This window comes from Phocoena sinus, chromosome 5, assembly GCF_008692025.1.
Source record: "Phocoena sinus isolate mPhoSin1 chromosome 5, mPhoSin1.pri, whole genome shotgun sequence".
Classification (NCBI taxonomy): Eukaryota; Metazoa; Chordata; class Mammalia; order Artiodactyla; family Phocoenidae; genus Phocoena; species Phocoena sinus.
This window is the reverse complement of record NC_045767.1, coordinates 41,445,006-41,589,184: the sequence shown is the minus strand read 5'-3', so window position 1 is coordinate 41,589,184 and position 144,179 is coordinate 41,445,006. Positions and strand designations below refer to the sequence as shown.

At 36.9% G+C, this 144,179-nt stretch overlaps 1 protein-coding gene across 4 annotated transcripts; it reads left to right on the top strand.

Annotated features, from left to right (window-relative positions):
* Window positions 1–24,664: 24,664 nt before the first annotated feature.
* On the top strand, window positions 24,665–121,921 carry RAB28 (RAB28, member RAS oncogene family). Of its 4 annotated transcripts, XM_032633042.1 has the most exons (10): window positions 24,699–24,964; window positions 29,773–29,869; window positions 35,181–35,269; window positions 46,899–47,028; window positions 92,013–92,034; window positions 96,136–96,161; window positions 104,619–104,722; window positions 109,657–109,734; window positions 119,629–119,723; window positions 120,977–121,921. In XM_032633042.1, exons 1-9 carry the CDS (start codon window positions 24,890–24,892, stop codon window positions 119,716–119,718), a joined length of 711 nt encoding a protein of 236 aa, XP_032488933.1. In that variant the 5' UTR covers window positions 24,699–24,889; the 3' UTR covers window positions 119,719–119,723; window positions 120,977–121,921. The 4 variants fall into 4 exon arrangements, with proteins under 4 accessions (XP_032488935.1, XP_032488934.1, XP_032488933.1 ...); XM_032633041.1 differs by lacking the exon at window positions 119,629–119,723; XM_032633044.1 differs by lacking the exons at window positions 92,013–92,034; window positions 96,136–96,161 and having other exon boundaries at window positions 24,665–24,964.
* Window positions 121,922–144,179: the final 22,258 nt, after the last annotated feature.

The window sequence follows — 144,179 nt, the reverse complement described above, 5'->3', positions numbered from 1 at the left end:
GAATCCCTGAACATAATAAAACGGTGGTTGTTTTACACCCCTAGTTTGTGGTGATTTGTTATGCTGTGACAATAATTGGAATAGTGGGTCATAACTCACTAATGGTTTGTAAGATGAATTTAGTGGGGCACTAAAATTAAACTAAAATTTTTGTATTCTATATTTTGACATTTTTATTTAAAAATATAAACAACACAAATTTGCTATTAAAAGTGATCATTTTGTCGCTGTGATTTGGAAGACTGTGTTCGAAAGATATAGTTATTCAAATGTAATAGACAGCAGAAAGATGTGCAGAGAAATCCACAAACTCAAGGATAAATGTGTGACAGAGAACTTTTGACAGTGGAAAAAAGGGAAAGAAAAGTAAATGTTTGTTATGGGAACAAACCCATTACACTAGTTTGCATGGCCAGCTAGAGGATAAGAGGAATGATTTCTTTTTTCTTTTCAAAATTTTTGTTGAAGTATAGTCGATTTACAATATTGTATAAGTTTAAGTGTACAGCACAGTGATTCAGTTATACACACACACACACACACACACACACACACGTTTCAGATTCTTTTCCTTTATAGGTTATTACATAATACTGAGTATAGTTCCCTGTGCTATACAGTAGGTCCTTGTTGGTTATCTATTTTTTACATAGTAGTGTGTATACGTAATCCCAGCCTCTTAATTTATCCCTTCCCACACCCCCTTTCCCCTTTGGTAACCATAAATTTGTTTTCTGTGTCTGTGAGTAAGAGGAATGCTTTCTTGATAGACTACGAATATGAATACTGGCAAAAAGCAACAGTTTAGCACAGGTGTTAAAAAGAACTCTGATAGTAGACTGGGCTTCATTTTAATCTCTTCTCCACTATTTGCATCTGGGTAACCCTAGAAAAATTATATCATGAATCTAAAATTCAGTACTTTCGCCTGTAAAATGGCAATTATGATAGTACCGACTTCACAGAGTTGTTAAGAAATTACATAAGTTAATGTGCATTGACTAGCAAAGGGTCTAGTCCATATAATGAGCTCAAGTAGATAAGTAAGAAGTAGAAAACTCAATACATTAGCTTGGTTCTAAATAACTGAGGAAAGTTAGTTGGTATGGTGGGCAGAATTCTAAGATGGTCCTCAAGAACCCTACTCCTGATGGATAGAGCCTGTATGTGACTACGATGGGAAAGTCACTCCCATGACTAGGTTAGGTTATGTGGCACGGATGACTTAAAGAATAGGAGATTATCCTGGGTAGGTCTGACCTAATCAGATGAACCCTGAGAAGGGCTCTTCCTAAAGCAAGAAATTTGAAGCAAGATGGATTTGATGCGGGGAAGGTTCTTGGTTGCTTGCTTTGGAGTGGAGGGAACCAAACAAGAAGGAATGCAGATGGGCTCTGGGAACTAACTTATCTGTGATTATATCAATGCCAGATAATGACAGAGTTGTTTCTTCATTTCTGATCGTTATAATTACTTCTTTTTCTTGAGCTATGGTGCTAGCTAAGTTTGCCAGTACATCAATAAATAATATCAATGATAGTAGAAATCTTCTTCCCAAGCTCAAATGGAAACTTTGAACTATTTAACACAAAGTGTAATATTTGCTATAGGCTTTCTGTAAACTTCTTTATCAAAATAAGGGAGTTCTTTTCTATTTCCAGTTTGTTAAAATGATTTTTTTAAATCATGAAAGGATGTTGGATTCTTTTGAATTATAATCTCTTCCTTTATCTACTAAGATGGTCATAATTTTTATCCTTTAATCCTTAAATGTAGCGTATTACATTATTTAATTTTATAGTGTCAAACCAGCCTTGAATTCCTCGAATAAGCCCTACTTTATCATGACTTTAGACCATTTTACTCCATTTATGCCTTCCTCTCCCAGACCTATTTGTTGTTATTGTCGTGTTTTTTAGTTTTCCCCTTTTAAACACTATAGGATATTATTATTATTGTTATTAGTTTATAAACTCAGTGTTCCTTTGTTTACCCACATATTGATCACTTTCTTTGTTCTTCTTACATATTAGTCCATATGGAATCATTTTCCTGCCTAAAGTGCATCCTTTAAAATTTTCTTTAGAGTGACTCTAATAGTGGTAAATAATTTTTGTTAGCTTAATTTATCTCCTTCTTTGTACAATATTATTTCTGTGTATAGAAATCTAGCCTGACAATTATTTTCTTGTAGGACATTGAAGAACCCAATTGCTAGTCTTTGGACTTCCACTATGGCTGTTGAGAAGTCAAGGGTCAATATGCCACTCCTTTAATGATAACCTAATTTTAAGACACTCTCTTTGCCTTCGAACTTCTGCATTTCCACAGGGTGTATCTGGATGTGGATTTATTTTTATTTAACTTGTTTGAGATTCGTTGCAATTCTTGAAGCAGTGGATGAATGTCTTTCAAAAGTTCTTGGAAAAGTCTCACCCCTTATCAGTAAAAATATTGCACCTGCCCTGTTTTCTCTTTCATTGTGTTCTAGAGCTCAGATTAGATATTTGATAAACGATTTCACTTTATCCAATGTTTTTCAATGTTTATTTTATATTTTTCACCTTTTTTCTTTCTGTGCTGCATTCTGGATGCTGTCATCTGGACTATCTTATTCACAAATTCTTTTTTCAATTGTGTGAAATATGTGTGTTGTGTTTTTAATGTCAATTATTTTAATTTTCATGTTAAGAAATATTACTTGATTTCTTAGTGTTTGCTATGTTATTTTTAATAAATTCCTCTTCCATGCAAAAATATTCAAGTTTTCAGACTTGCCTTTTATTTCTTTAAACATAGTAAGCATATTTTTTCATAATTTGTGTTAATAATTTCATTATTTTAGGTCTGTTTATGCTGTTATTTCAGCTGATTGTCATTTACAGTACCTTATTTCCTTGTGTTCTGAGTTACCTTTGTGAACTGCTCATTTTTTCATGGGAAGTTAGTTGTGGGGATGCTTTGTAGCATAAGATAAGGGTGCCGTCCTCCAGGGATGATTTGTTTTTGTTTCTTCCATGGGCCTAGGAGCACTAAGATTGCAGACTCATTTTAAGCTAAATTAATAGTTTGAATTTTATCAGTTATATAAGTTGTGTATGTTTTCCCTCATAGCTTGCCCTGTAACTTTGTTTACAGTGGTTTTTTTGTTTGTTTGTTTGTTTGTTTGTTTTGCGGTACGTGGGCCTCTCACTGTTGTGGCCTCTCCCGTTGTGGAGCACAGGCTCCGGACACGCAGGCTCAGTGGCCATGGCTCACGGGCCTAGCCGCTCCACAGCATGGGGGATCTTCCCAGACCGGGGCACGAACCCGTGTCCCCTGCATAGGCAAGTGGACTCTCAACCACTGCGCCACCAGGGAAGCCCTACAGTGTTTTTTATTGAACTATAGTTTGGATTTTTTTTTAATCTTAAGGGGAGCATTACATTTTTTTGTAATTTTGTTTTTATTCCTTAAGAGCCTCTTTCCTACTCCAAGTCATATGTTCTATATTTTCATCTCAAATATTAAAAAGTTTTGATTTTCATAATTGTAAATTATTTTTATTTATAGTATAATATAGAAAATTTATTATTTTTTAATGAATATCCAGTAGTCCAAGCATGATTTACTAAATAGTTCATCCTCTCCTCTCTGATTTGAAATACTATGTTTCCATGTATGTATGAGTCTGTTTCTGGGCTCTGCATTCTATTCCAGTAGTGCCTTTACCTCTACAATGTCTGCATGCCTCATTCTTCCTTTTCAAAATTACGTGGACATTTAGGATTACCTTGTCAAGTACCACATTAAAACCTGTTTGAAAATTAATTGAAATTGGGTAGTATTTATGTAGACTTGGAGCTGTTTTACAGTAATAACTTTAAAAAATATTGTCTTTCATCTATGAACATAGCCTATATATCTTCATTTATTTCTTTGAGATGTGTTATAATTTTCTCAACAAAATTTTTGAACATCTTCTATGTCTCATTACCTTATCATTTTTTTGTGTGTTTGTGAATGGTATCTTTTTTTTTCTTTATAGTTTCCAGTTGATTTAGCTGGTTTAGAACTATCATTATTTTTGTGTGTGTTAATTTTGTAACCAGCAATCTTAATGAACCCTTTTTAGTACTATGAGTTTATTAGAAGATTTACTTGGCTTTTCTATGCAGTAGATTATGTCATCTACAAAGACAGTTTTGTATTTACTTTTTAATATTTATTAAGATAGAAAGTGATAAAAACTCTCATCAAAGTGGGTACCAAGGGAACATATCTCAACATAATAAAGGCTTTGTGACAAACCCATAACTAACATCATACCCAATGGTGAAAAGCTGAAAGCCTTTCCTCTAAATTCAGGAAAAAGATGAGGATGCCCACTCTCACCACTTCTATTTAACATCATATTGGAAGTCCTAGCCACAGCAATCAGAAAAGAAAAAGAAATAAAAGGCATCCAAATTGGAAAAAAAAGAAGTAAAACTGTCACTATCTGCAGATGACATGATACTTTAAATCAAAAACTCTAAAATCTCCGCCCAAAACTTATTAGAACTAGTCAATGAATCCAGCAAAGTTGCAGGATACAGGATTAATATACAGAAATCTGGTGCTTTTCTATACACTATCAGAAAGAGAAAGTTAAAAAAAAATTCCATTTAAAATTACATCTAAAAGAATGAAATACCTAGGAATAAACTTAACCAAGGATGTGAAAGACCTATACTCTGAAAACTATGAAACACTGATGAAGGAAATTGAAGATGATACAAAGAAATGGAAAGATATCTTGTGTTCTTGGATTGGAAGAATTAATATTGTTAAAATGGCCATACTGCCCAGAGCAATCTATAGACTTAATGCAATCCCTATCAAAGTACTCATAACATTTTTCAGAGAACTAGAACAAATAATCCTAAAGTTCATATGGAACCACAAAATACCTCGAACTGCCAAAGCAATCTTGAGAAAAAAGAACAAAGCTGGAGGTATCATGCTCCCAAACTTCAGACTATACTACAAAGTTACAGTAATCAAAACAGCATGGTACTGGCATAAAAATAGACATATAGACCAGTGAAACAGAACAGAGAGCCCAGAAATAAACCCACACACCTATAGTCAATTAATCTAAGACAAATGAGGCAAGAATATACAGTGGAGAAAAGACAGTCTCTTCAACAAATAGTACTGGGAAAACCAGACTGCTACATGTAAAACAATGAGATTAGAACATTTCCTCACACCATACACAAAATAAACTCAAACTGGATTAAAGACTTAAATGTAAGACCTGAAACCACAAAACTCCTATAAGGGAACATAGGCAGAACATTCTTTTCCATAAATCATAGCAATATTTGTCTGGATCTGTCCCCTAAGGCAAAAGAAATAAAAGCAAAAATAACAGATGAGACCTAATTAAAATCTCTTGAACAGCAAAGGAAACCAATGAAAAAGTGAAAAGACAGCCTTTAAAATGGGAGAAAGTATTTGCAAAGGATATAACTTACTGGGGTTAATATTCCAAAATATATAAACAGCTCATACAACTCAATATCCGAAAAAAAACCAACCAATCAAAAATGGGTATAAGATCTGTATAGACATTTTTCCAAAGAAGACGTATGGATGGCTAACAAGCACATGAAAAGATGCTCAACAATGCAATTATCAGAGAAATACAAATCAAAACAACAGTAAAATATCACCGCACATCTGTCAGAATGGCTATCATGAAAAAGTCTACAGATAAATGTTGGAGATGATGTGGAGAAAAGGGAACCCTTGTGCACTGTTGGTGCGAATGTAAATTGATGCAGCCACCATGGAAAACAGTATGGTGCTTCCTCAAAAAACTGAAAATAGAGCTACCTATTTTCTGAAAATGCCACTCCTGAGTATATATCCAGAAAAAAATGAAAACACTAATTTGAAAAAGATTTATAATACACAAGATATGGAAGCAACCCAAGTGCCCATCAACAGACAAATGGATAAAGAAGTTGTGGTATATATATACAATGTAATATTACTCAGCCCTACAAAGAATAAAGTCCTGCCATTGGTGGCAGCATGGATGGACCTAGAGAATATTATGCTTAGTGAAATATGTCAGACAGAGAAAGACAAATACCATATGATATCATTATATATGGAATCTGAAAAATAATACAAATGAAATATATGCAAAACAGAAACAGACTCATAGATATAGGAAACAAACTAGTGGTTACCAAAGGGGAGAGAGAAAGGGGCAGGAACAAATAGGGGTTATGGGATTAAGAGATGCAAACTACTATGTATAAAATAGATTAGCAGCAAGGATATATTGTACAGCACAGGGAATTATAGCCATTATCTTGTAATAACTTTTAATGGAGTACAATCTGTTAAAATACTGAATCACAATTCTGTATACCTGAAACTAATAGAATATTATAAATCAACTATACTTCAATGAAAATGCTTTAATATTTAGTGTAATGTTTATTGAAAGGTTTGAGAGTAATTTTGTATCAGATTAAGGAAGTTCCCTTCTATTCCTCATTTTCTAAGAGAGATTGTTTTCTTTTTCTAAATCATAAATGAATATGGACTCGTTGAATGTGCTTTTGTTCTCTGTAATTTTGAAAAAAGTTAAATTATTTTGTCTTTTCAAGAACTGAAGTCATTTATGCCTATAGTTTCATTTCTATCTACTGCTTTAACTTTCTGATTCGACATGATTTGTATCTTGAATTCTATATTATAAAAGTATTTTATACTTTATTCAATCTTATATGTACATAGTAGAGGAAATTACCTCAAATCAAAAGTTTCAATGAATTTATTTTTAATTTTTTGGCTGCGTTGGGTCTTCGTTGCTGTGCGCGGGCTTTCTCTAGTTGGGCGAGCGGGGGCTACTCTTCATTGCGGTGCACGGGCTTCTCATTGCAGTGGCTTCTCTTGTGGGGGAGCATGGGCTCTAGGCATGTGGGCTTCAGTAGTTGCAGCACATGGGCTCAGTAGTTGTGTCACACAGGCTTATTTGCTCCGTGGCATGTGGGATCTTCCCGGACCAGGGCTCAAACTTGTGTCCCCTGCACTGGCAGTCAGATTCTCAACCACTGCACCACCAGGGAAGTCCCCAAAAGCTTTTAGAAGTGTTTTAACTAGGAGTCTGATTGCTAGGTGTAGTGAGTTGAATGGTGGCCTCTAAAAAGATATGTCCACGTCCTAACCTCTGAAACCTGCAAATGTAACCTTATTTGAAAAGGTGTCTTTACAGGTATAATTATGTTAAGGATCGCAAGACAAGATCATCCTAGATTATCTAGGTGAGCTCTCAATCCAATGACAATAGTCCTTCTAAGAGACATACGGAGGTCTTCTTCTTCTCCTCCAAGAAATGCACAGAGCTACCAGAAGCTAGAAGAGGCAGGGAAGGATTCTTCACCAGAGTCTTCAGAAAGAGTGTGGTTCTATGGACAACTTGATTTTGGACTTCTGACCTCCAGAACGGTGAAACAATACATTTTTGTTAGGGCAATTTTTTATGATACCCCTAGAAAACTAATATCATTCTGGTTATTAAATCTTTTTCTATTTTATATGTTTCAAATGTCTTCTATGAGCCTGTCTCTTGTCTTTTAGTGGAATATGGGTGATCATCATCTTTTTTCACACATTGAGTCTCATTGTCTTCCAAAATGTCTCTGAGTGTTTTCCAGAAAAATTTGAAGAGTTTTTTTCTGAAATTAAGGTAAAGGTGGAGTCATAGTAGCGGTGTGGAAAGGTATGTTTCTTATTAAAGGCACTGACAGCAGGGAAGTTAACATTGTCTCTTGGCAAAAACACAAATCAGCTTCGTAGCTGATATAACATTATTGACAAGTGTTAAAAGTGATGGAAGTGATGAAAGACTGTACTTTCACATGGCATACATGGACAACTTTTTTTTAAAATAAATTAATTTTATTTATTTATTTTTGGCTCCGTTGGGTCTTTGTTGCTGTGCATGGGCTTTCTCTAGTTGTGGTGAGCGGGGGTTACTCTTCGTTGTGGTGTACAGGCTTCTCGTGGTGGTGGCTTCTCTTGTTGCGGAGCATGGGCTCTAGGCATGCAGGCTTCAGTAGTTGTGGCACTCGGGCTCAGTAGTTGTGACAACTAAGCACGGGCTTAGTTGCTCTGCGGCATGTGGGATATTCCCGGGCCAGTGCTTGAACCCGTGTTCCCTACATTGGCAGGCGGATTCTTAACCACTATGCCACCAAGGAAGCCCATGGACAACATTTTTATTATCCTAGAAGGATCAGAGAGGGAAAATAAATCTGTAAGAGTTGAAAGTAGCTGAAGTCTACAAATTTAGCATGTGCTCAGGTGAAAAATTCTGTGTGCATTCATGTGTATGTGTTGTAAAGTGTCATTATTTACAGTATTCAAGATGTAGCCTTTTGTAATTTCCTGTTTATTTTTCTTAGTCTGAGATATAACTTTTTTAAATAAATATTTCCCTTTAGAATGACTTAAATATATCAGACAGATAATATGGTGCCACTATTAATACATGACTATTCAGTAGCTCAGAAATTAAGTGCATTATATATAAATAGAAAATTATTTTCAAGATTTCTAGGATGGTCCTACCTTGTCATTACTCTCTGAAAGCATGGCTCTTCCCCCACCTTGGGTCACCAGTAGAAGACCTTCACATGGATTCCCATCAATAAGTATTTTTCTCATTGACTAAAAAAATTTGATATTTTGGGTGGGAGCTTTGGAGAGGAGAAGCTGGAGTCTCTTAGCTTAGCGTATTATGCAGTACAGTTCAGAGACAGGTATGGTCCCCTCAAGTACTTCAGCTTGACCTGAACTACTGGAGTTCAGCTTCAACATAATTGCAGCACAGCAAGGAGTCCCTTCTGGAAACCAGCTGCTTGATCAGGGATTCATTTATCAGGAGGATTATGACTCCAAACATTTTTCTAAACTGTTGTGGCCATTTAAAAAGGAAAAAAAAAGAGGAGTCTGGGGAACTAATTAGGAAGGAGTGGCTCCCCTCCGAGTCTTGACCTTAACCCCACTGAGAAAGTATGGGATTTACTTTACCTAAGTAAGGAAAGAACATAAATAGTTGGCAAAAATGCTCTGTGGTATGAGTTCCGGCAAGTCATGAATTGGCCTGATACAGACTGGGAGAGAGAGAGGAAATGAAACACAAGAGAAACTCCAAAGACTTTAAAAGTAACAATTAAATGTATCATTATAATACATTATTATTTTGTACTTTCCTGATTACAAGAAAATAAACCAATGTGAGTCTGTGATTAGTATGTAAAATATAATATAAAAAAATGTTTTTGGTCTTTGTCAGGTTATGAAGTGTTGCCACAATGAGTCTGGGTATCACTTTCTATTATTCCATTTAGTAGATTGTGTTTTCTCTATCTGCATTTTAATGTCTCATTAGTTTTGGAAAATCCTCAGGCTTAACCTTGTAGAATACTGTTTCTTCCACGTTATTTGCTCCTCTTTCTCCAACTCTAATTGTGTTACACCTTCTTATCTTATTTTCCATGTTTCTTAAACCCTCTTTCATTTAAAAAAAAAAACTCCTGATATATTTGTGTTACATTCTGGGTAATGTCATTATTTCTATCTTCCAGTTACTGAGCTATTTCAAATGTACTACTTAATCCACTCACTAAGATTTTCATTTCAGTGATTGTAACTTTCACTTCTTAAGGTTCCATTTAAAAAGAAAAACAGTGTAATTTCTTGAAAGTCTTTAGTTTTGTGTTGGGAGGACTTTATATAGTTTTCAAAACTGCTAGAAGCAGAAATTTAGCCCCTTTTCAAGTCTGTCTCTGCTGTATTAAGTAAACTGTAGGATAAACGAAGATATAATAGCTAGGAAGCTCAAATCAACAAAAACAAGTACTTGTAGCTCCTTGTATAGTCTAGAGAGTTCTTTAAAATACTGGTCTTTAATTTGATCTTCATAGTACTCTTGTGAGGTGCTTACTCTTATTTCCATTGCTGAAGCTAAGAGACTTACCCAAGGCCTCCAAGCTAGTAATAAGTAGAGCTGAAATTAAACTCATGTTTTATGACTCATTTTATTCCATACTTTTTCAGTATATATTAAACAATTTTTATGTTTATGTCATGGGGTAATAGAGTGTTGGGTAATTAGGGAAAGGTGTACTTTGTTCCAGTATATCATAATTAAATTTTCTTTGAAAAAAGCTACTTAGGTTCAGCCCAAGATAACTCAAAATATTTCCTGAGTAGAAGACAACGGATTTTCAGACCTGCCTTATTTTCTTCATTTCCATGTTTCCTTACGTTTCTTTCCATATTTCTACCCCTGTTTTTAGGGTCTTATGTTCTGTAAAGCAATTAATAAATTGTAGTTTATAATAATTTAAGATCTACTACTTTTTAGTTTGTTGGATCACTATGAGGATGAAATTAGATCATGTATATTCACGTTCCTCATAAAGTGTCTGGTTCCTAACGGGCACTCAAAAAAAGAGGAATTCTTTTAAATGCAAAGATAGCATAAATACTAATCCCATGAAGTCATAATTCCACTTTGTATCCCTCACAACATGTATCAGTCAGGGTTCTGCAGAGAAACAGAACCATTAGTGTGTGTGTGTGTGTGTGTGTGTGTGTGTGTGTGTGTGTGTGCGCACGTGCACATGTGTGTGCATAGAGAGACACAGAGAGATTGACTTTATAGAATTGGTCCACGTGATTGTGGAAGACTGGCACATCTGAAATTTTTAAGGTAGGCCAGCAGGCTGGAAACTCAGGCAGGATTTCTATGTTGCAGTCTTGAGGTAGAGTCTCTGCACCAGGAAACCTCAGTGTTTCAAAATTAACCATCATACAGCGTGTAGTATTAATCCATGGCTCTTCACATTCAGGGACTATATCAAATGTTTTTATTGAATTCAGTTATATTTTTAGAAAAATGTTTCTCACATATCACACCAAAGTTTAATTTATCCATATTTAGTCAGAAAGCTTACTCTCTGTTTACTCACCTTCCAAAAAAGATCTTTTAAAAATATTAGCATCACTGGTTTAACCGTATAGCTTGCCATGGTGACTTTGTTTTATAGGCAAAACTCATTTACATATTTATATTCTAATGTGCTTATTTGATATCAAAATGAGACACTTTAATAATAGGCTCTAACATAGATTTGTTGTTGTACTAAGCATTGTATGCATACATATATTATTGATAAGCTTTATAACAACCCTATGAAGAAAGTATATTACTATAATCTCTATTTTATAGATGAGGAAACTGAAACTCATAGACTTTAAATTACTTTTTCAAGGTCATAAACATGACTTCAAATAAAAATCAGATCTCTGAATCTAGGCCAGTGCTTTAACCACTCTGCTTGCATAGCTCTTAACGTTATTATACTAATTTATTTTAGTTATAATGACAGAAGCACTGAGAAAACTTTAAATACATTCTGAATCAAAACACTTGTGTACCAATAGATTGGACTCTCCATATACGTAAGTAGAAATTTAAGTCTTTTTCATATGAACTTTGTATAATGAAGATTTAAGTGTTGAAAATCAGCTTCTTAACTGCTTTTGAGATTTCGTTCTCTCCTGGAATTTTTTAAAGTAGAGTTTCTGAAATAATGTTTTATACAACATTGGTTCTATATGATATCAGTAAAATATTACTTTGGTCAAATAAGTTTGGGAAATTTTGAGTTAAAAAAGTCCAAAGAGAGTGCTTATTGCAATATTTCTCAGAGTATGTTATGCTCAAGTGCATTGTCACTTTCCAAAAGTGGAGTAGCTATAGCTGTTTCCAAACTTTATTTGAACAGCAATTCATGGGACTAGTGTCCCAAAGAACTTGCTTTTGGGGAATGCTATCCCAAAGTTGAGATAATATTTTATAATATCATCTTACTTGTCTGAAACCTAATTTTCAAAACATAGATAAACCGGAAACCCAGATGATCCAGCTAAGGGGCCATCACAGGTAAAGCAGTTATGCTATAGAGGAAAGCTGTGTAAAACAAGGTTTCTGAACGGGTCACAGTAAAGGATAATATGTCTTGGAGAACATTTGTACCACTGCCAGTCCATGGAATCTGGAAATGCAGAGTTTCCTTAAAACTTACTGAGCTCTCTATGCTAGTTCTTGATGGTCAGGGAAATTCACATCCCAAAAGCTTCCACAATCAAGTTTCAAATAATATTTTGCATTTATACCATAACTTCTAATTTTTCAAAACATTTCCACACATATTACCTTATTTAACCATGCCAGACTCACTGGCAAGTTGTGATAGGTCTGGTTTTCACAGCTGTGGAGGTGATTTGAGAACTCTCCTGCTTTACAAATTTTGGGTTTTGTCTGGAGCTATGCTTTAGAAATCAATGAAGCACATCCCCAAGCAATGAGGCAGAACTGTGGACAGCTGGGAAATTGAAGCTCACACACCAGCCTGGGGTTCTTTTACAAACAAGATTTTTTTTTTCTTTTCAAACAAAGGGTCTTAGATGATTATGAAACTAACAGGTTTTCTAAATTAGTGGGATCTTCTTATCACACAAAGTTCTCATCTGCTCACTGTGAAAAGGACTGTAGGTAACTATTTAGTCTTTTGTTGTTATTCATGTATTTTTTCATGTTTCCTTTTTCTGATTACAACACACATTCATGTACACTGTAAGAAATTCTTAAAATACAGGGATTACGCTGGTGGCGCAGTAGTTAAGAATCTGCCTGCCAATGCAGGGGACGGGTTCAAGCCCTGGTCCGGGAAGATCCCACATGCTGCAGGGCACCTAAGCCCGTGTGCCACAACTACTGAGCCTGCGCTTTAGAGTCTGCAAGACACAACTACTGAGCCTGCCTGTTACAACTACTGAAGCCCACACGCCTAGAGCCTGTGCACCGCAGCAAAGAGTAGCCGCCGCTCACTGCAACTAGAGAAAGACCGCACACAGCAATGAAGACCCAACGCAGCCAAAAATAAATAAATGAATGAATAAATAAATTTATTTTAAAAATTCATAAAATATAGAAATACATAACATGAAAAGTGATAGTTCTCTATAATCTTGCTATTATTAATGGCTATAAATAACTTGTCTTATATTCTTCTAGATTTAATTTTACTATGCATTTACTATCAACCACATATGTGTATATTTATAAGTTTAATTTAAGAATAACATATAGAAAATTGCACTAATTTTAAGATTATACCTTAGTGAAGTATAAGAAAGTGGACAAACTCATATCTCCACCAGATAAGAAAGTAGACAAAGTCATATTTCCACCAGCCAAATAAAAAACAAAATAGAGTGATTCCAGTACTCTGAAAGCTTCCCTTGTGCCCTGGTCTTCATCATTACCCACTTCTTCCTCCCCAGAGGTAACCATTGCTTTGACTTCTAATACCATAGGGTTTTTTTTTTTTCAACTTTATATAAATGGAATCATGGAGGATGTACTCATTCATGTCTGGATTCTTTCATTCTATGTTGTATTGATTAGACTTTTTCCATATTGTAACATGCAGCAATTTTCATTGCTGCATGATAACCCATTGTGTGAATATACCACAATTCAATGGTTGATGAATATTTGGATATGTTCCAGTTTTAGAGTATTATAAATAATGATGCTGTGAACATTCTTGTACATGTCTTTGTATGCCTCTTGCTTGGATAGATACTAAGAAATGAAATTATTGGACTATAGGGCATATATATATATCCATCTTTATTAGATGGTGCCAAACACGTTGCTGAAGGGGTTACAGAAATTTATACTCTGACCAGCAGTGCATGGAATGTTAATGGCTCCACATCTTCAGCACCTGGGCAACATCAGTCTGCAATTTTATAGCCATTCTGGTGAGGGTGTAGTGGTAGCTCATTGTAGTTTTCCTTGGCATTTACCTGATTATTATTTCTTTCCCACTGTCTTTGTGCCCTTCCTTCCAGATATTATCTTCTGATTCATTTTCTGCCTTATTATTTCTCTCTTCAACTCTGTCTAACCTGCTATTAAACTTACTCATTGGGATAATTTCTGTTATTATGTTGCTAATTTCCACTTGGTTCTCTTTTACATTTTCAACTTCTTGACCAAATTCTCAGTCTTGTCTTATAAACCCTTACACATACCAGCTATTTAATGACCATGTTTTATATCTCCATTATCTGGATCTCTGTGGGTTACTTCTATTGTTCACAATTTCTCTTGATTTTCAATCACCAAGTCTCACTGCTCATATACCAAGTTTCTGATTGTTAGATATTGATGATGAAAAACTGTAGAGATAATTTGATACTCCTGCAGAGAGAAAAGAGATTTGTTTCCAGTAGTTCACCCAGGAGCACTAGCAACCCAGATCATCTTAGTTCAATGAGGAATTGAGGTAGCACAAAAATTGGCTTCAATTTCTGTGGAGGTGATGTATTTCCAGTTCACCCGCCCTAACTCCTAAGATGTAGCTTCTCAGGAACTTCTTAACCCAAAGAATGGGGGTTGCTTTATAAAGGTTCCTCCTTTGTGATGTGCCTTGACCTTCATTGTTTACCCTTTCTTCTCCCAGCTCTATGAGACTGTGAAAAGTGCTACTTATCCTGTCTCTCAACTCTGCTCTTGAACCAGCAGATACCTCCTGGGGAGAGTGGTCCTCAATGCTGTCTTCTGATCTTTGGGCTTCCTTCCTCTTAGCCCTATACTTACTCATGTCATAATTTGGTAATTCTCTGATAATTTCACATAGATTAAAAAATACTATGTGTAGCTTTTCTAGTTTTCCTCATCTAATCTTTTTGTGGAAGCTTATATGATCCTAATGGTACCTTTGGCACATGAATGTTTAAAAATTTATGTACACATATTATAAGTATTTAATATTTTGACTGAGCTTCATGCCATGTTTACATGAGTTACTTCCACTCCAGGCTATAAATATTTACCTATTTTTTTCTAGTTTGTTATGGCTTCAAAACTGTTTTAATTTCATGTGGGATTCACTTTGGAGTAAGGGATGAGGTAGACTTTAGATTTAAAAATTAACACCATGAGCAACACTGTGTTTTCCCCACTGATTAGAAATAAACTTCCCCCCTTACTATCCGCTCAATTTCTTGATATATTGGAATATTTCTAAACTTTTCTCTTGAAGGAATACAGCTATTTATTCCAGTACCTATTCTACATAATTTTAATTATGATAGTTTAATAATATTTAAAAAATCTGGAAGTTCTAACCTCTTTCCAATACTTAAAAATTAGGCAGTTGCCACTTATTTTTCTTCTAGATTTAGCTTTGGACTGAATTGTGTCCAAAATCTGTTTTATTCAGCTTGCACTGCCATAATAAAATACTGTGGACTGCACGGCTTAAATAACAGAAATTTATTTTTGGAGTCTAGAAGTCCTAGATCAAGATTTAGCAGGGTCAGTTTCCAGTGAGGGCTCTCTTCCTGCCTTGCAGATGACTGCCTTCTTGCTATGTTCTCACATGGCCTTTCCACAGTATGTGTGGGTGTAAAGAGAGATCGCTTTCTCTCTGTCTCTTCTTGTAAGGCCACCAGTTCTGTGGGATTAGGACTCACCCTTATGATCTCATTTAACCTTAATTATCTCCTGAAAGCCCTGTCTCCAGATACAGTCACATTGGGGGTAAAGTCTTCAACATATGAACTTGGGGGCGGGATATACAATTCATATGTTGAAGACTTAATCTCCAATGTGACGTTCTTCTCCTATTCCATCCACATTCTTATTCCCATCTTGAGGTTACCATTAACTAGAATTTTAGTTTACTATTATATTTTTGGATAATTTTTGCCATATATGTTCATAAGTGGATGTATATACATTTAGTTTTGAGCTCTTGTTTTAGAGCTTTATAAATATGGTATCATGCTCTATGTAATCTTTTACGATTAGCATTTTTTTTTTTTTTCTTTTTTTTTTTCGGTACGCGGGCCCCCCACTGTCGTGGCCTCTCCCGTTGCGGAGCACAGGCTCCGGACGTACAGGCTCAGCAGCCATGGCCCACGGGCCCAGCCGCTCCGCGGCATGTGGGATCCTCCCGGGCCGGGGAACGAACCCGTGTCCCCTGCATCGGCAGGCAGACTCTCAACCACTGCGCCACCAGGGAAGCCCCCACGATTAGCATTTTTTTACTCCATGTTATATTTCTAAATTTAATCCAGGTAGCTGTAATTCATTTTTCCCCGCTGCATAATATCTCCATATGTGAATATGCCAAAATCTATTCATTTTGCTGTTGAAGGACCTTTGGATGATTTCTCAAATGAAATGAGCTTATGAAAATTCTTGTACATTTCTTCTGGTGCATTTAGGTATGGGATTTTTCAGGGAATATATCTAGGAGTAGAATTGTTAGACCCCAGGTTAGGGAGATCTTTAACTTTACAAAATAATGAAAAATTGTTTTCTAAAATGGTTCCATGCACTCTCCACAAGAAATGTATGAGTTCATGTTGGTCCACATCCTCCTCAACAATTGGTGTTGTGTTGGTTGTAAAGTTTTTGTCTTTAAGCTCCAAACCCACCTTCTGTACTGACTTAACTAGTACTCTGAAAACGACATTGCTCTTTTTCTAGCTTGCTTCCTTTTAGTTTTTGCCAATGGCAAGGGGCACTAGAGGGAATTTGGAAAGTAGGAAGAGACAGAAGGGGCTTTCTTTTCTGTTTGTGTGATATTTTCCAATCAATGTTCTTCCAACAATGGTATTTCACCTCAGTAGCAGAAGCTGGGTATAAGAGTGGTTATTTCCAGTTTCCAGCTTTTTCTACACTCCTAGAATCAGCCTCATTGTACTCACTTAGAGGCACCAAAAGCAGTGGAACAGTTTTCTCTCCTCAGAAGTGAGTTCCAGCTCTGTGTAGTCCCTCTACTGATCTTCAGAAGCACAGCCAGTAGCAGCTAGTGGAGCTCCTTCCTCAGAATTTTGACTCTTAGTTCCTTGAGTCCTTCCTCTACATTCCTGAAGAACAGCAGCAGTGAGGCAAAAGTCTGAATCCCACCTCCTCAGGCCTTCTCCTTCAAGCTTTAATGTTAGGGTAGCCCCTAACCTCTTCCCTTGCAGTGTTGAGGGTAGTAACTGCTTCCTATAGTAACTAACTTTGTGTTACTGCAGTGTTCCCTTTCTGTTTTTTATTTTTATTTTTTTTTCAGTCTTTTAATACCATAGAACCAATTCCCTATATTAAATTCTCTCTGATGACATAACTATGTGGTTTCTATTTTCTTGGCTGATAAAGATATTATTGGACTTCTTAATTTTTGCTAATGTACTGGATATAAAATGGTAGCTCATTAAGCTCTGTTTTGTGTGTGTTTCTCGGTTACATTAAGAAGGTTGAACTTTTTTTGGATAAGTTTATTGAACATACATGTTTCCTTTTCTGTGAAATGCCTTTCATGTTGTTTGTTCATTTTTCTATTGGATTTTTTTCTTATTGATTTGTATTTCTCTGTATGTTCAGAATATCAATTGGTTGTACATTTTATGTATTGAAAAAATCTTCTAGTTTGTGACTTACATTTTCACTTTCTTTATGGTATCTTTTGATTGGGGAGTTTTTTATTTTAATGTGAATTTCTTTATATTATTCTTTATTGTTAATTATTTTGGTCTTGTTCAAGAAATCCTCTATCCCAAGATAAGAAAGATAGTCACCTCAAATTATTTAACTTCTGTTTTTCACATTTAGATTCTTAATTCCACTGGAATTGTGTGTGTGTGCGTGTGTGTGTGTGTGTGTGTGTGATGAAATGTAGGAGTTCCAATTTCAATTCTTTTCATATATGCTTTCCAACTATCTCCCCTTTTTATCTACTGTCATATATAATCTGTCATATATCAAAGTTCCAAGCATGTGAGAGCCTATTTCATGACTCTCCATTTTGTTATAATGGTCAGTTTTTCTATTCCTGAAACAATAAATACACTACATCTTAATTATTATAACTTTATGTGATATCTTAATATCTGGTAAAGCAAGTATTTTTGTTCTTTTTCTAGAATATCTTTGAAATCTTGGATGTTTGCCTTCCAGATGCATCATTTCAAATTCCATGAAAAATTTTATTGGAATTGCATTGTCTCTGTACATCATTTGGTAGAACTGATATATTTACAATATTGTATTTCTATGCATAGACATGGGATAGCTCTTCATTTATTCAGTATTTATTTAATTTCTTTCAATGTTTTGTAATTTCTTTCCATACAATATTTTAAGATGAATTCCTAAGTACTGCATGATATAGTTGCAATTGTAATTAGTATCTTTTAGAAAAATTATATTGTTTGTTGATGATCTTTTCATTTCTTGCCCCTTCCCTTAATTTTCCTCACGTGTCTATTCTTTCAGATAAAATTTAGCATTGTCTGTCAATGAAAAAAAGTTAGGGAGGTTTTGATTGAAAGTGAGTTTAATCTGTTTGTGTGGAACTGACATCTTTATAATGCTGAACAGAACACTACGTGTAAACTGAAGTTTCAGTAGAGACCACTAGTTACAATAGGTGAAACACTCCATGAGCAAATCAACAAATGTAGATGTTAAAAAGGTATATCCAAAAGTCAGCTTCATGATTATTAAATGCTCCAATCATCTCAAGACTATAAAATGTAGATAGAAGAATTTGTGTGTGTGAGGAGAGTGCTATTTGTGAACTGGGATTTCCTTTGGAGGAGGGGGCTAAAGAGCATTATTCATAACATCCCCAAACCTGAAACAATCTCAATGTCCATCAGCAGCAGAGTAGATAACTAAGTTGTGGTTAATTCATATGATGGAATAATGTACAGCAATGAAAAAGTACAAACTACTGCTATATATAATAACATGGATGTCTCTCACAGACATAATATTTAGTGAAGAGTCATTACATACCAAAGAGTACATATTATATGGAGTATATTTCTATAAAGTTCAAAAACAGGTAAAACTAATTTATAGTGCTAGAGGTCACAATTGTAGTTACCTTTGAGGAGGTAATGACTTGAGAGAAAGCACAAGGGAGATTGCTGGATTCTGAATTGTTCTATATCTTGATCTAGGTCATGGTTACACACACACACACACGTATATATGTGTGTGTGTGTATATATATACATATATATATATATATATATATATATATATATATACCATCAAGGGAGAACAGGACTTCAGGAAGAGAGGCTTATTTTTGTCCTCTAGGAGTTTAATAAACCAATAAATTTTGGGGCTCATTTCTATATTCTTCTTAGGTTTTCAGCAGAACTACAGCAATATCAAGTGTACAAGTTGGGAGCATGACCATTATTTTCCCTTACTCAATATATTTTTTCTTTTTTGTTTTTTTTCTTTGTCATTGAGGTGACGTTGGTTTATAACATTATACAAGTTACATGTGTACATTATATTTTGACTTCTATATATACAACAGCATGTCCACCACTAAAAATTTAGTTTCCATCCCTTACCATACACTTGATCCCCTTTAACCATTTCACCCTCCCCCTCCCTGCCACCCTCCTCGCCCTGCCCCTTCCCATCTGGTAATCACCAGTCTGTTCTCTGTATTTACGTGTTTTCTTTTGTTTGGTTTGTTCATTTATTTTGTTTTGTTTGTTTCTCATATTCCACATATGGGTGAAATCATATGGTATGTGTCTTTTTCCATTTGACTTATTTCACTTAGTGTAATACCCTTAAGGTCTGTTCATATTGTTAGAAATGGAGAGATTTCATCTTTTTTTAATGACTGAGTAATATTCCACTTGTGACATTTATCTCACATCTTCTTTATTGGTTCATCCATTGATGGACACTTAATTTGATTCCATGTCTTGACTATTGTAAATAATGCTGCGATGAACACAGGAGTGCATATATCTTTTCTTAGTTTTTTTGTTTTTCTTGGATAAATACCCAGAATTGCTGCGTGGGGGGTGGTGGTGGTGGTATGAATACTAATGGTATGGTATGATATGGTGGTATGGTGGTATGATAACTAATAAGAACCTGCTGTATAAAAAAATAAAATTAAATTTAAAAAAAAGATTAAAAAAAATACCCAGAACTGGGTACTTCTAGTCTTTTTTTGAGGAATCTCCATACTGTTTTTCATAGTGGCCACACCAATTTACATTTCCATAAAAAATGTATGAGGAGGACTTCCCTGGTGGCACAGTGGTTGACAGTCTGCCTGCAAATGCAGGGGACACGGGTTCGAGCCCTGGTCTGGGAGGATCCCACGTGCCGCCAAGCAACTAGTCCTGTGAGCCACAACTACTGAGCCTGTGCTCTAGAGTCCACGTACCACAACTGCTGAAGCCCGTGAGCCTAGAGCCCTGGATCTGCAGCAGGGGAAGCCACCACAGTGAGAGGTCCACGCACCGCAACAAAGAGTAGCCCCCGCTCACGGCAACTAGAGAAAGCCCATGCACAGCAACGAACACCCAACAACGAAGACCCAATGCAGCCAAAAAACCCAAAAATTTAACAACAAAACTATTACAAAAAAAAGTAAGAGGGTTTTTTTTCTCCACATCCTTAACAACACTTGTTATTTCTTGCCTTTTTGATAATAGGCATTCTAACAGGTGTGAGGTGATATCTCATTGTGGTTTTGATTTGCATTTCCCTAATAATTAGTGATCTTAATCATATTTTATCTTTATTTCCAAATCCGTATTTACTTAGAATTTTAGTCCTAAGCTCTGAATCTTCAAAATTATGAAATATTGGAAAAAAGTGAAAGAAAACTGACAGATGACTATTGGATTTGTTGAGATGACAGCAGAGATCCATGGTTTTTAAAATCAGTTTACTTGCTGATCCACTTAGTATTTTCTCATATTCATTAGTGATGAATAAAAATGTTTGGATATTTTTACTCTTTATCCCAACCATTGGCTGTTTTAGTACCTTTTTTACTTGAATCTGACATTTTCCTGTTGATTTATTAAATTTTTATGTTCCTCCTTGTGTTAGTTTCCTGTGGTCATTGTAATAAATGACCATAACCTTGGTGCTTAAGACAACATAAATTTATTCTCTCACAGTTCTGGAGGCTGGAAGCCCTAAATCAGTGTTCACTGGACTGAAGTCAAGGTGTTGTCAGGCCTGCACTCTCTCTGGAGGCTCCAGGGAGAGAATTCATTCCCAGCCTCTTCCAGCTGCCGGTGGTTGCCAGCATTCCTTGGCATGTGGCTCCATCACTCAAGTCTCTGCTTCTGTGGTCACACTGCCTTCTCTTTTCCTGTCTGGGTCAAACAGAAAACAGGGACTGGGACCTGATATCTTTAGTCTACTATACCTCCCCACCAAACTGCAAGTTTCATGGGAGCAGAGGCCTTGTATGTGTGTGCTCATTGCTCAGAAGAGTTGGGAGCAAGAATGCCTGGCACACAGTAGGCATTCACTTAGTATTTGTCAAAGCAATCATTAATTATAGGGAATCAATTTGAAGAGCTTCCTTTAGAGTTGGGAATTTCTGTTTTATTCCAGAAGTCACATCCAATACCATTAGTTGGAATTTTTAGTGAGAGACTTCAGCTCATTTCAGAAAGAATATTCTAATAACGAGGCCTATCTGTCCACAGTCCAAGTTACTTCATGAGGGAATAAACTCCTTGAATCAGGATATATTCCAACAAAGATTGTTTTGTCACCTGTTAGGGATACTAGAAAATATATTTTAAAGTTAGGTGGGAAGGCGGTTTTACAGATTACAGACAGGTTTATCTTGTGTAACTGATCTTACTTCTTTCTATCTAAAGAACCCCAATTCTTTTTGAAATTTCCAGAATTCTTATCTAAGGTTTTTTTTTTTTTTTTTTTTTTTTTTTTACCCCACATCTCGCAGCTTGTGGGATCTTAATTCCCTGACCCGGACTCTCGGCTGTGAGAATGCAAAGTCCTAACCACTGGACTGCCAGAGAATTCCTTCTAAGCACTTTGTTAAGGTATTAGTTTTAAGACCACTGAAAAAGATTCCCATTTCTCTTTAATTTATATATATATATATATGGTTCCTAGTCTTCAAATCTAATTTTCAACATGGAATCTTGTGATAGATGTGAAAATATGGTCATTAAAAGAACGCAATTGGCTTTTTGTTTCATGTAGCAATACTGTCTCAGGGATGAATCCATATCCAAATAAATGATGTCTCTCCATCAAAGCCGTTGTCCAGGAAATTGGTGATTACAAAATGCAAAGTTTGAAATCACACATAAAAGTCACTTAAATGGCCTTAAGTAAACCTAGTTTTTAGCCAAATATTTGTGCCAATTGGGATGTTTTTGTCTGCAAGTAATGAAATACATCACTAAAGTACCTTAGATTTATTCCCCATAACAAGAAGCCTGGAAGGTAGGGTGTTGAAGGCTGTAGCTGCTCACCCAAATAATCACAGCAAAGGAAGGAAGGGGGAGAGCCTTCCTTCTGCATCTCTTGTATTCTTTCTTTTCTTCTTTTCTTAAATCAGAGAGGAAAATCTTTCCCAGATGTTTCCCAAAGGACATCCTCTTCTGTCTCATTGGTCAAACTGGGTCACATAACCATTTCCATTAAGAGTGGAAAAGCCAATTGCTGCCACATTAACTGGCCTCATGGACAAGAAGGGGTTCAATCTGTCCTCATTAAAAACAGATTCCTCAACCTAACATTTACAATGGACTTTGCAAAGCTCTTTCACTTAACTTTTTCTTCTAATTCTCATTAACACATCCAGTGATGTAGAGAGTTGGTGGTGGTGATGGTGGTGGTGGTGGTGGGGAGTAGGGAAAGAACTGGGAACTGGAAGAACTGGAACTGGAAGAACTGGAAACAACTGGGTGTCGACTATTGTGGATAACCTTATCTACAGATGAAGGGACTGAAGCTCTGCATAGGAATCCTGTTTAAGATAACCTGGGTAGAAAGCAGTGATGCTCCAATATGGACCACGTCTAATGGTGACGATGAGGGTGCTTATTATATGCCAGGCATTGTGCTATGTTACTTTACAGTGATTACTTCATTTAATTCTCAACCCTATGAAGGAGGTAGTACCTCTATTTGATAGATAAGGAAATTGTGGCTCAAGGTCACACATCTAATAAGCACAGGTCTGTGATTAGAACTTCAGTGCTGCTGCCAGGGATGGGTACTTCTTTAAACTGTACTGCTTTCCCATTTGAATTCCCATATTCTTTCCAGGACTATTGCCTCTGAGCTAAGCTTTTTGTGACTTAAGCTTCCTCATCTGTAAAATGACATAATTCTACCTACTTTATAGGGTTCCCATGAGGAGTGAACGTGAATGCATGAAAAGTAATTAACAAGGAGACAAATATAGTAGTCTGGCATTAATATTGTGGAACTTGGGCTTCCCTGGTGGCGTAGTGGTTGAGAGTCCGCCTGCCGATGCAGGGAACATGGGTTCGTGCCCCAGTCCGGGAAGATCCCTACATGCCGCAGAGCGGCTAGGCCCGTGAGCCTTGGCCGCTGAGCCTGCGCGTCCGGAGCCTGTGCTCCGCAACGGGAGAGGACACAACAGTGAGAGGCCCGAGTACCGCAAAAAAAAAAAAAAAAAAAAAAAAAAATATATATATATATATTTATATAGTGGAATTTATCACATTATATTTAAATTTCCAATTATGTCTTTTACCTACGCTACTAGACTGAGATCATCCATCCAGGACAGCAGTTCCCAAACTTTTGAGGCTCAAGGCCCCCTCTACACTCTTAAGAATTATTGTGTACCCCAAATAGTTTTTGTTTATGTAAGTTGTAGCTTTCATTACTGCATCGAAATGAATACTGAGAAATGTTTGCTCCCTTAGCTGTCAGAGTGATATACACATCATGCATCCTCTGGAAAACTTCTACTTATACTTGTGAGAGCATGAACGTGAGAAAGGAAAAAAATAAATGAATTATTAGGAAAATAGTTTTGACTTTATCGGAACCCTCAGGGTTCCCTGGATCACACTTTGAGAACTGCTGCTCTAGCTTAAGTGCTTCGTGAATGATCAGATTCCGCTGTTTGGACAAGGAAACCCAAGGTCTGAGAGGAGGAAACAAAGCAGCACCAGAGCTACGTTCCACGCCTCGCGCCGCCCGGCAGCCTCGCTGTGCAGCAGCTACGTCCTTAGCAACCGCCCCCTCCTCCACCAAGTCGCCGCTCTTCCCGGGGCGCGAAACCCCGGCGCCCACACTGCTCCAGAGGCCCCTCCCCAGCTCGTTCCGCCGGGCAACCTGCGTCCCCCGCGCCCTGAGGCAGGCCCTGCCGCGCTGCCTCTCCTGTGTCCTGGCTTCCATAGCAACCGCGGCGCGCGGCCATGGCGTCACCCCTCCCTCCTCGTCGGGCTAAACCATTCGCTTCAGGAACCTTCACAGGGGGAGATGGAAACAAGGCAATTTAATAGAACGTCTGCGCGCTACTCTGACCCCGTTTTTCTACCTAGCCTAAGTTATACACATCTCTTTTTCTCTTGCCAAATGTCCCTGCGAGTGTGGCGCTGTGTCTCGCCTGCTCGGCTCGAACGCCTCCTTTTCCCAGGCCTGCGGATGGGTCGGCCCGTCAGGAAGGCTAGCGGTCTGCGTGGGTTGGCACAGATGCTGGGGAGCGCGCCCGACGTCGCGCTCAGGGGGCGGGGCCAACGCGCAAGGGGGAGGGGAGGTGGGCAAGATGGCTTCTGGCGAGTGATTCTGCCCGGATACCTTCGGCGACCGCTGAGACACCGGGACGGGGGGTGCTGCCCCCACTGCTGCCCTTCTTCCTCTCCCCCCGCCCCCAGAGACCCCCTCCTTCCCTTCCTCCTTCTACCTCGGTGGGGAGGGAGGGGAGGTGGGCCTGGTTCCTGGGACACCATGTCGGACTCAGAGGAGGAGAGCCAAGACCGGCAACTGAAAATCGTCGTGCTGGGGGACGGCACCTCCGGGAAGGTCAGTCCTCGAGCGGGCCCGCCGTGCCAGGCCTGCAGGAACCCCGGCCGGCTCTGGCGCCCTCCAGCCTCCTCCCCGCCCCCCCGGCGTCGCCTTATGTCCCCGAGCCCCGGGGCGTCTGGGCTTGGGCCCGCGAGGTCGTGGCCTGGGGTTCGACACTAATAGGCACTTAGTGAAGTCCGTCGAGAGCTGTCCAGCTCCTCTTAAATTAAAAAAAAAAAAAAAAATTCATTGCCTAACCCCTGCCTGGATCTCGAACTCCTACTTCTTTAAGACACGAGCCAGTATCGCCTCCCTGGGAAGCTTTCCAGCTTCTCGCCTCTGAGGACTGGCAAGGATCTGCCAAGGCACCTTACCTCTTTTTACTTTAGTCCAGGTCACACTTTGCTCCTTTCCCCCCGTTTACCGTTTCTGATGGCTCCACTGTACTGGGATCTCCCAAGAACTTGACGCTGGAATCAGATTCCCTGGGTGAGAGAATTGGGGCTCCATCACTTACTCGTCGGATCATTGGAGGGCAAATTGCTATCCTGTTTGTACTTCATCTGTAAGATGGGTATATTGATAGGTGTCTCCTCGAAGGGTGAAGTGTGCAAATCCACATTAAATATGAAAATCTACATAAAGCTTTCATAACATGGTGTGCACTCAGTAAATGTTAGTTGCAGTTTTAGAGCATCATATCTGTTCATCTCTGTTCCCAGCACAGCACCTGTCAACACAAACATTCATTCAACAAATATCTATTGAACTCCTGTTCTGGACTGGTTGCTGAGGGCAGAGCTGCTAACATGACAGAGGGGATCATTGCCTTAAAGTCTGTCTTTCAGTGACAGTTGGTTGAATGAATGAGAGTGAGTGCGTGAGAATATCTGGCAGCCAGCCCCCTTACCTCGTAGGCACAGGTCTTTAACCCAGGGTTGTGGAGCTCCTGAGATGGAATAAACATTGCCCGGTGCTTGCTCTTTGGAGATGTTCATAAGATCTTAAAGGTTCTTGATCCACGTCCCAAATAAGGTGGAGAGCCTCTGCCCGGCCAACCTTCACACCTGTTACTCCTATCAATGGCGCCAACACTGTTTCTGGGAATATTGTTAGAGTTTGTCTCCTTTCTTCTTCCATCCAATTTCTCAACTAGAGGCTTCAGAAACGCTGGTTATTATTGTTACCAGTTTCCCGTTTTCGGCTTCACGTTTTCATGTTCCTGGTGTAGTTTGGACCCTGGTTCCTATGGTGACGACTGCTCGATACATCTTCCCTGGCAGTTGGCACTGCACAGCTGCTCCTGTCTTTCGTTCTGAGATTTGAGTTCCTAGGGCCCTAGGGAAAGGTGTCATTCATATGCAGGATTTGGAGGATTCTTGTTAATTTCTTTTTTGCCATCCCTGATATTTTGTTATTGATTTTTATTATTGAGGAAAAACAACTTAATATGCTCTGATTACTTTTAAGCATTTTGAGGAAGAAAAGAACTAGGGATCACTTTTCTTTATAAAGTATTAATTATATGACTTTTTGTACACTTGTAACAACTTTTTGAATGGATGAGTTGTTTTAAATGAATCAGCATTGTTTCTAACACCCTTATTCAGTAAAAATTTTAAGTTCTATTTTTATATGTTGTCTCATTCATATTTTCTTTGAATGTCTTCTAATTTTTCATTTCCTAAATCTTTTTATGGTCAACTCATAACTGAATTTATTTCCTGTTTAAAACTATAATGACTGTCTATAACACTAATACATGTATAAAAAGACACAAAAATTTTCCATTATCTTACATTCTATCATAATTCTTTAAATTTTTGTTAATTTTTTCCCCAATATTCATTATCATACATGTATTTCTCTGTTGAAATTTGTTCATAATTTCTATCTAGGTTTTCATCTAGCCTGTCATACATTTTCCTCTTGTTACTAATTTAGTAGTGGAATAATTATGATTTTTCATCTCTGTCAAAAATTTTATCTAGTGTACAACAAAGCGTACTTTTTTCCTTCTATATTATTGAATTAGGATTATCATTCTGCTTCAAAGGATAACAGTGATACTGTTTATGGCGTTCTGATTTAGTCTTTGTCATCTTGACTAATCTATTTTAAAATTGTAAAGATTGTTTTCTGCCAGAAATTTCTGGATACCAGCATCAGAAATCTAACCTTTTTTCATTATTCATATATCAGCTTTTGTTTTTTTCCATACCCTATTCAGTTTTCAGATTATTGCCGTATTATTGGCAGCTACCAACGTTCCCATTCTATTTCTTTTACTGTTCTTTTCTATTATGAATTCAGCCTCTCTTTCATTCTTACTTGTATCCTGATTTAACTCCTGGCCATTTTTTCTAGTATCAGTTTTTCTTGCTAGTTCTAACTCAGGGCATTTTTATACACCCTTACAAAAGCAATAGAATATTGAGATGACCACTACAGTTTATTCAAGAGAAATTTAGCTCCTCTTGCTATTAACACGTGTTTCTGTTTCTTTCCTGTTTTGAGTCATACTTTGGATTTTATTATATACTTCTTAAGATTTTTTTTTGAGGCAAAATATTCTTTTATGGTGTCTTTCAGTATTAGTAAATGTAGTAATGGTTAAAAATTGTTAGCAGAAGTTCACCAAACAAAAAACTATAAAGAATCAGAAAAAAAGAGTTACAGATATGAAAGATGGTTGTTCTCTTCATAATTGTTTAAAAAGGATATTTATACAAATGACTTCTGAGAAATTATTGAATGAGAAAGATAGCGTAATATCTAGATAATTGGAAGAGGATGTGCCTCCTTCCCACTGATTCAGTTGATTCTCTGATTAATTTTTATAGTGAGATGTCTGGAGATGGTATAAGAACCCATTTTAATATTCTTTGTTTGCAATGACCTATACTTCTGACAGATTGTACTCTATTCCAATTGAAAATTCTAGCTTTATGTTTGCCTCAAAAGTGTGAGACTTTCAAAATCTAGAAGTCCGATTTTTAGGAAAAGAAACACTAAGCTGAAGTTACATGTGCCTTGAGTTTGTCTTAGATTTATAAAAGTGTTTCAGCCATCCATATATTAAACATTTTGAAATATCTGTAATAGTATAAGTAGTGTTAATTATTTTTCTCTAGAACTCTGAGCCTCTTCACAGATGATTTTGTGCTCTAAGTTAAATAAGCTCAATGGCATAAACAAGGCTAAATGAAAAAAGGATTTAAAAAAGAATGCTTACTTTTTTTTTTCTAATCTCTTAGTTTTTATATTATCAAGGAAGCCAAATGAATTTTCATTTTGGTGTAGTGAGTTTATTTCTGAGTCTAGCAGAACATCTTTCTTATGGTGCTCAATAAATATTTGACCAAATATTTTAGTGATTTCTTACAAATGCTGAATATTTAAATATTAAAAGAATTGGCGTTAGTGTGTGCAAATTGCCATTTATATGAAAAATATGGTTCTTATGTCAAAGGGATTTTAGGTCTTTTTGTTTAAAGGAATTGAAGTTTGGCCAAGTTTTCTTTTGCACTACTGTACTTATGTTGTAATTAATTATAGTAAGCTATCTTGGAAATTTTATCTTAGTTTTCATTATTCAGGAATTGACATTTAAGAGCTGTTTTTCCTTAACTTTAGGAATCTGTCTTGAAGAGCATAAAAGCTTCATGAAACTCCCTTTCTCTTCTTTTTGGGGAAGTCTACAAATAAATAAATAATACATTTAAAATGTTTAAGAAGCTTTTGAGTTATTGAGGTATTTCAGTTGTTACTCGATTATTCTTTTGCTTTGGTAAGAAATGGTACCCTAAAGAAACTCTGGAGTTTTGAATGTAACTTAGAGTTGTTATTTAAAAAATGTAGATATATATTTGTTCTGGTTATAATATTCTTGTGACTTTTAAGCTTTATGGTTCTTGGATGGAATATATTTATTTTTGTCTGCTTAATATTAATATTAAAAATATCAACTTCTTAATTTAAAAGATAAATATTATCATTCTATAGAATAATTTTCATTTAACAAATTTAAAAAATAAATTTATTTATTTATATTTTATTTTTGGCTGTGTTGGGTCTTTGTCATGGTGTGGTGGCTTCTCTTGTTGCAGAGCACGGACTCTAGGCGCGTGGGCTCACTAGTTGTGGCACGCGGGCTCTAGAGAGCAGGCTCAGTAGTTGTGGTGCATGGGCTTAGTTGCTCCATGGCATGTGGGATCTTCCTGGACCAGGGCTCGAACCCGTGTCCCCTGCACTGGCAGGCGGATTCCCAACCACTGCGCCACCAGGGAAGTACAACATTTTTAATATAGAGAAAAATTAGACATGTTTCTTGGGGGGGGAGAAAAGAAAGGAAATTCTATAAACAGGCTTTCCTCTCCTTAATTAGTTCTACTTCTTATTGGCTGAGGGCACAAACTACTCAGATGTTTAACCTCAGAATGAAACATCTCTGAAAGCTGTATTGAACTGATATATAGGGACATATAAGATTCAGATCTTTAATCATGTTGGTTTAGTTTTCTCTGTTGATAATTCTCAAATTCAAATTTCTAGCAAGGTGTAGGGACCTTGACAATCAGGGGATTGAAAGAGATTTAGTTGTTTAGTCTGTTGTTGCCACTGATAGCTGGTTGGCAAGTGAAATTTACCTGTTGGAATGTTAAGTCCCTCTTCCCCTTGTAACTGATTAGAACTGCTTAAAGTTGCTTGATGGATTAATGGGAGTATAAGTATTAAGATTACTTAATAAGATTTAGTAGTGATTTTATGTTTACATTTCTTAAACAAAGACATTAATTTTGATATTCTGTGCATCAATTTTTTAGACCTCCTTAGCTACGTGTTTTGCTCAAGAAACTTTTGGGAAACAGTACAAACAAACTATAGGACTGGATTTCTTTTTGAGAAGAATAATGTTACCAGGTAAGAGACTAAAATGTATTAACATAGAAAATTGTCCATATCTGACAATAAGAGACATAAGCAGAAATGTGTAAAATAAATTTTGGGGCTGTTTGTATGTGAAAATATATATAATCAGTAAATCTATCTTAGGGAGGTTAGCTTTCATCAGCATCTACCATGAAGACATACTGTCCATGTGTGTAAGGAAAAAGTTTATATCCTCCCCACTCTCCCACTGTTTCTGACCACTGCACATTTTTTGTGGATAAACAATAGTTGCTTATAAAATTCTAAAGTTAAAAACAAAATCAAATGCCATGTAATTATCAACAGGTATTGTATGAACTAAATGTGAGAAGACTGGAAAGGATTATTTTTTTAAATATTATTTTGATTAACCTCTGCTTCAGTTTTTTGTTTGAGAGAAAGTTGGAACAGAAGTATAATGTAGCTATGGAACTTCTGTGCTCTAATATGTGAATGCTGTTTTATGTAAGGCAGCATGAAATTGCTGGCATTTAATAGACCACTAAAATTTAGGGTCCCTAGGCACTCATAAAAATACAGTTTGAGCATTCAAGATGTTTCAGTTCACCATGCAAAGAAACTATTTAGATGCCAGTTGCAGCACATTTTGTGGGAAATACAGGGAAATAATAACAAAAAAAGAGTGGTTTCTGTTTTAAGTTAGTTTCTGAACAATTGGGGCTTTAAAATGCTCTGTCTATTCACTTGTGCTTAAATTATATGTTTAAAGTATTTTATTAAAAGCAGTTTATCTTGATTGACTTCATAAACTAGTCCATCTTTCTCCTCTCTGAGGAAACACATTTGAATAAAAACAGTTGCAAGTGTAGTGTCAGATTCATATACTGGAACGTGAGTGCTATAGTGGGAAACGGTTTAATAAATTATAATATTTTTGAAATATGTTAACCTCTCAAATACTCCATCTATCAAACAACTCTATGTTTTAGAACAGCTAATGAAAACTCTTGGTAATTGAAGGTATTCTGCATATCTCACTAGTAATATACTCTCTTATATTTTGTGATGGTTGGTATTCGGCTACCAATGAAAAATAAATTAGAAGATATAGCTTGAGAAAAGAATTCCAGTTTGCCATTACTAAGTTATTATTCATAAAGAGGTTTAATGAGAAACGTGTATTTTGTTTCATTTGTATTTTCTTTTAATGTATTCAAAACTGAAAATCTTATTTTTATTATTCTCACTCTTATGGATAGGTTAATACTGCTTTCAGAATATTTACAACAGTCACTAGTAGAATACATGTACAAATCACATAATATACATACTGAAAACTTATTTTGCAACAGTTTTTTCAGAGATGCCAGTTGTATACAGAGAGCCTCAAAGTGTATTTAATTACTGACTGTTTTGTTTTCGATGCTAATTAGCAAAAGCACTAACTTTCTATATTATTAATATTGTTTAATTTTTCTGATTTTTCAGTTCAAAGACTTAAATAAAGGAGCAAGCATCTACGCAAACATTAAAAACATTTTAAGACTGGTTTTGGACATTTTATATATGTAATATATAAATAATTTCTGATTTTTTGCACAATACTAATTTTTAAATTTTGATGACTTTGTAAAAAATATTTGGTATTTTTGAAATCCAAATTTATAATATATTTTAGAGTTAGAAAGTACTTAGGTTAAAAATAACATTAGGAAATATATACTCTTAATGAATATATTTTAATTTTCCTGATTAAGGTTTTATTTTGATGGGCAGAGTTCCAGAAAAATATCTTTTTTTATAAAATGGCAGTTGGTTTTATTCTATTTAATTGACTCAAAATTGTGGTAGAAATTTCAGTAAGAAAAAATTTTTTAATGTAACTTGATTTTATATTAATAGGTACATTAAGAAATGAGGTTAATAAATTAAAAGGTTTATATTATACCCTTTATATACTTTAATTCATTGTGTCCAAGGATTAATATTTGTATCATTTGCTAAAACATTACAGGCAGCATTAATTGAATTTATGGTACAGCAGCATAGGAGGCAAATCTTATATTTGTTAGTATTCTAGTAAGTCTTCTGTCCATTCAGATTGTTAGAGGTGTAATACCTCCTGTTCATCTATTGACATTCTCTTCATGCAAGTTTTCAAGGTCATTACTCTGCAAATACTCATCCATGTTAGTATATTTCATGATCTGGTATGCTGTATAGTCTGGATGCAACCACTGTGCAGATTTTACTGCTTAAAATAGTGTATCTGTTAGTCAGAGATTCTGCTGATAGAGCTTCTTAAGAACCTTAGTCAAAATACTTTCAGGAAGCTTGTGGGTACAGTCAGTAAACAGTGTTCTACTGTGAAAAGGATTTCTAAGTCTTTAGTACAAGAAGTGGGCAGACTTGTGTTTTTAGTTCCATCTTGACTATGCAGCACTTTAAGTAAGGTTAACCAAGGCACCAAGTGTACTTATACAAGGTCACTGTTGAATCCTCCTGGTGGCTTTGATTCATACCAAAAGCAACTTACCTGTATTTTGTCACCTCATTTATTTATTTTTTTCCCTAGTTAAATGTCATTGCTTACAGAAGAGCAGGAATTTTCTAGTATTTTGCATTTGGGATTAGATTGCTGACAGTTTCCTCCTTAACATTCTTTATTAGTTACAAATTTATATTAGATGGATTCTTGGTTTTTAAAAATTTTTCAATGTTGATTATTTGAAAATTCTTATATAGCTTTATAGGCATGTCATTTTGAAAATATACTGGAAGCCTTCATATGTTTTTGCTTGCAAAAACTAAAAGGAATATTAATTTGAATTCTATATTATTTTGTTTCCCAAATAGGAAACTCCCATTTATTTTTATTTTTATGTGTTAATAAGCCTAAAATTCACATGTGGAAGTTAAAAATACTTTTCTAGATACATGAAATAACTATGAAGTTAATATCATTTGTTGTAGCTATAACGATAGCAAAAGATTATTTTTTGGCTAGCATTGTGTATTAGTGGGTTATTAGTATTGCATAGCTATTTTTATCTGAGGCACTAGAATATGTGTATTAAAGAAAAACAAGCCAAGAACAACAAACAGTGTTTATTTGGAAAAGTATGGATTTAAAAAATATCCTCAGCACACAAATATAAACCTCTCAGGTGGGAGATAGTTATAAACGATTTAGAGTCAGTCTTGAAATGATGTAGTCAGAATTTGAAAACATGTAATGAAGATCATATTTCTAAAGTTACAGATAGGATAGGATCTAAATATCATAACTAAATATCAGAACTTAAAGGAAAAAAGCTTCATATTTCTTGATATGAAGTTAAGTGATAGGATTTATTGACCTTGAAGAAAATGGGATTAAATGCCCTTTATTAAGTGTTGCCTAAAATCTTACTTAAAAAAGTTAATATTGTTGAGTACTGTTTTTTTTAAGTAAACAAATAACAAAAATTTTGAGAGTAAAATGAACAGAGTACTGCCTGTTTATCTAGGGGCTTCTGAAACTATTTGATATAACTTACAGTGTCGACTAGCCCCTTCTCACCTGCTTAATTTGAGACAGCATTGTAGGAGAATGAATTTTGAGTATCGAAAAATTTAGATTTTTAAGGTATTGGGTTTACATAAGTTGTTGTGTAAGTCTTAGTCTGTGACGTTTTGATTTTTTTATTCATAGACCTTTAAGAACATTTCGGTCATTACTCTGTGAGCGTTGAAAGTGTGTATATTTGGGAATGATGACGGGTAATGAACTTTAGTAGCTCTCATTAATGCTAATGGAAGTTGCTCATGTAAATCCTCTGCAGGTTGGCAGATGGAACAGACCTACATCCAAATAATGGAAAGATTGTAATACAGACCCAACAAGACTTAGAGTTAAGGGTAAAACTTGGCTGCTTAATCCAGTGTCGTACTTTCTTTTCAGTTGCAACGTTGAATGGTGTGACTAACATTCTCCAGTTTTAGTGTTTTGCATTGGCATAAAAATTCATATCTATATAATCCTTTTCTGGTTTGTATTTGAAGTGAGACTAGTTTCTTAGTGTCTAAGTTTTTGAGTTTTCCTGATTTGCAAATCATTCAGAAAGATGCATTTTTGGTGTGGGAGCTCATTTTGAAGGTACTAGTTGAGATTTTGTCTGCCTTTGGAGAAAGCTGCATAATTTTATTAGGAGAAATAGTTTGAAATGTTAAACTGTAAAGCATATCGAACTTGATCTTTAAATTTTGTAATTGCATTGATAATAGAGAATAACATAATTTTTTTAACAAGTAAATATTTTGCAATATGGACAAAAGAATTTTAAAAGATTGCCCTTTAGTATTTTAGAATGCTTTTTATATGTTTGTATGGGGAAGAGATTTGTTAGACTATTTTATGAGGGCTTTGAAGCACATATTATAATTTGTTTCAGTGGAATGCTTTGAACAGGTATAAATGCATCATAATATTTAGTGATATACTGGGTATGTAACCTACATCAGTTCTGAAGAGGGCTGTCAAAATGTTCATATTTTATAGGTTAAATTTCAAAACATATAATTTTAAAATTATGTTCACTATTGTATATAGTAGCTGACATTCAAATTTAGAAATTCATTGAAGTTGAAACTGTGGGACCATTTTTGTAGTCTATTAGTAATCTGTGAGTTTTAGAACCTATGGAGTTTAGAACTTACAGGAAAATTCATTATGTGCAATAAGGTACATTAGTATATAAAGTTCACTTTTAATTTTTTTTTTTTTTTGCGGTACGCGGGCCTCTCACTGCTGCGGCCCCTCCCACTGTGGAGCACAGGCTCCAGACGCGCAGGCCCAGCGGCCATGGCTGACGGGCCCAGCCGCTCCGCGGTATGTGGGATCTTCCCAGACCGGGGGCACGAACCCGCGTCCCCTGCATCGGCAGGCGGACTCTCAACCACTGTGCCACCAGGGAAGCCCACTTTTAATTTTTAAATTATATATCTTATTCCACATATAAGTGCTTTATTTTATGCTCTGTTTAAGAAAAGAAATTCTTTAGGGTTTAAGAAGTTTGTGAATTAAAGCTTTTTTTATTTTCTTCTGTTTTGAAGGTGATTATAAATGTGGTTTCATGGAAATGGGGTAAAGTGTAAATCTAAATTTCCCACTGTTATCTCTTTTGACAACATTATTTCACAATTCCAAATATGTGACCATGTGAACATGCAGAATAAAAGACAAATTAGGTTCAGAGTTTATCACTGTGACTTAATGTTCTGTGAAACTGTATTCAATTGTTATATTGTTCCTTAACTTTTTTTGTATTCTTAGTTTTATATTCATTTTTTTGTACTCTAGGAAACTTGAATGTTACTCTTCAAGTTTGGGACATAGGAGGGCAGACAATAGGAGGCAAGATGTTGGATAAATATATCTATGGAGCACAGGTATGAAACAAATTGTATGATTATTCCAGTACTGAAGATACTCTCCTTACAAACACACAAGCAGGTACACACACACATACATGCTCTTTCTACCTTGATTTTTATCTGATATGTAAGGAAACTGATTTTATATTTGTGCTAATCCTTTGATTTCATCCTCCCCCAAAATCATGCTTGGAATGATTTGGGTCAGGGAACTGGATGACTCTAATAGCTTTCATATGCTGCTTATATTACTAATACTATTGTCAACAGTTGAATACATGCAGTGATAAATGATATTTTGATATTTAGTAACTGATTTGGTTCTATGGACTACTTACAGAATACATAAATTGAATGATAAATATTAGAGAGGAAAATTTAACTTCATTTTAAGTTGTAAGGACAAAAAGCATACATATATGCCTATATATTTTTGTGCTGTGAATTAGTCTATTAAATATTTATAGTTCTTCAGATTTAACAGATATATCAATATATTGTATCAGAAAGCTAAATATGACTAATTATATATATGAAGCACATACAGCATTTTAACATGATAGTCATGTGTGGTGTCTTTTCAGAAGAAAATCTATGTAGAGTAAGAAAACCACTTGAATGATTATATAACAAAAATTCTTTGGTATATTAGCTTATATAGACATAATTTATAAGTTTTAAAATTAAATTATACAAATAGAAATTATACATAGTAGTAATATACTTAACAAATTAATTATTGACATGCTGTTTATTTTTGCTTTTCTACTTTGAGTTAGTGTGTATCTTTCATATGATCATGAGGTATTGGGGGGATAATATTCATAATCCTCACTTAGTTTTTCATTGGAGTTCGATATTTTAAGTTGAGAATCATAACATGGTTATGTGGAGCTGGGTTGCTCATAAGAAATGAATCTAGAAGATGAAGACAGAATATTAAGCACTCTGCTGTATGAAGTTTGATACTTAGCAAATACCATTGCCTTAATTTTGGATGGAAAATAGATTCTGAATTATAAAATATTCAGAGAAGGATGAGGCTCATATGGTTCTTAATCATGTATAAAGGCTCTAGGGTTTTGTTTTTTGTGTTATTGATATATAGATTTGGCTCTGAGAACCTTCTTTGCCCCTTCTTCTACATTGTTCTTTGTCTCCTGGAAAATATTTCTGCTCACTTAACATTTTCACTTGTGACCATATGACTTAATATTTTATGACTGTTCATTTTTCTCTTAAAAAATATTTGTCAGATTTTTGTGTCTGGCTTGTTCATTGTTGTTTGTTTCTGTTTTAAACTGATTATGTTTAAAGTAGATATTAAGCTAAAGAAAAATTGCTGGACAGAGATTTGTGGGAAGCCACAGTCCTTGTTTCATTCACCTAGTTGGTAAAATGGGATTTGAAAATAACAATCTCTTTCCTCTTTACTCCATTAAAATCTATCTTCATAGACACATATTGGATTTAAAAAAAATGAAAACTAGATTAGTCAAGCTTCTAATGATATTTGACTCTGAATGTCAAATAGATTAGCTTTTTATGGTTTATAGATATATCTAAAGTTAGTGGAGAATGGGAAGTTTTTATGCATTTCAGAGTAAATAATAATAAAACATTCAATTAATACTTTTTTTCACTTACAAATTAGGGGAATGTAATGTTTATGGGTTAGACTCTTAATTTTACCTTACTTTAAATCATTAAAAAAATTTATTGTTTGATTTATAGAAAATTTAAATTTATTAATATAAAATTATTATATAAACATTAGTGTTGATATGACATTCACATAATATAAAATTAACAATTTTTAAAGTATATAACCAGTGGTATATAGTACATTCACAATGTTGTGTGACCATCCCGTCACATCATTTCTTTACAGTGTATGTTTTATGCTATTACATAGCTGCTTAAAGTCAGCAGACATTAATGGGCAAATTTGTAGAAATTAAAAAAAATTCCATCATTTTTGAGGATACTTGAGTTTAGTGAAATGTCTCAGTTCTTTTCTAATGTACTTCACATCTTGGGAGAAAGAGAATGTCACATGAGATTTCTATTTCAAAGGTACATGTTGATTTTTTTCTCTTTTGACAGTGTCTTACATTGTTTATACTTTACAATCTCTGTAAATCATATACCCTGTTTTATTAAAAAACAATGTAATAAAGTATTTCTAGGAATTTCATGAACATTTTCATGAAATCGTCCCAGGAAAGTAGGAATTTTGAGATGATGAGTTGTCATAAATTTTCTCTGCTTTCCAGAGATTCTAAATTAAATGCTATGTAAAATACAGTTAAGTACATTTGCCACTAGTTTCTTTTGTTAAAATACATGTAAATTTTTTACCCAGGCCAGAGAAGCTCAGACTACAGTTCACTACCATAAATTGGGAGAAACGTTACTTTTAAAGAAACAGTGCTTTCATAAACATTTTAATAGCTTTTAATAATTTTATATAATTACATAACTATTCTTCAAAGTAGATCTATACTGTTTCTAGAGTTGTTGTAGATGCTGTACATTGCCCATCTCACGAATACTTTGGATTTTTGTGCACATGCTACATGATAGAGATCTTTGAGAAGTGTTTTGACAAGCTGTTTTGAGGACATCAGTATAATGTCTTATTTAGGATTTTGTTTTAGGTTCTCTAACTTATGTAATGTGTATGGAAAGAATTATCTTACACATATCTGGGCTATTAAGCTATGTGAATTCATTTTTCTAAAGCATTTCTTATCCAGGAAGAAGCTTATTTGTAGGCTGGAATTAACTTAGCTTCAAATAAAACTGATTATTTTACCCTCTTCACTTTTTCCCCACCAGTTGCATTAAATTTTAGTGATAGTGTATTGAATAGTGTTGGTTGAAACAATAATGAATAGACACCGAAGAAAGAATTAGTGAGGTATTTTGTCAGAAACTAGTTCTAAGAACTGAAGTATGTCCCAGTTAAATTCCCAGAGTTTAAATTAACTTAAAATTTTCTAGGAGTCTTCAGAAAGATGTTATAGGCTATTTTTCATAGTGGTTACAAGCAAACACACAGTACATAGTGTTTAGTGCCCTGTAACCTGTGGCTAACAGAGGCTAATAACAAGCCTCAGAGAAGGACTGGATGTTTCATTTTTGTAGCTCTTTCCGTCCTGGAATCTAAGTGGTTTGCAAACACTACCCTACTGAGTATAAACTCAATGAAGTGTACTCATTTGTGAGGTAGAACATAACTACTATTGTGTACCAGTGCCCCACACAGATGAGTCACCCTGTTAACCACCAACAAAAGCCTGTGGTGCCAGTATGACAACTGGGGAGAGAGCATATCTCAAAGTTGGACTCCCTGAGACTCTCTGCTGTCTTTTACCATGAATTTTTTCATTGGATATTTGTCAACTTATAACTTATTATATTTACAGACCTCTCTTGCATTAGTGTTCCTTCTTACAGGTTGTACTTATACAGCAAAGTACAGTATATGTTGTTATGACTATTGTATAATCTATATGATTTAATTCATTTCTATATATAATTAAAAACTAAAGTAGATTATTTGTTGTACAAATCAAGGAGAAAAAAATACCTGTATTTTGGAAATGGGTAACTTTCACTAAATTGTATGTACTGTATCTGTTAAATTTTAGAACTAAATTTTGAAATACCTTATAATACTGTTAAGTGTTGCCACAGTGTTTGTTCCTTCAAGACTGCTGTCAGTTATTCCTTTGAAAATGGTATCCATTTGGTTTACTGACTCATCATGCTTACTAGATATGGTGATAAATGAAATAGATGAAAACAAAGTACTATATAATATTATGTAATATTTACTAAAAGTCTTAAGGTTTATAAAGAGAAGGGGTGGTAATATCTTTTGGCAGTTGCGGGGGCGAGGTGGGGAAAGCGAAGTTAAGGCATAGAAGATGGAGGAAATTTTTGTGAAGAATTCAAAGGTGTAGAAGGATTTATTAAACTTGAAGTCTCATTTCCAAAAGTCATGGCAGAAAGGTTTAGAAAGAGGAGCAGGTGGAGGGTAAATTAGGAAGAGGAAGCACAGGACAGTATGGGGATGAAGACATAGCAGAAGGATAAATGGTGGATAGGTGATAAAAGAGGGTATCAGGGACATGAGATATGGTGGTGGGTTTGGATGGCCACAAGATTGCCAAGAAACAGTTATTTCCAGCAGTTCCCCGTAGATTCTTCTTAGACTTGAGTTGTTGCCAAGATGTGTTGCATTTCCGAGGGAGTTGTACTTTCTGATAGTTTTTTGAAAGGAATCAGAAGAGAACTGGATTGACTGATGGGGTGAGAGACTCAGGGGTTTGAGGGTACTTATATTATAGGCTCCCAAAGAGATGAGTACTTAGAGGTCTGGCTTTGGTGTGCTGAAGCTGGTGGGTAGAGGCCCTGGGAGTCCATGGCAGCTTGTATGAGTTTTGGTAGTTTGTGTGTTTCAAAGAAGTGGTTCATTTCATCTTTGTTTTCAAATTTTGGGCTATGGAGTTGTTCATATTATTCCTTCATTATTTTTTTAATGTCTGTGGGAATCAGTAGTCATGACCCCTCATTAATTTGTGCCTTCTCTTTCTTTATCTTTCTGTCTCTCTGACTCTGTCTCTGTCTCTCTTTTTGGTTAATCTGGCTAGAGGTTACCAACTTTTGGTTTTTATTAATTTTCTCTGTTGTTTTCCTCTTTCCAGTTTCATTGATCTCTGCTCTAATTTTTATTACTACTATTTTTTTTGCTTGCAGTAAGTTTAAATTGCTCTTCTTCTTCAGTTTTCTAAAGTGGAAGCTTAGATTTTTGATGTTTCTTCTCTTCTGATATATTCATTCAGTGCTCTACATTTTCCTCGAAGTACTGTTTTTGCTGTATCTTCAAGTTTTGATAGGTTGTATTTTATTTAAGATATTTTAAACTTCTCTTGAGGCTTCTTTTTCGACCCAGGTGTTATTAGAAGTATGTTGTTTAATTTCAAAATATTTTGAGTTTTTCCAGCTCTTTCTATTATTGATTTCTGATAATTCCATTGTAATCTAAGAACATGCTTGGTATGATTTCTGTTCTTATAAATTTGTCAAGGTGTGTTTTATGGTCCAGAATGTAGTCTATCTGGTGAATGTTTCATATGAGCTTGAGAAGAGGGTACATTTTAATGTTGTTGGATGGACTGTTTTATAAATGTCAATTAGATGAAGCTGATTGTTACTGCTGTTCAGGTCAACTTACTGATTTTCTGCTTGCTTGATACATCAATTAATGAAAAAGGGGTGTTGAAATCTCCAACTATATTAGTGGATCTGTGGATTTTGAATTCCTTAAAGTTCTATCAGTTTTGGGCTCCATATTTTGATACTCTGTTATTAAGTGTATATACACAAAGGATTGTTATGTTTTCTTGGAAAATTAACCCCTTTACTGTTATGCCAATCTTTATACCTCATGATTTCCCTTATTCTGAAGTCTGCTTTCTCTGAAATTAATATAGCTACTCCAGCTTTCTTTTCACTTCTTTTAGCATGGTATTTCTTTATCCCTTAACTTTTAACCTGTGTCTTCATATTTAAAGCGTGTTTCCTGTAGGCAACATATAGTTGAGTCTTGGTTTTTCATCCACTCTGACAATATTTTTTTTTTTTTTTTTTTCGGTACGAGGGCCTCTCACCGTTGCGGCCTCTCCCGTTGCGGAGCACAGGCTCCGGACGCGCAGGCCCAGCGGCCACGGCTCACGGGCCCAGCCGCTCCGCGGCACGCGGGATCCTCCCAGACCGGGGCACGAACCCACGCCCCCCGCATCGGCAGGCGGACTCCCAATCACTGCGCCACCAGGGAAGCCCTGACAATATTTTTTAATTGGTATATTTGGACCATTCACATTTAAAGTGATTATTGATATAGTTGGATTCATATCTTTCATGTTTGTTTTCTGATCCTTGTGCTTGCTTCCCTCCCCCCCCCACCCCTTTCTCTTTCTTTTCTGGGTTTTTGAGCATTTTATCTCTTAGTCTGTCAATTACACTAAAACTTTGTTTTTAAAGCAATTGCCCTAGAGTTTGCAATATACATCTTATACTAATCTAAGTCCACCTTCATATGATACTGCATTGCTTCCTGTGTAGTTCATAAAATATTTCATAAAAGAATATTCTCAGTTCATCCCTCCTGTCCCTGATGGCATCACTGTCATTCATTTCTCTTTTCCATATGCTATAATCACTCAATACCTTGTTACTGTTATTAAATATTTATATTTTAGATTAATTAAGAATAAGAAAAATTAATGATTTTCTTTTACCTTTTCTTGTTCCGTCTCTGATGTGCTTCCTTTCTTTATGTAGAACTGAGTTTCTGACCTGTATCATTTCCTTCTTGAAGAACCTCTTTTAACTTTTCTTCCAGAGAAGGTCTTCTGGCTATGAATTCCCTCAGTTTTTGTTTATCTGAGAAAGTCTTTATTCCTCCTTACTTAGAAAAGGATTTTTTACGTCTAGAATTTTAGATTGGTCCTTTTTTTCAACACCTTAAAAATTTCACTCCATTCTTTTCTTACTTGCTTAGTTTCCGATGGGAAATTTTCTATAATTCTTACCCTTGTTGGTCTATAGATAGGGTATTCCCTCCCTCCCCTTGGCTTCCACTCCCTACCTTTTCTCAAGATTTTCTCTTTGTGTTTTGTTTTATGGAGTTTAAGTATATGATGTCTAGGTGTAGATGTTTTGGTATTTATCTTACTTGATGTTCTCTGAGATTCCTGGATCTGTGGATTGTGTGTAATTAATTTTGGCAATTTCTTGGCCATTATTACTTCAGATATTTCTTAAGTTCCATTTTCTCTTCTCCTTGTGGTATTCCAGTTCCATGTGTCATATACATTCAGAATTGTCCCATAGTTCTTTTGTATTATATTTTATTCATTCTTTTTTATCTTTACATTTCAGTTTTGAAAGTTTCTATTATCTTATCCTAAAGCTGGCTGTTTCTTTCCTGGGTTGTGTCCAGTCTCCTGATGAGCTCATCAACGGCCTTATTTCTGTTATAGTATTTTTGATATCTAGCATTTCCTTTTTATTATTCATTAATGTTTCCATCTCTTTGTGTATAGTACCCACCGTTCTTTCATGTTGTCTACCTTTTCCATTAGAATCTTTAAAATGTTAATTACATTTATTTTAAATTCCTGTTCTGATCACTCCAAAATCTGATTTGAATCTGATTCTAATGTTTGCTTTTTCTCTTCAAACTTCCTTTTAGTGTGCCTTTTAATTTTGTGTTGAAAACTAGACATGATGTATCGAGTAATAACTCAAATAAATAGGCTTTTAGTGTGAGGTTTTATGTTAATTTGGTCAGAAGTTGGTCTGTGTTTAATGTTTGCTGAATCTTTAGATGGCAGAGCCATCAAATTCCTCTAATATCCTTGTGTTTTTCCTCCCCTGTCTTTTTGGGCATCTCAAAGAACTCTTCCTTAGTTGGAGTTTGTGTCTTGCAGCTCTTTCAAATGTAATCTACTATTATATGGAGCCCTATTGGTGTGTTAAAGTATGGACAAGGGGAAACATTCTATACTCTTATGATTAAGTCACAGCCTTGTGTGACTTAAGCATCTGTGTCCCTGGGCTGTGACCTTCTTAGATATTTCTTAGCTTTTCTCATTTAGGTGAGACAGGATGACTAGAAGGGGCTGGAGTTGGAAAATGCCATTCTCTCATGTGGTAGAAGACTCTGAGCTTTTTTCCTGGAGAGGATGCCATTTTACAGATAATGCTCTAGGAATATTTTACAATGGTTACTTGCTCTCTTCTCATGCCAGAGCCATGAGGGGATTTTTCTTGTCTCTTCACGATGAGGATCTTGTGGGGTTCCTAGAGGTAAAACACATGAAAGTCTGGGGGTATCCCAAAGACTGTGTCCCCCAGGAGTTTCTTATCTTCAAGCTAGCCCACACTCAGCCTCCAACAATTCATCAAAATGACCATTTAAATGTTTCTACTATTTACTGGCTCTAGTGGCTTTTGTTCCAGGTAAGCAGCTTTTGGCTGTGACTCTTTGGATTCACCCATCACTCCGGATTTCAGGGTGGCAATTTGCCCTGCAAACTCAACTCTCTGTTGTGTCCAAGAAAAGTCATGGATTTTCAGTTTGTCCAGCTATGTTCTTACTGTAAGAACAGATGTGATGACTTCCAAGCTCTTTACAAGTCTGAGCTGAAACTGAAAGTCCTAGAACTTCTTTTGTATGTTAATGTCTTTGGTTTTCTCATTTCTCCTTCTCAGTTTTTAACCAGATGGGTGTAGGTCAAAACTGGTACAAAATGGTCATATTAGGAGCAAAGAATAAAAATCATAATTTTTGCGTTAAATGGTATTGAGAAATGGATATATGAACTGATAGATGTTTGGGTTGGTAGATAGCTAGATTAATGAAAAGGTGTTTATCCTTCTATCTTTCTTATGATTCCTGGACAATTCATAGGTATTGCTGACTGAAGAATATTGGGATATATCAGTTTAGATGAGAAATTGGCAAACTTCCTTGAAAAACCAGATAGAAAATATTTTAGGTTTTGCAGGTCAGACTGTCTCTACTGCAGCTGCTCAACTCTGCCATTATAGTGCAAAAGCAGCCATTGATAATACTTAAGTGAGTGTGACTATGTTTCAATAAAAGTTTATTTACAAATATAGGCTATGAGCTGGATTTGACCTGGGGGCCATAGTTTACCAACTCCTGGTCTAGATCAGTGATAGTTAATTTTTATTCTATAGCTCTGGTCTAGTACTGATTATCAAGAGATGCTGGCCATGTTTTATTTGCATATATTCTATTATGTTCAGATATTGAACCATGTTGCGATGAATATTTTAATATATTAGTTAGAAGGGTTCTAAAAATTTTAAGGTTTAAGAGGCATCATAGGTCAAGGCTCAGTTTGTGAGAGTGAAAACAATCTCACGTTTGCCCTGAAAATGTGATTCATATTGATTCAGAATAATAATAAAAAAGTTCCCAGTAAGTGTGTAGTTTGTTGGTTTTAAATTGTCTATTTTTATTACTTTACATAATCAGTTAGGCATGACAGGTATTATGAAAGTGAGTGACAGAAGCATTGCCCAAGATCAGTAGATGGAAGGGCCAGGCAATCCAAAGGCAATCTGACTTCTAGGGCAGAGCTCTTTCAACATAATATATTGTATCACTCATGTCAACTGGAGGTGGAGTCAATAGATTGAATATTAGCTTTGTTCAGAGGCTAATTCTGGGACATTATTCTTAATAAGAAAAGTAGGATTATGTTCATTATTTCAAATAATTCTGTGCTGGGCATTATTTCAAAGCATTTGGGAAGGCAGAAATAGATTTATAAGTTACTAAAATAAATCAGACAAACAATTTTGCATAAAAATTATGGAATAATTAAGTTGAAAGGGATATAGAGTGTTTAATTCAATGATCTAACTTTAGAGGCAAATAACTTGAGACCCAGAGAAGCTAAGTGACTTGGGGGCCAGTGTAGTTTAATAAAAGAGCATGCAGTATATGTAAATTAAGCCATCATGCTGTATGCCTTAAACTTGTACAGTGATGCATGTCAACTATTTCTTTTTTTTTTTTTTTTTTTTTTTTTTTTTTTTGTTTGTTTGTTTTGCGGTACGCGGGCCTCTCACTGCTGTGGCCTCTCCCATTGCGAAGCACAGGCTCCGGATGCGCAGGCTCAGCGGCCATGGCTCACGGGCCCGGCGGCTCCGCGGCATGTGGGATCCTCCCAGACCGGGGCACGAACCCGTGTCCCCTGCATCGGCAGGTGGACTCTCAACCACTGCGCCACCAGGGAAGCCCTCAACTATTTCTTAATAAAACTGGAAGAAAAGAGCATAGTACTGGGAGTTCATAATAGTAGTAAGCTAGAGCCACATTGGGAGAGTCAGTTGTTAAATTTTCAGGAATTTTTGTGAGCCGGTTATTGAGTATATTCATGATTAAAAATATATATAAAAACTCATAAATTATATTAAAAACAAAGATTTATATGATCAAAATGCATCACTTACTGATTATTTTACTATATATTTCTGTTGTTTACGCTCTTGAGGTTATTTATATCTAGTGTATCTGTATGGTGGAAGTGCTGTGTAGTGGTGTCCTACCCAACTCTGTTCAGTGAAGTGACATTGATAGCTTTGAAATGACCACAGGGGAGTATTTACACTACAGAAATTGGCAGATGCTACAAATAACACTCTCTCATCCCTTCCCCACTGCTGCCATGACTCAAGCTGGTTAATTAATATTTACCAGCATATCATTGGCCATGACTTCTGTGTTACATACTTGTCTGTTTATGTGCCTGGCTTTGCTGCAAGACTGTGAGTTCCTTGAGGTTGTTCCTCATATCCCTGGTACCCAGCACAATGCTTGGCATATAGTTGGCAGACAAATTTTTGTAGACTGAATGGGTGGACTTTATATTCATTCAGTCCTCGATTCAAATCCTGGCTCCATGTGACTTTGTGTTTATTAGTAAAATGAGGATAATAATACCAGTCTTGCATGATTTTTGTGAGGATTAATGAAAAGATCCAGATATCTGTCTGGTACATAGTAGGTGTAAAAAAGTAGTCAACATTTATGATTATAACTTAAGAAGAAGGAGACATAAATGCCATTAGGGTCCAGACTTAAATATGCAGAGAGCTTTGTATTAAGTATTTGACTACAAATTGGATGAGAATCAAGAATGTGGCAGTGTTATTTTTGTGAATGTACATACTTCTTCTCCTTCCCACACAAAATAATGGGATATATTAAAAGGAATATGATATATAAGAGGCAGGAAGCAATCCCTCTGTTGTATTTGGCTTTGTTCAGGCTCTTATTACAGTATCATGTCCAGTTTTACATTGCTCATTTTAAAGAGGATGTCAAAAAACTTTATGTAGCATGTCCTGGGAAGAACCAACAACTATGATTAAAGGGATAGAAAATAGGTCCTTTGAGGCAAGTTTAAGGAATTGAGTTTGTTTATTCTGGAAGGGAGATGGTGAAGGAGTTACTTAACTATTTTCAAGTACATGAAGGGTTATTATAAGGAGGACACTCTCATGTTGTTCTGCAAATGCACAGAGGACCGAAAGAGGAAATCGACTTATTTCATTTAAAGAAAATTGTGTTAAACACTGAAATTGACTGTCAGGGGATGTCATGGAATCTCCATTTTTGAAAATATTTAAAAAGAGCAGCAGCAGATGGTTATTTTTTGAAAGGTTTAAATGTTTGACCTCATGAAAGTGACAGGCAGAATTGTAGACCTTGAAGCTTTTTTCACCTCTATGATATGATTTTCTTATATTTTATTGAAACTTACTAAGTATATCCCAGATATCTCATTGGAAAACCACTTATAGTTTGATAAAATTATTCTTTAGCTTGCATTGTATCTTAATTGCTGGATTTATCTTGAATGAAGACATTCAGTATTATCTGTCTGCTAATACCTAAATTGAAGTCAGATACAAACAGTCCACGTTTGTACTTTTTATACTCTATTCAACATATCTATTACTTAAGTGTTCATTATTAATATTTTTTAAAGTAGTATATTATAAATATTCTGTAACTCTTTTGCGACAGGGAATCCTCTTGGTATATGATATTACAAATTATCAAAGCTTTGAGAATTTAGAAGATTGGTATTCTGTGGTGAAGAAAGTGAGTGAGGAGTCTGAAACTCAGCCACTGGTTGCCTTGGTGGGCAATAAAGGTAAGTTATTAATGTTTATTTATATATAGGAAACTTTATTTGTCTATCCTGTAGTTTTTATTCCTAAAAAAAAATGATGTTTGGAAACATAAATAGATACTGTTTTCCTGGAGTGAGCAAGTTGAGGAGAAAATTCCTAAAGATGTGTACAGTCTTTTCAATAACAGTTTGATGCTTGATCTATCGTAACTGCTCTGCCACTTTGGCCAATTCCTTGTTAAGATAAGTTCTGTTCTGCAGTGTGTGTATGTTTTGGCTTCCTGTTGTCTAAGGAAGCAGCATGGACTATTAAGAACAGCAACACAGCTGCAGATTTTATGATATTACACTGCAGCTTCAGCTCTGCCCCAGAGATTTTGAGAGATACATTTCATTAAATGATACCCTGTTCTAGGGAAGGAAGCAGTGTCTGCATGGAATTTTGTGTGCATTGTTCCTTGCTCTCAGCGCTCATAAACTTCCTTTTCTAAATTTTTGAGGTTTGTTCCTAAATACAGATTTTTTTTTTTTGAGAAAGAGTATATTGGGAGAGGAGTGGTGCTTGGAAAAATGATGGATAAGTAATTTTTGAGATCTGTCTCTTGGGCTATGATATACAGCATATAAAAATTATAAGACTGAATTCAGTACAGGATTATTATTTGGCTCATAGTCCTGCAATGCATTTACCCTGGTAAAGGGGACCGTAATAAGAGTTTTCATATATATAAGATATGATATTACCTAATCTTCTACAACCTATTTGAGGTCAGAAAAAGAGAAAATGAATTTAAATTATACCATGGAGAATTCAGGTTAGGAACTGTTTCCTGACTATAAGCTTTGTTAAATCAATATCCAAGTATACTACCAAGAGAATTATCTTCTCCAAAAGTCTTTAAAAATGCAGTGCATTTTTTTTTGTCTATAATTGTTTAGGAAATAGTACTTCCTGAAGGACCAAGCCATGATTTCTTCATTATGTGGTTTTGCACACTTAGATGAACATTTAATAAATCCAAGCCTTACTTCAAAACCATTACAAAACAGGTGTGAATATCATTTCTCTGAAGAGTTAAAAATATAAATTTTATAATACTTTCTAGAAAACAGTATCACATATCACAAAATGGATGGCTTGGGTAAAAGAAACATTTTTTTTAAAGCTTTAGTTAAATTTTGCTCATCTATTTTTTAGATCTAATTGAGTGAATCAGATGCTTTTCAATTCATTGAAATCCCCCTTTACAAATCATAAGTTTTGATGAGCTTAGGTTCTGTTTCTGAGTGCAGCTTTTCATTTTAGGAGATCATTTGTTAGTCATTCGTCATGTCACCAAAGCATTGGTTTATATTATAGTTAGATGTGTGCTTTATTGGAGGTTTCCCGTCACCTTTTGGGAAATTATAGAGTAAGGGAGTGATGGGGGTTGGGATTTGTTTTCATTTCTTTCAGGATATAATCTAACTACATCTGGAGTAATGGTGTAGTGGTGCACAATTATATACATTATGTTATGTGTTTATGCTATCCTGTGAGGCCTCCACCATTGGTCACTGTCTAAGACAGGATGTCAGGCTAGATGGGCTATTGGACTGTGCTGGTGATGCCATTCCTGGGTTTCAAAAACAAACATTTATATAATTATATGAATTTATGCACAAAACTGTTACAGTGTTATGTTTGAGATATAATTGCATGAAAGTCAAAAGAATTTTTTCACTTTTGGTTTAGCTCTAACCCCTTTCTTGTATTTATAATACTTTCTTTCAGAATATGATCATATAATAGAGTATGCAGACACATAGAATGTTACATGTGTAAAATTAAGTGATTAGAGATGAACATTTTCCTGGATATTATTTACTGCTCTCTGTCACCTGCCCAGTTTCATATGGTCAATATGATCATGTAGTGAATGATCTTACAATTTGTGTTTACAAGTTGATGTTACATTATAGTAGTATGCACTCATTTTCTTTTTTGGGTATATATTAAAAAGCAAAGACTTTTTTTTTGAGCAACACCAAACTAATTAAAGAGATTTTATTAAGAGTTTCTGTATCAAGGGCCTCATGAAACATTGGAACGTTTTCCAAGTCAAGGAAGCAGCTCCCAGATTCAGAGAATGTTCCAGATGGCAAGGCTTTCACAGTTGTTTCATCTGACTTTTTTCATTCATCAGATGAGTGTTATATGTGTTCAATCTATTGTTTCTTTTTATTCCTCTTTTTCTGCTTTCTCTTGAGTTAATTGATTATTTATTATTACATTTGATTTCACCTATTAACTTATACATATTATATATTTATATATTATATTTTTAGTTGTTTCCTTAAGATGTTCACTATACATCCTTAATTAGTCTACCTTCAAATAATAGTATATCTCTTCGTGTGTAGTATAAGGAACTTAAACATTAGTGTTTAATTACCTCCTGCCCCAATCCTTTGTGTTATTGTTGTCAGATATACTTTTACATATTCTATAAATAATTTTTTCTTTAAACAGTCATTTAGCTTTTAAGAGCAATTAAAAATAAGAAAAAAAGGTACATTTTATTTTACATTTACTTATTACATTGCCAACACTCTTTATTTATCTGTTTAGATCCAAGAGTCTGTTTGATAGCAGATTCTGCTTGAAGAACTTCCTTTAACATTTCTTTTAGAGTAGATCTATTGACAATGAATTTCCTCAATTAAAAGCAAAGACTTTAGATACTGGTTAAAGGCAAAGCAAAAGAAGCATGATGGGAAGACGTTTGAAGCTGAATTATTATGATCATTATCTATACAGAGTCATCATCTGCCTAAATGATCTTTTAAAAATTCGTTATTCTGTCCTATTCTTTGCTTGAATAGAAAGCATATGTTGAAAAGAAGTATGTGTAGGCTATGAAAATATTGGCAGCAGTAGCCAACTTTTAGCCAAAGTTTAGCAAAAAGATGGGATACAGAGAAAATTTCCATACAAAGAGTGTGTGAATTTGTTCCATAGTAAGAGCTTATAATTAGTAAGTTATAAAATCATGTACTTTTTATTAAAATATGGTAAACTCTCAGAAATTTGGGCTGAGGATTGAGAATAGTTTTAGGTAAAGATGAATTACAGGTTTATTTTTGTAAAAATTACATTTTATTATGGTTTAACTAGTGTAGGTTAATGATATAGGCAGCAGAGGAAGGGACTTGCTTTAATGAAATAGAATTGATAATTAGTAAGTTAATTATTTCAGTATATAATACTTAAAAGTATATAATATATTTGACCCTTGAACAACACAGGGGTTAGGGGCATAGTTCCTTCCTGCAGTCAAAAATCCACGTTTAATTTATAGTCATCCCTCTGTAAACTCTGTTCCTCCTTATTCACGGTTCTGCATCCATGGATTGAATCAACTTCGGATCATGTAGTACTGTAGTATTTACTATTGAAAAAAAAATCTGCATGTAAGTGGACCTGCACAGTTCAAACCAGTGTTGTTCAAGGGTCAGCTGTACTTAAAACAAATTAATTTATTTTATTTTATATTCAATTCTAAAAGGTTATAAAACAGTAGTGTTATTTCTTTGTACTGTTTAAGATTTTAAATGAAGTATTGAGTCGTGGTTAAGATCAGAGTGTTTTAAATTTAGACAGACTTTACTTACAAGCCCAATTTCTTCACTTACCAGCAGTGTAACATCAGACAAGTTATGTCTTTAAGTCTCAATTTCTTCATCTGGAAATAAGGATAATGGTTTCTGTCTGATAAAGTTGGTTTAAGGATTATATGAGCTATTACATAAAAACACTTGGAACACATATCCTGTACACTGTAAGTGCTCAATAACTATTAGTTATTATTATTAATCATAATAGCCTTTTAAAAGCATGGACTATAGTTTCAGTTAGAAAGATCACAAGTTACAAATTAGTACAGCTGACATAGATATTTTACAAAAGTAGCCTGAAGAAAATGGTTCCTAGAGAATTCCTTTGTCACCATCTTATTCCTTGCTTTTTACCACGATAGTTCTCATGCTGTGTGTTGGGTAGGGCAATTCATTCAGAAAACATTGTCGAGTGCCAGCTATGTGTATTCAGCTAGCCATTGTTAATTTGTGCAAAGGGTTGAACCGCAGAGAGTGCTTAAGGAGTGATTGGGACCTGCTAATCTGGGTCTTAATTTTATTCTTTTTCTCTACCATCTTCAAGTTTTCTAGGAATTTGACTTTCTTTTGCTTTGTCTGGTTGTTGGGATTAATAAATAAAATTATGTTCAAATTTCCGTGGAAGGCTCTACTTTTCCCTAGTGAGGTAAAAAAATATTCCTGGTAGTAACTTTCAAAATGAGAAAGAGGGAGGATTTCCCTGGTGGTGCATTGGTTAAGAATCTGCCTGCCAATGCAAGGGACACGGGTTCAAGCTCTGGTCCGGGAAGATCCCACATGCTGCAGAGCAACTAAGCCCGTGTGCCACAACTACTGAGCCTGCGCTCTAGAGCCTGTGAGCCACAACTACTGAGCCCGCGTGCCACAGCTACTGAAGCCTGTGCACCTAGAGCCCATGCTCCACAACAAAGAGAAGCCACCGCAATGAGAAGCCTGCGCACCACAACGAAGAGTAGCCCCCGCTCACCGCAACTAGAGAAAGCCTGTGCACAGCAACTAAGACCCAATGCAGCCAAAAAAATAAAAATAAATAAATAAATTTATTTTAAAAAATGGGAAAGAGGTAAGTCATCTACTTATTCTGTGTGTTTTGTGGAAGTTCCATTGGAGTTTGATGATGTCTGCAGCTCCAAGTACAGTGCGTTGTCTGATTGGCTATGAATATAGCCACATAAGCACCTGGAAACAATTATATTACCATCTAAGGCAACTTCTGCACCAGGCTTAATACCTGATTTCCTGGCCTTGAAGGTCTTGCTCTCCCAGCATCGGGGCACTCTCACTTGATCAGAGCCTGCGCTGCAGAACCTAGGGATTTTCAATATATGACCACTTATTACAGGCTTATTACAGGTGCACCTGACCATGGACCAACACACAATCACCAACTCTCATGTGAACTATGGCACTAGCTTCCTAACTCTTCCTCCTGCTCTTAGCTTTGATCTCCTAAATCCAGTTCCCAAATGGCAAATCATACTGTATGACTTCTCTCCTTAAAACCCTCTAGTGCTTTCTCATCACACTAGAATGAAATCCAAACTCCTTATCCAATTTCATCAAGCACAGGGTTATCTGACTCCTACCTACATCTCAGACCTCATTTTCTACTAAATGCTCCCTTGCCCACTATATGTGTAAGGCACATTTGTCTTGGCTGGCTCCATTTTGTCATTTGGATCTCATCTTAAATGTCATCTCCTCAGAGTTGCCTTCTTTGACCGCTCAAATCTAAACGAGTCATCAAGTCCCTTTTTGTCAGGACGTTCTGTTTCAGTTATTTGCATAGTCTCATTGTCATCTGATATCATTTCTTGTTTGTTTCTTGTCTGTCTAGGCTCTGTGAAAGCTAGGGACCTCATCACTTAGAACAATCTCTGAATGAATGAATACCAAATGAGTGAATAAAAGCCTTTTCAGGAAGACTCTCTTGAAATTAAAAGTGTATATGGCCTGGGATATGTTATTCAGGGAAAATGGTTTTCTTAATAAGTAGGTAACAGAGAACTTACTAGATGACCTTCAGGCCCAACTGGCCTAGTGAATTCCACTCTGGTGAATAATGTCAGAGTTTCTTAAGAAACACATTGAAGTTATATTATGCTGGGTCATGTTAGAGATAAAATGTCATAGATTTTATATCATGACTTTAGGTTAAATAAATTAAAAAAATTAAGAATTTTGCTTCATTTTCTTGTGACTTTTACATACTGGTAGAAACTTACACTTTCAACTTTTTATTTACAAATTTTAAATTTGTGTGTTTAATTTAAAAATCAGAGTCTGCACTCAAATACACTTTTAGTTTTTCTTTTAGTGTTTCAGGGAAAGTTCAGATTAAAATGAAATGAACACTCAGGAATATTAATTTTTTAAAGATTAATTTTATATTCAATCCATGTTTTATAACCACATGGCATTTTAATTTGTCATTTTGTTATTTTCTATCTTTAAGCTGTTATGTTTTCCTACTATCTGATCCATCACCTAGTTTCTCCCCTGACTAGCTAACATTCTCAGTTGGATAGATTGTAAACAGAAATTAACAGGGTTGCATAGGAGCTGCCCCCTTCCTGATTTATAGCATCTTAGTTAGTGGAGGGGTGGTGGTTATCAGTAACTTGTATTGGGAGTAGGAATTATCATGCTCCAGTATAGAGTGGATGGATGAATGATTTCTACTCTTAAAGATATTAAACAGATCCTTTCCCAAATAAAGACTAATAACTCAGATTTTTAAACAATCTTCATGACAGATGAGGGCATAGAGAAGAGTGCATCAACACTAATTAACAATGTTGAGTGTATATTCTTCTTAACAGTGATTGATTGTTCTTGGAGTACTATCTCTGCCCAGGAAGTGATGTTTTACACTGTGAGGTTCAAAGGTTACATTTTAATGTACCCTGTAAGTTGTGTTCCCTGAACTCCATGGAAATGTATTAGTAAAACAAGTAAATTTTAAGTTGAAAATTTTACTGATGCTCTCAGTAAAGTTATCACAAGGCTTTTAAAGACTCTTCTTTATTCTTCATAATAGATGAGTATGAGATGACTTTATGTCCAGCTTTAAGAACTTTATGGGAATTTACATGAAAGTACTTACCTATACTGCGACTCTTTTGAGTTTTAAAAAATTCTTATTGTATCTGGAGAGTGGAAATGTGAAACTATGAAGTAAGTAACATTTACTTTGATTCCTGTTTTGGAGGATTCATATCAACTTTTATAAAAGTGAACAAGTGAGTCATTATTACCAGTTTGTTTAAAAGAGTTTACAATTTATAAAGCATAAACAAAAACTCTTTTGAGGATTTGAAAAGTTCATTCTGTTTATACAGTCTAAATTATAACATTCTGCCCCTTACCCATTTACTTTACTCTTTTTTTTTTTTTTTTTTGCGGTATATGGGCCTCTCACTGTTGTGGCCTCTCCCGCTGCGGAGCACAGGCTCCGGACGCGCAGGCTCAGCGGCCATGGCTCACGGGCCCAGCCGTTCCGCGGCATGTGGGATCCTCCCGGATCGGGATACGAACCCGTGTCCCCTGCATCGGCAGGCGGACTCCCAACCACTGCGCCACCAGGGAAGCCCACCCATTTACTTTAATATGGTTCTTTTTGTTCTGGTGATAGTAATCCCAAAAGTATCAGACCCAAGTGTCTTTTTCAGATGGACCTAATGTTTCTGTTGCTTCATTTTTTTTCTTTTTCCTCTCTCTATATGTAAATTTGTCAAATAGAGCTATGACTATTTACATACTGGAGGATGCTGGTAGCATCTTATTCTGTTACTGATAGCATCAGTGTTCTGTATACTGAGTGAGAGAGTATTTTAATATGTACGCTTACAGCTGTTCTCTTATGTGGTATTTCACGCTCCTACTGTACTTTAAGAACACTGATAGTATTTCAAGTTTAATTGGTTGAGTAGTTTTATCAAATTAAATGCATAAGCTTGCATTCACACTGGTGTTGTGACTGATACATTGGGGAAGAAAATGTCAAATAAGTGCTTTTTCATAATACTAATCAGAAACTATTTTTCACCTGACAGTTGTTGCAGTGATGTTATTATGTCATTTCATAGTTACTTTTTTTTAGTTGGCCTACTTTAAACCATTTTGGCAATATTACAGTTTACTTAGCTTGAGAAGTTTAAGGATTTTGTGGTTTTGTTTTGTTTGTTTTGGGGGAATTGTGTAAGCATTTCGGTCATAGCAATCTGTTTATATGATTTCTGTCTGTCTTTCATTGTCATGATAGAGAAAGTGTATTAAATGCTAAAGAAAGCATAATCCACCTGTTTCTTTAATGATGACTCTCTGATTTTAAATTTTAGAAATTAAAAATTAAATATTAAAAAAGAATACAGCTATAAAAACTTTTTGTGAAAAGATTTGAGATTTTTATTAATGTAATTTAAGCCCCTTTAATGATTTACTTTATATTTGCTGTGATTGTTTAATAAATCCAATATAGATTAAAAGAACACTATAGTGGGGATCAGAAAACTTTGTCCTGCTACTGTCATTTTATCTAGCTACATTATCTTGGCAATTTATTTAATCACTTAAGATGATACTCATGTATAAAATAAGGGGATTGTACTAGGCAATCATGAGCACCTTCTATTCCTAAAATATGATGACCCAAACTATGTTTAGTTGTAAGTCTGATTAATTGAACATATTTGTTGCCATACAATTTTAAGAGAATTTAACTTTTCATGTGATTGAAATCCTGTCTTCTTATCTTTGCAGAGATGATTTCTTAGGCTCATTTTATCATTCAGTTATTAGATTATTAAGTATCCATTTTCTATATACATGAATAGGTGCATATACCTAATAACAATAAATATAACCAAGATTTATTGAATTCTTAGTATTTGCCAGGCACACCCTGGAAATATGACCAACTTTCAAGTGCTTTTTGGGGCTCTAAAAATAGCATTTCTTATTTTTCTTTGAAGTATAGTTGATCTACAATATTATGTTAGTTTAGGGTAAACAACATCATGATTCAATATTTTTATAGATTATACTCCATTTAAAGTTATAAAGTATTGGCTATATTCCCTATGCTGTACAATATATCCCTGTAGCTTATTTCTTTTATACATAGTAGTTTGTACCTTTTAAGCCCCTACCCTATCTTGCCCCTCTTCCCTTCCCTCTCTTTACTGGTAGTGACTAGTTTGATCTCTATAATGTTCTAAAAAAGTCACCTTTTTTAGAGCAGAGTTTTTTATTTTATTTTTTTACTGTTTGGAATTATGTAGGTGTTCTGTAACTAAAGCTCCATGAATGCAGAGACTGTCTACCTTGTTCACTGCTGTGTCTCTAGTATCAAGCTCAGTCCCTGGCACACAGAAGATGCTCAATAAATACTTGCTATGAATGACTAGAAAATTATTAATTCTCTACCTTAGTAAAAGATGAAACTATGGAAATTTTGAGATGATAAAGAGAAAATAATACTGTTTTTTTTTCCTAGCTTTTGTAATACTCTGAGGCTAGGTTTTTCATCTGGAAGAGGCATAGAATAACAGCCTCACTTGGTGCTTATGAGTTACTACTATATAAGATCATGTAAAATGCCTCTGATATTACACACATAGTTCTTTTGAAAACGAAACTCTTAGCCCTCATCACTTAATTTTCATTCAAAATTTTAATTTTAAAAAGATATGAATTGGTATTTTCCCTTATGGATATTTATTTTATAGTGTGTTCTAGCACCTTAATATCTTTAATATAGAGACAGTATGAGTAGTGGTCAAGGACACAGACTTCTAAGTAAGACCACTTAGGTTCAGATATGGGCTCGCTTATTTAAATGTGTGACCATGGTAAGGTACTCACCCTCTTTGTACCTTAGTTTTGTCATCTGTAAAATGGAAATAACAATAGCACCTACCTTATAAGGAGGTCGTTATAAAAATTAAATATATGTAAAGCTCCTAAAACTGTGCCTGGTATATATAGGTGCTGTATGTGTTAGTTGTTATTATTGTATTTCCCACTCTTTCTCCAGATCCTCTCTTCTAGTTATGGGTACTGGGAGGAGGTATTGCCAAGTCTCGTATATTTTTTTTTTTTTTTTTTTTTTTTTTTTAATTTTATTTATTTATGGCTGTGTTGGGTCTTCGTTTCTGTGTGAGGGCTTTCTCTAGTTGTGGCAAGTGCGGGCCACTCTTCATCATGGTGCGCGGGCCTCTCACTATCGCGGCCTCTCTTGTTGCAGAGCACAGGCTCCAGATGTGCAGGCTCAGTAATTGTGGCTCACGGGCCCAGTCGCTCCGCGGCATGTGGGATCTTCCCAGACCAGGGCTCGAACCCGTGTCCCCTGCATTGGCAGGCAGACTCTCAACCACTGCGCCACCAGGGAAGCCCTCGTATATTTTTAATTTAAGGATTTAAAAATCAAAAACATTAAAAATTTTGTGGAATGTCTTTGAAATACATCAAAAATGATTAAAATTTTGGTTATAATTATTGTTTGGAAGCCACCCTTCACTTAACTTGTAGTTTAGAAGTATATTTTTCTGAAAAAATATTTAAATTCTATTAATGGAGGTGATATAATTTTGATATTCAATCTGAATGGTGAAAGTTGCCATGAATTTTTATCTTAAGTTTATTTTGCTTTTGTAGACATGTGTCTAATAAAAAAAAAGATGCTGCATAAACCATCATTGGAGTTTGAATGTACTTCTGTTTTTGGTTGAGGTATAAATGTTATTTCTGGCTGTGTCCTTCATACTTAGTTCTTCTTACAACAAATGGAAAGGCCTTAATTGTACCTAAGGGAATAGTTAATCCACAGTGGACATATGGTGGACAAAAGCCGAGTCTAGTAAATGAAATAAAATTATAAATGGTAAAGATTTGAATGCTTACAAAGTCTGGCAGCTATAAAAGATAGTGTATTGTTTGAGATTAGCAAATTTTCTCTGAAGCATGATAGTAATAATTCTTTTCTTGGTGTGTTTTTGTTGTATATTTATATGTAAATTCGACTGAAAGACATACTCTCAACTTATGTATAAAGCATATTTGTCTTTTTTTTATTGTTCATTAAGCTTTGTGATGTGACTTTGACGTCAGTAATAAAGGCTGATGATATCACATTTTTGGAAAGTTACTGCTCTTTTGATTGGGGGCAGTTAATTAGCATTAACCCAGAACAGCTCTTGGGCTTTATGGATTTGAGCATTATATGTGGTTGCACTGCTCCAGCAAAAGGTTAAGTATTAATGGAAAATGGTCACAGCCCTTTTACTTAAAGAAAACATGTTACTTGTAAGTTTTCTTTTGATTTTATTTTTACAGTTACATTGAATGTCTTCATTCATTTAGCCATCCATAAAGCAAATATTGTTGCACATGCGGTGGATAATAAGTCTTTTTAGGACTACTTGTGTGGCATGTCACAGATCATTAACTGCAAGTAACCACCTGACTTGAGGGAAGCCTGGAAGCATCATTATAGTGAAATAAGCTTTTATTTAGGTATCACTGCAGCACATTGATTTATTGAAATGTCACCAATTGCTACTGTGAAAATATATTCTCATTATCATTCAGGGAATGGTAAAAATTAACCACTGTATACTGTAAAAGATATATATTGCTAACAGTGAAAAAAATAAGAATAAATATTATGGTCTGTATTTTTCTAATAATTAAAGAATTAATTAGATGATTAATTAGGCTAAATTAGGTAATTCTTGTAGGATGTTTTCACATCTATGTGTGATTCTATACATGTGTTAAAGGCATGTTCTCAGTTCTTTCTAATTTGAAATACCTTAAAATTAAGCAGCATAGAAAGATAATAGCAAACTTAATATAACTATTGTATTTAAGACAGTCAATCCATAAAGTAATAAGCTCTTTCTGTGAGCACATGGCTGCTTCCTAGGCACATATATCATGAATCCAGCCTTCAGGAAACTTGTCTTTTTGTGGAAGTAAGATTAACATAATGGACAAAAGGTACAAAAGAAAAACAACATATAGTTTAGCACTACTGTTTCAATGAGAGGGAAAGGATTAAGAGGAATGTAGACCTCAAACGGAGTTTTTGCAAAACTGGTAGGGTTTGGATACATCTTGTTATAGGTAAGTCTTGAGCCAATTGAGGGGTATCTCTGCATTTGGAATTTAATGTTGGCTTTAAAAATTTTTTTAATTTATTTTTTATTGGAATATAGTTGATGTACATTGTTCTGTTAGTTTCAGGTGTATAGCAAAGTGAATCAGTTTTACATATATCCACTTTTTTTGATTCTTTACCCATATAGGTCATTACAGGGATTGAGTAGAGTTCCCTATGCTATACAGTAGGTCCTTATTAGTTATCTATTTTATATATAGTAGTGTGTATCTATCAATCCCAATATCCCAATTTATTCCTACTCTCCTTTGCCCCCTGGTAACCGTAGGTTTGCTTTTTACATCTGTGACTCTATTTCTGTTTTGTAAATAAGTTCATCTGTACCATTTTTTTTGGATTCCATATATAAGTGATATCATATGATATTTGTCTTTCTCTGACTTCACTCAGTATGACAATCTCTAGGTCCATCTGTGTTGCTGCAAATGGCATTATTTTGCTCTTTTTTATGGCTGAGTAATATTCCATATTATATATGTACCACATATTTATCCATTCCTCTGACGATGGACATGTAGGTTGCTTCCATGTCTTGGCTATTGTAAATAGTGCTGCAATGAACATTGGGGTGCATGTATCTTTTCAAATTATGGTTTTCTCCAGATATATGCCCAGGAGTGGGATTGCTAGATCATATGGTAGTTCTGTTTTTAGTTTTTAAGGAACTTCCTTACTGTTCTCCATAGTGGCTGTACCAATTTACATTCCCACCAACAGTATAGGAGGGTTCCCTTTTCTCCACACCATCTCCAGCATTTGTTATTTAGATTTTTTGATGATGCATTTCTCTAATAATTAGTGATGTTGAGCATCTTTTCATGTGCTTTTAGGCCAACTGTGTGTCTTTTTTGGAGACCTCCTAGAGTAATGAAAATAAAAACAAAAATAAACGGGACCTAATTAAACTTAAAAGTGTTTGCACAGCAAAGGAAATCATAAGCAAAACAAAAAGGCAACCCACAGAATGGGAGGAAATATTTGCAAACGAAGTGACCAACAAGGGATTAATCTCCAAAAAGAGCTCATGCAGTTCAGTATCAAAAGACAAACAACCCAATCAGAAAATGGGCAGAAGGAGCACTCCCACTACTGAGCATATAACCTGAGAAAACCATAACTCAGAAAAATACATGTACCACAATGTTCATTGAAGCTTTGTTTACAATAGCCAGATCATGGAAGCAACCTAAATGTCCATCGACAGATGAATGGATAAAGATGTGGCACATATATGCAATGGAATATTACTCAACCATAAAAAGGAACAAAATTGAGTTATTTGTAGTGGAAGAGATGGATCTAGAGTCTGTCATACAGAGTGAAGTAAGTCAGAAAGAGAAAAATACCATATGCTACCACATATATATGGAATCTAAAAAAAAAAAAAGGTTCTGAAGAACCTAGGGGCAGGACAGGAATAAAGATGCAGACATAGAGAACGGATTTGAGGACATGGGGGAAAGGGGAAGCTGGGATGAAGTGAGAGAGGAGCATTGACCTATATACACTACCAAATGTAAAATGGATGGCTAGTGAGAGGCTGCTGTGTAGCACAGGGAGATCAGCTCAATGCTTTGTGACAACCTAGAGGGGTGGGATATGGAGGGTGGGAGGGAGGCTTAAGAAGGAGGGGATAGGGGGATATATGTATACATGTAGCTGATTCACTTTGTTGTACAGCAGAAACTAACACAACATTGTAATGCAATTATACTCCAATAAAGATGTAAAAAAAAAAAAAAGAAAAAAGAAAATGGGCAGAAGATTTAAATGTTGACTTTTTTTACAAAAAAAAAAATCTCCTAAGAACTCATTTTAGAGTTTCTTAAAATATGAGTTCCACTTCCATATTTTGGTGTTTGTTTCCATGCTAGGAGGATCTAAATAACAAAAAATATTAGAGCCTGTATTAGTTTGCCAGGGCTGCCATAACAAAGTACCTCAAACTGGGTGGTTTAAACAACAGAAATTTATTTTCTAACAATTCTAGAGGCTAGAAGTCTGAGATCAAGGTGTCTGTAGGGTTGGTTTGTAGATGGCTGTCTTCTCCCTTTATCTTCACATGGTCTTTCCTTTGGACATATCTGTGTACGAATCTCCTTTTTTAAGGATCACAGTCATGCTGGATTAGGGCCCATCCATATGACCTTCAATTTTACCTTAATTACTTCTTTAAAGGCCCTTATATTGAAATAAAGTCACATTCTGAGGGTCTGGGGGTTAGAACTTCAACATATTAATTTGAGGGAGAGCAGGTTTGACATAGTTCAGCCCAAAGCAGAGCTATTATGCTTTAATATGTTAGAAGTAAATCTCAAAGAATCATAGAAGTTGAAGCTAGAATAATACAGAAATCTTCTGATTTTATTATTTTATTTACTAATGAGGAAAACAAAATAAGAGCTCTTTTGAAAACGTTATGAAAAACAATGGACGTTAAATTTGTAGACCACCTTTGAATATTTAATATATGAAACTGTGGATTAGATTATTTGAATAACTTTTTGTTTGTTATCAGAATCAAATGCACATACTATGCAAATTATTGGAAGAATGTTTCTAAAAGCAAATGGTGCCCTCCTCCTTTTTGTTCTGTTCTGGTACTTCTAAAATTATAATGGAAGCCAAAGGAAAGGAAAGTGAGTTGATTTACAGAAATAGAATATCACATATGACTTTTAGAACCACGTAGGCATACATTGAAAATACTGTGGGTTCAGGTCCAGACTACCGTAGTAAAGCGAATATCACAACAAAGTGAGTCACACAATTTTTTTGGTTTCCCGGGGCATGTAAATGTTATATTTACACTATACTGTAGTCTGTTAAGTGTGCAATAGCATTATGTCTAAAAAAACAACATACATACCTTAATTAAAAATACTTTATTGCTAAGAAAACACTAATCATCATCTGAGCCTTTAGCAAGTTGTCTTTTTGCTGGTGTAGGGCCTTGCCTCATTGTTGATGGCTGCTAAATGATCAGGGTGGTAGTTGCCAAAGGTTGGGCTGGCTGTGGCAATTTCTTAAAATAAGACAATGAAGTTTGCCTCATTGATTGATTGTTCCCTTCACAAACACTTTCTCTTCTGCATGCAATGCTGTTTGATAGCATTTTACCCACAGTAGAACTTCTTTCCTCAGACATAAAAAAGAATGAAATACTGTTATTTGCAGCAACATGGATGGACCTAGATAATATTATGTTTAGTGAAATAAGCCTGACAGAGAAAGATAAATACTATATGATATCACTTATATATGGAATGTAAAAAATAACACAAAGGAATATATATGTATACATGAAACAGAATCACAGATACAGAAAACTTGTGGTTACCAAAGAGGAGAGGGAAGGGAGGAGGGACAAATTAGAAGTATGGAATCAACAGGTACAAAATACTATATATAAAATAGATAAGCAATAAGGATTTACTGTATAGCACAGGGAATTATACCAGTTATCTTGTAATAACCTATAATGGGATATAATCTGCAAAAATACTGAATTACTATGCTGTAAACCTAAAACTAACACAATATTATAAATCAACTATACTTCAATAAAAAATCAACAACAAAAAATAGTCACCTGACAAAGAAAAAAAAATTGGAGTCAGTCCCCTTAAACCCTACTGCTGCTTTATCAACTCAGTTTATGTAATATTCTAAATCCTTTGTTGTCATTTCAACAGTCTTCACATCATCTTTACCAGAAGTTGATTACCTCTCAAGCAACCACATTTTTTAGTTATCTGTAAAAAGCAACTTCTCATTCATTAAAGTTTTATCATAAGATTGCAGCAATTCAGTCACATCTTCAGGCTCCACTTCTAGTTCTGTTGCTGTTTCTGCTACATCTGCAGTTACTTCCTCCAATGAAGTTTTAAACCCTTCAGGGTCATCCAAGAGGGTTGGAATTAACTTCCATACTTCTGTTAATGTTGTTATTTTGACTTCTTCCCAAGAATCACTAATGTTATTTAATGGCATCTAGAATGATGAATCTTTCCAGAATGTTTTCAATTACTTTGCCCTGATCCATCAGAGGAATCACTATCTTTGGCAATTATAGCCTTACAAAATGTATTTCTTAGATAATAAGACTTGAAATTTAAAATTACTCCTTGATCTATGGGCTATGGAAAAGATGTTGTATTAGCAGGCATGAAAACATTAATCTCATTGTGCATCTCCATCAGAGCTCTTCGGTGACCAGGTGCATTGTCAGTGAGCAATAATATTTTGAAAGGAATCCTTTTTTTCTGAGCAGTAGGTCTCAACTGTGGGCTTAAAATATTTAGTAAACCATGTTATAAATAGATGTACTGTCATCTAGACTTTGTTGTTCCATCTAGGAGCACAGGCAGAGAAGATATAGCATAATTTTTAAGGGCCCTAGGATTTTCAGAATGGTAAATGAGCATTGGCTTCAACTTTAAGTCATGAGCTGCATTAGCCCCTAACAAGAGAGTCAACCTGTCCTTTGAAGGCAGGCATTGACTTCTCTCCAGTTGTGAAAGTCCTAGATGGCATCTTCTTCCAATATAAGGCTGTTTTATCTACATTGAAAATCTGTTGTTTAGTGTAGCCACCTTCATCAGTTAACTTAGCTAAATCTTCTGGATAACTTGATGCAGCTTCTCTATGAGCACTTGCTTCACCTTGCACTTTTATGTTATGGAGATGGCTTCTTTCCCTAGACCTCATTAATCAACTTCTGTTACCTGCAAACTTTTCTTCTGCAGCTTCCTTACCTCTCTAAGCCTTCGTTAGTTAAAGAGAGTGCTTTGCTTTGGATTAGGCTTTGACTTATGGGAATGTCTTGGTTGGATCATCTTCTATCCAGACCACTAAAACTTTCTCCGTATCAAGAAAAAGTTTGCAAATGATGCAACCAACAAGGGCTTAATTTCCAAAATACACAAACAGCTCCTACAGTTCAATAACAGTAAAACAAACAAACCAATCAAAAAATGGGCAGAAGACCTAAATAGACATTTTTCCAAAGAAGGCATACAGATGGCCAATAGGCACATGAAAAGATGCTCATCATTGCTAATTACTAGAGAAATGCAAATCAAAACTACAATGAGGTACATATATACAATGGAATATTACTCAGCCATAAAAAAGAATGAAATAATGCCATTTGCAGCAATGTGGATGGACCTAGAGATTATACTAGGTGAAGTAAGACAGAGAAAGACAAATATAATATGATATCACTTATATATGGAATCTAAAAAAATGATACAAATGAACTTACTTAGAAAACAGAAATAGACTCATAGACTTAGGAAAACTTATGGTTACCAAAGAAGAAAGGTGGGGGGGAGTGATAAATTAGGAGTTTGGGGTTAACATATACACACTACTATATATAAAATAGGTAAACAACAAGGACATACTGTATAGCACAGGGAACTCTGCTTAATATTCTGTAATAACCTAAATGGGAAAAGAATCTGAAAAAGAATAGATACATGTATATGTATAACTGAATCACTTTGCTGTACACTGGAGGCTAACACAACATTGTAAATCAACTGTACTCCAATATAAAATAAAAATTTTAGAAAGTAGTAGAAAAGTTATTAAAAGAAAACTACAATGAGTTACCACCTCTCACGAGTTAGAATGACCATCATTGAAAAGTCTACAAATAATAAATGCTGGAGAGGGTGTGGAGAAAAGGGAACCCTCTTACACTGTTGGTGGGAATGCAAATTGATACAGCCACTATGGAGAACAGTATGGAGCTTCCTTAAAAAACTAAAAATAGAACTACAATATGACCCAGCAATCCTACTACTGGGCATATACCTAGACAAAACTATAGTTTGAAAAGATACATGCACCTCTATGTTCATAGCAGCACTGTTTACAGTAGCCAAGACATGGAAACAATCTAAATGTCCATTGACAGATGAATGGATAAAGAAGATGTGGTGCATATATACAATGGAATATTACTCAGCCATTAAAAAGAATGAAATAGGGCTTCCCTGGTGGCGCAGTGGTTGGGAGTCCTCCTGCCGATGCAGGGGACGCGGGTTCGTGCCCCGGTCCGGGAGGATCCCACGTGCCGCGGAGCGGCTGGGCCCGTGAGCCGTGGCCGCTGGGCCTGCGCGTCCGGAGCCTGTGCTCCGCGGCGGGGGGGGCCGCGGCAGTGAGAGGCCCGCGTACCGCAAAAAAAAAAAAAAAAAAGAAAAAAAAAAAAGAATGAAATAACACTGTTTGCAGCAATATGGATGGACCTAGAGATTATCATACTAACTGAAGTAAGTCAGAAAGAGAAAGACAAATACCATATGATATCACTTATATGTGGAATCTAAAATATGGCACAGGTGAACATATCTGTGAAATAAAAACAGACTTACAGATATGGAGAACAGACTTGTGGTTGCCAAGCGGGAGAGGGTGGGGGAGGAAAGGATGAGGAGTTTGGGATTAACAGATGCAAACTATTATATATAGGATAGATAAACCACAAGCTCCTACTGTATAGCACAGGGAACTATATTCAATATCGTATGATAAACCATAATGGAAAAGAATATGAAAGGAATATATATATACACACATATTATATATAACTGAGTCACTTTGCTGTACAGCAGAAATTAAACACAACATTGTAAATCAACTATAATAAAAACTTTTCTCCATATCAGCAGTAAGGCTGTTTTGCTTTCTTATCATTTGTGTGTTCACTGGAGTAGCACTTTTAATTTCCTTTAAGAACTTTTCCGTTGCATTCACAACTTGTCTAACTGTCACAAGAGGTCTAGCTTTTGGCCTATCGCAGCTATTGACATGCCCTCCTCACTAAGCTTAATCATTGTAGATTTTCATTTAAAGTGAGAGATGTGTGACTCTTTCTTTCACTTGAACACTTAGAGGTCATTGTAGGGTTACTAATTGGCCTAATTTGAATATTGTGTCTCAGGGAATAGGGAGGCATGAAGAGAGAAAGAGAGACGGTGAAATGGCCAGTGGATGGAGCAGTTAGAACACACACAATATTTATCAATTAAGTTTGCAGTCTTATATGGGTTCAGTTTGTGATGCCCCCAAACAATTACAACAGTAACATCAAAGGTCGCTGATGATACGTCATCTTAACAAATATAATAATAATGGAACAGTTTGAAACATCATGAAAATTGCCAAAATGTGACACAAAAACATAGAGTGAGCAAATGCTGTTGGAAAAATGGTATCAATAGACTTGCTCAATGCAGTGTCGCTACAAACCTTCAACTTTTAGAAAATGCAATACCTGCGAAACACAATAAAGTGAAATGCAATGAAATGAGGTATGCCTGTATGTAACATTCAAGTGAACTCTCTTTTTTTACTGAATATGCTAGGCTTAATTACAGAAGATGGTCTATTTTATCTCTCTTTGAACTGATGGTTTTCTGTTGACTTTTTTCAAATTTAAAAAATATGATGCATATGGAAATAAAAACTTAAAAATTTTTGGAAGACGTTGAGGAACAAATGAACTATCCAGGAATCTGTTGGACACATATAAAAAGTAACTGAGTTTTAATAAGAAGCTCTACCTAGTATTGTTATAATCTATCATATAGTCTCCATATAATCAAAGATTTGTTATTGATAGTTTTTCAAGTGGATCATTACAGAGAAAATTTTCAGGTGCAGCAAGGCAGTCATGACACACTTGATATGATCAGTTGGGCTCTGTATTATAAATATATATAATAATGTGATAAATATATATGATTACAGTTTATATTCTGATATGCTTTCTAAAGAGTGAGGAATGGGTGGAGCTATAGTTAGTGCTTTTGGAATTGTATATATGTAATTGTGTTTGAGGGCATTATTCATTGTGTATCATATTGGAGCAAAATTTAGGGATTAAGAGAGGGTTTAGGAGTCTTGTATGCATGATCAAAAGTTTTATTGGTTTATTAATTCAGAGTGGTGAAATAGGAACAAAGCACTTTCTATCACCTCAAGAGACCGTTGACCATATTATACTTAAAAAAATTTGTCATAGTTATGGGATGCTGTAGTTATGGGATTTTTAAAGAAAATTTAGATATAATTCACCTACCATAAAGTTCACCATTTTAAAGTACACAGTTTTTAGTATATTCACTGGGTTGTGCAGCCATCACCACTATCTAATTCTAGAACATTTTCTTTACCCCGAAAAGAAACCTTGTACCCATTAGCAGTCACTATTGCCCTTTCTCCTTCCCTCCATTTCCCCTCCCTAACTTCTGGCGAGGTACTATTCTACTTTATGTTCCTATGGGTTTGCTTATTCTATACATTTCATATAAATGGAATCATGAAATATGTGACCTTTTGTGTTTGGATTCTTTCACTTATAATAATGTTTTCAAGGTTCATTTATGTTATAACATGTATCAGTACTTCATTTCTTTTTATGGCTAAATAATATTCCATTGTATGGATATAACTTACCACATATTGTTTACCCATTCATCGGTTGATGGCCATTTGGGTTTTCCAGTTTTTGGCTATTATGAATAATGCTTTTATGAACATTTATGTATAAGTTTTTGCATGGACATAGGTTTTTATTTATCTTGGGAAGATACCTAGGAATGGAATTGCTGTGTCATATGGCAACTTACTTTTGGAGGAACTGCCAAGCTGTTTTCCACAGCAGTTGCACCATTTCACATTCCTACCAGTGATGTATGAGGGCTGCAGTTTCTCTAGATTCTCACCAGCACTTGTTATTTTACTTTAAAAAAAAAAAAAATTATAGCCATTCTAGTGTGTGTGAAGTGATATCTCATTATGATTTTGATCTTCATTTCCCTAACAATGATGTTGAGTATCTTTTCAGGTTCTTAATGTCTATTTGTATATCTTCTTTGGAGAAATACATATTCAAATCATTTGCCCGTTTTTAAGTTTTGTTGTCTTTAATTGTGTTGTGTTCTTTAGAGGATATTATACCCTTATCAGATATACAATTTATAAATATTTGATTCTGCAGGTTGGCTTTTCATTTTCTTAGGTCATTTGATACACAAAAGTTTTTGACTTTGATGAAATCCAATTTATTTTTTTTCTTTGGTTGCTTATGCTTTAGGTGTTATATCTAAGAAACTATTGCCTTATCCAAGGTCATGAAGTTTTAATTTAATTTAATTTTATTTTATTTTTGGCTGCGTGGGGTCTTCATTGCTACATGTGGGCTTTCTCTAGTTGCAGAGAGCAGGGGCTACCCTTGTTTTTTAACATCTTTATTGGAGTATAATTGCTTTACAATGGTGTGTTAGTTTCTGCTTTATAACAAAGTGAATCAGTTATACATATACATATATCCCCATATCTCTTCCCTCTTGCATCTCCCTCCCTCCCACTCTCCCTATCCCACCCCTCTAGGTGGTCACAAAGCACAGAGCTGATCTCCCTGTGCTATGCGTCTGCTTCCCACTAGCTATCTATTTTACATTTGGTAGTGTATATATGTCCGTGCCACTCTCTCACTTAGTCCCAGCTTACCCTTCTCTTCGTTGCGGTGTGCATGCTTCTCATTGCGGTGGCTTCTCATTGCAGAGCACGGGCTGTAGGCGTGCAGACTTCAGTATTTGTGGCACGCAGGCTCAGTAGTTGTGGTGCACAGGCTTAGTTGCTCTGTGGCATGTGTTATATTCCCAGACCAGGGATTGAATCCATGTCCCCTGCATTGGCAGGTGGATTCTTAACCACTGCACCACCAGGAAAGTGCCAAGGTCATGAAGATTTATACCTATGTATTTTTTTAAAGAGTTTTATGGTTTTAGCTCTTAAGTTTAGGTCTTCAATTCATTTTGAGTAAATTTTTTTAATATATTTATTCATTTGGCTGCGCTGGGTCTCAGTTGTGACACATAGAATCTTTGTTGCCGCATGTGGGATCTTTGCTGCGGCATGTGAACTCTTATTTGCATCAAGTAGGATCTAGTTCCCTGACCAGGGCTGGAACCTGGGCCCCCTGTATTGGGAGTGCAGCATCTTAGCCACTGGACCACTAGGGAAGTCCCTTGAGTAAATTTTTAAATGGTGTGAGTAGGAGTCCAAATTCATTTTGCATTTGGATATCCTGTTGTCTCAGCATAATTTATTGAAAAGACTGTTCTTTTCCCATTGAATGGTTTTGGCACTCTTGTCAAAAATCAATTGACTATAGATATATGGATTTATTTTTGGATTCTTGCTTGTATTTCATTGATATGTATTTCTATCCTTATGCCATTACCACACTGTCTTATTACTGTAGCTTTGTGGTAACTTTTGAAATCAGGAAGTGTCTAATACTCCTGCTTTATTCTTCTTTTTCCAGATTGTTTTGACTATTCTGTGTCCCTTGCATTTCCGTATGAATTTTAAGATCAGCTTGTCATTTTCTGCAAAGACATCAGCTGGGAATTTGTATTGAATCTGTACATCAATTTGGGGAGTATTGCCATCTTAACAATATTAAGTCTTCCAATCCAAGAACATGGACGTTTAACAATGTTGTAGCTTTCAGGGTATAAAATTCACCCATCTATAAAGTATTTTGTACTTTTCATGCTGTTGTACTATTATAAATGGAAATGTTTTTGTGATTTCATTTTCATAGCTAGTATATAGAAATGCATGTGTTTCTCTGTATTTATATATACTACAACCCTGCTGAAAAAGTTTATTAGCTCTAGTAGTTTCTTTTTTTTTGCAGTGTGGATTCCTTAAGACTTTCAACATACAAGATTATGCCATCTGCAAGTAGAGATGATTTTTTCCTTTTCAGTATGGATACTTTTTAATTCATTTTCTTGCCTAATTGCCCCAGCTTAAATTTACATTGAACAGAAGTGATGAGAACAGATATCTTTGTCATGTTTTTATCATGAAGAGTGTTAGATTTTGTCAAATGCTTTTTCAGTATCTATTGAGATAATCATTTGCTTTTTTCCTCTATTTCAGTTTGATTGTGAATAATCTCAATTGACCTACCTTCAGGTTCACTGATTATTTCTTTTGTCTGCTTGGGTCTGCTACTGAGCCCCTCTAGTGAATTTTTCATTTAAAAAGTGCTTGATAAATTCCATGATGTTTGTTATTTCTAGATCTGTTTCTCTGATTGATTTTTTATCCTGGTTATTACTTGTATTTTAGTTTCTTCATATATCTAATACTTTCTTTACTGGACTTTGGATATTTTACATTCTTGAGTCCTGGGTTTTGTTATCTTATTTTGTACTTTGGTAGGCACTTAAATTATTTGTAACTTGATAGTTTATAAGCTTTGTTAGAGTGACCATACTCTAGAGCTAGTTTAGCCCTATTCCTAAGGTGTTACCCTTTTGTGTTCTTCCATTGAATGCCCTGGCATTTAATGAGTTCTTTCCCCTTTAGTGGTTGGAAGTTGAGTATCTCCCAGTTCTGTTCGCATTCTGGGAATTTTTCTAGTTGCAGCTTTCTCATTCTTCTTTGCCCAGTCTCATGGAGTTTTGCCTATACATGTGTAGTTTAGTAGTCAAGAACAGACTCAAGGAGACTCTCATAAAGATTTCTGGACCTTTTCCTCTTTGTAGCTGTCTTCTTTCTGGTACTCTGCTTCACAAGATCCCAAATGCTTCAGTTTATTTGAACTGCAATCTCAGTTTCCTCTAGTCTACAGGCTGATTGTTTTCAATACTTTCCTTGTGTTCTTCTTCTCCTTTATATAGTTTAGAAGGTTCCTCCAGGTAGAAAGTCACAGTGATTATAAAGCTCATTTTATTTGTTTCTCATCTCTCAGGGATCATCCTCCCTGATATTCAGTGTCTGCTTTATATATTTTGTTTGGTTTTCTAGTTATTTATGGCAGGAGGAAAATCTTGTTCCAGCTGTTCTGACAGAGCTTGAGGCAGTAGTAGTTTAAGAGGATTTTAGTCTTCAGATATATATATATATATATATATTTTTTTTTTTTCGGTATGTGGGCCTCTCACTGTTGTGGCCCCTCACGTTGCGGAGCACAGGCTCCGGACGCACAGGCTCAGCGGCCATGGCTCACGGGCCCAGCCGCTCTGCGGCATGTGGGATCTTCCTGGACTGGGGCACGAACCCGTGTCCACTGCATCAGCAGGCGGACTCTCAACCACTGCGCCACCAGGGAAGCCCCAGTCTTCAGATATTTTATATCTCCAAAGTGTTTTGTATCTTCATATTTGTATACTAAATAAGATAAAGATTATACTTACCAGTGTTTTAGGTTAGGTGTTTTTATGAAGAGAGTTTTAAAAATTAGAAATAATCAGAAAAACTCAGTAATGGATCAGTTCATTTCAGAATATCAGATCTGTGGGGAATCCTGATTGTTTGGATCATGAGACTGAACCATTTTCTTACACCATACATATCTTGATTCATGCAAAGTAAGGAGGAAAAGGACAATGTTGATGATTAAAAAACAAATCAACTGAAATTTTCTTTTTAGGGATTGGTCTTGAAAATCCAAATGTCTAAAGTATGTGTTGTGCCCATAGGGTGAAAATTTTCTCCTTAGTCATAATCTTGAGAGTAAAGGTTACCAAGACTAAAACTAACACTAAAATTTTAAAAAAGTCAGCCAAATATTTTGATTAATGCTGTTGAGTAGCACGAGAATAATCTCATCAATAAAAGTAAGGTAATATGTGTATTTAGCGAACATCTGTTAAGGGCCTCTTTTGCCCAGGAATCGTGCTAAATACTGGGAATACAAAAAGAATAAGATATGGTCCTTACCCTTAAAGACCTGATAGTTTTCAAGATATAGCCATAAAATTATGAGGAAGGTTGGATTATAAGATTAAAAATGGATAGTGACCAGTTTATGCACAGTCATGGGAAGGTGGGATATTAAATGGAGATCAAGGTAAAGGATCAGTACCATGTGCAGATTGTGGAATAAAAGTCAAATTCATAGATGTAGATGAAGCATCATTTAGGATCTTAAAAAAGCATTTCATTTTCTTCCTCATCGTTCTCATTCTATCAGGGTCTCAATTCTTGTTCTTCTCCTCAGAGATTCTTTTTCAAAGTTGCATTCTCTTTTGTGCACAAATCTTATCAGGTTGGATGAAGCTAGGCGATAACCTGAGGTTAAGAAGAGGATGATTTCTTTTCTGCCCTGTCTTTCCCAATAAGGCTTTTTTTCACTGAGTCTTTATGAAAGTCTCACAGGAAATTTTTTTCCCAAAAGATGAGAATGGCAAAGAGGGGTTCTTTAGGTTGAACTAAACAATCAGGTACACTTTTTGTACTCTTCAGTTTGAACATTATCTCAAGTTTAAAACACCAGAGATAATAAATTTGATAATATGATAAAGTTGTCAATGTGACATTTTAAATCACATCTTGCCTTTAACCTAAGCTTTTATTTTTCTTTTATATTTCACTGCTATAATACAAGCAGGTGTTGAGAGGGAATGGAAAGGGAGAGTAGTACCTCAAAGTGATAATCCTATGAATATAATCACTTGTGTGCTTTTAGAATCGATGCTGCTCCAAAGTATGACTACTGTACTGTCAAATTTTTCTTACCACAGAACTCTGTGCACATGTATTAAGTTAAAAAAAAATTAAACAAAATCCCCCAAACTGCCACAACCTATAAAAGCCAAGAACTTTGTCAGATGTTGAAAGTTTCTATTAATTCTCCTATGATGCCAAATTCATCAAGATCTTAGAAAAGTGTATATGGACCAAATTTGGCTTTCTCTGAGAATTCCTCCTGCTCATTTGTATACACAGACACACACACACAGACACACACACACACACACACACACACAGACACACACAGCGCTCTAAAGTAGGATCTTGAGTGCTTTTGATGATGCTAGAGATTTGCTAATGTTACAGTTTCTGAAGTAGAAAACTCTTTGCTAAATTACTGTGAAGGATTGAAGGATTTGAGGAAAACATTTCTTGACATATGGGATTCAGTCCTTAATTTTAGTAATAGCCAAAGGAGCTTAATTCCAGAACCAATCAACCTGCTTGCTGATATTCTTTAAAAATAATGCCCTTATTAGGACTTTTATTTTTTAGAGCAGTTGAAGGTTCACAGCAAAATTGAGGGAAGGGTACAGAGATTTCCCATATTCCGCCTGCCCCCACATATGCATAGCCCTACCCCCATTATTAATAACCCCCGGGAGTGGTACTTTTATTACAGTTGATGAACTTAACAGTGGTACATCATAATCACCCAGAGTCCATAGTTTACATTATGATTCATTCTTGTTGTTATACATTCTGAAGGTTTGAGCAAATATGTGATGGAATGTATCCATCATTATTATATCATACAGAGTATTTTTACTGCCCTAGAAATCCTGTGTGCTCCCCACCTATCCCCTCCTCCCAACTTCTGGCAACCACTGGTCTTTTTACTGTCTCCATAGTTTGCCTTTTCCATAGTGTCATATAGTTTGAATCATGTAGTATGTAGCCTTTTCAGATTGTCTTCTTCCACTTAGTATGTGCATTTACAGCTCCTCCATGTCTTTTCATGGTTTGATAGCTCATTTCTTTTTAGTTCAGTTTATTTGTCCATTCACCTACTGAAGGACATCTTGGTTGCTTCTAAGTTTTGGCAATTATAAATAAAGCTGCTGTAAACATCGGTGTGCAGGTTTTTGTGTGGTCATGTTTTCAAGTCATTTAGGTAATTACCAAGGAGTGCAATTGCTGGATCGAATGGTAAGAGTATATTTAGTTTTGTAAGAGACTGCCAAATTGTCTTCTAAAAGGGCTGTACCAGATTGCACTTTCACCAGCATTGTATGAGAGTTCCTTGTACTCTTCATCCTCAGCAGCATTTGGTGTTGTCAGTGTTCCAGAGTTTGACCATTCCAGTAGGTTATAGTGCTATGTCATTGACGTTTTCATTTCCATTTCCCTGATTGATAGTATGATGTGAAACATCTTTTCATATGTTGTTTGCCATTTGTGTGTCTTCTTTGGTGAGTTCTGGCTCGTCTTCTCATTCTCTTGATGTTGTCTTTCCCAGAGTAGTTCTTAATTTTAATAATAAAGTCCAGCTTATCACTTTTTTCTCTCATGGATTGTGCCTTTGCTGTTATATCTAAAAAGGTATTGCCATATCCAAAGTCATCTAAGTTTTCTGCTATGTTATCTTCTAGGAGTTTTATAGTTTTGCATTTTACAAATAGTTCCGTGATCCGTTTTGGGTTAATTTTTGTGAAAGGTGTAAGGTCTGTGTCTAGGTTCATTTTTTTCTTTTTTTTTTCACATGTGTGTCCAGTTTTTCTAGCACCAATTGAAAAACTATCTTTGCTCCATTGTATTATCTTTACTTCTTTGTCAAAGATGAGTTGACTATATTTATTTGGGTCTACTTCTGGTCTCTCTATTTTGTTCCATTGATCTATTTGTCTGTTCTTTTGCAGTACCACATGGTCTTGATTATTGAAGCTTTTTAGTAAGTCTTGAGGTTGGGTAGTGTCAGTACTCTGTTTTTCTCTTTCAGTATTGTTTTGGCTACTCGGGTCTCTTGCCTCTCCATATAAAGTTTAGAATGAGTTTTTCGGTATCCATAAAATAACTTGTTGGGATTTTGATTGGGATTGCATTGAATCTATAGATCAAGTTGGATAGAACTGAAAGCTTAACAATATTGAGTCTTCCTACCCATGAACATGGAATATATCACCATATCTTTAGTTCTCTCCATTTATTTATTTCTTCTTTGATTTTGTTTATCAGAGTTTTGTAGTTTTTCTCTATATGTACATTTCCTTTACAAGATACAGCTCTCGTACATATTTTGTTAGCTTTACACCAAGGTATTTTATTTTGGGGGGTTATTAACGTAAATGGCATAATGTTTTTAATTTCACATTTTACTTGTTCATTGATGGTATATAGGAATGTGGTTGTCTTTTATATATTAATCTTGTATCCTGCAGTCTTGCTGATATTCTTTTTTTTCTAAATTAATTTATTTATTTTTGGCTGTGTTGGGTCTTCGTTGCTGTGCGAAGGATTTCTCTAGTTGCAGCGAGCGGGGGCCACTCTTCATCGCAGTGCGCAGACCTCTCACTGTCGCGGCCTCTCTTGTTGCAGAGCACAGGTTCCAGATGTGCACGCTCAGTAGCTGTGGCTCACGGGCTTAGTTGCTTCGCAGCACGTGGGATCCTCCCAGACCAGGGCTCGAACCCGTGTCCCCTGCATTGGCAGGCAGATTCTCAACCACTGCACCACTAGGGAAGCCCCTTGCTGATATTCTTGATGAAATTGATATAATTTTGAAGAATGCCTTAAAAGTCCTATATCTCAATGTACCTATAGGACATTTCATGGAATGTTACTTGTCTGTGTTTAGTATTGAGTATGATATTCTGGAAGCTAGTTGAAGAGAATGTTTCAAGGAAGGAGGAATCAACTATGTCAGATGCTGCTGATAGGTAAGTAAGAAGAGGATCAATAATTGACTCTTGGCTTTAGCAACCATTCATTGTTTATTTTTATAAGATCAATTTTGGTGAAGTGGTGAGGACAAAAGTGAGATTAGAATTAATAAGTATAGATGATTCTTCTGAGGAGTATGCTGTAAAGAAAGCAGAGAAATGGAAGGGGGGAGTGGGGTCAGGAGTTTTAGAATTGTTTTTGCTTTCATTTTTTAGGATGGGAAAAATATGTTTCTATGCTGATAGAAATGAAATAGAGTGAGTATAATTGACAATGTAGGAGACAGATGTTAGAATTGCTGGAGTGATGTCATTAAGTAGTTGAGGGGGGTAGGATTCAGTGTACAAATAAATGGTTTGACTTTGGGTAGGAGCATGGATCATTTATTGATTCATGCTAACAGGAGTATAGACGACTGCCTATACTATATTTGATGTGTAGATCTGGTGACATGTAGAAGGACTCTTGACTGTTTCTAGTTTCTCAGTGAAATGGGAAGCACAGTCCTTGTTGTGGGTTAAATTGTTTTCCCCTAAAACAGCGGTCCCCAACCTTTTTCGCACCAGGGACCGTCCGATTTCTTGGAAGACGATTTTTCCACGGATGGGGGCTGTGGGGGGACGTGGTTCAGGCAGTAATGCGAGCAATGGGCGTGGATGGTTCAGGCGGTAATATGAGTGCTGGGGAGCGGCAGATGAAGCTTTGCTCGCTCGCCTGCCCGCCGCTCACCACCTGCTGTGTGGCCCGGTTCCTAACAGGCCATGGACGAGTAGTGGTCCACGGCCTGGCAGATTGGGGACCCCTGCCCTAAAAGATATGTTGAGATCCTGACCTCCAGTACCTGTGAGTGTGACCTTATTTGGAAATATGGTCTTCATGGATGTAAGCAAGTTAAGATGAGTCATACTTGATTAGGGCTATCTGTAAATCCAATGACTGGTTTCCTTTTAAGGGCAGAGAAATTTGGACAGAGATACAGACACTTAAGGAGGAAAGCCATGTAAAGATGGAGGCAGAGATTGGAGTGATGGAGCTACAATCCAAGGAATGCCACGGTTTGCTAGTAACCACAAGAAGCTAAGGAGAGGCAAGAAAGGATTCTTCCCCAGAGCCTTCAGAGGGAGCCTGGCTCTGCCAACAATTTGATTTCTGACTTCTAGCTTCCAGAACTCTGAGAGAATACATTACTACTGTTTTAAACCACCTATTTTATGGTACTTTGTTTCAGCACCCTTGGAAACTGATACCAGTCTTCAACTGAGAGTGAGAATGGGGGAAGGCTTGATGTTTTGATTTCTCATGGATGTTTTTAAAATTTTTCTTTCTTTGACCTAAGACTTCATATAACATCAAGCTTCCTTGACACTTTCATTGGCTGGTGGGTAGAGTGTTACTAGACTGATTTTTAAGGGACAGAGCATCTCTTCAAGACTACAAACTTGGTTGTAGTTTTCTCACCTTTTTGCAATTCCAAGCACATGACTTCTTGCAGGTAGGATTTAGAAAAGCTGGTTGCAGCACTCAGGACTGATGGACCCTCTCTTCCCCTCCTCATGAGCCACTGTAGAGTCAGTTTATGATTATTGATCTGTTTTTTATTTTTTAACATTCTTATAAAAATTTTAACATACAGGAAAGTTGAAAGAATTTTACAGTAAATACCTGTATACTCACTGTCTAGAGCAGAAGTTTGGCAAACTTTTTCTGAAAAGAGCCAGATAGTAAATATTTTAGGCTTGACAAGACATATAGCATCTGTTGTAACTATTCAACTGTCCCATTGTAGTACCAATCCAGGCATGGACAATATGTAAATGAATGGGTGTGGCTGTGTTCCAATAAAATGTTATTTATAGACACTAAAATTTGAATTTCATACTTCTTATGTCATGAATTATTCTTTTCATTTATTTTCAACTTTGTAACAATGTAAAAACTGTTCTTAGCTCATGAGCCATAAGAACAGGTGGCAGACCAGTTTGGCCTACATGCTATATAATTTGCTGACCCCGTTCTAGAGTTTACAGTGAACATTCTGTTCTGTTTGCTTTATCACGTATCTATCCATCCCTCTATCAGTCTAAGCAGTTCATCTATATTTTGATATATTTCAAAATTAGTTGTAGGCAGTACACTTTACACCTAAATACTTCATTGTACGTTACTTAGAGATCTTTTTCTTTTTTTTTTTTTTTTGGTGTGGTGAAATTTACTTACAGTGAAATGAAAAAAAAATTAAGTGTACCATTTGTTGATTTTGACAAATTATGCACCTATATAACCTTTATCTTCATCAAAATATTGAACATTACCATCCCAGATGTGCCCCAGCCTTCCTCATTGCCCTCCAATTCCTGCTGAAGCCATTGCTACAACCACAAAGCTGAAATGAAAGAAACAGAATCAGCAGTATCTGTTGCCACTGCTGTAGCCTCCACTGCCAGAGTGGGAAGAGATTGGAGATGAAAAGAATGGGATGCTTGCTTTTTTTTTTTTTCATTGTCCTTCATTTTCTTTATTGACTGTTTTCTTGAGGGTTAGTAGCTCTGTGTCCTCCCATTCATGTTTTTGATTTCTTAAGCTCTGTAGACTCTTGCTTATTCCTATTTAAATATGAAGATAGAATTGAGTAGTATTGGTAGCTGATCTGGATTTTAAAATTTATGATGAAGGTCATTATTGGATTTTCTTAGTAGTTCTTACCTTGAACACGAGGACAATCTTCAGGGTTTGCAATATATTTCACCCTTACTATAGAGTATATATATTGACAGTCAGGCTTGTAACATGGGTAGATAGACAGGCAATAACTGAGACCCCTGTCCATTGTAGAAGTTAGAAAGGAATTACTTTGGACTGAGAGTTTACCACTCTGTACAGCTGTCGTTCCTTTCTCTCTCTATACCTTTGTGACAGCTTGAGGTTATGTGGGTGCACTGCTGTTTCTTTCTGTGGTGACAGTGTACTAGGTTAGCTTGGCTAAACTGGAAATATGTTTCCCAAAATTTCCCTCCGTATATTGGTCAGTTAGCATTGGTTACAAAAGACATTTTGTGGAAGACTTGTAAGAGGGAAGCGAAGCGGCAGGCATGCTTTTTGACTCTGAGGGTCAGCGCCGAGTACTAGGCACTGCGGCAGCTCTCACACTGTATCACTGATTTGCTGGGTCATCTTGTATTGTGGGATAGCATGTGGACCTGCAGTTCCTTCAGCTCCTGTCAGATTTCCCCCTCCAGCATCTCTGAATACTTGCCCTGCATGTACAGCTCTGTAGTGAAGGTTGCATGCTTCTCCTGTAGTCACCCTTGGCGTCAGGGTTGGGTTGGCGAGAGACAGATGCGAGTTTCAGTTTGTCATTGCCGGTTCCTGTCATCCTCACAGGTTCCAGTTTGTTCTTGCAGATTTCATTTGTCTCTATCAGTTCCAGCTTATCCTTACAGGTTTCAATTTGTCCTTGCTCTTCTCCTTATCCAGTTCCCTTCCTGACTGTTGGTCTGGCTGACCTATAGTGACTTCAGGCTCAAGATTAGATGCAGCGGCATCTAATGTAGGTAGCCTACATCTACTGCTTCAACAGCTCCCACAGTTATGTAAAGTCTAACCATTGTAATAAATCTTTCTTCTTTATCACCCATACTGGTTCTGCCTCATTTACTGAACCCTAACTGAGACACCCTACCTATTCCAGGGTTCATAGTAGAAATGTTAATATTAGATCTCATATTTAGAGAGTTATTCCTACCAGCTCATTTTATCTTCCAGAAATTTTTCTGTTTCTTTTCTACTCTTGGCACCTTTTCCTTAGTTTTTTTTTTTTTCCTAGTGCTGCTATGTATTCTCATTTTTAATATTTCTTCAGTATATCAATGGTATTTTAAACCTTTAATAGTTTGGATTAAAAAATCCTTATTGTGCTTAAATATTAGTTTTAAAAACATTTAAACAAATGTAACAATCTCTTATAAACAGTTGAAGTCGGGCTTCCCTGGTGGCACAGTGGTTAAGGATCTGCCTGCCAATGCAGGGGACACGGGTTTGAGCCCTGGTCTGGGAAGATCCCACATGCTGCGGAGCAACTAAGCCCATGTGCCACAACTACTGAGCCTGCGCTCTAGGGCCCGCGAGCCACAACTACTGAGCCTGCGTGCCACAACTGCTGAAGCCCATGCGCCTAGAGCCTGTGCTCCACAACAAGAGAAGCCACCGCAATGAGAAGCCTGCGCACTGCAATGAAGAGTAGCCCCCACTCACCGCAACTAGAGAGAGCCTGTGCGCAGCAACAAAGACCCAATGAAGCCAAATATAAATAAAAATAAATAGATTAAAAAGAAAACAACAGTTGAAGTCTTCTTACCATAAAGACCCACTTAGTTTTTACATTTAAATGGCCTAGATTGAGACAGAAGTGTCATTTTAAATCAGCACTATGGCAAAGGCATAGTGAGAGGTTTTTGACAACCAACGTTGAGACATATTTTTGTTCTCCGTGAATTTGATGTTCTTGATGTCTCATTGCAAAAAGAATTCAGTGAGAGACAAAGCGATAGGTTAGAAGTGGATTTATTTAGAGAGAAACACACTCCACAGACAGAGTGTGGGCCATCTCAGAAGGCAAGAGAGCTTTGAAATATGGTGTGGTTAGTTTTTATGGGCTGGGTGATTTCATAGGCTAATGAGTGGGAGGATTATTCCAACTATTTCAGGGGGAAAGGGTGGGAATTTCCATGAATTGGGCCGCCGCCCACTTTTTGGCCTTTTATGGTTAGCCTCAGAGCTGTCATGGTGCTGGTGTGTGTGTCATTTAGCAAGCTAATGTATTACAATGAGCATATAATGAGGCTCAAGGTCCACTGGAAGTTGAATATTCTGCCAAAGTGGACCCAGTTCTAACTAGTCTTCGTCATGTCTTATGGCTATATCATTCTTTTAAAGGTTTTGCCCTACCCCCTTCCCTCCTCTTTCATTTTCACATTATGCTCTAGATGGGTAATGTAATGTGACGTGATCAATTAAGAAGTAAGGTCTTAAACTTTTCTTTTTGGCAGCTTTAAAGTTTGATCACCTGTTTCAGTGCCATGTGATTCTTCATTGGATTGTGGATCTTTTGTTTTCAACATGTTTATTTAATATCAGAGATAGTATATTTTTGATTTTTGAAGTTGACTTCTTTTGTTGGCAATAGACAGAATTATTTAACCATTCAGGTTAATTGACCTGCTTTTGGCCCCAAATGAGGTTTTATTATAATGTTTTATTTTCTTACAAGACATTTATATATAAAAGACAATGAAATAAATAATTGTTGGATGAGTTATGCCAAATGGAGAGGTCCAAAAGTATTATTACATTTTAATAAAATATATTATTAAATATTGGTAAAATAATTTTATAACTTTTTAAAGTACAATTACCATTGATATGCTTTTTAAAAAACACTTTTATTTCCATGTATTTATATCACATATTGAAGTATTAGCATAGTGAGTTATTTAAAATATATCACTTGGGCTTCCCTGGTGGCGCAGTGGTTGGGAATTCGCCTGCCGATGCAGGGGACGTGGGTTCATGCCCCAGCTCGGGAGGATCCCACGTGCCACGGAGTGGCTGGGCCCGTGAGCCATGGCTGCTGAGCCTGCGCACCTGGAGCCTGTGCTCCGCAACGAGAGAAGCCACAGCACTGGGAGGCCTGCATACTGCAAAAAAAAAAAAAAAAAAAAAAAAAAAAAAAAATCACTTGTGTAATGCAGTGTAAGACATTGGTTTAAAACTGAATACCAAAGATGGGTGTATAATTTTGTATCCTTCTTTATTCCATCTTCTTCCCTACCCCTGCCATTTATATATAGAGTTTTAATTTGATATGCTAATACATTGAAACTATGAATTGAATTCTTTATCAGTGGAGATGAATGTTTTCATGTTTGCAATTTAAGCTCACAATTAAGCTCACTCTTTCCTTAGGGTCTCTTTCTGAACCATTAAAGATTACTGACTGGTATTCTATACTTTAATTAGAATTGGTGAAAATTGATTAAATTTTATGTTTAGTCTTAGGTTCAGGAATGAAGTTTTCCTTTTTCAGAAAAAAGTTTTTGTTAGGAATTATCTGTACTCATGCCTTTTCCTTAAATAGTTCCATTATTTTTTTTAGATGAAGCTTTTTTTTTGGTCAGTTGTCTTATTTATTTCTTAGCTTATTGACATATTGGGCTAGCACCATCTTCTGAGAGTTTGTTATATTACATTTAATATTAAAGTCTAATAGATATTTTATAGTTAAGAAAATGCTTTTAGTTTTTATGAGAATTTAAAAAAATTTTTCTATAATCAATTTAGTTAAAATGTTTCGATGACCATAAAAACATAGCTACCTCTTAGAATTTGACTTTGTTCTTACTATTGTAAACATTTGTGCACATTGTTTCCTCTTATATTTTAAAGCATTCATTCAGTCATTCCTTCATGAGTGCCTTTGATGTACTAAGCACAATGGTAGGGGAGATGGTATGATAGTGTTGTCCTAGAGTAAAGTACTTGGTGTACTGGAGGACTTTACAGCAGAAGTAAATACTTAACAGGAATCTTAAGGGATATGCAGGAATGTGCCATACAGAGAAGGACAAGAAATAACAGTTCAGGAAGAAGTAAAAGAATGAATAAAGCCTCAGGAGCTAGGAAATAGTCTGAAATGTAAGGGAAATTTATACCATTTTGTCATGCTAGAGTATAGGGTGCAAGGCAGGAAGAGTTGAGAAGCAGAGACAATATTTTAAGGAGTTTGGATTTTCTTCTAAGAGCTATAGAAAGTCACTAAGGGATTGTAAGCTGAAGAATGATTTGAGCAGTGGTGTAGAGCAAGGGTCAGCAAACTACAGCCCATGCTGCTTTTTTTGTATGGCCAACTACCTGAGAATGGTTTTTACATTTTTAAATTGTGGGAAGAAAATCAAAAGAAGGATAATATTTTCTGACACCTGAAAATTACATGAAACTCAAATTTTAGTGTCTATAAATAGCTTTATTGGAACAGAGCCACACTAATCTGTTTACATCTTGTCTATGCCTGCTTTTTTACTACAACAGCAGAGTTGAGTAGCTGCTGTGAAGAACATAGGACCTGTAAAGCCTGAAATATTTACTGTCTGGCCCTTTACAGAGAATGTTTGTGACACCTGGTCTAAATACACCAATTAAAATATAGAGAGTCAGAATGGATAGAAAAGCAAGACCCAACTATATGCTGTCTATAAGAAATCCACTTTAGAAACCATAAACAAGACCAAAAGACAACCCTCAGAATGGGAGAAAATATTTGCAAATGAAGCAACTGACAAAGGATTAATTTCCAAAATTTACAAGCAGTTCATGCAGCTCAATAACAAAAAAACAAACAACCCAATCCAAAAATGGGCAGAAGACCTAAATAGACATTTCTCCAAAGAAGATATACAGACTGCCAACAAACACATGAAAGGATGCTCAACATCATTAATCATTAGAGAAATGCAAATCAAAACTACAATGAGATAACATCTCACACCAGTCAGAATGGCCATCATCAAAAAATCTAGAAACTATAAATGCTGGAGAGGGTGTGGAGAAAAGGGAACACTCCTGCACTGCTGGTGGGAATGTGAATTCGTACAGCCACTATGGAGAACAGTATGGAGGTTCCTTAAAAAACTACAAATAGAACTACCATATGACCCAGTGATCCCACTACTGGGCATATACCCTGAGAAAACCATAATTCAAAAAGAGTCATGTACCAAAATGTTCAATGCAGCTCTATTTACAATAGCCCGGAGATGGAAACAACCTAAGTGCCCATCATCAGATGAATGGATAAAGAAGATGTGGCAATATACAATGGAATATTAATCAGCCATAAAAAGAAATGAAATTGAGCTATTTGTAATGAGGTGGATAGACCTAGAGTCTGTCATACAGAGTGAAGTAAGTCAGAAAGAGAAAGACAAATACTGTATGCTAACACATATATATGGAATTTAAGAAAAAAAAGTGTCATGAAGAACCTAGGGGTAAGACAGGAATAAAGACACAGACCTACTGGAGAACGGACTTGAGGATATGGGGAGGGGGAAGGGTGAGCTGTGACAAAGCGAGAGAGAGGCATGGACATACATACACTACCAAACGTAAGGTAGATAGCTAGTGGGAAGCAGCCACATAGCACAGGGATATCAGCTCGGTGCTTTGTGACTGCCTGGAGGGGTGGGATAGGGAGGGTGGGAGGGAGGGAGACGTAAGAGGGAAGAGATATGGGAACATATATATATGTATAACTGATTCACTTTGTTATAAAGCAGAAACTAACACACCATTGTAAAGCAATTATACCCCAATAAAGATGTTAAAAAAAAAAAAGAAATCCACTTTAAATATGAAGATACAGTTAGGTTAAAAGTAAAAGGATGGAAAAAGATAAATTCTGTAAACACTAATCAAAAGAAAGTTGAAGTAGCTACATTAATACCAGAAACAAGGAATTTAGCAGGGATAAAGAAGGACATTACATAATGATCAAAGGGTCAATTTACAAAAAAGCCATCACAATCCTAAATGTATATAAATCTGCCAACAGAACTTCAAAATACTTAAAGCAGAAACTGACAGAACAGCGGAGAGAAATAGATAAATCCACCATTGCAGTTGAGATTTCAACACTCCTCTCAATATGGATAGGACAGGTAGGAAATAATTAGTAAGGATACAGAGACATGAACAGCATCAACCAGCTGGACCTAACTGACATTTACAGTACATTTTTTTTTTTTTTTTTTTTTTTTTGCAGTACGTGGGCCTCTGACTGTTGTGGCCTCTCCCATTGCGGAGCACAGGCTCCAGACGCGCAGGCTCAGCAGCCATGGCTCACGGGCCCAGCCGCTCCGCAGCATGTGGGATCCTCCCGGACCAGGGCACGAACCTGTGTCCCCTGCATCAGCAGGTGGACTCTCAACCACTGTGCCATCAGGGAAGCCCCATTTACAGTACATTTAATCTGACAAGGGCAGAATACACATTGCTTTCAGGTGCACGTGGAGCAAGAGAGACCATATTCTGGCCTATAAAAACAAATTTAAAAGAATTGAATATGTTCTCTGACAATAGTGGAATTAAACTAGAAATCAATAACATAAAGATATTTGTAATATCCCTATTACTTGGAAATTAAACAACCCACTTTTAAATAACCTACAAATCAATGAGGAAGTCACAAAAAATTAAATATTTTGAATTGAATAAAAATGAAAGCACTGCATATCAAAGTTTGTGGGATGCAGCTCAAATAGTTGTTTAGAGAGGAATGTTTAGCGTTACTAAATGCTTATATTTGAAAAGAAAAAAAAATTCCCAAACTCAGTGACCTAAGTCTTCACCTCAAGAAAACAGAAGATGAAGAGCAAATTAAACCTAATGCAAGCAGAAGAAAGGAAAAAGTAAAGCTAAAAGTAGAAATAAAAGGTAATAGAGAAATCAGTGAAATCAAAAGCTGGTTCTTTGAAAAGATCAATAAAATTGATAAACTTCTAGCCAAACTGACCATGAAAAGAGAGAGAAGATACAAATTACAATATCAGGAATAAAAGAGGGGAAGTTACCACAAATCCTGTGGGTAGTTAAAAGGAGAATGGGGAATATAATGAAAAGTTTTACTTCCATAAGTTTGACAATTTAGATTAAATAAACAAATTCCTTTAAAAATACAAACTGCCAGAGTTTACTCAAGAAGAAATAGATAACCTAAATATTGCTATATTTATGAAAAAGACCCCCTAAATCCATAATTTAAAATGTTCCCACAAAGAAAACTACAGGCCCAGATGGTTTTTTTTTTTTTTTTTTTCCCTTTGCGGTACGCGGGCCTCTCACTGTGTGACCTCTCCCGTTGCGGAGCACAGGCCCCAGACGCGCAGGCTCAGCGGCCATGGCTCACGGGCCCAGCCGCTCCGCGGCATGTGGGATCTTCCCGGACCGGGGCACAAACCCGTGTCCCCTGCATCGGCAGGCGGACTCTTCAACCACTGCGCCACCGGGGAAGCCCGGCCCAGATGGTTTTATTGGTGAATTCTACCGGACACATATGGAAGAAATAATACCAATTGTATGTAAACCCTTTCAGAATACCCAAAGAGGATGGAAACACTTCTGAACTCATTTTATAACAGCAGCATTAATCTGCTACTAAACCCAGGAAAGGACAATGTAAGAAAACTACAGACTAATATCCCTCATGAACATAGACACAAAAAACTCCTTAACAAAATATTAACAAATTGAATTTAGCAATATATAAAAAGGATACTATGTCATGACCGAGTGGGGTTTATCCTAGAAATGCAAGGCTGGTTCAAATATTCAAAATCAGTTAATATAATTTACTATATAAATAGGCTAAAGAAGAAAAGCCATATGATAATCTCAATAAATGCATAAAAAGCATTGGATAAAATTTAACATCCATTCATGGTATTAAAAAAACAAACTCCGTACAAACTAGGAATGAGAAGTAACTTCTTCAACCTGATAAATGGCATTTATGAAAAACCTACAGTTAACATCATACTTGATAGCAAATGAGTGAATGCTTTCCTCCTGAGGTCAGGTACAAGGCAAGGATGTCCACTCTAACCACTCCTATTCAACATCATTCTTGAAGTCCTAGCTGTTGTAAAACAGGAAGAAAAAAGATATATAAGACATACAGATTAAAAAGGAAGAGATAAAACTACCAAATTCTCAGATGATATGAATAGCTATATCAAAAATCCCCACGTTGAGAAAAGTATACAATTTTAATATAAGCTATAAATATAAGACCCAAATAAAAGAAGACAACTCCCATGTTCAAGGCTGCAAAGAGTCAATATTATAAAGAGCAGTTCATCTCAAATTGATTTACTGATTCAGCATAATTTCAAAACCCAATGCTATCTGTGTGTGGTATTTAAGCAAACTGAGTCTAATATGTATATGGATAGATAAAAGGGCCAAGGATAGTTAATATGTTCCTGAATTACAAGGTCAGGAGCATTTGCTATGCCAGGGATCAAAAGTTTTTATAAATAGCTTGTAATAAAGACAACGAGGAATTCACTCAAGGAAATAGAATAGAGATGCTAGAAACAAACCCTCACATAAAGGGAGCTCTGTTGTTATAATGGCAGAGGTATTGAAGATCTTCAAGAAAGAAGAGAATGTTTAATAAGTAGTCCTGGAATAGTTGTTTATATTTATGGAGAAAAAGAAAATGGTGCCAATAATACTCCCATACACAGAAATCAGTTCCAAATGGATTAAAGACTGAAATGTAAATGGCACAGCTATTTTAGAAGAAAAAAATGAAAGAATATCTTTCCTACCTTGGGATGTGGAGGGATTTTTTAAACAAGATGTAATTGCTAAATTTAAATGTTGAATATATCAACCACATAAGATAAACACATTTGTTTCTATCAAGTGACATTAAATAATTCAAAAAGATAAACCACAAACTGGGAGAAGGTGTTTGTAACCCAAATAACTGACAAAAGATTAGTATACTTTTACAAATCTACAAGAAAGGCAACTTAGTAGAAAAAGGGACATAAAACATGAACAGAAATTTCACAGAAGGACAGACTTCCCAAAGACGTATGAAAGTAAGTGCAGTCTCATCACTAATCAAGGAAGTGCAAAATAAGACCACAGGTAAGTAGCAGGATACAAAATTAATGCACAGAAATATCTTGCATTCCTATACACTAACGACAAAAAACTGAAAGAGAAATTAAGGAAACACTCCCATTTACCATTGCAACAAAAAGAATAAAATACCTAAGAATAAACCTACCTAAGGAGACAAAAGACCTGTATGCAGAAAACTATAAGACACTGATGAAAGAAAACAAAGATGACAAAAACAGATGGAGAGATACACCATGTTCTTGGATTGGAAGAATCAATATTGTGAAAGATGACTATCCTACCCAAAGCAATCTGCAGATTCAGTGCAATCCCTATCAAATTACCAATGGCATTTTTCACAGAACTAGAACAAAAAATTTTACAATTTGTATGGGAACACAAAGGACCCCAATAGCCAAAGCCATCTTGAGAAAGAAAAACAGAGCTGGAGGAGTCAGGCTCCCGGACTTCCTGCTATACTACAAAGCTACAGTAATCAAGACAATATGGTACTGGCACAAAAACAGAAATATAGATCAATGGAACAGGATAGAAAGCCCAGAGATAAACCCACGCACCTATGGTCACCTTATGTTTGATAAAGGAGGGGAGAATATACAATGGAGAAAAGACAGCCTCTTCAATAAGTGGTTCTGGGAAAACTGGACAGGTACATGTAAAAGAATGAAATTAGAACACTTCCTAACACCATACACAAAATAAACTCAAAATGGATTAAAGACCTAAATTGTAAGACCAGACACTATAGAACTCTTAGAGGAAAACATGGGCAGAACACTCTGTGGCATAAATCACAGCAAGATCCTTTTTGACCAACCTCTTAGAGAAATGGAAATAAAAACAAAAACAAATGGGACCTAATGAAACTTAAAAGCTTTTGCACTGCAAAGGAAACCATAACCAAGACGAAAAGACAACCCTTAGAATGGGAGAAAAGATTTGCAAAGGATTAATCTGCAGAATACACAAGCAGCTCATGCAGCTCAAAAAAAACCCAAAAAACACCACAACCCAATGCAGAAGTGGGCAGAACTAATTAGACATTTCTTCAAAGAAGATATATAGTCGCCAACAGATATATGAAAGGATGCTCAACATCACTAATCATTAGAGAAATGCAAATCAAAACCACAATGAGGTGTCACCTCACACAGGTCAGAGTGGCCATCATCGAAAAGTCTACAAACAATAATTGCTGGAGAGAGTGTGGAGAAAAGGGAACCCTCTTGCACTTTTGCTGGGAATGTAAATTAATACAGCTACTATGGAGAACAGTATGGAGGTTCCTTAAGAAACTAAAAATAGAATTACATACGACCCAGCAGCCCCACTACTGGGCATATACCCTGAGAAAACCATAATTCAAAAAGAGTCATGTACCACAATGTTCACTGCAGCACTATTTACAATAGCCAGGACATGGAAGCAACATAAGTGTCCATAAACAGATGAATGGATAAGGAAGATGTGGCACATATATACAATGGAATATTACTCAGCCATAAAAAGAAACGAAATCGAGTTATTTATAGTGAGGTGGCTGGACCTAGAGTCTGTCATACAGCATGAAGTAAGTCAGAAAGAGAAAAACATGGGCTTCCCTGGTGGTACAGTGGTTGAGAATCCACCTGCCAACACAGGACACGGGTTTGAGCCCTGGCCCGGGAAGATCCCACATGCTGCAGAGCAACTAAGCCCACAAGCCACAGCTACTGAGCCTGCGCCTGCAAGCCACAACTACTGAGCCCGCATGCTACAACTACTGAAGCCTGCACGCCTAGAGCCCATGCTCTGCAACAAGAGAAGCCACCACGATGAGAAGCCCGCACACCGCAAAGAAGAGTAGCCCCCCTCTCTGCAACTAGAAAAGCCCGTGCACAGTAACGGAGACCCAATGCAGCCAAAAATAAATAAAAGAAATAAATTTATTTAAAAAAAAACCCCAAATACTGTTTGCTAACACATATATATGGAATCTAGGGAAAAAAAATGGTTCTGATGAACCTAGGGGCAGGACAGGAGTAAAGATGCAGACGTAGAGAATGGACTTGAGGACATGGGGAAGGAGAACAGGAAGCTGGGATGAAGTGAGAGAGTAGCATTGACATATATACACTACCAAATGTAAAATGCATAGCTAGTGGGAAGCAGCCGCATAGCACAGGGAGATCAGCTCGGTGCTTTGTGACCACCTAGAGGGGTGGGGTAGGGAGGATGGGAGGGAGACATAAGAGGGAGGGGATATGTGGATATATGTATACGTATAGCTGATTCACTTTTTTATACAGCAGAAACTAACACACCATTGTAAAGCAATTATACGCCAATAAAGATGTTTTTTAAAAAAATAGACAACAGGTAACTAATAAGGTATAAATCAAAAAAGCTAAGAAGTTACAGAGACATAATGTGAAACTACAGGAATTTATATTCACTGCTGGATGGATTATAAATTGATAAACTACTTTGAAAATAATTTGACATTCTGTAAGGTTGAACATTCATAGACCCTACAGTTCAACAGTTTTATATCTTAAACAGATTGCTATACATATGTATCAGGTGGTATATACTAAGAGTAGTCATGGTGCTTCATTGTTGATAATAACAATTGGAAAGAATTTGAGCATCAGTTGGAGAAAAGTTGTATAAATTGTGGTGTGTTCATACGGGGATATTTTATATGACAGTGAAAGTGAATGATATTTTCCATTTGGGATGACATGAATGAAACAATGTCATGTGTGTCAGAGTTGAGAATGCAGACTGGAGCTGGACTGCCTGGGGTTTGAGTTCTTGCTCCACCCCTTGCTAGATGTGTATCCTTACAAAAGTCATTTATCCTCTCTATGCTTTAGTTTTTTCATCTGTCAGATGATCGTTGTTGTGAGTATTAAACGATTTAATATGTGTAAAGTGCCTATAAAACAGTGTGGTGCTGTATAAATGTTAGCTATTCTTGTTACTCTGAATTCTATTGTTATTGGGCAGTTTTGTCTTTATTATTTACTTTTTGTTGTTATTTAAAATCATGTTTTATCATTCCGCCTCTCCCAATGGATCTAGTGTATGGTTATTGAGGGCAATTAGAAAAGAGAGGAAAATATAAAAAATAATAAATAACCATAATATAATTGCCAGTTGAAGCCGTTCTTACTATAGCATCTGTTCCTTCTACAATCCCAGGGTATACTGTTGTCTAGGGAAGACAAATACACTTCTTTTTTTCATACAAATCTATGTATGAAAGGCATAAGTGAACTGGGACCTTATTATACTATTTACTCATCTATCGTGCAGACTTTGCAACTAAACCTATGCCATACTGAGCCAGTATGAAATTCTCTAGTAAGAATTCCTGTGGAGACTGCCCAAAACATGAAGCAAAATAAGAAATGTCAGTAAGCAATAAAAGTTATAGACAGTCACAAATACAGAAAGATTTACCTACCCCATGGTGTTATGTCCTCATTTAGATCTATTATTACATTTTATCCTGAAGTTAGAAGAGTGGTAGTTAGTCATTTTCTACCACCAGAGGGAATTTAGGTAGTTAATGGTACTAAATAAGTTGAAATAATATGAATTTTTACATACTCTCCTTTTTGCCCTTTCGACACTGGCTGCTGTTGGTGTTGTTCTGGTGACTCTACAGAGTTAACAGTACGCATCATTATCCCCTAAGAATCCTTATAGGTGTGTTTGTAGATATGTATATAACTATGCAATAGAAATACAATGAAAAGTGATTAGGTAAATCTTATAGCAATATAGAGAATATAAAAGTGTTGGAGAATTACTAGAAGCAAAAGTAATTAACAAATGAGGATCTGTTAGAGTCAGGTGATAAATAATTAAAGAGAAAATCCACAAGATTCATGACATATATAGGTAGGTCAAAGGAGTATGATTTGATAATAAGGGGTTATTAGAGATCCTTGGGAAAGATTATGAAAACCATGAATATTTTTGTAACAGTGACCCTTCTTTATGATTATATGAAAAATTTGATTTAAAGAGAAGTTTGTTATATTATTTTATTAGTAATTTTTAATATAGTGAAATATACACACAGAAAAGTATGTAAAATTTATGTATAAAGAATAGCTATTTCTAGGTCAGGAAATAGAGCATTGGCAAGCATGCCAGAGGCCAACCAGGCACCTTTATCAACCCTCTCTCTACCTTTAGAGTTAACTACTATCCTTTGGCCTGATCTTTTCCTTGCTGTTCTTTTTAGTTTATCATCTGTGTATGCTTTACTAAGTAATAGTAAATTTTGTCATTTTAAAATTTCCTATGGGGACTTCCCTGGTGGCACAGTGGTTAAGAATCTGCCTGCCAATGCAGGGGACATGGGTTCGATCCCTAGTTCTGGAAGATCCCACATGCCACAGAACAACTAAGCCCGTGCACCACAACTACTGAGCCTGTGCTCTAGAGCCTGCGAGCCATAACTACTGAGCCTGTGTGCCACAACTACTGAAGCCTGCATGCCCTAGAGCCCACAAGCCACAGCTGCTGAGCCCACGCACTGCAACTACTGAGCCCACATGCTGCAACTACTGAAGCCTGTGCACCTAGAGCCCGTGCTCCGCACCCAGAGCCCGTTCTCTGCGACAAGAGAAGCCACCACAATGAGAAGCCCATGTGCCACAACTAGAGAAACCTGCGTGCAGCAACGAAGACCCAATGCAGCCAAAAATTAAATAAACAAACAAAATTTCCTATGAATGCCATCATTTATGTGTATTCCTTAATGTCTTTCTTCGTTTGCTCAAAACATTTGTGATATTCATTCTTATTGTGGTGTGAGACTCTAACTCATTAATTTTTCAGTCCTGTATAGTGTTCCTGTAAAATGAAGGATATATATTATTTTAGACACCTTTAATATTTTATATTTCTTTTAAGAGCCTAAAAATGTTTTTCTTTATTCAACAAGTACTTTTGAGTGGCTATTGTGTTATGTGCTTTTTCATTTATTTGTTTTTGTTTTTAGCTGCCTGTAACAGAAGAACCAAGTAAGTGCAGCTTAAATAATAATGAGCTTATTTTCTCAGTGTCTTTGATTTCATAAAATCTTAATTTCTATGTAAAGCATCATGAAAAGGAAAATCCTAACCTGAGGGAAACAAACGTTGGAACAAATATAGCAAATGCCCTTTTTATAGAAAACACTTAAACACATTAACAAGATAAACACTAAAAACAGAAAATGGAAAAAGGAGGGAAGAAGCATTTCACAAAGAAATATAAAAAGTAGTATATAGGAAAAATGTTAAACTGCATTGAGGTTTTTAGATTTATAATAGAAATTAGTTTCTTTGATGACACCTTTTTTCTTTATGTGTTTGTGGAACCCAGTGATTTTCAGGCAGTTGTATTTTTTTAAGAAGTTTGGTTTAAGAATCTACATAGTTGAAGTCAAGTTCTGGTAATTTTTTATTTTCTTGCATTAGCAGTTCTTCTAATACAGTATGATTTACTATGTCATCATAGAAAGACAGCATTAGAGAGTGTACATGGCAGGGTAAAATTAAACATATGCTCACAATCAAATTAATGTATTTCATCTGTCTTCAACTAATAACAATCTGTCATGTTATCTATCTGAGTAGGGGCATAAACAGTTTATTTTGTGTTTGGAGTAACTTCCTGGAGGTAGTTAATGTGACAAGTAGTTTGTTTGAATTGAGTATAACCAGATCAACACTCTAGATGTTTCCTTGATAACCCAAAAATTACTGTGAAAATCTGTACAAGTGCTATATTTGTATTTTGCTTCTTTAAGTTAGGCAGCAACGTATTTTACAGTAATTTCACAGAGAATATTCTGTTTTTGCCATATATGGACTAAGAAGCCTAAATAGTTTATACTTTTAATGCTTTCCATTGACAGGGTATAGACAATAATATAATAAGCTAGCATCATAGAATACTTTCTTTTTTAAAAAAAAATGTGAAGTAATACATTCTAGTTTGAATGAAAAAGTCATATTCATTATAGAATATGTTCTTATAGCATGTTGAAAAGTGAATATTTAGGAAAACAGGAATATTGTAAACTCTTAGGCCAATATAAAAATAATATAGAAACTATCATAATGTTTTTCAGAATTTAAAAATTTTACTTAACTTAAAATTTTCTATTTAGTTTGATCAGTAGCTCTGATTATTATACATTTGATATATAGTTTTTAAGCTATTTATTAAATTTGGTACTGTATATTGGAAGACAATTCTGTTCATTATACCAGTAATCCTATAAGTAGATAGAGTGGAGATTGTGAATATGGATGCCTGGATACCAGTAAACAAATAGGACTTATAAAAAAATAGGACTTAAAAAGAGATGTTGTCATGTACTTGGCTTATTAGCATTAGTGTGTGTATTTTAGAAGTCAAAATATATACATAATTTTAAGCACATGTAAATCAAATTTAATAAATTATTAAGGGTATTTTACTTGTCATGTGTGGGCTAATCATGATGGATCATTTTTAAACATTATGTAATTTCACAACTTGTATGTACAGCTGCAAGTACTTTGTAAAGGACTTTATGTAATCAAGTGCTAAGGCAGAGTATCTTATTTTATAATGCTGATGGGCTCAGTTTTATGATTTACTGTTATTAATAAATACTTTTAAAGTACCAGTAAGCAATAACCAGGTATATAATAGTTCACTTTTATAATAATGGGCATTTAAAGTTTGTATGTCTTTATTATTTTAATTAAAACTCTAAATAAAAGACCGTTAAGTGGTCATCCCCAAAGCTGATGTTCCTTTTTCTTTGTGAGACACTAACAGGATTTGGAACCAGATGGCTTGGTTCTAATTCTGGTGCTAAAGGTGACTAGCAATGGGACTTTGGTTAAGTCACTCTGAGCCTCAGGTTTTTTGTGTGTGAAGTTAGATTAATGCTTTACCTATTTGTCAAGATTGTTATGAGGACCCAAAGTGTTATGTAAATTTTGAAACAGACTTTAAGTTGCTTCAGAAGTCTCCTAAAGTGGTTTCTTTGCATCTGTTTTACCCTTCTGGGTTCTTTCTCCTCGTAGTAGCCAGAGTAATTTTTTTCAAAATGCAAAGATCACATTGTGCCCTTGCTTACAAGCCTCCAATGGCTTTGCATTGCTGTGTTTCAGTGATATCCTCATGTTATTCTGCACATCCCCACTCTTGCTCATTATGTTTCTTTGTTTTCCTCAATTGCACTCAGTCATTTTCCTCTTCTAGATGCATCCTAGTTGTTCCAGTGACAGAAACATTTTTCTCTTCCAACTTCCTGTTAACTTGGTTGGCTTATTCTCATCTTTCAGATCTCAGATCAAAGAGGTCCTTCAGAGCTACTGTATAAAATTGTCATAATTTCTGTCTTGCTTCCTGTCACTCTCTTACTCTCTATCTGCTCAACAACAATCCCCCCAACCCCCCGGCAATTTCTGATTATAATTGTTACATTGACTTGTTTATTTATGTGTTCACTTGTTTATCAGTCTTTCTCCCTCATGTATGTGAGAGTAAGGATAGTGTCTGCTCTCTAATTTATTGCTTATGCTTTTAGCACAATACTTGGCACATAATAAGTGTTTACATTTAATAAATGAATTTTAAGGTGTTATTTTACTTATTTTAAAGAAGTACATGAACTATTTTTTTTTGGAGGCTGTGATTTTTGCAACTACACAGTTAATCTGAATCATCTTTAGGTTGATTAATATGCAGTGTAATAACTGTAATGACTTTTGGAGAAAGAATAATCAGCTGCATGTGTATAAGTATAAAACTTGCCATCTTCTGTTTTTAAAGTTATGATATAGATAATGGCAACTATTTATGTATACAAGATGCCTGAACAGAAAAAAAAAGTCATATTCCTGAAATCTATAGGAGTGCAACATTTTTTTAACATTTGTAATTTTCTTTTGAATAGTCTCTGAATTTAGAAACAAAAGTTGTCACTGTGTAGTTAATGGAAGTGCTTTCAATCCAGCAGGGGAAAGTTAAAACCTTTCCAGTATATATCACCTGTAGGATTTCCTTCTTGTGCTTATATTTTTGCTCAGGTGGACTGAAATATGTGAGGTAAGCTGGGTGAAAACTGTATCGGTGTTTAAGTTACCTACATGCATATGAACTTCTCAACATCCCATACAAGACCCTCATGCACATCCCTGCTGATTTCACCATCTCTTGGAAGCCAGGTTCTTTCAGATGCTTTTGCACCCATTCCTTTGGCAAAGAATGTCCATCCACCCTGTCTCCAAGGTTGTCTGCCTAATTTTTCCTCATTCTTCAGGAGTTAGCTGAAGCATCGTCTTCTCTGTGAGATCTTTCTTGTCCCCCTATGCAGTTCTATAAATTTCCTTTCCCTATTACTCCTGTTTTACCTTGTCTTATACAGACCCCTGTTGTTCTCATGGTCTTAGAATTTCACTGTAAAATATTTTTCTACATGTGCTCCTCTCAGCCTTCCTAGCAGTTAGCACTTAGAAGGCCCTGGGTAAATAGTTCATGAATGAATAAATGGATAGACAAATGACAATAACACTAATACTTGTTGAGTATGTGCCAGTCACATACTATGTACCTTACTATGTACCAGTCATTGTTCTGTGTGCTTTATATGTATTTAGTTATTTTATCTATTACAATAACATTATGAGGTACTATTATTGTCCCCATTTTATAGATGAGAAAACTGAGACAGAGAGATTGATTGCTCAGGGTTCCACAAATAGTAACAAGGCATCAAGCCCAGGCATTTTGGCTCTGGAGATTGCATTCTTTACTACCATGTCCTATTTCCTTTCCAAATAAATCAGTGAATTATTGAGGAACCATTGTTTCTTCTACATTTGCCATAATGCAGACAACTGAGAAATTCAGAAAAGTTATTTCTTGTATGAGACTAGTGTTTGTATATAAGCTACCACTCTAGATAGTAAAATAGTACCAAAGATCATTTATTGGGATATGAAAAAATTGCTGTAATGACACTTTCTTTATGATGATATTTGACATAGTGTCATTTTTATCAGAATTGTGTATTGTTTATTAAACATCATTTACTTTCTGTTACTCATCAAAATCTGTTTCTGTGTCCTGATATACAGGCTACTTTATCCTGAAAGTTATCCACGTAAGTAAATTTTGAACCATCACATCAATTTAGGGAATTAATATTCCATTGGAATCAGCAGGGCCAAATGAAGGATGAAAGCGACAGCTTTAGATTCAGAATTCTAATTTGTTGCTTCTAAATCAAAGTTTTGTACCTCAATAAAACCAAAACAAAGTGTTTTAAGAGTATATCATACTAAAATATTTATGGATGAAATGATATTTGATTTGCTTTAAAATAATCTAAGAGTGGGGATATGGATGGAACAAGGTTGGTCATGACTTGATTATTGTTCAGGCATTTTATATTTTCCAGCAAAATGTATTAACAAAGGAGAATGCATTTTTGTTTTCATACTGTTTTCCATGTATTACTTGAACCATTTAATGGCGGAAGAAAGAAAATTTCTCCAGTGGTTTGTGTTTTGTTTGTTTTTGTCTCCCTGGTAACTAGAAATGCAAGTGCCTCTCAATTTATAATTGTTTAACATAATTTGTAACTGTTTAATTGAATATGACATAACCAAAATCTCAGAGACAATTGTAATGCTTAGATTTTATTATCTTGCTAGTTATAACTTCATGTTATCATTTTCAATAACTCAAGACCTAGTATATACAGGGAGAGGTTTATTGTTAACAAGAAAGATAAAAATCTATATTATTTTATATTAGTTAAGGCAATCTGTATTAGTTAAGGTAATGCTAGATGCTATAAACAGTCCCTAAAGTTTCAATATCTTAGCACAATAGAAATTTATTTCTTATTTACATAAAGACCAAAACCAGGTATTGCTTATCAGTGGCTCATCTCCTTTTCAGGAACCCAAACTCCTTCCATTTTCTGGAACTGCCATTTTCAACAGTTGGCTTCATGGGTTACCATGAAAAAGGAGAGTAAGGACTACCATACTTGGAAGGTTTTTATGGGTCAAGCCTAGTAGTGTTGCATATCATTTATTCATTACTTTGGTCAGAAGTTAGTCTTATGGCCACAGCTAACTGAAGGTCGTACTGGAAAACGTAGTATAGGTTATGAACAGCTATCCAGTCTGCTCATCTTATACTTACGTGTCTGTTCTACTCTTCTTTATGTCAAAAACAGTGAAGGATCTTAGATTTTACCCTACTTAGAAGCTAACAAGTTAGCCTGCTACTGCCATGGATACTGGCAGAAGGCATGAGGCTCCTGGATCAGAGATAAAGGAATTTATTACTCCCAGCATAGCAAGTAGGGTGAGCTCCATGTTTGTGTTGGTTCCGCTAGGACAGTGTGAGGGGACCCACACAGATGATCTGTATCTAGCGGTTTGTGTCACAGCTGAGGAATCCTGAACTTAGGAAATCTATCTCTTTTATAATGGTCTCCAAGTAAATCTCTGAACTTTGCTCTGGAGAGAGATATTATCTTTTTTATACCAGATGACGAACAAACTTACACTTTATTCCTGAGGGAGACACTTTCTCTTTGTAAGTTGCCATACAAACATCCTTGAAAGAATAGTCTGAAAAAAAAGCTGTCATTCAAAAATTTTATTTTTCTCAACTTTAATTTTTAAAAATTTATTAAAAATTTGAGTATTTTCCTTGCCATCTATTAATGCACATATATACATATATAGTATGTTTACAGAGTAGGAGTTTTATTATATGCAATTTTATACTCTTTAACATCCTGTACTATTGTGTATTTCACTTGATAGCCTTTCTCCAAGCTTTATTGAGATATAACTGGCATATAACATGATGTAAGTTTAAGGTATACAGTACATTGATTTGATACACATATATTTCATAATGATTACTACCATCATCACCTCATATAATTAACATTTTTGTGGTGAGAACATTTAAGATTTACTCTCTTAGCAACTTTCAAGTATATAATACAGTATACTATAATCACTATGTGTACATTAGGATCGTAGAACTTATTCATCCTATAATTGGAAGTTTGTACCCTTTGACTCACATCTCATTTCCCCTAACCCTCAGCCCCTGATAACCACCGTTTCTACTCTCTGTTTCTGTGAGTTTGGCTTTTTTAGATTCCACATGTAAGTGATATCATACAGTACTTGTCTTTCTCTATCTGACTTATCATAGTGCCCTTAGGTTGCATGCATGTTGTCACAAATGGAAGAATTTCCTTCTTTCTCATGGCTGAATAATATTCCATTGTTATATATGTGTATGTATCACATCTTTATTCGTTCATCTGTTGACAGACACTTAGGTTGCTTCCATGTCTTGGCTATTGTGAATAATGATGCAATAAACGTGGGAGTGCAGATATCTCATTGAGATTCTGTTTTTACTTCCTTTAGTTATATACCTAGAAGTAAGAGTGCTAGATCATATGGTAGTTCTGTTTTTAATTTTTTGAGGAACCTTCATACTGATTTCAGTAGTGGCTGTACCAATTTACATTCCCACCCACAGTGCAAAATAGTTCCCTTTTCTCCACATCCTTACCAACATTTGGTATCTCTTGTATTTTTCATGATAGTAAATCTAACAGGTATGAGGTGGTAGTTCATTGTGGTTTTGATTTGCGTTTCCCTGATGATTAGTGATGTTGAGCATCTCTTCATGTACTTGTAGGCCATTTGTATGACTTCTTTTGAAAAATATCTATTCAGTTCCTCTGCCCATTTTTAATCGGGTTGCTTGTTTCATACAACTATTGAGTTGTGTGAATTCTTTATATATTTTGGATATTAATCTCTTATCAGGTATATGATTTGCAAATATTTTCTTCCATTCCATAGGTTGCCTTTTCATTTTGTTGATGGTTTTCTTTGTTGAAAGCTTTTTAATTTGCTGTGGTCCCACTGTTTATTTTTGATTATTTGCCTTTGTCTTTGGTATCAAATACAAAAAAATCATCCCCAAGACCTCACTTACTAGTCATGATTTGTTTGTTTTTTGGCCAGACCGCGCAGCTTGCAGGATCTTAGTTCTCCAACCAGGGATTGAATCCGGGCCATGGCAGTGAAAGTGCTGAGTCCTAATCACTGGACCGCCAGGGAATTCCCTTTAAGTTCATAATTTTTAGTGGCCAAAGAGTATTGTATTGTGGGGTTGTATCATAATTTAATTGTATTTCTATTCTGGGACATTTACATTGCTTCCAGTATTTTTTTTTATATTACAAATGACTGTGGTGAAGTTCTTAATTTATAATTTTTATTATACATCCCTAATGTGTTCCTCAAGATAAACTCTTCCAAATTGTCTTACTTGGTCATAGAGTAGAAATGTTTGTAAGGCTCAACACACATTTTTGAGTCGCTTTTCAGAAAGCCCGTAGTACAAGCTCTCAGCAGCACCGGGTTTCTTCTCTTTCTCTCTCTTTCTCTTTCTCTCTCTCTCTTTTTTCATTTTGAAAGGTGAACTCAGTACTTCATTTTTCTCACTTGCATTTCTTTACATACTGAGATTGAATAATGTTTTCACAGGTTTATGTGAAACATTTTAAAAGGCCATTTAAGGTGGTCTAACATTCTGTAAAATATCATTATTAGTTACATTTCTGAGAAAATGTTACTTCTTAGTGGATTGTTAATATTCCATGACTCCCTGAAATGCGCTTTTGTTAGTATCTCTTTCTTGCTGTAAACCTAAATTATAAAATATGAAATACTGTAATTTGTATTTTTTAAATTTATTAAACTAAAAATTGTACATATTACTCTTTCAAACAGCTTTCCAAGTTGTTATCAAAATTATTCTTGTTAGCCAAAGTTAATTGGCTTCTCTTAAGACTTCTATTTCATGTACCATGTGATTTTAAGAACATGGCAGATAGACTTAGTATCTTGATAACTTATTTTCTTTCTTTCCATTTTAATTTCCAGGTCAGGGTAAGTGAGCTAAGTGATTTTTTTTTTTTTTTTTTGCACAGTTGGTTTTGACAGTGAAATATTTGGATTTTCTTGTCTGTCTAACACAGTCTTAGAATTAGTTGATTTACCTCCTGCATTCTTATCCTATACAGTTCTGTCCTTCACTTTTCAGACCCCAGTTTCTGTTCTTTCTTAACTTCTGAGATCGTTCCATTGGGCCTTTAGGAACTTACAAATAAGGTATCGATAAAATTCTTGTACATATTCTCAACATCTTTCTTTTTTTTTTTTTTTTTTTCGGTACGCAGGCCTCTCACCTCTCACTGCTGTGGCCTCTCCCGTTGTGGAGCGCAGGCTCAGTGGCCAAGGCTCACGGGCCCAGCCATTACGCGGCACATAGGGTCTTCCCGGACCGGGGCACGAACCCACATCCCCTGCATCGGCAGGCGGACTCTCAACCACTGCACCACCAGGGAAGCCCTCAACATCTTTCTTGACAAAAGTTTTAAAACTACTTCTGTCACTTAGCTCTCCCATAATGACAGTGCTGCTGTCCCCTGAAGCTCTTTCAAATGTTGTCGTCCCCTTCTATATCTACTTTATCACTAGTACTGGAGTAGTGGTAACTGCTAGTTACCTTCTTGTTACATGTTGCTCTTTCCAGAACATTCTCCTTCATCTTCCCTAAAAACCCTTAGATTTGAATATCAAGCCATATGATTATACCTCTTGCTACTTATATTTCTTGGAGTTATCAGCCAATCCCTGAATCACTGCCTTGAATTTCTTGAAGATTTTGGCTTTGGGTCACAGTCACTCCACTATATTGCTATCATGATTCTTGGTAATTTTAGTACACATACAGATTATCCTTCTAATACTTTTGTGTTTCAGTTCCTTGAATTCTTCATCTGCCATAATCTTGCCACCCACCTACACTAACATATTTGTTCTGGAGACCTAGTCAATATTAGTTTCCATACTCTCTTCATAATATCAGTTATCAGTTTCATGTATCCCAGTCTATTATTTCCTGTCTTTCCACCTCACATCCTTTGGTAACCCAATTCCAGTAATTTTTAAACCCACATAAGACCTTAACATCAGTTGATCTTACCAATTTTTCGTTTTCCTGAACCCCCCTTCTACCAACTTAAATTCCATGGTCTATCAATATAATCACTCCCTTACATTTATTATCTTCAATTACTTGCCCTTCTTTTCAGTAATTGTACATGATTGAGAAAACCCCAGCTCTACTTAAATGCAAATCCTCATCTGCTCAATACCTCCATCCATTGCAGCCGAGTGTACCTGGAACAAAACCTACAATATACTGTCTCATTTAAAATTCGAGTTAACTATCTTCAAGTGATTTCTCTTTATCTTGTTCATCCCATGTCAAATCCATTAGCATTTCTTATTCGCTTTTTATTCCAAAAATATATTGAGAATTTGCCCCACTTTTTACCATCTCTCTTGCTCCTACTCTTGTCCAAACTACCATCTTCTCTTTCCTAGATTTTTATTATAGCCCCCTCGATGGCTTCTGTGCTTTACATTTGACTACAGTTTATTCTCATCACAGCAACCCAAACCTTTTAAAATGTAAGTCAGATTACGTCTTTTTTTTCTTTTTCCTTACAACCCCCCAATAGCTTCCCATCTCTCTTACAGTGACCTGTATGATTCCTGGCTTTTTAAACTTCATTTCCTGCTGTTTCCCTCTCTTGCTAACTCTTTTCAGCCACTCTGGCCTCCTGGCTTTTCTTTGAATCTCCTAAGTGTAATCTTCCTTTAGGGCCTTTTTCACTGCAGTGCCCTCTGCTTGGAAGGCTTTTCCCCGGATTTCCTTGTTCTTAGCTTTCTTAAGGTCTTTGACCTACCTGTTTGAAATAGTAATTCCTCTCATGTACCCTTTATTTATTTTTTTCATAAGATATATCGGCATTTGCCATACACTGTAATTTACTTGTTCTTCTCTTTTCATTAAAATGTCAGTTCATTGTATCTGCAGCCCCTAGAACAGTGCCTGGCCATAGTAGGCACTCAAATATTTGTTGAATGAATGAATGAATGATCAATAAAGTGGTTATCCATTGAAATTGTTAAGCATACTTTAAGCAGGGTGTAGTATGGTTGCGCTAAAAGAAGTTGCATGTTACAATGTTAATGCCTTTGTCCTTCAGTTGCTTAGATATTGGAAGTATATACACCAAAATGTTAACAGTAGTTGTCTCTAGTTAGTGGCATTTTTAATATCGTTTTCATAATTGTCTTTCAGATTTTTAATCTTTTTTTTTTTTTTGCGGTACGCGGGCCTCCCACTGCCGTGGCCCCTCCCGCTGCGGAGCACAGGCTCCGGACGCGCAGGCTCAGCGGCCATGGCTCACGGGCCCAGCCGCTCCGCAGCATGTGGGATCTTCCCGGACCGGGGCACGAACCCGTGTCCCCTGCATCGGCAGGCGGACTCTCAATCACTGCGCCACCAGGGAAGCCCTGTCTTTCAGATTTTAATTCCATTTTCAAAAATAAAATACAAGAACTAGCAAAATGATGTTGTTCACTGAAGGACATAAGGGAAATTAAATCATAGCAGTAAGATTGTTATCACATGTATGTTAGATGAATACTGTATAATAATTTTAAGGATGCTTTTAAAAATAGAAGAAATGAAAGATTTACCAGTATCTCACTGTAATTTCATCTTCAGAATTTACGTTTCTGCATTATTTAGAGTGAAGTACTCTAGTAACTAAGTCCTCTTAAATGTTGCTCACTAAATTCTAACACAATAGAGGAAAACTTTATACTCAAGCTCTGTGAGGGCTTTTCCTATATCTGCTAATTCTCAGAGTCTTGGTTATTTAAAATAACTTTTATGATCCTTAATGGTCTTTTATGTTCATAATACTGGTGATGATTTTTTTAGGACCTGGATTGTATCTTTTTCATCTTTGGGTTCTCACTGCCTACCACAGTGCTTGGTATATAATAGGTACTCAATAAATGTTTATTGAATAATTTTTTATCAGTTGATCAGTGTTCCTATTAGTCTCTCATGGTTATCTTTGTTAGGAGAAAAACTTTTGCTTGGCTAGTAAATCCCCCAATGCTTATAGTAGTTTATCTATATAAGTAGTTGAGGAGTTGTGGGGTGGGGCTGAGGGGGAGGGAGAGAAGAAAAAAGGAAGAAAAGACACAATGATAGACTCTTCCATTAGAAAAGACAAATACACATACATGTTGAATGACAGACTTTATTTTTTTTAACTGGACAGTAATTTCATTGGGGAATTTTCCTAGTGACATGATTTGTTCTTACTCTTGTTGAATTAGGAAAGTATTTTAACTTCAATATTATGATAAACTAGATGTATAAATGTCAGAGCTAATAGCTTAGTATTTTAGTCTTCTACAAATTGATGCCTGTGGTATCTGGACATTTTTTGGCCTCTTCTTGTAAATAAAGTCTCAGTGATGTTTAAGGAATAGCAACTTGTGGCCAGAAAAGAAAAAAAGCTGCATATTATCCAAGCTAAGCAATATAAATGGGGCTAAGGAATCCCCCACTAGATCAAAAATTTCCTAGAGAAAGATCTCTTGAGCTTACAAACTAAAGACCTTCAATATAATTTTAAATAAAGCCTTTTATGTAGTATGAGAGCAATTTTTAGTTGATAATCAATTGCCACTATTATGTAGGCTTACTAGATTTGCAAATTTACAAGTTTTTACAAGTTGGTTGGGTCCCTTCCTCAGGAAATCAGTTTAAGTTTTTTTTTCCTATATTGACTCAAAGAGCCTAGTTGTCCTTAAATCCTGTGAATATATTTGCCTTATAATTTGACAGCATTGAGTGAACACCCTTATAGGGTCTGTAGTGTTGTAAAAAGAGAAACTGTTCAATAAAAGATCACATTTGAAAAAATTAGACTGTGCTGGATAAAACCAGTATTGGATATGAGTACTGTGCTTTGCTTTAAAGCACCTACAACTATTCAAGAAAATATATCCTGGCCCATTACTACTTTCAAAATGGATACTTTTAGTTTTGGAAAGCAAATGAGCTGTATCTTTGTGAAATTAAACCATGGCTGTAAATAAAGTAAATATACAATGAAATATAGGTATCTTTTAGCAGAAAATTAGTCATGCATTTGTGTTAACATTAACGTTTACAGAGATTACAGAACTATTGTAATTATTAAAGTAATTAAACTATCAAACCAGATATGCTTGAGTAAGTGCATGTTGCAATTAATCACTATGTTTAAACACATTATATTAAGTAGATCTTTTTTGAGTATCATCCATGTGCCTGAAGCTATATAGATAATAGGAATGATAGCCTTCAGTTTTTTGAGTACTTATCATGTGCTGGTCCTTATGCAGTAAACATGGATTAATTCTCAAAGAACTCTATATATGATAGATACATTTGTTATTCCCAGCTTTTAGATTTAGGGAGTGAGGCATAAAGAGGTTGAAGAAATTGCCCAGAATTACACAGCTCATATCTAAGCTGGGGTACAGTACTAGAAAATAAGTCAAATTTAAACATGTTAAAAATGTATTGATTAACTAATATTGAATTTTGTTCTCTGTTTTTTTGTTCACTTTTCTAGTTGATTTGGAGCATATGCGAACAGTAAAACCTGAAAAACACTTAAGGTTTTGCCAGGAAAATGGTTTTAGTAGCCACTTTGTCTCAGCAAAGACAGGAGACTCTGTAAGTAAAATAATGAATACTGAATATTACAAGTGATGTTTTACTTTTATTTTCATAGGAAGTATACTTCTATTACTTAACTTTTGGAACAAATTAATTCCTGTTAAAGACATAAAATATCAGGTTAGATATAACATGTTTATTCTATTTATGTTCCTCTTATAATTCATATAACATAATTTCATGGTTATTTTAGGGAATTAAAAAATACAAAAGTTAAAAATAATATAAATCACTCATAATCTCAGCATCCAGAGATGACCATTCATAACCTCATATGATTCCTTCTAGTCTTATTTTTCTGATGCTCACAAATATTAGTGCTTCTGCCACTAGTGCTAGTGAATTGCATTTACTGAGTGCCTACTTTGTGATGGGCACTGTACTACTCTGATTATCTCTATTTAATTAATTTATTTTTTCATATTTGACTGGATGTTTATTGTGTAAATCACCATAACCATTTAAACAAGAAACTTTGAATGATGTTAAAATATTTTTGAAATAGTCCAAAATATCTTCACATATAATTTAGATTTATTTTCCAGCAATCCTGATTATCTCTATTTTACAGAATAGTCTTAGAGAGGTTATGTAGTGGGGGTCCAGGGTACACAGAATAAGTGGTGGAGATAGGATTTGTGAACCTAAGGATTGACATTCCAGGGTTCACCATATTAATCATGCTAAATGTTTATTAAAAAGAAAATTGAGATCATAATATAGAAATAATTTTGTTTTTTTAATTTAATATATTAATCTGTAGAAAATTTTATGTCACTTAATATTACTAAATAGATTTAATAATCCATTAGAGTTAATAATCCGTTAAATAAATGTTCAAAAATTTATCCAACCACGTCCCTATCGTTGGGTATATAGATTATTTCTAAGTTCAGTACATTGTAAAATTTTGCAAAATTTCTAATGTACAATTTTGTCCATAAGCTGTGATGTTCTGATTATTTCCTTGAAAGGGAATTGAGACCTATTGCTGAATTACCACCAGGAAGCCTACATTAATTTATACTACCACCAGCACTGTATGAGTGCCATATCACTGTACTCTTTTTAACATTCAGAATTTATTTATTTATTTTTAACTCTTTGTCAATTTGGTAGACAAGGAAAAAAAGGTATTTTGCTATTTAAATTTGAATTTCTTTGCTGTTGAGGTTGAAATTTTAAAAATTTCATTACCTATTAATTTTCTGCTTATTATCTGTTTATAATTTTCTATTGCTTTTAAAAATTTCCTGTGACCATTTTTATGTTAGGGATAACAGCCATTTGTCATAATTTTTGCAAATATTTTCCACTGCCCAGGTGTTTGTTTGACCGTTAATTTTCTTGACATTTTCAACCAAAGGAAGTTTGAATTTTTTTCTGTGGCTTAATCTTTTTGATGTTCTTCCTGTATGATTTCACCCATGGTTTTTATGCTTAGGGTAAATATTAAATCTTTTAAAGGGTGTTTAATCTTTTGGGGGGTCAGACTCATCTAAAAATGTGACATTTTGGAACCCTTTCCCCAGGATAATGCAAACACGGGCACATACCTACATGTGTCATTTAAAAAATATATAATATCAATATTCCTTGATAAATCCATCCATGGATTAGGCTTTCACCCTCATGTATCTTCCTGGGGGTCTTTTGTCATTTTAGAATTATTTTAACTTCCAGTATTTTAGCTTGTGTGTAAACCACTTAGTATCTTTTGTGCACTTATGTTGAACCACCTGTAAAAATCCCCATTGTTTTCTTTTTAAATTCAACTTTGAAATGGTTTGTTCTTGTGAAGTCACTTTAAGACTTGCAGTCATCTCCAATCCCAGTTTACTTTGCTTCATTGCTTAGGGAGTTGAGCTTCTGGCTTACTGTACTTTCTCTAATACTACCTTTGTCATAATTCTTAGTGATTTCAGTATCTTTGTTTTCCACCCCACCTCAGCCACAAACTCCCATGCATTGTCATTACAAATTACTGCAGCCCTTCTGTTATCTCATATTACAATATCAGGCATCACTGATATTGTAATCACTGACCATCTTGTCTTTCTGGCTCACACCCTTGAATGCCCTAACCCAATCAGTCTGCAACCCCAGCAGGACCTACAAGACATTGATCCTAACAGTTTTTCAATGTCCTCCTTTCATGTCCTCATTTTCCTTTCTTTGTAACTTAATCTCATGGCCAATCAAGTCACTACCGTGCATATACTGTCAAGTCCCTTTCTGCTCATTCACTTTATCTGACTCATTTGGATAAACCTTAACCAAGCCCCTGCCTTTATATGGTTACACTCTTGTATTTGAACGTGGTCAGAGAAAAAAACCCAGAGGCATGCTGGAGGTTTCACTTATATTTCACAGTAGCTAACCTCAAGTGGGCCCTAATGCTGCTCAGTAATTATGCATGTCCTTAAGCCATTATCTCTCCCCCTCACCTATACCACTGTTTCGTAGCTTCTCTTCTCTCCTCAGATCTTCAAAACTTCCTTGTCCATTCTCTCAGCTGATGCCCTTGTTTCTTATTTTATAAAATATTTGCAACAAACAGAAGACAACTTTCACATAACTCCTGCCACCACATCTACCCCAACTCTCCTTCCCACCCCATATCCCTTCCTGTATCTTCTGTCTCCTCCAAGGTTACTATGGATCTATACTCCTAGCTAGGGTCAACTCCTCCACTGTGCATTAGTCCCATTTCTCTTTGCCTAGTAACAAACATTGCTTAGCAATTCTCACTCCTGCATCATTTTTTTCTATCTACTGGATTATTCTATCAGCATACAAAATATTATGACTTATCTTAAATACAAGAAAACTCTTCTTATAAACCATGTCTTGCCTCCCGCTGTTGTGGCCTCTCCCGTTGCGGAGCAACAGGCTCCGGACGCGCAGGCTCAGCGGCCATGGCTCACGGGCGCAGCCGCTCCGCGGCATATGGGATCTTCCCGAACCGGGGCACGAACCCTTGTCCCCTGCATCGGCAGGCGGACTCTCAACCACTGCGCCACCAGGGAAGCCCACAAGAAAACTCTTGATCCCACATCTTTAGCTATTGCTTACTTCCCCCCAGTTACCAGTGGAATGTTTTGAAAGAGTTGTCTCTAGTTCTCTCCTCCCAATTTGTCTTGAGCAGTTCTAGTCAGACTTTTGCCCCCAATATTTCACCCCAAAATGCTCTTATTAAGGTCTACCAGTGACCTCCTTTTTGCTAAATTCAGTGGTCAGTTCTTAGTCCTTATCTTACTTGATTTAGTTGCAGCATATAAAATAGTTGATCACTCTCTGCTCTTTGAAATACCTTCTTCACTTAGATTCTAGAGTACTACACCTCCTGGTTTCCCTCCTACCTTGCTAACTACTCTCTTAGTCGCCTTTGCTAATTTCTTCTCTCTCCAACTTCTAAATATTGAAGTGCCCTAGGCTCAATCCTTGGATATCTCTCTTTTTTAAACTTAGTCTCTTAGTGACCTCATCTAGTCTCATGGCTTTGGCCAGACCTCTTCCCTGAACTCCAGACTCATATACCCCAGCACTCCTGCTTAGGTGTGTAACAGCCAGTCCCAGTTTAATTCAGGTCCAGAACTGAGCTCTTGGTATTCCCTCTTCAGATCTCTCACAGTCTTCCCCACTTAAATAAATGGCAGATCTTCTACCAGTTGCTAAGACCAAGAAAATTTTGGAGTCATCTTTGACTCCTGTCTTTCTTTGACATACCACATCTATCACCAAGTCCTGTTGGTTCTACTTTCAAAATATATCCATAATCTGGTGACTGTTTCTTAACATCTCCACTGCTACCACTTAGTTTCAAGCCTCCATCATCTCTTACATTAGTGTCCTTGCTGATTTCTCTTTTTTACCCTTGATCTTCTATAGTGAATACTCAATACAACAACCAGGTTGACCGTGTTAAATAGAAGTCACATCAATCCACCCTCCATTTCACTCAGAGTGAAAGCCAAAGTTCTTCACATAGTTTACCAGATCTTACATGATTTGTACACTCTTAATCTCTCTACTAGTTTTCTTCTTACAATCCCCTTTTTCTCTCCATTCCACCGCACTAGCTTTCTTATTTCTCCTTGAACATTGACCATCAGTGAACTATAATATATAATGCTCCTTGGGGTACAAATGACATAAACCTTTTGGGGATATGTATCTCTTTTTGATTAGGGATCGAAGTTAAATTAGTAAAGTTGTGATAAATATTCAGTAAGTAATCATGAGATAAGTAGGGATAAGAATATGGTAGAGCACTTACAGAACAAAGACAAGTTATGCATTAGAGTCGGTGACTGATTCGTGTCTATAGATTTTTGTTTAATGATAATGGAGTATACTGCTCATTTTCTGTTTGATAAAATACAGTAAAGATTATAAGTTTTTTTGCTCAAGAGATATGGAGAATTTATTAAAATTGATGAGAACCACAAAGATTATTAAAGAGTTGTAAAGTAAGACCTTTGAAGATAGGCTAATGCCAGATCAAAAGACTATTGTAGAACTGGCAGCGAGAAACTTTACCCAGGTAGTAAAGTATAGACTAATTTATTTTCATTTTCTTCAGGACTTATAGGAGTTTGTTATTATGCTAGTAGTTTTTTTTTTTAATTTGGTAGCTGTAATTAATTGTCTTATGTTAAATCTTTAAAAGCATAAGTTTTTAGGGATAAACGTATATTTAGACCAGTTCAGTGAAGTGTATGGCTTTTCAAATTATGGTTTAATCATTTAAAAAATTATTATACTTAAAATGTTGCTGTATTTGACAAATAAAGCTATTTTTGGAATAACCTGGTACATCATATTTTTTGCAGTTTTTGCTGTTTATCACTTTTTAGAAAGTTCAATTTATTTGAAAGTAACTTAAACATGCCTGTTTTAAATCATTTAAACCTGTTTTTGTTATGTAGGTCTTCCTGTGTTTTCAGAAAGTTGCTGCTGAAATCCTTGGAATCAAGTTAAACAAAGCAGAAATAGAACAGTCACAGGTGATTATATTGAACTGTATATTTTAAAAAATAATTTATTTCTTAAAAGACATTAATTTTCACCCTGAATCCTTTTACATTCATGCATCCTATGTATATATCCCTAAAAGCCTTAAAAATAGATTGTGTGTATGAATCAGTGTTTATTGCAGAAGATGGAGGATGTTAACTTTTTGCCAAATGATGGAACCTCATTGAAACCTCATTTTGTCCTTTTTGTTAGAAAAATGAGATTAATGCAATAAAAATTTCATCAGTGGTTAAATAATGGGTTAAGGAACTGACTGTATTATTTTGTACTTCTTTATTAAAGTTCTTCCATGATTACTGTACAATATCCTTTTTATATTTTATACAAAATCCCAACTATAATATTTATCAAAGGTTAGTCTTAACTAGTAAGAATTTACCCCATTTGGCATCTTCCACGTTTGCTTTGGTAAAACATTAATTTTTCTAAAGTCTTGCTCTCTGTTCTTCTCTAAAAGGTCCTGCCTTGTAATGATATTAATTCTTCATGTTATTTTATTGTTAATTTAATAATGGTATTAATTATTGAGGATTTCTGAATTCTTTCACTATTTGTAGACAGTTCTCTTAGACTAAGAAATAAATATGAATACCAATAATCAAGCATTTAAAAATACCACTACAATAGCATACCAATTCACATGTTTGATTGAATGAAAAATCAGAGCAAGAGTCTGTAGTTTAAAGTCAGGCTTCGGAAGTGATTTGCTTAGAAGCAACATATAAATTACACTTTCCCTTAATCCCCTCCACTCTTTCCCTGCTCTGTGAAGCTAAAAAAGGTATAACAATCTTTCCCCATCGTTAAATTTTTCTTTAATTCTTTTAGAGTTAGGTCTGCCATGGTCACTCTTTGTGTGTGCATGTGTGTGTGTGTTTAAATAACTTGAGCAGATATCAATTTTAGGGAGGGTGGGAGGGAGGGAGACGCAAGAGGGAAGAGATATGGAAACATATGTATATGTATAGCTGATTCACTTTGTTATAAAGCAGAAACTAACACACCATTGTAAAGCAATAATACTCCAATAAAGATGTAAAAAAATAAAATAAAATAAAAAGAAAAGAAAAAAAAGAAAATTGTTATGCTGATATGGCTGTTTCTAGAATTTCATTAAAATATTTGGAACTCTGCTACTTTTTTTTTTTTTTTTTTTTTTTTAAACATCTTTATTGGGGTATAATTGCTTTACAATGGTGTGTTAGTTTCTGCTTTATAACAAAGTGAATCAGCTATACATATACATATGTTCCCATATGTCTTCCCTCTTGCGTCTCCCTCCCTCCCACTCTCCCCATCCCACCCTTCCAGGCTGTCCCAAAGCACCGAGCTAATATCCCTGTGCCTTGCGGCTGCTTCCCCCCAGCTATCTACCTTACTACGTTTGTTAGTGTGTATATGTCCATGACTCTCTCTCGCCCTGTCAAAACTCACCCTTCCCCCTCCCCATACCCTCAAGTCTGTTCTCCGGTAGGTCTGCGTCTTTATTCCTATCTTACCCCTAGGTTCTTCATGACATTTTTTTTCCCTTAAATTCCATATATATGTGTTAGCATACGGTATTTGTCTTTTTCTTTCTGACTTACTTCACTCTGTATGACAGACTCTAGGTCTATCCATCTCATTACAAATAGCTCAATTTCATTTCTTTTTAAGGCTGAGTAATATTCCATTGTGTATATGTGCCACATCTTCTTTATCCATTCATCCGATGATGGGCGCTTAGGTTGTTTCCATGTCCTGGCTATTGTAAATAGAGCTGCAATGAACATTTTGGTACATGACTCTTTTTGAATTTTGGTTTTCTCAGGGTATATGCCAAGTAGTGGGATTGCTGGGTCATATGGTAATTCTATTTGTAGTTTTTTAAGGAACCTCCATACTGTTCTCCACAGTGGCTGAACCAATTCACATTCCCACTAGCAGTGCAAGAGTGTCCCCTTTTCTCCACACCCTCTCCAGCATTTATTGTTTCTAGATTTTTTGATGATGGCCATTCTGACTGGTGTGAGATGATATCTCATTGTAGTTTTGATTTGCATTTCTCTAATGATTAATGATGTTGAGCATTCTTTCATGTGTTTGTTGGCATTCTGTATATCTTCTTTGGAGAAATGTCTATTTAGGTCTTCTGCCCATTTTTGGATGGGGTTGTTTGTTTTTTTGTTATTGAGCTGCATGAGCTGCTTGTAAATTTTGGAGATTAATCCTTTGTCAGTTGCTTCATTTTGGAACTCTGCTACTTTTATTTCTCATTATTCAAAAGACATTTCAGCACTTACTGTGGCCAGGCACAGTGTTCCGATATTTGTGCCATATAAATTGCTCCCAGACACAAAAATAGCTACTTCGTTTTGGCCTAGGAGGATGGATACAAGAAAGAGAAATTACCATGATTTGCTTGATAGTACTGACCTTGGCAGACCCCAGAGGTCAAGTGATTCCTCTGCTTTTTAGCTTCACTTCCTAAATGATGTTTCTCCCTGGTTAGATAGTCTATGAATGATTATCAAACAATCATAAATGATTTATTGGTCATATAAGTGTGGTTTAGTGGTGGATTCAGAGGAGATTTAAACGAGTTTAAGATGCAGTCCCGGGCTTCCCTGGTGGTGCAGTGGCTGAGAGTCCGCCTGCCGATGCAGGGGACATGGGTTCGTGCCCCGGTCCGGGAAGATCCCACATGCCGCGGAACGGCTGGGCCCGTGAGCCATGGCCACTGAGCCTGTGCGTCAGGAGCCTGTGCTCCACAACAGGAGAGGCCACAACAGTGAGAGGCCCGCGTACCGCAAAAAAAAAAAAAAAAAAAGATGCGGTCCCTGCTTTCAGTGAAGAAAATTAATATGTGCTAGGCACTGTGTTATCTCATTTTACCCTTATAATAACTCTGTGGGGCAGGTGGCACTTCATTATTTTATGGGTAGAAAACTGAGACTGTGGAGAGGTTAAGTAACTTGATCTATTAATCTACAGCTAGGCAGTGGTGGAGCCAGGATTTGAACTCAGGCCTGTCTGATGGCAGTGCCCCTAATGTTTCCATTCCGCCATATTAGGGGAAGATTTACTGCGTAGATTGTAGTAGGGAGTTGAAAAAGAAGCTGGCATGAAAAAGTTGAAAGCTTAGGTTGTATTTTGGAAACAGAAGAGTAGTTTGGTTAAAATAAATGACCATTTGTGTTGGAGTGTGCAGGGAATTTGAGAAAAAGATTATGGAGATTTATGAATGCCAAGTTGATAAGTTTTATCTCATGTATTGACAGTGGAAAATAATTTTAAGTAGGGAAATAAATGAAAGCAGTTTTTAGATAGGATTAATCTAATGGGATTTGTGTGTGTGTGTATGGATGTGAAAGAGATTGAAAGCAAGGAGACTGGGTTACTGTCCTCATGTGATAAGGACCAGAATTGGGGTGGAAGGGAAAGAATGGATGTAAGAGACATTTCACAGAAGAATCAATAGGACTTGTGGAATGACTGGATAAAAGGGAGAAGTCCAAGATCACGTTGAGGTTTCTCACCTGAGGAATGGAGAACAGGAGAGACCCAGTGATGAGGCCCCCCTGGAGGAGAAGGTGTACTGGTGTGGCACAGGAGGCTTCACTGAGAAGGGAGTATACATTGCTTGAGCCCCAAAGCAGTGCTTAGGTTCAGTGACAACTCCAGAGAGATGGAGTAACTGGGATACTTTTGAAAGACAGAGTTCTAGGGAAACTTTATTAATATTTGTAGCTCACTCTTAGTCACAAGAGCCAAAGAGTTACTGTTTGGACTTTAGAGATGGACTTAACATCTAGGCATATTTTAACAAAAGCAGCATCAGATGTGTTAACTACATAGTTCCCCAGCCTCCCTATACACCCCACCTTGTTTGTTAGTGTACCCCATCTTCTTTATTATGCTATGAAGTTTAATTCTGTCTTCAATTTGTTGGTGTTGACTTTGAATTCATTCATTTGAAGATGAATGCAAGCTGCTAGAGCCCTCCTTTATTGTGTTTGTCAGAATCCTTTGTATAGGAAAACCTCATTCTCCATTCCTGAAATCAATGAATTTGGTGTTTTTGCCAGTTAAATTATTTATTTCACAGTGGAAACATTTTTGAAAGTTCATTATTTTTTAAAAATTTTATTTATTTATTTTTTATTTTTTTTAAAAGTTCATTATTTTTAAAAGATGTTTCTAAGAACATACTTGCAAGCTGTGTTAAGCAGAGTTTTTTTTTTAAATTGAAATGTATTTGACACAACATTTGACAGGACAACATCTTTCTTGTCCCCCCCATCTCCTGGAAACCACCATTTTATTCTTTGTTTTTACAAGTTTGGCTTTTTAAAATTCCACATATGAGTAATATCCTACAGTACTTGTCTTTCTCTGTCTGACTTATCTCATTTTGCACAATATGCTCAAAGTCTCTTCATGTTTTCACAAACGAGAGTCCTCCTTTCTCCTGGCTGAATAATATTACATTGTGTGTGTATATATATATATATATATATATATATATATATATATATATATACACACACACACACCACATTTTCTTTATTCACCTATCAATGGACACTTAAGTTGTTTCCATATTTTACTTATTATAAATAACACTATAATGAACAGGGGGGTGCATATACCTTTTTGAGTTATTGTTTCATTTTCTTCGGATAAATACCCAGAGGTGGAACTGCTGGATGGTATGGTAGTTCTATTCTTAACTTTTTGAGGAAACTCCATATTGTTTTCCAGTAGCTGCACCAATTTACATTCCCACCCATAGTGCATAAGGGTTTCCTTTTCTCCACATCCTCACCAGCACTTCTCTCTTATATTCTTTTTTTTTTTTTTTTTTTTTGCGGTATGCAGGCCTCTCACTGTTGTGGCCTCTCCCGTTGCGGAGCACAGGCTCCTGACACACAGGCTCAGCGGCCATGGCTCACGGGCCCAGCCGCTCAGTGGCATGTGGGATCTTCCCGGACCGGGACACGAACCCATGTCCCCTGCATCGGCAGGCGGACTCTCAACCACTGTGCCACCAGGGTTATATTCTTGATGACAGCCATTCTAACAGGTGTGAGGTGCTATCTCATTGTAGTTTTAATTTGATGATTAGTGATATTGAGCATCTTTTCATGTACCTGTTGGCCATTTGATGTCTTCTGAAAGTTCATTTAAAACCAAAGAAGTTCAGATTTTATATCTATAGAGAGTGGGGGAGTAGGGAGGAAAGGGAGGGAGAGAGAGAGAGAGCTTATGCACCTGTTTTCTGTAATTTTTATGTCATTTGAAAGATTCCTGAGGGAATTCGGTGTCACAAAGTGATAAAGTGTTTTGTATTATTTTATACAGAAAGAGCTAGACTATAGACTCACCAGTTACACACAAGTTGACACTATAGTAATTTCATTTGTGACAAATATTTATAATAAGGTTTTAGTCTTAGTTCCATTCACTGATTAAAGAGATTCTGCTATTTTAATTCAAATCTAGATTATTCGTGTTTGGGAGTCATATAAAATGAGTTATCAACACACTTTACAAGCTTTTCAAGGAAGGAAAGAGGGAGAAAAGAAAGGGAATGCAGCTTATTAATACAGCAAACACTTTTTGAGAGTCTACTTTGTGCCAGAACCCTAGAATCTGGGATACAAAGATGAATAGGTTAAAGTCCTTGTCCTCAAGGACTCCCAGAATACATGAAGGCAGACAAATATGTTAAGTATGCTCTAGATGCATTTTTTACAGTTCCCAATTAGTGGCATTTTCACTGGCCAGTTAATAAACTATGACTTTGTTTGGTTTGAACTAGGTATGCATTAATTTCTTTTCTTTTTTATTGAATTATAGTTGACTTAAAATATTATATTGGTTTCAGGTGTACAACATAGTGATTTGTTATTTTTACAGATTACACTCCATATAAAGTTATTTAAAAATATTGGCTGTATTTCCTGTGCTGTACATTACATCCTTGTATTTTATTTATTTTATACCTAGGAGTTTGTACCTCTTAGTCCCCTTCCCCTATCCTGCCCCTTCCCTCTTCTCTCTCCCCACTGGTAACCACTAGTTTGTTCTCCATATCTGTGAGTCTATTTCCGTTTTGTTATATTAGTTTGTTTGTTTTATTTTTTAGATTCCACAAATAAGTGAAAGCACATAATATTTGTTTTTCTCTATCTGACTTATTTCACCAAACATAATAGCCTCCAACTCCATCCATGTTGCAGATGGCAAAATTGCATTCTCTTTATGGCTGAGTAATATTCCATTGTGTGTCTGTATGTGTGTGTGTTTGTGTGTGGCACATCTTCTTTATCCATTCATGTGTTGATGGACACTTACATGACTTCCATGTCTTGGTTATTGTAAATAATGCTGCTATGAACATTGGGGTGCATATATCTTTTCAAATAATGTCTTCATTTTCTACAGATATATACCCAAGAATGGAATTACTGGATCATATGGTATTTCTATTTTTAGTTTTTTGGGGAACTTCCATAGTGTTTTCCATCGTGGCTGCACCAATTTACATTCCCACCAACAGTATACTAGGGTTCTCTTTTTTACACATTCTTGCCAACTTGTTATTTCTTGTCCTTTTGACGGTAGTCATTCTGACAGGTGTGAGGTGATAATCTCATTGAGGTTCTGATTTGCATTTTCTTGATGATTAGCATTGTTGAGCATATTTTCATGTGTCTTGGCCATCTGTATGTTTTGTGTGGGAAAATGTCTATTCAGGTCCTCTGAACATTTTTAAATCTGTTTTTTTCTTTGTTTTTTTATACTGAGTTGTATGAGCTTTTTCTATATTTTGGATATTAACTCTTTATCAGATATATCATTTGCAAATATTTTCTCCCATTCATTAGGTGGCCTTTTCATTATTTAATGCTTATTTAATGTGGCCTTTTGTTGATGCTTTCCTTCTCTCTGCATAAGCTTTTTTTCTTTCTTTTTTTAACATCTTTATTGGAGTATAATTGCTTTACAATGTAGTGTTAGTTTCTGCTGTACAACAAAGTGAATCAGTTATACGTATACATATATATGCATATCCCCTCCCTCTTGCATCTCCCTCCCACCCTCCCTATCCCGCCCCTCTAGGTGGTCACAAAGCACCGTGCTGATCTCCCTGTGCTTCTCTGCATAAGCTTTTAAGTTTGAGTAGGTTCCATTTATTTATTTTGCTTTTACTTCCCTTGCCTGAGGAGACAGTTCCAATAAAATATTGCTAAGACCTATAGATCATATTCCATTTTTTTCTTTCACTATTCACTTTTAAAATTTATCTTTTCATATAGTTTCAAAACCAGATGGGATAAAACCATGCAGATAAACCTTGCATTTTACAGATTAGGAGAGGGTGAAGACCAAAGAGGTGAAGTAACTTGCCCAAAGTTGTGGATGTTACTGGCAGCCTATAATGGCATATTATACAGAAAAAAAAGCTCCCACTGTGTGTAAAGTATCATGCTTTTCAAAATGTTATATCCATGCTTTTAAATGGTAACCTATAATCTCTGCACTTCGAATTTGTATCAATCATAGTATTCTTTAATTTATTTAATATTCTTTAATAGTTTACACATCTGTTTTCCATGCTAGACTCTTATGCGTCTCAAAAAACAGGGATCATGTATTATTTATATGAATATTTCCAATACCTAGAATAGTGGTTTGCTTTGAATGAGTGATAGTGACAGGTGTTTCAGCTGTCAAAGTATGTTTACTCCATATCCTGAGCATGATAAACTATGACTTTTGCAAAGGTAAATTTGTTACTACTATCTGGACTAAAACACAGTTGTAGAATTGACCAAATTTATCTTTAGTGTCTTCCGAAGAGTCAGTCTCTACTGCTTATACCTTACCTCAACTCCTAGGTTGCTTGCTTTCTTACCCTTATGGAGAGCTACCATTTCCAGTATCTGCTCACAACTCTTTGACAAAACAAGGGTTAAGCTGGTGTTCAGCCACACAGCTCCCTTCCTCTTAGGGCCACTGCATTATTTTCACTCAACTGACTAATAGCAGAGAGTAATTGAGTGTTCTTTGTGGCTCCAAAAATAAAGGTGGGTGTTTTGTAGGAAACATTTTCTCTGAAAATGTCAATGAATGAATGACTTGTAAACAAGCCGACTACTGTGAAATCGCCTCTCATGAAGTTTATGACATGGAAATTATGCTTTTTTTACTCATAGAAAGCAAAGCTCTGAATATGCAGAGCTTTGGTTCTGGCTTCCAGTTCAGGAACTTTGTGCAAAGCTTTATGTCAAACAGCCAAGGTCCCCAAGAAAGATGTTGCCTTGTTAGTTCTTCTTTAATTTGATGAGAATTAATGGTGAAAATCCAAGTCATTTATGTTAGTCAATAACTTTGACCAGAATGTCTTGAACACAGGTCAGTAACCTGGTTGTGTTTATAGGATAGGGTTTAAACCATCATTTTGGAGGATTAATGAGTTGCTTACTGATTATGAAAATCCCTTCTCTTTATTGTAACCCATAGTTTGGTGTGAAACAATTAGTTTTGGGGAGGCCAGATGCTGGTGTTCAGCGTTTCACTGATGGGCCCCCCCTCATACGTCGTGTGGCAGTTGGTAATGCTTCTGTTGATAGCATCAGGCTGAGTGCCTAGTAAATCATGAGTCTTATCCAGAAGTTAATACTGCCTGCTAGAGAACTGAAGCAGAGCCCATCCAAGGCTAATATACCGTAGTGTCCTGTTCATTCACTCTCAGTTGTTTATCCTGTCTTTATAAACATTATCACAAGCAGCAACCTGATTAACATGTTTTTTTCTGTATGTGCTAATTAATAGATGCTATTATGAAGGAAGATATTTCTGAAATAAATATTTGAACACATTAAAAGCAAGGATAGTTTCAAGTCCAAAAAATTGGGGGAGCGTGTGTTATCTCTATCGTATTTGTCATATGTGGTCTTTTCATCTTAAGGGTTATAGCAATCAAAAAACCTAACTAGCTTTGATTCTTTATTTAGCGAAACTCTTAGATATTTGAAAACAACAGCTGTTGTGCTTAAATATTGTATGTCAGAATTTTTTTTTAAAATGATAGAAAAGTGTGTTTTGAACTTATTTATTTCTGTATGGAATTTGGAAACATGGAGGTTAGGGTTATATGAGGGGTGGGGGAATGAGCTTCAAAAGAAAGTCTTTGAAAAGTAATAAATATTATTAAATGTAAAAATTGTAAATGACATATAACTTCCTCTGATTTATGCATCCTCTCCCCACCTTCAAAGAAAATGAATCACTCCTTCTTTGTTCCCACAACATATTTTTAAGTCCACTAGTAAAGCACTTATCTGGTATGACAACTAGCTGTGTACATGTTCTCTTCCCATTAGGTCCATAGCAACTTATGAACAAATCCTGTGTAATTCATCATTTGTTCCTAGTGTAGAGCAACTGGCACATAGTAGATCCTCAGTAATGTTTGTAAAAATAAATTGAATTGGTACCTTGGCTGCACTTCAGCATAGAAAAGCCCCCAAATTCTTAGCTGCCCTCTGAAATATTGGGCGTTATATATATTATGTGTAATTGTGATATCAAAAATAGAACCCACAGCTTCTCTGAGAGGTTCAGTAGACATGTCTATTTCAGTAATTAAATAGAATTGTAGAGAACAATGTTTCTTGGATCTTTGTTCATTTTCTTTACTTTTATATGCATATATTTTGCTGTTTCTTTTGTGACATGTTTAAATTTATGTGTGTATTTCTTTTTCTCCTTTGGTGTTTGTTCCCTTCTATTTTCAGTCATTGAGTAAACTTTCCATTTTTCTTTCTTTTTTTCCTCTTTCTTCTGCATCTTATGTTGTATGGAATTGACAGCATATTGTCAGGGCAGAAATAGTGAAGTACCCGGAAGAAGATAATCAACATACCAACTCTGCTCAGAGTAGAATCTGTTCAGTACAGTAGTGCAGGTATTAATTGATAAACTGTTGCAGTTTGGGGGAGGAGGGTGGGGAGAACTAGTGAATGTTGTCTTGTTCTTTATTCTTTATGAATAGAGAAGTTCAAATGATTATTGTACATTACTGGGAATTAATATTGCATAAGTCCTGGTTTAGAACTTTGAAAAATTGATCCTTTGCTGGGAGACTTATGACTTACACAAGGAATTGGGAAAAAATTAAAATAATATTTCAGTTACTTTCAAACGTATTTGTCTTTATGGTTGTGTTTATTACATGTGCAGTGAAGTGGAGAATTGAGGCAGTTATTTCATTATTCATTCCTTACCATTTTTTCCTGAAATAGCCTGGTAATTGAAAGAGTATTTTTTAAATTTGCCTTGAGTTACCCTTCTTTGTCTGCTTGTGTGTGCAGAGTTAGTAAAAGAGTTGAAAACAATAAAGGATGTGTTTTGCTTTAAATAATTACTTAGAGATGAATGTTAGGGCATATTGCTAAATTCATTGTTTAAGATATTCCTTGAAGTGTGTGTTAGAGGGAAGGAAGGAAGAGTTAAAAGTGTCTTTTGGTTTAAATTATTTTAAAAACATGAATATGAGGTAATTTTCTAACTTTCTCATTATTCTATATTTTGTTAGAGTCATTATTCATAACCAATAGTGAGCTATTTGGAAGTAAGTTAGGGATTTGGGAGAACAGTTTTAAAAATTGGGTTGCTTAAAACATTTCTTCTTATATGTAACTTCTCTGACATTTTATCTCTTCACTAACTCACAAATTGATAAACATTCTTTAAAAAGTTATGACTGGATATAATGATTTATGGAAATATTAATAAATAATGATATTCTTTGAAATGGTGAGATCTTATCTATTGAGATATATAAATGATTAATTTTAATTCCTTTGCTTTAAATTATAACCAGGGCTTAATTTTTCATATTGATTTGCCAATTTTTTATTAGACTTTTGGTAACCTCAAGTTATTATTGTCATAAAACCAGAGAAGACTCAGTAAAAGAAATGCTATTACATCCTTAACAGAATTACCACTGCCCTGCTACTCCCTCACCCTCCACCAAAATATATCCCAGCTTGACCTTAGTTGGTCCTGGCTGGTTCTTTTAATATCAGCTCCTGCTTCATTTATGATGTCTATCATCAGGAGTTCACCAAAGTTCAGAAAATAAAAATATACTTTAAGGAGCTCTTTCTAAATGTTCTGATGTCCTGATAATAACTTTGTTTTCTTTTATGACAGAGGGTGGTGAAGGCAGATATTGTAAACTACAACCAGGAACCTATGTCAAGAACTGTTAACCCTCCTAGAAGCTCTGTGTGTGCAGTTCAGTGAGCACATTTTTCTTCTGTATTGATAGTTCTGGCTCCCCTTCGCCTCTGTGTGGGCTCGAGGACCTGTAGAAACTTGTTTTATCAGTGACCATCTCTGTAGTTCAGTTAACGCTTTCCTCTCAACTCGCTTCATCATTGCCTGTTGCCTCAGCCGCAGGCAGCTCCTTGGACTGGAAAAAATTCAACTTTGGGACCACACACTTTGAATTCAAAATGGAAAGCCCGTTCTCTGGAATTAGACTGCTTCACTGAAAAAGAATAATGTTGGTTCTCTTTATGTCCTCACTTCTTTTTTCCCTGATGTAAGTTGTTTTAAACAAATATGAAAACTATCTAAGTCTTGATCATCAGCCAGGATTTTGCCACAGCACCGTTTCATACTCTTATCTGAACTCATACCTGGCAAAGTATGCTTCAGAGTACATTTAAACAAGTAATATATTTTATCTACAGATACTTAAGAAGGCATCCTTTTGCTGTCTATTGTGAGTGAAAATATATAAAGCTGTATCTAACTGAAAATGCTTGAAATAAAGCTATAATAGAAATATTTTTTCATTTTTTTTATAAAGAGCCTAAATACTTTATATTTTAGCTGTAGTTCACAAAGTAGTGAGTATTGGATATTGTATTTTTATTATTGTATCATGATCATTACGTGTTGTGTAATACTCAGGTTAGATGGCTTTGTGAATTCTGATAAACGTTCAGCTGATGCTCCATGTGGACTTTCTCCTGCCAACTGTGTAAGAGTACTTCCAGAATGAATTATGACTATTGGTGGATCATTGTGGATCAGACTGTACCTGATGTTCAGATGTTTTTCTCCTGCAAATAAATTTATTTAAATTACTTTGGGGGGAGAATTTTCTTTCAGCCATCTTCCCTTTAGTTACAGAAAAACAAAGTGTTTTTGGATACAAATCACTGATCATGTGAAGTTTAATAAACATTCAGTCCCTTAGAGTTGTTAGGGCATTTGTTGGACTAGTTAAAATCAGACCCCATAGCCTGGCATTTCAGGAGCTCCATATCAGCTGCATCCTACCCGCCTACCTTTTCTCATGCTGCTCTTCTGTGTACTGCCTGCCTCTGTGCCAGTGGAGCCACGGCTCACTCCTGTGTGACTGATGCTTTCTGATGCTCTGCCTTCCTGTCTTTGCTGCACAGGTCCCTCTGCCTAGAATTCCTTCCCCCTCTCTAAATGTCTGCCTTCTTTCAGTCAGCCTTTAGACACCATGAGGGCAGGGCTCTCTCTGTCTTGGTAACAGTTGTGTTGCGTTTTTTGTGTGCAGGCACAGTGCCAGGCTGGCATATGGGTGCTCTGTATTGGCCACGTCGAAACGGGATGAATGCTTCTCCTCTGCAAAACCACTCGTGTCTCCACAGCTGCAAATTCCACATGAGCACCTCTTGGATGGCCATTACACCTTCCAGCCTTGCATCACAGTTATTTGTGTCTTTGTGTTTTATTGTTCATAGACCATGAGCTTATTGAAGGACAGTCCTGGGTCTCTTTTTTCTCATGTCCTTTAGGAGTGCCTATCAGGGTGCGTTCCTCATAGGAGACTTGCCAGAGGTGTGTGTAGAAATTTTGGACATTTAATCTTACAGCCATAAGGGATTTTAGAAAACTTGTTATTTCACATCTTGTGTGGCTAACGAAACCGAAGTCTGGAGGGAAAAAGGAACTTGCCAGAGGTGGGAAAGCCCCTGGTGGTTCTGGTGCTGGGTGAGCAGGACTGCTTCTGGTTCTCCCTGCTGTCCCAGGACCTGGGCAGGGGCAGGCAGGGCCGTGAGCTGCTCTGGTATAATCATATTTTAAAAAAAAAGAGAGAAATAAAGGAACTTGCAAGAGGTCATGGAATCACAGAGGTAGACCCCATAGGAGATCTTCTGTCCCTCAGCCAGAGTGACACTTTTTCAAGAGTGGTTTGAAATTTAAAAATTGTGGGGCTTCCCTGGTGGCACAGTGGTTGAGAGTCCCCCTGCCGATGCAGGGGACGCGGGTTCGTGCCCTGGTCCGGGAAGATCCCACATGCCGCGGAGTGGCTGGGCCCGTGAGCCATGGCCGCTGAGCCTGCGCGTCTGGAGCCTGTGCTCCGCAACGGGAGAAGCCACAGCAGTGAGAGTCCCGCGTACTGAAAAAAAAAAAAAAATCGTGACTGCTGTACTTGTTAGACATTGAGTCCAGTCTTTCATTACTTTGATTTCTGTATTTTTCATTTTATAGCAACTAAGCAGCCTTTTTAAGCCTTTCAAGGTGGCATGCCCTTCAAGATAGTTCAGTTTATCCTTCCTTTCAACATCTTTCTAATATATGCTGGTCAGTCTGCTAGGGCCTTTAGCAGGATATAAAGTTGAGTAAAAGATTTCAACCCTCAAGGACCCTACAGTCTAGTGGGAGAGATGTTTGTTATTGTTGCTGCTGTTTTAAAGCTGTGACTGATTGAAGTCTACTACTGAACTAAACTTACCCAAGGCTTTACATTCAGTAAGGGGTGAGGCCATGCCCTTTTGATCATTTCATGTCATTTATATATGTATGTGAAAATTTGAAGAGTTTTCAAAAGTTCTTTTTTTTCAGTCCCAATTATTGCAGAACTAAAAGGTATAACTTAACACATATATATGATTGTACAGGCATCTGGAGAAGGCTGAGAGATATTATATAGGGTCTATGATCAGACCAAAATACTTTAGTTATGTGTTTATAAAGTCAGAGCACCGAATGGGCCTGAACGGGGCAGGCAAGAGAATGGCCTTTGTGGGCTTGCTCTGTCTGGGACATTTCCAGGCCCTTATCACATGAGCTATTATATTTTCACCCTATCTTTGAGAAGGTTATCACTGTTCCTGTCATGCACATGAGGACATCGAAGTGGGGAGTGAGTGATTACACCAAGTCCCTCTTCGAGTAAGTGGTAAAGCCAGGGTCCACACAAACCATTTCTGAGATGGGATGGCCTAGGCTGGGTACCGAATTAGGTTGCCTTCCATTTGTGAAGATCACAACTGGCCTTCCTGTGGGTTGACCAGGCCTGGGTGTTATGTTCTTTTGAGAAGTGGTGATGGCCAGTGCTGGCCATCACCACTTTCTCACACCGACCATCTAGACCAGCAAGCTGTGTGTCCAGAGAGGCTAGTGGTTGTAAATTTGCCCTCTGATCGCTGAGGTAAGGACAGAAAAATACCTCCCCTGCCTTTGGTCTCATTGGTTTTATGTCTCTCCCCTCTAAGCTTGACCAGTCATTGAGAGCCTTTGGCTCAAGGAAAGCAAGCACAGTGAACATGCAATAGAGCATATGGCCAAAGCAGATTTCTGAATTCCATATTACAATTTTCCCCATACCTCGGGTTTTATTTTTGAAACAAAAACGTAGGATTCATGCTTATTTTACTTTGACTGTTACCTCTCCTGTCTACAGTTTTTAATTTAAAAAATTACAAGTCTTTCCATCTAGTTTTAGGCACTTTGTCTCCTGAAGACGCATGCTATAAAGTTTCAAACACATTGTGGTCACTTCTGCTTATTGAACTTTTGAAAACACAAAAGTTTTCAGCCAGAACTGGTCATTGGATGCTGCCTTTCAAATGCACCCTCTATTATGTGTGGCAAACCACTCTGGAGTGGTTTTTGGAGTGGCCCAAAGAACTCCTCCTGTGACTGCTTTATTATTCCAGGAGGAGGTAAGCCAGGGCCCTTTAAAGTCGATCACTGAAACAATGTGATGGGGCATAATAATTTGTGTGCCGTTTAAAAATAGAAAAGTTTTCTGGCCATAACCCATTCTGGTGATTGCTATAATGTTGGACATCCTGAAAAACAGTCGCAAGATTCAGAGGAAATGGAAATGCAGACCTTTTGAGCATTGTGGCAGACATCTGTCGGCCTCCTCTCCAACATCATGTCACCACTTCTCCCAGCAACAGTTTCCTGATTTCCTGATGGAGCCCTCCTCCATTTTCAGCCTCTCACGGCTCTAGGGGTAGATTCTCATTGGCTTAAACCTATTAGGATATTAATTCCTCTTGGCCTCAGGGATTGGCTCAGAAATGAGTGGTTAATTCCATCCGAGCTAATGAAACTGGAAGGTACATTTGCTGAGGTTTCTGAAAAAGAAAAGAGAAAAGAAGAAAGCTCCCACCCCCTCAAGTTTCCAAATGACTCTTTGCCCGCTGAACTAGGTTGAGAAGGCTGTAGCTCTGAGCAACGCTGGCAGCCGTCTTGAGGACACAAAGGGCGACCCTGCCCAAGTACAGAGCTGACCCCGAGGGAGCAGAGGTGAGAAGTGGGGAGAATCCCAGTCTCCGACACTGAGCCCCAGATCACGCCATGCCACGAATCGTTTAACAGCGTGACTCAGTTTCCTTTATCATTTTGGCAAGTGTTAGTTTATTTTTTTGTTACTTCTTACATAAGCAGCTGTCATGTATCAGGGCCTTTGCTTGGCATCAAAGAGATGAATGTGATCTGTATTTTATCCTTAAAATCTTAGTCTAGGTACATGTATAACTCATCAAACAGAGTTACCAGACTCTGTAATCAGACTGTTAAATGCTTCAATAAAACCCTAACATCGTATAGGAAGATGTGGCTTAGCAGTGAGTGAAAAAACAGGGATTTCAGATAACAGGAATCAGGGTCAACAATATAATTGCCTCTTAAAAGACTGACTCGTAATCTTAGGCTATGTTAATACCAAAAGAGTCTCTGTTCTCAGAGTTGTTTTGTGTATAGGAATCACCTGGAGAATCTTGATTTAGTAGCTCTAGGGTGGGGTTTGAGGCTCTGCATTTATTTTATTATTTATTTATTTATTTATTTATTTATTTATTTATTTATTTATTTATTGGTGGTATGCGGGCCTCTCACTGTTGTGGCCTCTCCCGTTGCGGAGCACAGGCTCCGGACGTGCAGGCTCAGTAGCCATGGCTCACGGGCCCAGCCGCTCCGCGGCATGTCGGATCTTCCCGGACTGGGGCACGAACCCGTGTCCCCTGCATCGGCAGGCAGACTCTCAACCACTGTGCCACCAGGAAAGCCTAAGGCTCTGCATTTATAACAAGCTACCAAGTGATACTAATGCTGCTGGCTTTTGGATTACACTTTGAATTAGAAGAGATTAGACCATGCCTGCATTATCTTTCCTCTTATGGATGCCCCTCTTTAAGAGGGCACGTTCTGATTATGGTGAGGGGATCCAGTGTCATAAGAAATAGTTGAAGGAGGGCAGTATGCTTAAGATGGAAAAGGGAGGGCCTGAGAGATACTCTGTTGGTCATCTCCAAATAGGTAAAAGACCACGCCTTAGAAAAAGGTTAAACTTCCAATATAGAACCTATAGAACTCCAGAAATGGGAGGGATAGATAGAAGCTATACAAAGAAGATTTTGATCCAGCCTAAGAAAGAACCTTGCAAACCCCTGCTTTATGCTTTATGAAGTGTTGGGTCATGTTGCAGGGTTGCAAACTCATATGGCATCAGGGGCTAGGTAGGTAAATGAATGACTACAAAGCAGTTAAAGAGCATAAGACAGTAGGGGGTGGGCAGTGATTTGGAGAGCATTTGCCTGTCTAAAGCCATTCCAATCCAAGTTTTAAAGTTATATTGGCCAAATAAAATCTGTATGGATAAGGCTACTGCTAAGCCCTATATTAGAATCGTTGTGCCAATTAGAAAAAAAAAAAACACGTTCCTTTCTCACATTGCTTTATTTCCCTCTTCTAGAAAATTGTCACACTGTTTTGTTAGAGCCGGTCACTTAATTATCCTGGAAAATGGGTGATTGAATCTATAAGACCTGTGATATGAATGGCAACCCTATTGATGGGATGAATTCAGCGCTTTAGATCGCAACCTCAGCGTCTGGATGTAAAGCTGATGAAATTAGGAGAGAAAATTATTTGTCAAACTCATCTGGAGAGCGGAATCATAGTGTTCAGGCTAAGCCCTCGGGACATGATGTGCCTAGGGACACAGTCTCTGCCCTCAAGTTAGCAGGGCATCCTGGCATCCTAGGTATCAGGAGAGAATCCATCCTGGTAAAATGGTGGGCAGCATGCTGAGAGCAGCTCAGTGCCTTCAGACAGGGGTGAAGGAGTGGTCAGAACCGATTTGACGGGAAGTGAGGCTTGGCCTGACAGCCTTGAGTGAGACAACCCTCCCAGCACCTTCATCCCCAGGAATTGAGCCTTTCAGTAGAGCAGGGCCTTTGGGCTGAGCTCAGACCACATACATTCCATTCTGTCTCGCCCTTCATTTCATCAGTTTTCCACACTGGAGAGCTGGAAGTGAGAGGAAAGGCAGGCTATTTGTTTTAAAGCCCTGCTTCCAAGTCATATTGAATGTTCTTAGGTCTCTTACACTGTAGATTGAAAGAGACTCAGGGCTGGTGTTCGGGCCGAGGGAGGCAAGTATCGTCAGTGCTGTACACGTACCAGCTCAGCTAGCTATTCTCATGGAAGCCTTGTGACCCAGCCTCCTTAATCCTTAGTTAACCTAGATCCGCAGGTTGCACACGGATAGGACTCAGCCACGGGCCCCTCCTTTTCCACTGCTGCTGCCCTCATCCCCTGATGCCTGGGTTGCTCCAACAGCCTGCTGAATTTGACGCACAGGTTTGAATTAAGTCACTCTTGTTCCAAACCCCCCATGGTTCCTCATGCCCTTTTCCTTCAAAGGAAAATGACTTCCTCAGCCTGACATTCAGAATCCTCTGACAGCTTCCCCATCCTTCCTTCTGAAACATCTGTTTATCTTCAACTCTGGTGACTACTTTGTTCTAGCAAGTGGTCCCTCACCTCTGTGTCTCCACTGGGATTTCCTGCAGGGAAAAAGGGACCCTGTAGAGACAAGTTAGAAAATGTGCTTCTCCCGGCTCAAGAATCAATTGACTGTGTGACTGGTCAAACCACTTAATGTCTCTGGGCTGTTTCCTGAGGCTCATTTGCGAATAAGGTTATATGTGCTCTTTATCATCACCATGGCTTACAATGGATGCAGTGCAGATATACTGAGCCCTTTATAAACCTCTTCTCATTTGATATATGTGTTAGCCTTTAAGATGACCCCTATGATTCTTGCTATCAATTTGCCAGCCCTCTGATGCAGCCAGCTTGGAAGTGAACCCTCTGGCTTTTCATCTGACTGCAATTTCACCAAGAGACCTCCAGGTAGAAGAACCCAGGTGAGGTACCCCCAAATTCCTGATCCACAGAAACTATGAGAGATAATAAATCATTATTATTGTTTTAAGCCACTAAATCTTGGGGTAATTTGCTTCACAGCAATAGGTGGCTAATACAATGAGTACTTGTATTATCTCTGATAGGGAAACTGAGGCTCGGGGCAGTTTGATAACCTGTCTGAGGTTGTATAATTGGGGAGTGGTGGAACAGGGATCCAAACCCAGGTCTGCCTGGCTCAGAAGCCTGACCTCTTAGCTATCATGTTATACTTACTTATTATCATTCCTGTGACTCATTCACAGTAGGTGCTTATTAAACAACTTCAAATGAATGAACAACTGTTTTCATGACTGAATATATAAATGAATTACATGAATATATATTTACAAGGGGAGCCTGTAAAAATAAAGAATGAATGAATATTAACAGTCTCTATTAAATCAGGTTGGAATTAGCCTAGTTTCTTTAAACATTTTAATCTCCAAATGAAAATAACTCTATCATTTGTTCTGACTATAGAAGTACTGTAAAATACTTAATACAGAGAAAAATAAAGACATTAAAATCACCCCTCCCCTGCTCATTATTGTTGACATTTTGGTGAAAAACCATCTTCCAAATATGCATAAATGCATATTTCCAGAAGCTATACATATAATAAATTGCATTATATTAAATAACTCATTTTGAAATTTGCTTTTGTCAATAAAAGTGATGTTATAGACATTTTCCACATCCATAAACATAAATACACATCACCATTTTTAATGGTTTCATGGTTTTCAAGTGTGTAACAGGATAATTTAGTCATTCTGCAATCTATGGACATTTGTTTTCCCCTCGAGTTTTCACTATTATTATAAAGTATGCTTTGTTGAACATCCTATGTATCTCTTTCTATGTTTTCCTTTATATATTTATCCTTGAGATAAATTCCTAAAAGTAGAATTGCTGGGTTCAAAGGGTATTTTGAAAATATTTTATATTTTTATAAAATTTGCCAAACTGCACTTCAGAAATGTTGTACAACTTATCCTGCTCATGGCAAACGAAAGTGCCCACCTCTGCATGACCTTGGCAGCATTAGAGACGATAAATTCCTCATGCAAATGTAGTGGGTTCCCTGACCTGTATAGTCCTCTACATGGCACTGGTGTGGACTGACTTTCACCAGCAACCGTGAGCAAAGGCAGATATGATCTCTGTGTGGTAGTGAAGACTCATGCCTACAGGGATGTTTTCCTGGTGCCTCTATTTTGGTCTTAACATATTTCAGTAATGTCAAATTGTTTCTTATACCCAGTAAATATCCTTAGAAAGCTTTAGTTCAGAATTGTTTATTCTAACTTGAATTGTATAAAGTCACAGCACACAAGTGGCTTATTAAAACAAAAGTAACTCACCTTCCATATAAGGAGCCTCTGTTTTCCTTATTTTTCTCTCCCTTCCTCTGAAGCCTCAGTCCTCCCTATAAGTCCCCCTGCCCACCCTCCACCCCCCCAAACAGAAGTTACCAAGCTTTCTTGCGCCCTTTGCTTGTACAAGGAAGTGAATCCTCCAGCTTTTCATCTCACCACAGCCTCACCAGAGGCCCTGAGCTAGGAGCACTAGCCCTGAGCTTATGGCACCACCAGGACACCCAGGGTTCTAAGGCCAACAACCCTATTGTTTGTATCTCCCTGGCGCCTGGCACTGAGGAAGCACTCAATAAAGGTTTATTGAATGAATAAAACCCATCTGTATTGTAGGCTGTCATAAGCAACTAAGCAGCCCAGTGGGTGAGCTGGGAGGAGCTCTGTCCTGGAGACTGTCGGCTAAGAGACTACTGACCTTGTCTTAGCCACTAACCAGCTATGTGAATGTGGGCAAATTCCTCCACTTCTGTCAGGCTCCATTTCTTTATCTGCAGTGAGTTTGTTAGATGCTATCAGTGGTTCCCAAACTTGGTTATGATCAGAATCACCTGGGAAGCTTAAAAAAAGTACTGATTCTGGGGCTCCACCCCAGATGTAGGGTCCTGGATTCTGTTTGGGAACCGCCAGACAAGCTCATTTCTCTGTGTATCTACTTCTCTCTCATATGACAAAGAACATATTGCCAGCTGTGAAGCTTCAGTTTACAAATCTGTAAAATGGGGATGATAACTATGGTGACTGCCCTGAGAACTCCATGGGGCTGAACTGAAACTCTAATCATGGTGGGGGAGGACCTTAAAAACTTATAACAATTCTAAACATGTACATGAACTATTGGCCTTTTCTGTCTGCTTTTCTCAGTGTGATTTGGAGTCCAGTTTTGGCTAACCAACCCTTACAGAGCAGCAATAGAGCCCCCCATGTTAGATAATGCCCTGCTGAGGCCGCATGTTTTGCTTGTCCCACTAGCAGTCCAGATTCTCTTGAAATCCCCTCATTTGTTTCTAACTTGAGAGTGGGGGACCTTCTCTTTCCAGCTTCCCCAAAACCCTTGGCTCTTGAGCCAGCTTAACCATTTCCTCTCACCCCACCTCTACCGCCTGTTCTGTCCCTTATCCCAATCCTCTGACACTTTCTCAAATTTGTCTTCCAAGTTGGCAGGTGGCCCACTCACAGATTGGCTGGCTGCCCTGTGTTTGGGTGAGGTGTAGGGATGATGCTGTAAAAGTTGACAAGAAGCTGAGTGAACCAAGATGTGGGTGCTGTCTCATTACTCCTCCCACAACCAGGAACAGAGGGGGCCTGGTCTAGTTTGTTTTTGGTGCTCTCTTTGAAGGCCCACCCCTGAAGACTGTTGATGATGAGGAACAAGAGAGGGAAGAGAGAGGGAAGGCATCAAAGATTTCTTGAGGAGCTACTCTGCACCAGGTCCCATTCTAGGCACTTTGTACATATTTTTCATAATAGCCAAGCTTTATAGCACATCTCCTTTGCCACACAGTTTACGTAGGGCATCTAGTTTAACCCTCATCCCAGGCCTGCAGTGGGAGTTGTGATTCTCATCTACCAGATCAGGAAGCTGAGATGGAGAAGTGAAACGTCTTGTCCAATGTCACCTGGTCAGCAGGAGGCAGGACTAGGATTTGAACCCTGCTCTGATTGACTCAGGAGTCTGCCCTGCCTGACGGGAATGGTGTTTATTCAAGCTCCATATTTAGCATTTAAATTTCCAGGCAAATGCTTGAACCTAGAATGGGATTTCTCCTACGTTTTTGGAGCCAAAATTATTTTAATTTTATGGCTAGGAAAAATGTAAACTTACGTTTTCAGCAGACCAGAGATGATAAAGTGTGCATTTGTCAAATAAAATTCTTTGCTGTGATAAAGTAAATTATCCCTTGGCCTTGGAAAAATTAGGCCTCACTTGAACTGTTTTCACTTCAGCCTTTGCTAATATTTCTGTTATCTCCATTAGGGATTACAATGATGAATGCCTTTTATTCGCATCGTTAAGCACTTCAGTGAATGTGTGAGCACACAGAACATCATAAGTCACAGGGAAATGAAACAACATGGTCTCCTGGAACTAAGAAAAATCTTGAGAGTTTGACAGATTGGGGTTTGCATCCTGTCTCTGCCACTCTCTAGCTATGCAAACTTGGTCAAATTCCTTAGCTTCTCTGGGTCTCTGTTTCCTAATGTGTAAAACATAGATAACAATACTTATCTCACTGGGTAGTTATAAGGATGGAATGAGATGACATACTTATAGCACTTTGCTTCACACAGTTCCTGGCATGAAGTAAGTACATAATAAATGTCATGGTTATTATTGGAATGGCTCTCATGGTAACTAGTTGTTTAATGACACACCCAGGGCTCGCTTTAGTTATTAGTCCTTTGGGCAGCAAGACTGAGTTTAGGCCTTACTGTCTAGTGGGCCCCAGCTGCTGATGTACTTCTGCCCCTACTAGAAATAGCCCAGGCAGTAGGCAGGTGAAGCTCACTAGGGGGTGTTATCTGTTGAGATCATTTTGGCTGCAAGCAACAGAATATCCAACTTAAAGGGTCTTAAAAATTAATATCGGTCACCCCTCACAACAAGTATTCTCAGGGTAAGGTGATTCTGGGGTTAAGCTGCTCAAAAATGCTACCAAGTTCCTAGATTCTTACCTTTCTTCTTTGCCATCCTCAGCCTATTGGCTGTTAGATTGGCTCTCTTGTGGTCTCAGGATGGCTGCAATAATCCCAGGCATCACATCTTTACAGCACGAAATCCAAAGGTCAGAAAAAGAAAAGGGGGCCCATTCCAACCCATGCCTCTTTTATATAAAGAAGAATAATTTACTCAAAGCCCAGGGGTCCAGAAGACTTCCCACCCCTTTTGTTGGCCAGAATTTTTATCAGATGCTCATCCCAGACCAGTGGTAAGGGAAATGATTAGGGCCAGTGATTCTCAACTCTGGCTGAGATTGAACTGGGGAGTCTTTAAAATACATACAGATGTCTAGGTTCTACCCTTAGAGATTGATTTAACTGGGCTCAGTTGGGGCCCTGTTGTGCACACACACACACGTGTGTGTGTGTGTGTGTGTGTGTGTGTGTGTGTGTGTGTGTGTACACTCCAAAGAGCTCTGATGAGCATCTAGGGTTGAGAATCATTGGTTTAGACCCTCCTTGGGGTGGGGAGCATCCTAGTCTTCAGTGAAAAACATGGCTATAGGACATCTGAGCCAACTGAAGTTCTAGAAAGGGCAGTGTAGTAGTTATCCAAATGCATCTGCCAATACAGGTACAGGAAGGGTATCTGGATTAGGCCACATGGTATTGTGAAAAAAAATACATTAAAATCTGACAGACCTGAGTGGGAACTCCAGTTCTACCACCTGTAAATTGCATCAGTTTGGTTAACCTAATCTCTCTGAGTCTTAGTTTTCTTACCCAAACAATGAAGAGAATACTACCTACCTCTTGGGGTAGTTCTGAGGTTAAATGAGATCAAAGCAGTGACAACAGCTGACACGGATTAGGGCTCAGTACGTGCAAGTTAATGTCCCTAGAGGTCAGATTTTCCTGTTCCAGACCAGAAAATATAATTGGACCTGCCCTGGAGGCCTTTTGGCCTGTCCAACGTGGTTGCAACCTGATTGATTGACTAAAGCAACAACAGCAACGTTCCTCTGTGTTGTTTGGAGCAGAGGCTTGGCACAGAGTTGGTCAGAACGTCGCCCTAGGCAGCGTTGGGTGGAAGGTTTCGGTGACCATGTAGTAAAGAGTGAGGTGTGAGTTCTGGCTGGATCCTAGGGTGTATCAGAGCCTGCAGAGCCCATGCTTAATTGCTTAATGGAAGCTCTGGGCATGGCCAGCCTCTTCCCTGTCAACCTGGTGGCCTCTTTATCTGCCTACCGACCAGGAAAAGAGTCAAATGTAAACCAGCAGTTCATGGAAATGGGTTGTCAGGTCACTGAATCAATATGTTACAGTTAATCTGTTAAAAACAGCAAGGCTCCCCATTTGTAAACATCTCCTTGATAAGCCCTTTATAGCATATACAATGTAGGAAAATGAATGGCTTCCCACCAGCTGCCCTAGAATCATTGCACCCCTGTGCTTGTCCAGATGACCTCCCAATTCAGCTTGGCCCAGCCCAGCCCAGCCTAGCCCAGCCCAATCCTACACATGTGGACCCACCTAAGCAGAGCTCTGTGCTGCTCCATCCTGGGGGCCAGGGATTTCCAAGGAGGAGAAGGTGGGGACCTCCATCTTTAAAAGGCTCAGAGAATCAGCATGTAGTAATTCTAGCAGCCTTCCCAGTGTAAGGGTGTGATCATGGACTGAAAAGTCAGGTAACCCTGGACTTGGATCCTGGTTCTCAAACTTGGAGCTGTGTGGCTTTGGTAAGTTAATGAGTCACATCCTATGTGTGTTTAACTTCCATAGATTTAACTCCGCAAGCTCGGTAAAAGAGCACGAGAAGAAGAGAGATGATTATTGACAGTGGGGGTGATTTTGCCTGCCCATCTATTCAGTGAGCACGTACCCTGGAGTGAGAGGTGGGAGATGTGGACCTGAGCTGTCTAAGTCAGTGTTGGCTCTGCTTGTCTCTCGTGCCGCGAGAATCTTGTGTGGGGTGTGATTCAAGTATTTAGGGCAAATGCATTTAACTATAGACCTCTTTTGTTTTGCTGGTTAATTTTGGAATCCAAGCCCTGTATAAGATGGAATTTTATTCTCTCTACCCAACATGGTGGGGGCAGTGCCTAGGCTGTATTACATCATTTTCTCTTCCAGGGTGGGAGGGTCCTTGAGGGGGAATCTGATTCTTCTCCAACTTTTAGTTGCCCTTGCTTCCTGTTTCCTAGAACCTAGTATAGAGCCCTACACTTAGTAAATACTAAAATTAACACTTGGTGCCTATGTATATTCCCACCTCACTCTTACATAGAAGCTGAGACGGAGACACTATTGTGACTCACCTTCTCTAACCAAGTTGATATGATCAGCAGTAAGTTCCTGACCCAAACAGGCCAGTGAGTTCCTTCTTTAGGATTCCTCAATTTAGGGAGGACACAGTGGCTCAGGAATAAAAGATGGAGGCAGATATGTTGATGGCATTCAAGCCCCTGGTTCCAATATGTCCTGGAGTCCCAATACTGTCCCTGAGTGAGACCCAGCATCCTTATAAGAAACTTGCACACTTACCTAAGTTAGTTCAAAGCAGGTTTCAGTCACCTGCAGCCAAAGGAGTCTTATGCAACACAATAATTTAGATTAGAAAATGACCCCATGTCACTTGCATCAGTTCAAGATAGGCTAATTGACAGATTCTCACAGGCAATCTGAACTTAAGAATGTACCCTGTTGGAAGATTTTGGAGTGGCCACAGAGCTGAAGCAATTAGTTGACAGTCATCAGCCTGGGCCATCATGGCTTGAGCCCAACCTGATATAAGTGTACTCTATAGGTGAAAATCTCTCAGGCCAACCAGTTAGGATGCACTGGTTATGTGTCATCAGCCATAACTCAGGAATCAGATGAAATGTAGAGACTTGGTTTTGCCTTTCCCATGAAGACTCTCTTCCCTCGAGCGATTGCACTTTGGGAAAATGGCTCAGCTTCAATGCTTTGGTTCATTCTAACCCAGAGCATGGTCACATGGCCTTCCTATTCTGTGCGGTTTTTTTTTTTATTTAAAAATTTTTTTTAATTAATTAATTTATTTTTTGGTAAAACCATAACAAAACTATTTTGGGAGGCAGCATGGGTCTGAGAGCCAGAAGACCTGAGTTCTAGTTTGCTATGAACAATTTGTTTCATCTCTCTGGGCCTCCGTTGACTGGTTTGTAAAATGAGATTATTAGACCAGGAATGGAACAGAAGGTTTGTCTTGTTATCTCCTTCCACATTTGCCAGTTATCTCCACTACTACCTTTTCACCCAAATTACCAGGTAATGTTCACTGCACAAATTCAGGGCTGCAAGAAATATACCTTCGTTTTTCTACAATGAACTTAATTTTTGTCTCAAGTCCCATTTACTCTAGAGTGGTCTGTCCCATCTTTCCCCAGGGTCATGAGCAAATTCTGTAAGCTTTTTAGAAGCTGATCCATTTGACCTTTACTACCATCCTCCTCCTCCATTATCCTGTCTCATTCTCAATCACTGGTAGTTAAGTAACCTGCTCACATAGTTTGTAAGTGACCACACTGAAGTACAAACCCAAGCTAAGAAATTCTAAAGTTAATATAGATTTAAATATAGATACATAGATATAGATATTTTCCTATATAGATATAATAAGACATATACGTACACCCACATAGGTGATGCCTTTTTTATGATTCTCAAAAGTCTGTGAAGTAGGTTTCATTACCCCCATTTTACAAATGTAGAGACTGAAGCTCCATTTCCATAATTGTTTTGCCCTAATAGGAAGAAGGCATGGAGATTCTAACCCAATTCTGTCTTATTCCAACCCCTGAGTTCTCCCCCTAAATTCTGTGTCTCAATTACATTTTCAGAATTAGGTGAGGCCTTAAACGAAGTGTCAAATGAAACATATGCTAACTTCGGGGCTGGCTGGCACCCTGGCCACCTGCCCTATGGTGAGAACAGATGCTGTCCTGTGGATTGGACATAATTCTTTGGACATTCCAACTGAAAACCTATGTCCATGACAGTAGTATTCTTCAGATTCTCCAGGGGAAGGGCTGTGAAGGAAAAGATGAAGAATAAATTATGAGGCAGCTGAGATGGAGGAAAGGTTTCTAGCAGAGGGAAATGCTATCTGGAGCTCTGATTCTTGGATTAACGCAGAAGAATGAGAATTATTGCTAATGGAAAAACTTGGCTATCATCAAGTAAGTCCTACTTTAACTTTATTTTTTTAATTTTCAAGATAAATTAAATAAATTTGTAGAAAATCAAACACAAAGTACTAAGAAGCACCTTCAAAATCTTTATAACATGATCATAGTTGGTGTTAATATTCCAGAAGTTTTTCTGAAGTTTCTTTTAAAAATAATTGTAACTCTTGAATTGGCAATCTTCCATCCTTTTCATTTAGCATCATTTATAACTCCTTTTTTCATATGACCACATGGTTTCATAACTATTGCTTTTAATAAATGTAAAATATTTAATTGGGTAGGTATATCATAATTATACAACCGTTTCCCTTTTTTGGGGCACAGAGGGTTCCTCAACATTTTAGCTACAGTAAATGATGCACTTTGCATCCTCTGTAAATGATGTAAGTAAATGATGCACTTTCAAAGGAATCTCCATGCCTAGCCTATATCTTCTCAGTCTCAGACAAATCCACATCTCCCTTTCTCTCCACTTTTATTGCCAGTCTCCTACCTGGGCACCTCCTATGGGATCTTATAGTGTAGATAATCCCATCTCTTTTTCATATTTTCAACCCTTCCAGCATGTGTAAGGCTCTCCTGTCCTAAAACATCACCCCCTTGACCTTGAGTCCCGTTATTACCCTATCTAATATTCCTTCCCTCACCTCTGTGTTACATCTCAGGGTATTCTGGCTTCCACCTCCTCCATTCCACTGGAATTGCTTTTGCAAAGGCTCCCACAGAACTCCCATGGACCTTTCTCAGGGTGTATCTTGCTTCTCCACCTGACTCCTTTGGCTTCTGGGATGTCTGTCTCTGTCCCCGTCCAATCTCTCTGTGGCCCCAGTCTCGATCTCCTTGCATGGTCTGTCTTGCCCCTCCCTTGCTTGTTGGTACTCCCAAGGATCTCATTCTTGGCCCTCTACTCACTATAGAGTTTCATTCTTTCTCAGTTTAAACCACACTCAGTAAGCTGCTAACCTCACTCCATCAAACCTCTGTTCCTACCTTGAACCCTTCTCCTAAGTTTGATTCAGGCTTCCATCCTTCCAATTTACAAATACATGTCAAGAGCTTTGCGTATGCCAGGATTTGCTTTAGATTGGATTCAGACATGAATAAAGCACACTGTTTTCTGAAGACTCATATGTCCATTTGCTGTTGGACATCTCCACTTGGACGACACACGCACAACTCATATTGAACTCATTCTATAACTCTCTCTCACCCAGACCTGTTCCAGTGCCCATGCTTAGTTCATGGTATTACCATCCGGCTAGTTGCTCCAGTCAGAGAAACTCAGCATTACCCTAGGTTAGCTCTAACCTCAATCTGTATGTTTTATGCTTCTTTCAATGAACATTTCTGAATGTGTATGTTGACCTTCTACCTTCTAACCACAGTTCCATCCTTGGTGCTCATCTCCTACCTATTCTTTGGCAAGAACTTTTTCATGGATCTTGGGGCCTTCAGGATAGTTTCTAAACTCAAACAGGACTGTGTCAACTCCTGGTTAAAACTTCTGATGGCTTCTCACTGCATAACGGATAAACCACAGGTACTCTACTGTAGCATCCATGTTCCCTATGTGTCCGTACCTTTGCTTACTCCTGTAACTATTTCTCTGCCATTCTGTGTGTTACTTTATAACACTGAGCTGCTTGTAGTTTAGCCATCTTAATTGCTTCGTAGGTTCATGATTCCCTTTGCTTGTAATCCCCACCCCAATTTCGTACTTATCTAGTTCCATTTTTTCTTTAAACCTATCCTCAGGCATCATCATCTCAAAAAGCCTTTCCTGATCTCTCCCTCCCCACCTCACTGGACTTAGTCACCCTGAAGTTCTGTGCAATCATAGCAGCCTGTCCATGTCTTTTTCACTACACACATCACATTAACCGTTCACATGCCTGTCTTCCTTAGGAATTCAAATAAATGTTGAAAAAATTAAGTTAAAAATTCCAAGTATGTGCCTAGCAATTCTATTAGTTACTAGATCACTCTAGTTCAGAATAATTTGTGGGGCTTTCTGTCATAAAACTAGGGAAGAAGTGTGTCCACAGGATTGTTCAAAGTCTCCAGTTGGGCCAAGAATTGGGATTTCACCTTTGACCTCCTGACTTTCCATCCCAGGCACTGACTTTGAGACCACAGCAAAGCTCCCAGAGTTTCAAGGCACTGGACAAACTCTCTGCCCCACAGATTAATTTTAGAGTCATTGAAATTCTGCCAGCTCTGGGGGGAATGATTGGGAGCCAGGCTGACAACCAGCAAAGGAGGAAATTACTCTGTGTCTATTTCAAGATGAGAGAGTTGTAACCACGGTGCCTCCCCCAGTGATGCTTTTCAAAAAAACATAAATTTAATACTTTCATGAAACTCAATCTTCTAACCATAAGTGTTTCAGGGCTCTCTTTGATGTTCAGGAAAAGTTGCTTGGTGCCAATGTCTTTTGCACATATGGTGTGAAAGCCGCCTTGCACATGAGTCCAGCATCTTGGGTTCCCAACTATCTGGAAGGAAGAGTTAATATTTGTTTCAATAACTCAACAAATATCTATTCAGTGCCTGCTATGTTCAAAGCCCATTGTACTGTGGAAGAATGAGCACAGAGTCAGTCGAAAGGGTGTTCAAATCCTCTCTTGGCCTCTAACGAGCCACAGATCATTGGCAAATCCCTTCTTCCCTTGAGGTCTGGTCTCCTCATGTGTGAAATGGGGTTATAATATCTACCTTTTGGGGATACAGGAAGGATTATATAAGGTAGAATATGAAAGAACCTGCCTAGGACAGTGCCTGGTACCTAAATCTTTATTTAAAAGAAACAAGGAGAATCCAGTTCCCTACAAATATAATTTGAACTGACAAGTTGTAGCTCTTCTCTTACTATAAGTAGCATTAAAAACCATTAGGGATGCATCAATTAGAAATGTATTTGGCTGCGGAAATACAAAACCAATGTCGGATAAGTAAATGATTAACAGTTGACGCTCAAAAAAATAAAACTCTGACTTGTAGTGTTTGCTGATTTCCATAGTGGAAATACTCCCATCATGGCTGGTTTTAAGCTATGAGTGTGATGGAACGGGATATGGAATTGTGAAGATATATAGTATCTAGTATAGTATATACTATGTACATAATACAGAATTGGGAAATAAAAACATCATTCAGATACAATAGAGGTACATAGTCTCAAGAGCATAGGTAATAGTAAAATTTGTAAAATATTTTAGAAATCAAAGAGTATTACCTCTATTTTTAACATAATTTATTTGATTGTAAGACTATATAACAAGTTTTAATAATGTTTGTACTTAAAAACTGGCTCACAAAATTCCTGAAAATTTAATAATTCCCTCTCAGGAGCTGGTTGAGTCAGCTCCAGCACATCACTGCACAAAGTCCTACAATAGTGACTTAAACATATCACATTTTATTTGTCTCATGTGACATGAAGTTCAGGGATGGACAGCCCAGGGCTGGTGGCTTGGTGAAGCCTTTGGAGACCCAGACTCTGCTCTGCTATCCTGAGCCTGAGTCCTTCATCCTCATGGGTATTGCTGCAAGATTGCAAGAAAGCGGCTATCCCTCCAGACCCTGTATCTACATCCCACTCAGCAAGAAGGGGGAAGGAGAAAAAGAGTGAAGCATTTGGGAAGAGACACTGTATAGTTCCTAATTACTGCTGTAACAAACTGCCACAAACTTAACACCGAAGCAGCAGTGGCTAAAAACAACACAAGTTTAGAGGTCAAAAGTCGAAAAGGATTCACAGTGGGCTAAGGTTAAAGTGTGGGCAGGGCTGCGTTTTTTTGTTGTTGTTTGCTTGTTTGTTTGTTTGTTTTTTCTGGAAACTCTCAGGAGAGAATCCGTTTCCTGGATTTTTCCAGCTTCTAGAGGCTACCCACATTCCTTGGCTTGTGAAGCCCTCCTAGCTTCAAAGCCAGCGGTGGCTGGTTGACTCTCTCATCACATCACTCTCACTCTGCTCCATGTCACATCTCCTTCTCTGGCTCTCCTGCCTCCCTCTTTCACTTATAAGGACCCTTGGGGTAACATTAGGCCCACCTGAATCATCCAGAATAATCTCCCCATCTCAAGATCCTTGCCTTAATCCCATCTGCAAAGTCTTTTTTTTTTTTTGCCAGAGAAGGAAACATCCACAAGTTCCAGTGTTAGGACACGAACAACTTTGGGGACCATTATTCTGCCTCCCACAGACAGCTTCCCCAAGGGGCTATTTCCTTTCTCTCACTGGCCACCACTGGACTCTCACAAGGCCACCCCTAGTTCAGGGCAGGACAGGAGATCAAGTTTTAGCTTTTAGAACAATATAGAAAATATGGATAATGTAGTAGGGTCTGGAAATGACCACTGAGACATGACAGCCAACCAACAGTGTCTGCCACACTGGGAAATAATTAACAAATAGCCAAGCAGGTCTATCCAGGGCGTAATACACCTTACAGTCTCACTTGACTCAATGAAATTATTTTTTTAAAAATAGACTACTGGGCTTCCCTGGTGGCGCAGTGGTTGAGAGTCCGCCTGCCGATGCAGGGGACATGGGTTCGTGCCCTAGTCCGGGAAGATCCCACATGTCGCGGAGCAGCTGGGCCCGTGAGCCATGGCTGCTGAGCCTGCACGTCTGGAGCCTGGGCTCCGTAACGGGAGAGGTCCCAACAGTGAGAGGCCCGCGAACCGCAAAAAAAAAAGACAACTGTCTTAAATTAGTAATTGGTGGGTTTACCAAATTAAAGGTCATTGTTCAAGCATGCTTCTTGCTTGCGCTCTCCTCTCCTCTCTCTCTTTTCCTCTGTGGGTTAATCTCAGGTGTCCTGGCCTGTTTTCTGTCCTGTGGTAGTTAAAGGAGATGAGTTTGGGTGCTTGCTTTTGTGTCTTACACAGGGTGGATGAGAGGTTGACCCCTATTCCCTTCACATCAAGGAGGAGGGGATAGGATGCAGCATTGTGACCAGTTGCTGTCACTGATCCACCATTAACCATGTTGGAAAATTTACACCACAAAGCTCTTCTGTCCACTTTTCAACTGTTTAGACACAGTAATGGGATGGGGCAGTGGGTAAGGGGTTAGGTAGTCAAAGGCATCTGATGGTCAGATATGCTGACTTAGAGAGTAATCTATAGGGGAGGAAGGACTTCCTGGTGCAGGCTGACACCATAGCTCCTCACTGGCTTTGCCATAGGACCTGAGTTATCCCACATAATAGGAAATATGGCATAGAAAAGTTTGTAACTTGAAGAACTCTTGATCTCCAAGTTGGCCACTGAAAAGAGAATAGAACCCAAGAGAAAACGGTCTAACCGATCCGGAAGCAGTAAAAATGGGAACACGACAAAGCCATATGAAATTTTTCATATCCCATGAAAGTGTGACAATGTCTCACTGTCAATGTCCCTTTTATAAAGTAAGAAATTTCAAAATTTACTATCCTCAAAAGCACTGTTTCCCTTAGAAACTTCTAGGCGTCTTCGTTTTGGCACGGAGAGCTGGTGTAACAATGCATCTCTCTGAAGCTACAGTAGCTACGCTAAATTTTACAGCTTAAGTATTTTCTTTCTCCTTTTCTTCTTCAATCCTGATTGTGTCATTTTGCTAATCTTTATGTATATATGTGCTTCACCGGTCCTTTGTGCAAGCAAATGAAGTAAAAGTCAATTTGAAAACCAGAAGAATGGGTGAGCAAGAGGAAAGCTAGAAAATCAGCTATGGGAATCCAAGGGGAGCCAGAATATTCAGAGGGGCAGGGAACAGAGAAGCCACATTCTTTCTGAATAGGCTGAGCCACAGAAAGCAGGAGGCGACTTGGATAAACACTTGACATCTCTATATAGTGCTGAGGTCGGAGGAGGCCCGGAAGGAATTTTCAGGGAAGAGATATTATAGACTAAGAACTTCCCTTTTGAGCCTCTCTAAACAAGGGCTTCATATGCATATGGAGTGGTGTGGTTTTGGTGCTGCTGCTTCTCTTTTCTGTAAACCACATGCACTGCATAAATGAAGCCAGCCTCTCTGAGATGGGGCTGAGCGGACTGAGGACACACAGCCCCCCTGCAGTGGGCTTGGTGCCTCTAAGGGCTCCTCCAGCCACTTGAGACAGCAGGAGCTTGACATTCTGACACTGATGTCCGATTTTTCTTTGTCCCTTCCTGTTCTCTGCCACATGGTGGTAGCCTGGGTTGCACAGGATCTTGTGGAATCACTTAGTCACATGAGCAAAGGGGAGTGTTCGGAGTGTAAACTTTGTTCATCAGAGTACTTGAAGCCACCTTTCGTGACAGGGCATCCAACTTAGCAAATGGTGTGGTGCCAGCGAGAGCCAGACACTCAACCTGAACACGTGATCGTTGCTCAAAGACACGTGGAAAGGGTGGCAAGTACAGATTCTTTTTTAAAAATTGTGGTAAAACATACATAACATAAAATTGACCATTTTAATCTTTTTTTTTTTTTTTTCGGTACGCGGGCCTGTCACTGTTGTGGCCTCTCCCGTTGCGGAGCACAGGTTCCAGACGTGCAGGCTCAGCGGCCGTGGCTCACGGGCCCAGCTGCGGCATGTGGGATCCTCCTGGACCGGGGCACGTACCCGCGTCCCCTGCATCGGCAGGCGGACTCTCAACAACTGCGCCACCAGGGAAGCCCCATTTTAATCATTTTTTAAGTGTACAGTTCATTGGCATTGAGTATATTCATATTGTTGTTCAGCCATCACCACCATCCATCTTCAGAACTTTCCCAGCTTCCCAAATGCAAACTCTGTTCCCATTAAACAATAGTTCTCCATTTTCCTGCCCTCCTAGCCTCTGGCAACCACCTCTCTACTTTGCTCTTTATGAATTTGACTACTCTAGGGACCTCATAGAAGTGGAATCATGCAATATTTGTCCTTCTGTATCTGATTTATTTCACTAAGCATAATATCTTCAAGGTTCATCCTGTTATGTGTCAGAATTTCATTCCTTTTTCTGGCCAAATGATATTCCATTGATATACCCTATTTTGTTTATCCACCCATCTGTTATAAAGTGGTATCTCATTGCAGTTTTGATTTGCATTTCCATAATGATTAATGATGTTAAGCATCTTTTCATGTGCTTTTTGGCCATTTGTGTGTCTTCTTTGGAAAAATGTCAATTCATATCCTTTGCCCCTTTTTAAACCATGTTGTTTCGATTTTGTTGTTGAGTTGTATACAGTATAGATTCTTGGATAACAGACCAGGGAACAGTGAACTGATTTTTAGAGTCAGTCACCATTAAACAGGTCTGCCTACTCTTTCCTCATTTCAGGCCCAAGATTTCCAAGTGTCATTTATATAGATTTGTTTCTGGACTATTCCAATCTCATTTCATCACCTTGACAATCACTGGATATTTCCGTTCAAAGGTATCCAAATGGTGTAGCATTGTTTTACAAATATGGAATCCAGAGAAAGGAGAACTGGAAATCTGGCAGCTGGTCTCAGTTTGAATCTATAATGTCGACTTGGGCAGAGGGCCTGAAATGGTAGAACCCAGCCCAGAATTTCCATGTTCTAATTATCTTCTGACCACTGTAGGGCAAAGCTCCATTTGGCCTACCTCATTGGTACTTCTGCTGCCCAGGCCATATCATCTTGAGGGGAGATA

Coding starts and splice junctions, on each gene's coding strand:
- RAB28 (XM_032633041.1), top strand. CDS start 24,890: ATGTCGGACTCAGAGGAGGAGAGCCAAGACCGGCAACTGAAAATCGTC. Junction 92,035..96,135: donor GCCTGTAACAGAAGAACCAA/GTAAGTGCAGCT, acceptor CCTGATATACAG/GCTACTTTATCCTGAAAGTT. Junction 96,162..104,618: donor TTATCCTGAAAGTTATCCAC/GTAAGTAAATTT, acceptor TCACTTTTCTAG/TTGATTTGGAGCATATGCGA.